This window comes from Dipodomys merriami, unplaced genomic scaffold (genome assembly GCF_024711535.1).
Source record: "Dipodomys merriami isolate MVZ:Mamm:240054 unplaced genomic scaffold, mDipMer1.0.p SCAF_805, whole genome shotgun sequence".
In the NCBI taxonomy this organism is placed as follows: Eukaryota; Metazoa; Chordata; class Mammalia; order Rodentia; family Heteromyidae; genus Dipodomys; species Dipodomys merriami.
This window is the reverse complement of record NW_027206408.1, coordinates 253,801-397,979: the sequence shown is the minus strand read 5'-3', so window position 1 is coordinate 397,979 and position 144,179 is coordinate 253,801. Positions and strand designations below refer to the sequence as shown.

Below are 144,179 nucleotides of genomic sequence, written 5' to 3'. Positions count from 1 at the left end.
TGAACATTTGATACAATTCTTATGTCAGCAGGGGGCCTGTGGCTCACACCTGTGATCCTAGCAATTTGGGAGGCTGAGATCTGATGATCATGATTGGAAGCCAGCCTGGACAGGAAAAGCCATGAGATAACTCCAATAAGGCACCAGAAAACTGCAAGTGGAGCTGTGGCTCAAAGTGGTAGAGTTCTAGCCTTGAGCACAAAAAGCTCAGGGACAATGCCTAGGTCCTGAGTTCAAGGCCCATGACCATACCCCTCCCCCCAATCTTTATGTTGACATGTTCTTTCTCTTGTTGAGTTGATTCTTTTTTTTTTTTTTTTTTTTTTTGAGTCCAGTAGTGGGGCCTAAACTCTGGACTTGGGCGCTGTCCCTCAGCTCTTCATCTCAAGGCTAGCACTCTATCACTTGAGCCACAGTGCCACTCCTTTTTAGTCAATAAGCCTGGCATGGTGGTGCATATCTGTGATCCCATCTATGGTATAGCTTAAGTGGGAGGATGCCTGGCTTGAATGAGACTTGGAGTTTAAACAGTTCTCATTAGAGGAACTGTTATCTGTGCTGAGGTTTGAATTCAAGTCCTTATGCATGCTTAGCTGGCATTCTGCTGCTTGAGCCATGCCTCCAGACTGGCTTTTTTCTGGCTATTTTGGAGATGTTGTCTCTAGGACTTTCCTCCCCACGCTGGCTTCAAACCTTGATGATCTGGATCTTAACCTCCTGAATAGCTAGGATTTAGTGTGTGTCACTGGCACCTGGCTGGAGGGTCTCTCCCAACTCCATTGTCTGATATTTTTCAGCATTGAACACACATTGAATTATTTTCTTCAGAATGTCTACTTTTATTTCCTTTAATTATTTCTTTTCTTCCAGAAAGGCATTATAGGTTAAAATGACATATCATGGAGCCAAACTGTGAAGTATGAATTCAATTTGTCTAATATTAGTCCTGTTAAGTAGGGCAAATGACCTTATTTTCCTGATTTGTAAATCAGGGTCATAATGGTATCTCTCTAACAGGTATCTATCTAGCAGTGTTAAAAAGATTGAATTTATGAGGCTGGGACTGTGGCTTAATGGTTGAGTGTTTGCCTACCATGCATGAAGCCCTAGGTTTGATCCCTCAGCAGGTACCATATAAACGAAAAAGCCAGAAGTCGTACTGTGGTTCATGTGATAGAGTATTATCCTTGAGCAAAAGAAGCTCAGCGACAGTGCACATGCCCTGAGTTCAAGTCCTAGAACTGGCAAAGAAAGAAGATTAAATTTATATGTTTAAAATGCTTAGATGAGATTTTTCTCCCTCCCTCCCTCCCTCCCTCCCTTCCTTCTTCCTTCTTCCCTTCCTTCCCTCCCTCCCTCCCTCTCTCCTTCCCTCCCTCCCTTCCTGACTCCCTCCCTTCCTCCCTACCCTTCTGTCTCTCGTGCTTTCTTTTCTTTTCTTTTTCCATTGGTCATTGGTCATGTCTTGAACTCAGGACCTGGGAACTGTTCCTGAGCTTTTTTGTTCAAGGCCAGTACTCTACCACTTTGAGGCAGAGTTTCACTTCTAGTTTTTAGGTGGTTAATTGGAGATAAGCATCTCAGAGACCTTCCTTGTGGGGCTTGCTTTGAACTATTATTATCAGACCTCAGGCTCCTACGTAGTTAGGACTACAGAAGTGAACCACCGGTGCCTGGCTCAGATGAGTGTTTGTAAAGCAATATTGCTTTTTGTTAGCAATTTAGGTTATGGTTATTATTATTATTATTATAATTATTTGGTAGTGGGGTTTGAACTCAGGGCCTAGGTGCTGTCGTTGAGCTCTTTGCCTCAAAGCTAGTCCTCTACCACTTTAACATGGTGCCACTTTTGGCTTTTGAGTGGTTAATTGGAGATAAAAGTCTCCTGGTGACTTTTATGCCTGGGCTAACTTTGAACATGATCCTAAGATCTCAGCCTCCTAAGTAGCTAGGATTATAGGTGTGAGCCATCAGTGCCTGGTCTATAATCACATTTGATAATTCTTTCTATAGATTTTTTTTGTTTGGTCATGGGGCTTGAACTCTGGGCTTGAGAGCTGTCCCTGTGCTCTTCAGCACAAGGCAAAAGCTCTACCACTTGAGCCACAGCACCACTTCCTGTTTTCTAGTGGTTTATTGGAGATAAGAGTCTCACGGATTTACCTGCTCGGGCTGGCTTTGAACTGTGATCCTCAGATCTCAGCCTCCTGAGTAGCTAGGATTATATAAGGTGTGAGCCACCATTGCTGGGCTTCTATATCGACTTTTAACCTCAGTGGTCTTCTTCTTTTTTGTTGTTGTTGTTGTTGGTTGTGGCGCTTGAACTCTGGGCCTGGGCACTGTCCTTCAACTCTTCAGCTCAAAGCAAGCACTCTACCGCTTGAGCCACAAAAAAAAAAAAAAAAGTAGCATCTCATTTTGTGTGAGTAAACAGAGGATTTTTTTTCTTTGGCGATCATGTGGCTTGAACTCTGGGCATGGGCGCTGTCCCTCAGCTTGTCCTGTGCAAGGCTAGCAATCTACTACTTGAGCCACAGTGCCACTTCTTGTAAACTGCTGATTTGAACTGTCAGAGCAGTGCTTCCTAGCCTCAGTTTTGTGTTGGTCTCTTGTGTAAGGTGTGTAAGGACCAAGGCCTTACCCAGTATTCCCACTTCCAGCTTTTCCTGTTGTCTGTCTGTAGAGGACTTTGTGTATTTATGAGTTTTTCCTGCCAAAAGTTTTTGCTTTTGTATCTTAGTCATTCTCTGGCCTCTGAAATCTCAGTCATATGAGTGTAGCTCATGAGGACAGCCATAATGTGTGAATTTGAAGACACTGTTCTTAATGGCTTGCTCAGCGAGTAGCATCTTTTGCAGTACAGCTCCAACCAGAAGTAATGGAACGCAGAGGGAGTCTAAGATCCAGACTGTTACAGAGAGGTTATTTCTCTAGATACAGACAAATGCATCTCTTGTCTGGGACTGAGACAATGTTCATTTTACAAGCTTTTCATATGATTTTGATTCCGATGACCCATGAGCCACTGTTTTGGAAAACAGTATCATTCCCCAAAGATCGCATGTAACAAGAGGGTATCAAAGGACCTCAAAGGAATTAGGGGCTCTAGTATTTATTTAGTACCAGTTTTCTTTTTTTTTTTTTCTTTTTGTCAGTGGTGGGGCTTGAACTCTGGGCCTCATTGACCCAAACTCTTCAGCTCAAGGGTAGGGCTCTGCCACTTGAGCCACAGTGCCACTTCCCATTTTCTGGTGTTTTTTGGGAGATAAGAGTCTCATGGACTTTCCTGCTCAGGCTGACTTTGAATGGTGATCCTCAGATTTTAGCTTCCTGAGTAGCTAGGATTAAAGGTGTGAGCCACTGGCACCAGGATACTTAGTGCCTGTTAGAACTCTGGCACTGAGGGCTGGGAAGGTGGCTCAGTGGTAGAGCGCTTGCCTTGCATGCCAGAGGCCCTGGGTTCGATTCCTCAGCACCACATACGCAAAAAGAAAAAAGCCGGAAGGGGTGCTGTGGCTCAAGTGGTAGAGTGCTAGCCTTGAGCTGAAGAGCTGAGGGACAGCGCCCAGGCCCAGAGTTCAGGCCCCACGACCGGACCCCCCCCCCAAAAAAAAGAACTCTGGCACTGAATTTGGCATGCAATAATCTTGTTACTTTAACTTGTGCAGATTCCATCCAGTGTCCTTTGGCTGAATTGACTTTTTAGGAAAACATTTTTTAAATTTTTTATCTTTATTGAAAAGATGATGATCTGGGGTATACACTTACATAAGTAAGGTAATGGATACATTTGTTTTTAAATAGTGTTAACCCATCCCTATTTCTCCATGTTACCCATCCCTAGTCCCCTTCCCCACAGTTGTAAGGTTCATTTCCAACTTAGTGCCAAGTGAGTATTAATGTTGCATTACTTCATCCTTTGTCCTGCTTTTTCTGTGATTCCCTTTCTTTTCCAAAGAATGAATAAATTTATATAAAAGACACAAGGTACAGAAAACTATAAGAGGAAAAAAAATAATAACTACATACAAGATATGAAAAGAGCCTCTTCTTTCTGATTCCTGGAGTTCATGTTGTTATGTTTCATTATATGTGGTCCTATGCACTTAGCAATTTGGGGTATTGAGAGCTTGTTACAGAATATCATAGACATATTGTAGTTCTTACAAATGAGGCAAACCATGGGTCATTTTTAAAATTATTGTGAAAATGCTGTACAGAGGGGTTACAATTACATGGGCAGGGTAACGAGTACATTTCTTATCAAGAATTGTTGCCTCCTCCTTTTTCCCCTTCCCATCCCTACTTACCCCCACACCCCTACTCCCCCACCCCCACACCAGCCAAAGTTGTAAAGTTCATTTTTCAACATAATGACTTGTACATATCATTGTAGCAGTGGGTCCTCCTGTATCCAGAGTTAAATGATTTGTTTTTTCCTTTCCTCTTCACAAATTATACCAACATCAAATAGAGTGAAAGCAGGGGTTATACTGTGGGGGAGGGACGTACAAAGCAATAAAGAACTCATCTTATGTAACAATCCCAAGAAAGGAAAAAAAAAAACATTTGAATCCTTATCTTGGAGTCATTTTGCATAACATCAACTTTTCTGATCTTTTCTGCTCGTCTACCTCACCCCAGTTAAAATGGCTATAATCAGGAACTTTAATAACAACAGATGCTGGAGGGATGTGGACAGAAGGGAACCTTACTGCATTGTTGGTCTGGTGTAAACTTGTTCAACCACTTTGGAAAGCAGTATGGAGGTTCCTCAAAAGATTCCACATAGAGCTTCCCTATGACCCAGCAATCCCACTTTTGGGCATTTACCTAAATGATCACAAACAAGGACATTCTAAAGCTGCCATGGGTCATTTTTAAAATATATATTTATTGTAAGATACATGGGTCAATATTTAATAGAACCAGATCTCATAGACTATGAAATAATTCTCCTATAATCTATTAGTCTCAAATACCCAAGCACCTCTTTTTATTTATATAATACACATACTGAAATGGAACTCCAAAGATATGGAAATAACTATCTTTTTTCTTAGTTTTTTTTTTTATATGATGACTCTGTGTTCTTTACCTTATAGATAGTGTATTCACATGAACATCTGTGGAAAGGGAGGGGAGGGCATAGAATCTGAGGGAAAAGGGTGAAAAAGTGTGGCAGTGGAGTGTACTAAACATGGATGAAAGCCAACTATGCAACTCGTGGGTGCAGATAGAAGAGAGGGAATGGGAGAGGATGAGGGAAACAGATGATACTCTATGTAAGGAAATGTATTTATTACCTGGTGAATGTAAATGTAATCCCACTGTATATCACCTCTAAATTAACAAAGTAAATAAAAAATGTAACCAATTGCAAATATTAAAAGGTGGCAAAAGCAAGGTTCATTTCTGTCATCCTTGCTACTCAGGATGCTGAGATCTGAGGATCACTTTTCAAAGCCAGCCTGGGCAGGAACGTCTGTGAGACTCTTCTGCAATTAGCCACCCAAAGAAGCTGAAAGTGGAGCTGTGGACTGAGTGGTAGAGCACTAGTCTTGAACACAAAAGCTCAGGAACAGCACCCATGCCCTGAATTCATGGCTCAGAACTCACACACACACACACACACACACACACACACACACACACACACACACACACACACACACACACACACACACACACACACACACACACACACACACACACACACACACACACACACACACACACACACACCATGGCAAGAAGTGTATCATTAGATTTTTTGGTGGGGCCACCACCCTGCTTTGACCATTTCATGGTCTCTTCAGGCTCCTGCTCTTCACCTCTTTGGACACTAGGTGGCAGTGCTCCCCCATAATAACCCAATGGCACCAAAGTTTAGGGGCTTTTCTGAAGTCTCTCCAGGTGGTTTGCTCATCCTTACATCACCCAGATATAGCAAGAATCCTGTCAAGATGGCTTAGTAAGAATCTCACCATCAAAACATGATTCACTTTAATATCTTCTTAAAGAAGATTTTTGAAGTTCTGTGCTAAGAGGAGCAAAGACCAAATATATTTCCATCTACCACCCGTCAATTCATCCATCCATCATCCATCTATCTACTCATCCATCTCTCCACCATCTGTCCATCCACCCATCCATCCATCATTAATCCAATCCCATTTACTCATCAGTCATCCATAATCCATTCACCCATCCAATATCTACACATCATCCATCCACCCACCCAATCTATCCATCTATCATCCATGCTCATCCATCCACAATCCACCCATCCATCCATTCACCCACTCAATTCATCTATCATCCATCTTTCTACCCTCCATCCCTTATCCTCCTCTTTACCATCCGTTCATGCATCAATTCATCCTCCATCTGTCCACAATCCATCCATCCATCCATCCATCCATCCATCCATCCATCCATCCATCCATCCATCCATCCATCCAAACTTGGAGCATTTCTTTTTCTCAGAAAAGTGCTATATGAATTTATTTTTTAGGTATAATATGTTAAAGATTCGTGTCATTTAGGAGAGAGCGTGTTGAACACTTCACATCCTCCGGGGAGATAATTGGTATCTCTCTAGGGACTGGTGGGGTGAAGGCTGGGGATGGTGGCAGGAAGCACTGGCACACCAGCAACAGTTTTAATTAAGTTTTTTTTTTTTTTTTTGGTCAGTTGTGGGGCTTGAACTCTGGGCATGGGGATTGTCCTTCAGCTATTCAGCTCAAGGTGAGCACTCTACCACTTGAGCTACAGCACCACTTCTGGCTTCCTGTTGTTTCATTGGAGTTAAGAGCTCACGGACTTTCCTGCCCGGACTGGCTTTGAAACGTGATCCTCAGATCTCAGCTTCCTGATTGGCTAGAATGGAAAGCTTGAACCACCAGTGCCCAGCTGCTATAGATACTTTTTCAGAAAGTCCTTGCAATTTTGCCCAGTGTCAGCCTCCGACTGAGATCCTTCTACCTATGTCTTCTCTGTAAATGGGATGACAGGTGTGCCCTGATGTGCTCAGCCCCTCTCCCCTTTTGCAGATGGGTTTCAGGAAGGAATCTAGACTCACTGCAGTCATGTCCTTGGCATGACCTTAACTAAGCTCTGCTTATCTTGCACCTCTGAATTTGGATTCACCATCCAGCCTTCTCTTCCCAGAGAGGTTGTTCTGTGAGGCTAGGTGAACCCTTAGGGGTTTGTTTATCCATGAGGAGTGCTGAGCTCCAGGTCACAGCACTGATCTCTAGGTGTATAGGTCCTGTCCTTGCTGGAGTTGGAGTAACACCATCTTGTAGCAAGTCATTACTTAGCTGTTGGACCAGGTGAACTGCAGCACACAAGACCTCCTTCCCTTGGCTGGATCCTGGGTGACAGCAAGCAGGGTGCAAGCAGGCCATCCCATATTCCACCTGCAGCTACTCTGTGGGCTTGACACTAGGTGGTGCTCTGACCTAGATTCTGTTAAAGACAGAGTCACAGGAGAATTTAGGGGTAGTAGTATATGTGTGTCTGTCTTCCAGGGTCCTCGTGATGACTCTCTGGGTGGTACAGGCTAGGGGCTCATAGCTGTCTCCTGCTCTGTAAGTAACCCCTACTAAGACGTCCAGTCTGCCCCTTTGGACCCAGCTCACAGGCCCCCAGCTCTGTGCAGAGCTTCCCAGGAAGTTCACACCACGGTCTGCCCTTCCACTGGCAATGCATACAGGGCCTTGGGCTTACCTGGATGGCCTTCCAAGTGGCTCTGTCCCGGGGCATCCTGAGGATCTGCTGAAGGTCAAACCCCCTGCCCAAGCTCAGGGCTACTCTCTGACTCACCAGGCTCCCTGGGAGAGAGACTGGCTGCCTCAGACCAGGCAGGCCCCAGGTTGTGGCCATGGCAGGGGGAAGGACCCAGCCACAGGGTAGAGGCCTGTGCTGCCTTCTTCACTGATGCCCCGAACACCTGGCTTCACCATTGCCTCTGGCCCAGCCCCATTTCCTCTGGGTGTTGTCCTGTCCCCTTTCTTCACCTTTGTGGTGGCACAAAACCATTCTTCCCGTCACCAGCATCACCAGTGAGGGGCATGTGACCTAAGCCCAGCCAATCACAGCACTCCAGCCCCTCTCAAGAGTGATTGGGGACTGGGAAGGTGGCTCAGTGGTAGAGTACTTGCCTAGCCTGCATGAGCCCTGGGTTCCATTCCTCAGCACCACATAAACAAACAAACAATAAAAAGAGTGGTCCAGGAGGTGGGTGTGTGCCCAAGAGGAGCCAATAAGAATGCCTCTGCAGACCCAAGGTGGGCCAATGGGAATACCTCTTGTTCACCCATGGAGGGCCAATGGGCATTTCTCCTGCAGACCCAAGGAGGACCAATGGGAATGCTTCCTGCAGACCCAAGGAGGGCCAGTGGAAATGCCTCTGCAGACTCCAAAGCTCCTGCAAAGACAGTCTGGGATTCCAAACTGCTTGGTCCATGCTTGCCACGAGTCAGACCAGTGGCAGTTGGTGTCATGGCTGAGGTTTGAAGGTGGGAACTGAATCCCAAGTGAGGAGAGTGGGTCTGTGGTGTGGATTAATGGAACAGAGTTGGTCAGGTATGGCAGGAGGGCTCCTGAGGTTGAGGTTCACCTAGGTCCTGCTCTCTGATCTGGCATCTTCTGCCATGGCCTGGTGCAGCAAGTTTGCCCTTGACCTTGAATGCTGGAGAAAGAAACTTCCATGTCTTCTAAACCAGCCCACCTCATGTATCATCATGGTAGCTCGAACCACAGGAAACAGTCCCCAGCATCCGTAAGGGAAGTGTAGATAATGTGAACATAGAGCTGTAAAAAACCCTGGGGGAATCTCTGTCCAAGGGAGACTGGAGGAGAGGGAAGAAGACTGCTTTGTTCTCTGCCAAGCTCAGGCTGGACTTTCGGGGCCAGCACTCCTCTCCAAGGGTGGTCTGTGGAGCCATGGAACCTTCCAGCAGGGCTGGTGACAGTGGCCTTTAGATCCCCCCTCAGCTGAGGTCCTCTGGTGCCTGGGGGATGGGCCCCAGCTGCTTGACATCCTGGGAAATCTCAGCCTGCACTCAAATCCTAATTTATATCGCTGGGAAGGTAATTTATGCACTCATGTAAATTCCCTTTTACTGCTGAGTTTTGAGTAACAGGTGTGTAATTATTTCCAGCTTGCCTTTCAAGACAATTCTAAACCGCGGGCTGTTAAGACCTTAATATTCTTCAGGGTTGCCAGGGATGGTATTTTTCCTGGATCAAATTCATCCCCCCTGTTGGGGCTGACATTATTGGGTTACAAATTTTGCTTCAGGAGGCTGGAAGGCTTAGCCGTGCGTGTGTGTGTGCGTGTGCGTGTGCGTGTGCGTGTGCGTGTGTGGGTGGGTGTGTGTGTGGGTGTGTGTGTGTGTGTGTGTGTGTGTGTGTGTGTGTGTGTGTGGGTAGGTGGGTGGGTGGGTGGGTGGGTGGGTGTGTGGGTGTGGGTGTGTGGGTGGAACAGCCAAGGCTGGCCCTGGCCCTGTGTGTATTGCTATTTTTTATTTTTGCAGCCTGGTCTCTTCTTTATTGAGTCATGGATATTCCTTGCAGACCTACTATGAGCACAGTTCTACGAGGATTGTGTAACAAGTGCAGCAGCTAATGAACCTTAGGGAAGATTAGTTGTGGGCACAGAGGGATGGGGACGAGTCCTGAGGCTTGAACTCAGCGCCTGGGCACTGTCCCTGCAGCTCCTAGCCTGGCTGACCCTGGCTGATGTCTTGGCCTTGGGCTTCAGGGTTCTCAGCTGATAGTTGAAATGATATGGGCCCAGACAGTTGGCGTCCAGCCCTGCCCCGCTTCCCAGGAGCAGTGGGGCATGGGGCGTAGATGCTTGCCAAGGCAGCCCAGCTGGCTTCCAGACACCAGCTCTGCGGTGGGCTGGGCGTGGGCCACAAGACCCAGGTGCCCCTTGGGGAGTCTGGGCAAGGCCTGAGTCCCAGTCCCGAAAAGGCCCAGGGCTGACAGCTTGGCCAGCAGCCCCACACCATGGGCAGGCAGTGGAACCTGTAAGAGGCACGGCCTAGAGGCGGAAGTGATGGTATTGGAAAAGTGGCCTAGAGACCCCATGCATTTGAGTCGTGGCCTAGAGGGAGGAAGTAAGAGCATTGGGGTCTAGAGAAGAAAGTAAGGCCATAGGGGTGTGGCCTAGAGAAGGAAGGCTAATGGGGGCGTGGTCCACAGGGAGGAAGTGAGGTCATTGAAACTTGGCCGGGCAGGGGCTGTTAGGGGCCTGGCCCTGCTTTTCCTCTGTCTGTCTCCAGTGGGGGTGAAGCCATTTTGCCCCACCTGGTGATCTCCACCAGGTGTTCTACCCCTCCACAACCCAAAGCAACAGGGCCAAGTGGGCCAGAACAAAAAGAAACCTTTCATCCTGTAGGCCAATTGCCTCAGGTCTTATGTTACAGATGGGAGAATGAGGAGCACATGGGATAGCATTGGATCAGGGTGTGTTTTGGGATACACACATACAACATGCAAGCACACGCAAACACATGTATGCACACACAAGCATGCACACATGCACATGAGCATATATACATCCATATACACATGTGCACAGACACAAACACACATACAGTTCATGCACACACATGTACACACACGGAGGCTTGTTTCCTCCCGCCCCTCCCCCCATTTCCATGTTTCCCTTCAGCTCCTTGTCGGTTGCATTATCAGGAACTGCTTGATAAAGGAACTCTGTTGGATGATGACAAAAATTGATTTCCAATTCCCTGCAGAATGAGTTCATCATCACAGTGGCACGAGCAATTTAGCTTAGACTCCAGGCCTGCCTGGGATTATAGCTCACACTGACAAGTCAAGCCCCTGGAGGGTTTTCCTGTGAAGCCCCAGGAGGATTTTGACAGGGAGGGGAAAGAGACATTCTCAGAGGGGTTTGTGTGGGGGTGTGGCCAGAAGGGCATTGCTGCTTCAGGGCCCCTCTGAGGCCACTGGTGGGAAGTAGTCTCCCAGGCTGCCTTCCATGGAGCTGTGGGAAGTTGAGTCCTGCTCAGCTTGATCACTCAAATGTGCAGCTGAGAGAGAAAGGATCAGTTTCTTCGGTATAGGAAGCCCTCAGATGGTGTCCGTGGAGGGTTAAAGGAGGTTTTCAGGAGTTTGGGAAGTGGCCTGCATGGCCTGGGCCACTGACTATGACAGGCCAGCTGATTGGTTGAGACCCCATCTCAAAGATAATTGGAGTGAAGAGAGCTTGGGTGTGGCATGAGGCCCTAAGTACAACCTCAGTATGGCCCGCAAAACATTTCAGACAAGCCCATTTAAATGTGTGTGTGTGTGTGTGTGTGTTTGTGTGTGTGTGATTCTGCTCGCCCTGGTGCCCTGTAATCCTAGCTATGCAGGAGGCTGAGATCTGAGGATCGAAGTTCGAAGCCATCCTGGGCAAGTAAATCCATGAAGTTCTTATCTCCAAATAACCACCTAAAAGCCAGAAGTGAAGCTGTGGCTCAGGTGGTAGAACACTAACCTTGAGCAAAAAAAGTGAAGGGATAGCACCCAGGCTCTGAGTTCAAGCCCAAGGACCAGCCAAAAAGAAAAAAGAAAAATGACTAATTCTCATTGTGCATCAAGTGACAGTTGCTTCAAAGCCACTTTTGTTGGGCCCACAAATGAACTAAAAGTGGGGGCAGAGTCTCATACCTCTAACTCATGTTGTATGTGTCTCTGCTCTGAACCATTTTTCCAGCCATTGCTTTGCAATCACTTTAGGGTTCAGGAAGGACCAGACAAATTGATAATTTGACAAGGGATGAAGCCACCACTGAGGGCCAGCAGAGCTCCTCAGGACAGATCACCCCACAGGACACAGGATATGCTCATCCTGACCAGCTGAGACAGCCATCATGCCTCTCCAGAATCCACCAGAAACAAGGACCAGAATGATCACCACCTAGGCCACACAGGGACTGGTGGCCATTTTAACTTGGCATACCTTTGTCCTCAAGTCTCCTTATTTTTTATTTTTTGCCAGTCTTGGGGCTTGAACTCAGGGCCTGGGCACTGTCCTGGAGCTTCTTTTGCTAGTGTACTATAACTTGAGCCACAGCACTGCTTTTGTTTTTTTCTGTGTATGTGGTACTGAGGAATCAAGCCCAGGGCTTCATGCATGCTAGGCAAGCACCCTACCACTAAGCCACATTCCCAGCCAAAGTCTCCTTATTTAACTGAAGGCAAATGTCTGTACCCCAAAAATAGCTGATGATGTGCCCAAGCTGTTTTCCACCCCATCGCCACCATGGAAGAATTGTCCTTTACATGCCCCTCACCGTGTCCCTTTATTTGGAGTGGAGCTCTTGTGGTTTGGATCTGGGGTGTAAAACACTGGTTTCCAGAGGACAGCTAGCCCAAACCAATCAATGGGTGGGTGGATGGATTGGTGGTGATAGGCTCCCATCTTAGTAGCCAAGGTAGTGTGGTTGTGCCACCTTATTTGCACTGATTAGGTAGATGCATGATTGGAGATTACCACATAAATAGATACTATGATTGTAGCACCCAACATTCAACAGTTGGTACTCCATGTAACAAACTCCCTGCCCATGATGCAGGGGGTGAACATCTGCTTGGATCCCTCCCATCCTGCCACATGTGCCGAGCTCTGGGGGCAGTGAGCAGTGAGCAGTGTCAGTGTCTGTCTATGTCTCAGGAGAGCCAAATTCCTAACTCCACCACCCTAGTGGCTGGAATTGCAAAATTACAGGATATATGCATATATATCTACATATATATGTATGTGCCATATACATATTTATGTATATATATACACATATATATGTGCGTATTTGAGCTTCAGTTTGTGGGAACAGCCAAGACCAGTTACTGGATGATGGAAGAGTTGTGTTGGGGGCAGGGCACCTATGGCACCTTCTTTGTCCTGTGGCCAGATATTCCCAGGGGCTGAGACCCCTACTGGGCTGTCACTTGGAGCCACTGCTGGTCTCCTTCCCATGGGGGATTCTGCAGGATGTTGTGCCCCTGTGTATGTACGTAGGGATGGCAGTCATGCTGTGGTCTCCTGCCACTCATTTATGCTCCTCTGGAGCCTCCTTTCCCAGTGTGGAGAGCCTGAGAGAACTCGTTGAAGTCAAAGGCACTTGGACTAATGGCATAATTGCTCTCTGAAACCATTTGCAAAGTAATTATTGACTATTTTTAGGTTGATCTAGCTTTTTTTTTTTATCCCCACTAAGTAATGAAGCTTTGCTTGGGGTGATGGGGTGGGGAGCAATCATATACACACACACAGTTAGACAGAACAGAGGTCCACTCTTTGCCACCGTTTTCTTTTCTACCTGCTTTAATGCAATAGCAGAGATGAAACAGCACCCTCCCCACCCCCCCAGCCCCAAGCCAGCGGGTGAGTGAATGGGCCCCTGGAGACCTCTGTGTTCTTAGCCCTGCTAAGGGACATTTTTGGTATTAAGATGCACTTTCAAGAAACAGCAGCTGGAGAACTTGCTGAGACTGGCAGTTCCTGTAAGGACAGGAGGTCCTTGAGGCCCCGAGGTTAGAGTAATGAAACCCAGGAATTTTCCAAGTTGCTCTCTTGAGACTCTCCCTCCCCCACCAGGGGGCTTCCTTCTTCCTCTACTCCCCATCCTTCTATGCCCTGAAATCCTGTCCTTCATTTGCTCGCTGCTCACAGCAAGCTAATGGAGACACATAGTACAGTATTCACATTTAAAACATGGTTATTAGTGCTCCATTAGGATAAATGAGGTCTGTGGAAAACCAGCCCTTTGCATTTCGGTGTCTGCTTAGTGTATCCATTGTGCCCGGATGGGGTCCTCGGAGCCACTGCCCGGGGAGAAGGGGTGAGCTCTGCCCAGAAGAAACTCCATGTGCAGGGGTTGGTGATGGGAACCAGGGTCACACAGGGGGGCTGAGACTGGGGTGAGCTTGGTGGTCAGAGCCCATGGCCGCAAACAGCTATCAAGGAAGATGGTCACCTTTTGGGGAATCAGAAGTGCTCTGACTGACCCATGGCAGTGGGTCAGGAGTTAGGAGAGTGTGGCCATGGAGTGACAGTGGGTATAGATTCTGGAGCACCGTGGCCATGGCAGTTGGTAGGCATCATCCTTCACAATGACCAGCAGGGCCCTGGCTCCTCACATTCGAAGAGCCAGGTGCAGCTGCTCATCACCTGACCCCTCTTGAGACCATGGATCACCACCTGACCTCTCCTAAGACCACGAACTGTCAGTCCACTTCTGAAGCCACCTTTGGCCAGTTCTGAACGTACTGGTGACCAGGCCCTGCTTTGCCTCTGCTTGCCTCCTCTCCTCCCGCCCTGATTCTTTCTGTTGAACCTAAAGCAAACATCTCTCTCCAAAGATGGCCGAAGACATACAGAAGAGCTGTCATTATCCATTACCTGACACAGACATCCCTTTTCTGCCCTTCGCTACATGTCTTTATTTGGCTCAGAGGAACTAGTGGCCCTATGGAATGTGGGGCTCCTGGTGCTGTGGTTGGGGGGCCCTGACTCTGGTTTAAGCACTGTGTGACCTTGGGAGATCCAGGGTCCAAAGTGACCTTCATACTTTATCCTTTCTCCTCCCTGGGAGCTCACGGAGCCGCTTGCTGATGGTGCTAGAATGGGCTCAGCCTGTCTCACTGCTTATGGTGACCCATCCTGAGGAAGAGGGGGGGGGAGGCAGGTCTGTGCTTGATAGCACTCACCAGAAATCCTAGCACTTGCAAGGCTGAGGCAGGAAGATCAAGAGTTCTAGGACAGTCTGGGCTACTTATGAAAGTCTGAAACATCCTTCTGTCAGGGAGTCAGCTGAGCCTGCCTCTGGTCTGAACTATACAGGATCCCTCAGTCACTGGAGCTTTCCTCCTCCTCCTCCTCACCTCCCTTCTCCTGCTCTTTGTCCTCTTCCTCTTCTTCCTCCTTCTTTGTGCCAGTCCTGGTGCTTGAACACAAGGCCTGGGTGCTGCCCCTTAGTTATTTTTTTTTCATTTGGTCAAGGATGATGCTCTACCACTTGAGGCACAGTTCTACTTTCAGCTTTTTGGTGGTTAATTAGAGATAAGTGTCTCATGGACTTTCCTGCCTGGGCTGGCTTCAAACCGTGATCCTCATATTAAAGCCTGCTGAGTAGCTGGGATTACAGGTGTGAGTCACAGGTGCCCTGGCTGTGTTTTGACATCTTAATGGAGTTGGTAGAAGGGTACTAACTACTTTTTCTTCTGATTTCTGAGTTTGACACTTTTAATATTCATTAAAAATGATACGATTTCCTTGTTTCTGCATCTCTCCTGCCTCAGGGGGTCTATTTGCATTTGTAAAGTTCCAGAGTCCTTGGCAGGTTTCTTCCATTTGGAAATAAGGTGCCAGGACCGTTGTTGCCCTATGTAAGTCCCACATGTAGCCTCAGCTCTGAGTTATGACTCAACAGCTCCATAAGGAGTAGAAACAATTTATAATGATGAGATTTATCATGGAGATAAATGGCTACCACTTGTTAATGGTGAGATTGATTGCTGTAAAATTTATCTGCTCAGTGTCTTTTGTTAGTAAGGCCAGGGAGATTGCACAACTCTTAATCCCTTCTCAAAAAATCAAGCTGTCCCCTATCCTCAGTGAGGAGCCCAGGGGAGATGTCCAGGAAGAACATACATCGATCAAGACTTTCCAAGGGTACCTTAAGTTATTATTATTATATTGTGGTGGTACTAGGATTTGAACAGGGCCTCGCCTGCTCAGCAGATGCTCTACTTGAGCCATGTCCCAGTTCTTACTGCTTAGGTTAAGGATGGGGTGTTTACTTTTGAAATAGGGTCTCATGTTGCCAGGGCTGGTGTGAACTTCCTATTTGTATGATACTCCCACATGCATAGCTGCCACTACAACCTGCTTATTGATTGCAATTGTGTGTGTGTGTGTGTATCTGAGCTAGCTTTAAATTGTGAGCCTCCTGATCCCTGTTTTTCAAGTAGGAGCCAGATCCCACCCAGCTGTGACATCCTGGATGGATGAACCCATTGGTAGAGTCAGAGCCCTCACAATCCAATCACTTATCAAGGCCCTGCCTCCTGACAGTTCATTCAGCTATGATGTCTGGTGGATGAGCCCATAGGTGGAATCAGAACCTCTATGACCCAATCATTTCTCTCATCTCCAGATGGCAGCAAGCTTTCAACCCAGGAGCCTTTGGACCCTATTCATGCTTCCCAGATGAAGAAGATGACATAAAGGGATGGCAGAGATGTCTGGTTGCAGTCCTAATGCACCAGTTGATCAAATTAAGAGGACAACAGAGATAGGGACTCAGAGCTCTAAACCCAAGGAGTGGAAGGATCTATCCTGGAACCATCCACTAACAGATTTTGGCTGAGTGAGAAGTTAATGTCTGCAGTGCCTAGCTGCTTTTATTGGGGATAGAATCATGCATTTGGGGCTGTAACGGAGGTGGGGGGACCTATGGAAGATGAGGCATAGAAAACATTCCACCTGCACATTGCAAAGTTCGGGCCAATGGCTCCTCTTTCTCCTCTCACTGAGAGTCAGCCTTTGGATGGTCGGCTGGGGAAGGAATATCCAGTGTCACCAAAAGGCCAGAAAATCCCCAAGCCAAATCTCCTCTATCAGGTTGATTATTTTTCTTCCCATAACTAGTAGCAGGTATTTGGCTGTGTCCATTAAAAGCCATTTCATGTTCCCTTGACAAAGGAGATTTTTATTTAGTGCTGTAAGATCAATAATGAAGCATCTCATGTGAACTATTAAAATGGGAAATGTTTGCTGGGCTGACAATTGTGCTATCAATACATACCGAGTAATACATTGAGGACAGCCAAATGGACCAATAGCTCTTATGGAAAAGGCTTAGCAGGGCACCCTGGCTGGGACGCAGCTGCCGTGCTGGCCTTCGGGGCTGCATTTGGAAGAGTCCTCCATAGATCCCCAGCAGTCCTCCATCTCAAGTGGGGTGGGACATGGCTTTGGCTGCCTGAGCTGCTCACATGCATGTTTTCCATGTGGTGGAGAGCTGTGTAGAATAGACTCCTCTCCTTGCCTTCTCAGGGAGGCCTAGAGCAGTTTCACTCTGGACTGCAGTGTCCATCTTGGCCCATGCCCCTAGACATGATGTCCTGCCTTCCTGCCCCTGTGCTCAGTGCCTGGGACTCCAGACCTGCAGACCCTCTGCCCCCTAACTTCCCACCAGTCTGTCATTGACTTGCCTCTGAATCTATAGGTTTTGTCTCCTAATTCTTAATAAAATGTTTCCAGGACTTTTCCTCCACTTCTGTCTACTGAACACCATTTTTTGTAAACCCTCTTCTCTATCCTCCTCATCACCACTCCCACGTCCCCTCCCTCCTCTCCCAGTGATAGGGCTTGAGAAGTCCTAGCCCTGATTGTTTGGTCAACTTGACTGGATGGAGAAACTTGGGGGAGACTGGGGAGGCTCACTTCTGCCCATGTCAATGATGGATTTTGAAATGATCCAATCATATCAGGGTGATGATCGTGAATGGATTCATCAGATCATGATGTGATCAGTGTACATCTGATCATCAGTGGATTCATCGGATCATGATGTGATCAGTGGATCTGATTATTGATGGATTCAGGATTTGATTAGACCCTTGGGAGCTGGTGGAAATGACGGGGTCTGGGTGGAGGAAGTGGGTGGCTGGGAATGTGTCCTTGGAAGCTGTATCTTGCCTGGCCACTTCCTGTTAGTCCCATTGAAAGACAACCTATGAGGAAGCTGAGACAATAGCAAATCAAAACCTGGCAGGGCTTCTGGGATCATTTAACCCCTCACTCCAGAACTGGGATGGGAAGAGCAAGAAACACAGGTGCGAGCTCCTTCACACCAAGGCACCAGCATATGCCTGCCTGTCGCTGGAGGTATTTTTTTTTTAGACACAATCTCATGGGGAAGGCAGCCTGTGCAGTCAGCCACAGAATCTGCCTCCCAACGTGAGTGCAGCCTCTTTTCAACTCTGATAGCAGCTGACAAGCCAGAGGAAATGGTTTCCACTTGTCACCAAACTTAAGGTCAGGGAGGTGGTACCCTCAGCCAACACCCATTGTCTCTGCTCAGAAAGCTCTCTGTACATCTTCAGTAGGTGCTCCAAAGAGACACCATGCCACAGGCATGACCATGTCTGCATCCTACCTACCCACATCTGCAAACAGCTAGGTACAAAAAAAAAATAAAAAACACCTGGAGAGAGACAAGCTGAACAACATGGATGGGAGGGCCAAGAGGAGACAGGAGGTGAGTCATTAAGAATGTGGACCAAACTCTGCAAGTTTTCAAAGGCACGTGGCTCAGGAAGAGTGGGTGAAGACCTGTGGCCTATTTAGATGTGCTTTAAATGTAGCTGTTCCTCCCATTCACTCCAAGCTTCAAATCTTTACCATGAGAAACACAACAGAAAACTACCCAGACTCATTAACATGCAATCAACTGGGAAGCAAAGACATGCTCTTTGCCATTGCAAACAGGTGAAACATAAACTGGCATATTCTTTTCCAATCTGAAGAATTTTTCCTTCACACACAAACTAGCCATGAAATATGTATGGGGACAATTCTGTACACACACAAAAATCCTCGATTGAATTTATGGGCAAATTCCAAGGAATAGTAGGTCAAATGATCAAATAAGGGAAATAATGTTAAAAACAAATATCCCCAAACACATACCACCTTTCCTAAAGTTTCACATGCTCCTGTCATAGGGATGAGGATGAATGCAAATACTGCAATATTACAAGTGAAATGGATTAAAATCAGCTGTTGTCAGATTGGGGTGTTGTAAATGTGATCTATAAGGAATCGCTAAGAGGAAGTTATACAACATGGATTATTTCCAACTCCAGAAATAAGCAACTTGGGTTTTGATTTTTCCTTTCAGGGCAGACACAGTTCACCCTTTCACATTGTAAATCTCACTAGGGCTGAATAATGCTCTCACAAGATCTGACAAAGAAAGAATCAGTCATGTCAGACCAAAAGGCTTCCTTCTGTCTGCTCCATGCAGCTTTCTTCCAATAGGCCAACAGGAATGTAAAATCCTGTTCTCAACTATCCATCATGCTCACCCCATCTTTCAATTAATGACACTGCAATCAGATCGATAGAATGCAAAAAGACCTTTGCATTTCTATACCTAGTAATTTGCTGAGTAACTCCAGCCATAAAATGTGACTTGGGGGAAAAAAACCTCAAGGAAAATGAATTTTCTCTTGACGTAGCAAGCAATGACTCTGACCACATGCCCAGGTTCTTCCTTCAGGCCAGGTTCATCAGCATGCAATGATGGGATGCACCTGGGGAAGCAGGATACTGTCCATGTGGGAGAGCTCCCCCCCCCCCGACACCAACACATGTCTGGTCAACTGGGTCATTTCTCAGGATTGGGGAGCACACTTCCTGGAAATGCACATTAGAGCATCTGGGAGGAAAGCCATTGTTCTCTTCCTCAGCCATTCCTGAACTAGCTCTTGGTGGTCTGTGGCATTCTGTCTGCACAGAAGAACTGGGGAGCCGTGCTGAGTTTAGCTACACTATCAAGTACTGATGGAGCGAGGGGTTCTGCAGAGTAACAGACACGCCAGCCCCACCATGTGTGAATTGTCTGTGTTGAACTCCGCCACCGCGCGCACTGGGATGGTAAAGGATGAGTTCTCTGTGGTGGGCCTGATGCACAGGAGGGCTGGTATAAGATGTCCCCTGTCCTCCAGCACTTCTTCATTTTGGTGTTTCTGGAGCTTTCAAACAACAACTTTAATCCTGAGAAGTAAAATCTTTCTACTACATTGATTCGATAATACAGTTTGGCCCACCACTAGATAACAGAATGAATATTGGTTATATTGCCCAATGTACCAGTGTTTAAATATCAATTCAATCATACACTAAATTAGCACTTTCTTTTCGCTGGGTCTGGGCCTTGGCAGTCAGGGCCTGGGCACCGTCCCTGAACTCTTTTAGGCTGGTGCTCTACCACTTGAGCCACAGCTCTACTTCTGGAATCTGGTAAGAGTCTCATAGACTTTCCTACCAGAGCTGGCTTCAAACTGTGATCCTTATATCTCAGCCTCCTGAGTAACTAGGATTATAAGTGTGAGCCACCAGCACCAAACATTAATTAGCACCTTTGAAATTCAGATTTGATTGAATGGTTCATTAATCAATTGATAGCTTGGCTAGGCTGGAGATTTAACCCATACTAAGCAAGCACTCTACCACTTGTTTGACATAAGGTCTTCCCTAAGCTTACCTAAGCTAGCCTCAAGCTCACCATTTCCTGCTTCTGCCTCCTAGATTGCTGAGATTACACACATGTACCACCACACTCTTGATGAACCTTGAGTATTTTACTAGTAAGGAAGGAATATGCTTACCTCAAAAGCTACTATGAAGGTTGAAAGAGAGAATGCATATAAAAGTATCATGTAATGGCTACCCCTTTCCTCTTCCAATTCTTAGATTTCCACATATAAACCAGCAATTTAAAAAAAAGGTAACCAAACCATGCTGCTTAAATGAGATGCTGCATATAGAACACAATGATCAGTCCAGCACTATACAACCAAAGGGTAGCATCACTATTGCCATACACAGCCAGCAATGTTTCAAAGGCTGAGTGCACCAAGGCTCCAGGAGTGACCATGATGTCCTGCATTCAATCCTAAGTTCCACTTAGCTCTGATCACAGCATTTGTAGAAGACATAAAGGATGAAGTCTATGGCCCATGACAAATCACATATCTCAGATCCACATAGGAAAGAAATATCCATGGGCCCTGGGACAGACAGGCCATGGACAGTCACATCACATGCCTTCCCATGAATCCCAACAACATTTAGACTGGACAAAACATGAGGACTTAAGTTCTGCCATGGAACTAATAAGAAGAAATCGAGAATGTGCCATGTGCTGTGGAGGCCTTGGCCACTTGGGGTTTCCTCCACCAGGGGTGGGGAGCTAAGTGTCCACTTCATAAGCACGTGTCCCTCCATGACACAGCCACCAAGAGCAGGGCAGGTGGGATGTAGAGAAAAGGAATTTTTCTACAGTGAAAAAAGTTAAATCATACAATGAAAATGATTGCACAGCATCATGTGAGAAAAACAATGCTACTCTTGCCATCACGTTTATGGTAATTGGTGTTTGACATCTGTACCACCAGAAGCATTTTTAAAGGACTCTTTTTATTGTTTTGTCATAATGATCATTACCTAATGAAATGAGACAATGCATGAGAGAGCTTAAAATAATCACCACAAAATACCATGCTTTATGAAGACATCAAGTTCATTACCTATGCCTGGTTGATAGAAAACACGGGGAGGCTTTTAGAAACTGAAAACCTATTAAGTCCGCCCGTGATGGGGAGAGGATGTCTGCCATGCTCTCGGGGAGAGAAGAGCAGCTCCCACTCACGGGCTGTGTGCACCTTGCCAGGTAATCTGTGCCATGCGAAGTTTTGTGTCTCACAACCCCTCAGTCTTCACAGCACCCCTCTGCGGTAGGCGCCACTGTCACCATCACTGTTTTTGCAGATGAAGAGATGGACGCCCTGAGAGGTCAGGTGAGTTGTCCAGGATCACAAAGACAGCATGCAACGGGGCCAATGTCAAGTCCAGACAATGGACGCCCAAACTGGGCATCCATGCCTGAGTGACTGGTCACCCTCATCTCCCTCTCAAGTTCCTTAGATCCTTATCAAACTGAACTTCAGTACAGAGTGCTGATGAACTATGCCACATGGCCTGTGAATGGACTGTGGGAAGAAGAGAGAGTCTACAGAGCCAAGCCACCAAAGGCAGCCATGTGAGTTCATTCATTCATTTGGGAATTATCACTCTCTCGGAGTGGTCATTTTCCTAGCATCATCCCCACCTGTTTATCATTTCACTACCATAACATGTGGCTGCATCCAACCCTCCCAAGGGCCACATGTTCCATCTAGTGCTCGGGTTTAAATTCTCTGTAGCAAACGGAAGCTTGAAGGAATTTTCAAGTTCACCTCCATGTGGGCTGAAAGACGAACCTACCCAGCTGCCAAATGATTGTGCAGGTTCTCTGCTGGCTTTGGGTATGCTAAGACAGATGTGTAGACTTGCTGGGTCTCAGGGTTGGCCACACTGGCAAAGGCGCTGAAATTGAATTTTAAAGGGTTGTGGTTGGGGCATAAGATCCCACCTTGAGACAACCAGGAAAGCTAGGAGTCAAAGGGGTTAATCAAATCAAAATCCGCAGGTGGGAGGTCAGGCTGACAAGAGCACCTACAAATTCAAGTGTGACGCGCCCAGAGGAAGCTGGGGCTCACCTTCAATAAGCCGGTGAAATGAGAAGCAAAGCACTTGCAAGAGAGAAAGGTGGATTGCTTGGGGGCAGAGGGGCAATGCTGTGCGTGCAGGGACAAGTGGCCAGTGCACGGATGCTCAGCCAGGGTTGTGGTCAAAGCCCACAGATGCACCTGGGCATTTTGTTTGCAGAAATTCAACTGGGGTTTACATTTCCATAATACTATACAAGTTAGCTTATCATAAGTAGCCCTGCCAGGACCAGGCCTGCGCCCCTGCACCAGTCCCATCCTCTCTCCTCTGGAAGATGGCCGTGTTCATGGGGTTGCCCTGCAGAAGGTTGTCATGATGATCAAAGGAAACAATATCCTTGGATACCCAGAGGTGTATGGCTCATTTTAGTGCCCAGAATGTGAAGCTAAACCCTTAGGTCAAAAGTCCACCAAAGAAAAAGAAAAACACAGAATAAGTAGGAGTTTCTTTCCCTTAGGTGTGCACTATAATGGGAGTTGGTGTGCTGAGTTCAGTTTCTCCTCCTTAATGGTTTAGAAGTCTGTGCTGCCATGCCACAGAGCTGGGACCATGCTGGAGCCATCCGGCCTGTAACCCCAGCCCAGGTGCCCCTCTGACGCAGGGGTGTGGCAGCTCCAGGTGCTCTGGGTGCACACAGCAGGCTCAGGACGCCTCCCTCCAGGCATTCTCAATTGTTTTACATTCCGGAAGAACTGCATGAACTCTTCCAACAGCAATGTTTTGTTCATTCTGAATACCAACAGACTAGGAGCAGAGGGCTCTGCCTGGGCAGACAGCATTCAGAGAAACCACTTCTCCCCCCAGGGTTCCCTGGCTTTTCCATGCAATGATACCACAGTCATTTGCTACTCAAGGACAAAGGCTCCTCACCCCTTTTTAGAAGAATCAAGGACTTGAGCTTGCTGAGAAATGTCCTGACACTTGAGTGACACCACCAATTCTTTTGCTTTTAATTTGAAGGTTGTTTTTTTGTCAGTTGTGAGGCCTGAACTCTGGGCCTGGGTGCTGTCCCTCAGCTCTTCAGCTTGAGACTAGAGTTCTACCACTTGAGGCACAGCACCACTTCTGGTTTTCTGGAAAATAAGAGGTAAGAGTCTCATGCACTTTCCTGCCTGTGCTGGCTTTGAACCACGATTCTCAGATCTCAGCCTCCTGAATAGCTAGGATTACAGGTGTGAGCCACAGCACCCAGCTTTAATTTGGCTTTTTCAGGTAATTCTCATAGTTTTATCCAAGTGATCTATGGACTGTGACCCTCTCATTACCTCCTCCTAAATAGCTGGGCTCCACCGGCGATACACCAGAACCTTTCCTAGAATCCTTGTCCATTTAGGTTTCCAATATAAGTTTTGTGAAAATAACTGAAGCCCATTTCTTTTAGATGTCTTCTTTAGTTCAAATTTCTTACTATTTGCATGAGCCTACCCTCAAATTAGCTATGCCAGCCAAGATCTTTGATGTGCCACATACACAGCTTTCAGGCTATAATCTAAAACATATGTTGCACAAAGGAATCTATTTCTTCATTGATGTCCTGAGCACAAGCAGACAGGCAAAGCAAATGCCTGGCGATGTGCTTTCCCCTCATCTTGTTCCTGCCTGGGTCAGTGTCTGACCTTCAGCACATATAGGCTCCCCACAGTCTGCACAGCAGCATTGCTTCCTGGTCCTGCCTGTGGCCCCTTTGCCATAGCAGAACTAACTTGTAGCTTAAAGTCCAAAACCTGCCCAGGAACTCATCTCATAGAGGAGTTACCAGTAGGCGTCAGGGTAGGGTAGACCATGTTTCCTGAGTATATAATGGCTGCTGCTAATATTCTTTCTTGAAGAGGATGCTATAATATTGCTGTGAGAGTAGAGCCTCTACATCTGAGGAATTAGGATGTAGTTAGAAAAAAAAGGGGAGGAAAAGGACTCATAGGATTTAATTGATAAAAAGTGAATGTAAAGCTGGGAAGGTAGCTCAGTGGTAGAGTGCTTGCCTTGCATGCATGAGGCCGTGGGTTCGATTCCTCAGTACTACATAAGCAGAAAAAGCCAGAAGTGGCTCAAGTGGTACAGCGTTAGTCTTGAGCTGAAGAGCTGAGGGACAGTGCCCAGGCCCAGAGTTCAGGCCCCACAGCGAAAAAAAAAAAAGGTGAATATAGTTTCCCTTTACTGAACTTGTACACTAATGACCTAGGGCAAAACTTAACTGCTCTGCTTTGTTTTCTCTGTTTAGGAAAGCATGCATTCACTCAGAATTCGGGAAGTATACAGAACATAAGAACATTCACCCTTACTTGTGCATACTCAAGGAAATGATCCTCAGTTAAGATTTTTTTTTTTAAATAAAAAGACATTCTGTGAAAGTGTCAGGAAAATATTGAGGAAATATAGAGACAAGAGGCAGTGGGGGGTGGGGATTTAGCTTAGTGGAAGTGCACTTGCCTAACAGTAAGGTCCTCAGCTCTGAAAAAAAAAAAAAGTTGTTTGATTGTCTCTGTCCCTGGATGTCAGCTTCCTGTTCCCCCTCAGGTGTAAGTAGCTCTATGGGCTTTGTCTTGGTGCCTCAGCCTTGCTTTGCAGAATTTCCACACATAGTGTATTCAGCGTGAACCTGTGTTGAGTCAACTTCATCTTAGAATTCCTCTATGCATCAGGACGTAGGGTATTGTTAGCTATGTGCTTACAGTCAGCTTTCTTAATCCCAGAGGGGTCAGCAGATCAGAGACTGCTTATGAAAAATGCTCTTGACATATGAGGATTCTAAGATACTCACATGTATTGATCCTGCCAAAATGTTGTCCCTGCACAGAAATCGAAAGGGACATCATTCTGTGGGCACCTGCGAGGTTTCCCATTTGGTTTCTCCCTAGCTCTCAGTGGGCACTCCACAATCTGGTGACAAAGACTAGTGGTAATTCGTGACAGAATCCTGAGCAAGCAGCCCCTTTAAAGAGTAATGCATCCCATGTCTTCCCTGGGTCTTTCAAGCACCCACTTCCCTGGGAAGAGCTTCTGTCTTCAGTCAAAGGAGTGCCCTTTCTGCTTCAAGTATCATCCAAAGCCTCATTAATGAAACTGTGGTGGTGTTTGAAGACTATTCAATATAGATTTGCATGGCTACGACATGCCAAGCAATGTTCTAGAAAGACTGTGGTGGGAACCGAGTGTGCACACCAAACACAGACACACACATGCATGCACATACATACACATGTTTGTGCAGTAAATCCACAGAAGTGAATATGCAGTAATTGGTCATGAGAAGTGTTAAGGGAAAGGAAGTAAAGAGGAATCAAAACAGCGGTTGAAAGAGGTGATATTGATGAAGATATATTGTATTCCTAAACTGCTGTGTTAGATAGCAACTCCTTTGTATAATTCCTTAAAGATAATAAATAAAAGAATACATTGCTTTTAAAAGTAAAAGCAAAGAGTTGCCTGGCACTGTTATCTCACCCCTATACTCCTGACAACTCATGAGGCTGAGATCTAAGGGTCCTGTTCAAAGTCCTTGACAGATAAAGTCAGTGAGACTCAAGGGACTGAGCATCATCCATCAACAAAAGAGCCAAACAAGCAAGAGGCCATAAGTTCAAGACTCAGCTCAAGCACAAAAAAGGGAAGAAAAAGAAGGGAGGGAAGGGAAGAAAAGAAGGAGTGAGCACTTATAAAAGGCAAGTTTACAGAAAAATAAAGATGTTAAGTGTGTATTCATATGGTTCCTCTATGGTGGATATAGTAATGACCATAATTGTTATAAATAATCTTTACAGAAGATAGACCAACTAACTAATGTGACAAATAAGCAGAAGGCAGACTAATGGTAGTAGTTATATATATATATATATATATATATATATATATATATATATATATATATATATATATATATATATATTGATCATTAGATATTATACCAAACAATTCACCTTTTATCCCCTGGACTATGGGGAGGAGCTAACACTCCACTGAGAACAATGAAACCATACAACAAAGCCATTAACCTGGAGTTACCAGTCAGTGACAGAGCCCAATACCACTCAAGGTTTCTAAAAGTTGCCTTTGGCTACAAACTCAGGGTCACTATCAGACAGATCTATCCCTCTAAGAAAAGTAAGGAGGTTCTTATTTTCAACTGGACTTGTAAAGAGATTTGCAAAATTTAATCTTATCTCCTTGCTCCAGACTACAGGGATTTGGGGAGCAAGCACCCAGCATTCCACAGCTCTTAACCCTTCCTTGTACCTCTGTGTCTAAGACAAAAGAAGCTATTACAATTTATGAAGACAAGAAAGGCAAGACAAACCTGTGGAGTGATTCAAGTATGAGCTCAGGGGAAAAGACACCCAGGCTCCTTAGACCAAGGTTACTGACAAAGATTCAGGGAGAACCTAAACCAAGCCTGGATGGCAAACCCAGCAGCAAAAACCGCCGAGGTCTATGGGAAGGCCAAGTGAGTGGAAGGCAGGAGAGCAACAGGATGGCTCGGCTCGCCCCTCGGCAGCAAAGAAGAGCAAAACAAAGCTCTCAAATTCCACCCTAGGCCCAGGCAATTTAATACATTTTAATTATTTATAACTTCCTGTATTCCAGAACTGCTCTGATAAACTAGGTGTATGAGAGAATGGGAAAGTAGAAAGATATGGATACCAGCATACAATGGAGACAGGAAAGGAGTTAATACAGAAATACACAATGAGTACTACGTAATGACCTCTGTATTCCAAGGGGAGGTGGGGCGGGGTAGGAATTTTAGCTTGAGATTGGCTTCCAGCCAATCAAACCATGATACAGATCACAGAGTCCAGAAGAGAAAATAGCTTGCCGTCTTCATACACAAGGCATCGTTACACCACGCCTCCACTCCCCACAAAGCAATCCCTCCCAACTGTGACCACAGCGGAGAAGGATATCCGTCCTTTACTCTGAAGGGAAGACAGGATGCAGTGGACAGAACACCAGTCCTTCTCTAGATGGATGACCCTGCTCGTTCCACTTAGAACTTTGCATTTGGATCTTTTCCCAGGCCAGGACTATGCAGGAGGCTTTGCTCTCAAAACTCGGGCAGTGGGCCGCAGTTAGAAGCCCCAAGTCAGCCACATGACCACAAGGTGGACAGCTGCTGCTAAGCTGTGAGTTTCAGTGGATAACGGGTATCTCATGTATTTATGACTTCCGATGCCTTTAAGTTATAGTGTGTTTATTGTAACAGTAAATCCATTTGTGAGCTAATCGAATATCCCCATTCCCAAACTGCCTTCTCTTTATCTGGAAATAACTCACTCATCTTTTCTCTTCCTCCTCCTCTTCTGTTTCCTCTCCTTTCTACTTCTTCCTCGTCTCATACTCCTCTTCCTTTCCTCCTCTTCTCCCTCCTTTCCCATCTCTTCTTCCTCCTCCCCTCTTTCTCCTCTTCCTCCGTCTTCTGTTGCTGCTTCTCCTCCTCCTCCACCTTCTTCTTCTGCTTTCCTTCCTCCTCTTCCTCCTCCTCCTCCTCCTCCTTCTCTTGCAGTGTAGGAGATTGAATTCAGGGTCTCATGTTTGCTGGGTAAGACCTCTATCACTTGAGCCACACCCCCCATTCTGTTTGCTTTTAGTTTCTTTTTTTAGATAAGATCTCTTCTTTTGCCCAGGCTGACCGCAGATCCTAATTCTCCTACCTTCATCTGCCAAGTAGCTTGGATTACAGGTATGTGTAGCGATACATGATGAATAAGTGGTTTTTCTCATCCAGATCTTACCATTGAAGGGCCGAAAGCATGTGTCTTCTTTACCATAATGGCCATGGCATGCAGCTGGTACCAGCAGTAACAAGAACTTAACAAATATTCATCAGACCATGACAAGACAAAAAGCAGATTCAAAACACAAAAGATAAGGCTGTGATGAGCACCAGCCAAGTGGTGGTGGCCAGCTTACCCAGGGTGAGGCTCTGAGGTCAAACCCAAGGCCTGTCCACACAGCTCTCCCTCTGCTCCAAGGGTTCTGACATATTTAGCTGATTGACCTTCCTCCTGGACCTAAAGCATACCATCCACATCCTCAACTGGAACCAACAAGAGCTGGTCTTTTTATTGTTCAAGTAGGTAGCCTGGATCTAGGCTTCTTTTCGACCTGAGTATTTTAGAAGAGTTCAATAGATCAGTTCAACATTCATTTATCTTGGACTGTCATTTTGATCTATCTTTTATGCAGGTTTATACAATTCAAAGGAATTGTAGTCCTCATTATTTCCTCATTGGTTAATAAATCATTAAGAAGTTAGTTTGACGGGGCTTTTTAAGATGGGGGGGAATCAACCTTTGTTGAAATTGTTAAAAGCAGATTTTCCTCTTAAGCACTGAGATCAATTTTTGTTCAGTTTGGTTTTATTTTTTTTAGAGTGAAACCTAAATGTACAAACACACCATTGCCTCTTAATTTCTATTGTTTGAAGTCTTTGATTAAATACAATTCCCTGTATAGCTTATCTGAGTTCCCATGTGTATAGCTTAGATTGCATTGACCATTCAAACCCATTCAGCAAGTAAGATATGAAAAGCCTGGGACACTTTGCAGCAAATAGTGAAAGGGCATTCAAAGTTTTGGTCCTCCACAGCCACAAAGAGATGTAGGGTGTACAAATAGAATGGCTGAGTCTACTCCCTGCAGGCTGCACCCAACATGGTGGCCTTTCCTCCCAGCTTGATAGAGATCTTTCACCTCACAAGTGGTTCCAGAACTCAGGTAAAGAATCTTTGAAACAAATCTGTTCGGAGACAATAGCTATTATCTTCTAGGAGTCAACAAACTAGCTGTCAGCCAGCCTTACATTTGGATACTCCTGAAAAGACACAGTATGACAGTTCACCAGTTTGTGAGTTTGTGTGAAAAGAGGAAACTATCTTAGAGCAAACAGTCCATGCCAGTTAAGAAGTCGCTGGCACTATCAGATAGAGGGAGCAGAAGAGCTCAAATAATTGTCAATGATCAGTTTCCTCTGTGCACTTTCTCACCCTCATTTTGCTCATGCGCTATGAACAGGAAAACTCCTGCAAGTGAACCAGTCAGCAACCATCCCAAAGCCTCAGGACGGAGGAGAAGAGAACTGATCTAATACATTCCTACAATAAATTCATACATGTGTTACTCCAAACCCCTGCCAAATCGATCATTTCATGAGGGCATAATCTGTAAAAGATTCCCCTGGTTGAATGTTTCAACTCAGTACTTTTGCTGCTCTGACACTGAGACTTGTCCCATTGTCACATAAGATGGTGATGTACAGAGAACAAGGTCTGGAGCTCAGGCTGCCTGGCCCTCCCCTGTTCACTACTCAGGGTTGAATCTTCTGTACCTCATTCTCTGAATCAGGAAATCAGGAGCGGAACCTCTCTTCTGAAGTTGTGTTGAAGCACATATGTACACGTACACACCCCCCCCACACACAAACTGCACGTACGCACAACCTCCCACACACAAACTGCTCTAAAGAGTATGTGCAGTTTGCCCACTTAAGAAACAATTCATAAACACTCTTGAATCCCCCAAAAGAAGTATAGTAAAGTATCCCCCAAATGAGAGGTAGAAGGAAAGAAGTTTCTAGAAGCAAAGTAGGACCCTATTCACAATCAAACTAAAGGGAAGGAACCAAGGATAGCCAGAAGGGAAACTCACAGTTCATAGAAAATGAAGAGTGTAAGCCACAGAATCAGAGAAGAGAATGCAGCAAAGGGCGGGGGGTTGGCTGAGTGGTTGAAACTTCTGGAATGAAAAGTTCTGGACAGGAGTGAAGCCTGGCATGGACTCAAGCCCCAGGCATCCCCCAGGAGTTGGTGGAGAACCAGATTCCCTAGAGAAGACAATCTGGTCAGATATAACCTGTTGTTCTCTGAGAAAGAGAAGTTCCAGTGTGACCGCTGCTCACCACAGTGACCCAAGGCCCAGTGACAGGATGCCTGCCCTGGGCCCTGACAAGTCCCACCTGGGAGAGCGTCTGCCCTGCCTCAGGGCCAGTTCAGGCCTGCCATTGTACACAACAGCCCTTGTTTCCTCCTCTAACAAGCAGCTCAATATCCAACCACCATGGGAACCCAGTCCGAGAGGCACAGGCACGATGGAGGGGAAGCTGCCAAGGCAAGCATTTGGAAAGGAGCTGAGATCACAGCAGGCAAAGCAGCCATGAGGGTGTGTCTGCAAGGAGTCTTTTTAGCTGGGTAAGGGAAAGAGGCCAGTGCAGGTGGGCAGGGCACTTCCATAACCAATTTGAACATTTAATAAAGCTGCCTGTGGTGGATAGATGGCTTCTGATTTGACATCTGCAGCAGAATAAGGGGCTGCAAATTCAATGAACAGTCTCTGGCCAGAGAAAAAAGGTCAAAAGCTTAAGTTTCTGTACTTCCAGTGGTTCCTCCAGTAAGTATACTAAATTAAAAGACATCCTAGGGTTTTCCCTCCTTCTCTTCCCTCTCAAAGGCATTTGTGGTCCCTATGGAGTTCACAACCCCCTGTAAGGCAGTCGCCACTTCTCAAACTCCTTGCATCCGCTGCAATATTTAGGCATCATGCCAGGAATCCATGACTGGTGCCTATAATCCTTGGTACTCAGGGAACTCAGATCTGGAGGATCACCAGTTGAGGCCATTCTGGGAATACAAGTCTGTGGATTCAGCTTGGGTACACCTTTACAGACGTAGGTATTTTCTCTGTCTTGCCACAGCCACCACGGTATGCCCCCCCTCCCCAAACAGAAGGTCCTGTCCACACAAATGTGTTCACGGTGAAAATGGACACTGAACTGGTGCCCATCAGAGGCAGAGCTCAAGCTCATGGTCCGTGGCTAAGTATGAGAGCCTAGGAAAGAATCCACAGGTGCTCTTAGAGTGACTACATAGCGCAAAGTTCCTAACTCCATGGGGGAGGCGGGGTCTCAGAACTTCAACTCTGTAACACATGATCAAACCATATCACTCTACACCCCAAATTGAAATTCTGCATTACCCTGAAATGCATTACTACACTGGGGGTTGGGGGGGGGGAAGGGAGATAATCTGAGCCATCAACCAATGATAGGTAGAGTTGAATAAACAAGAGAAGGGGAAAACAATTTCAATGATTTCCACACTGCAAGTGTCCAAAAGATAGGGACTATGGAACCTTCCTATCTCCACCATTCCCTACGAATATTCTCATCACTTCTTTCAGAATTCCAAATGCGACAGAAAGAACTTCTCACTCCTATCAGAGGACTGAAGAAGCACAGGTCCTGAGAAGTCAGGTGCCTTGGTCCTTCAAGTTCTATGAAATAGACTTCTAGATTTCTCCACATCTATGCCTGCATTGCCTGGTTTGGCTCTTGTTTGGAGCAAAATTCTAAGCAACAAAGCTGCCTCAAGCAGTCTTCTCTTCTGGGGGGGCAGGGTGAATGTGTGGAGCCCCAGTTGCTAAGAATAGCTCAGACCACCTTGGAAGGAGCTCTGGATCTGAAAGGAAGCCCACTGTGGAGTGTGTCTCCTTCTCCCCAACCCATCTGTCATTATGAATTTCCCAAAGCGCATCAGAGATGGTTCAATGTGTGGAGGCATGTCTTTTCTCCTATTTCCTTTCAAACACTCAGCTACGCCAACTATTTTTCCTTCCCCAGTGAGGTGCATTTTGGTAACTGGATGATGGATAGACCTTACAGAATCCTCTAAGGAAGAAAGAGAGCAGCAAGAGCCAGGAGAACTTGCCGAAAACAGCAAAGAAATGTAGGCAGTTCCCAAAGGAAGATCTCTTTAACCATATACAGAAAAGCACAACTTTCAATTCACATGACTTTCCCCAAGTTTTGTTTTCTAAACTAGGTAACAAAGATTAGAGGGCCAAAAATGACTGGAGGAAATTTTTGTGGGAATGCATGGGTATGGAAACACACTGCCGGGAAGGAGTGCAATCATCCTGAAAGTCTCCATTTCCAAGTCTTTGCAAACTCAAACTCAGGGGCTCTGTTGTCTAATACACAGATAAGCTTCCAAGAAGAGTTTTTGTATTTCAAAGAAAACTCTCCAACAATGATTGTTTCTTTTTTTTTTTTTTTTGGGTCCGGTCATGGGGGCTGAACTCTGGGTCAGGGCGCTGTCCCTCAGCTCTTCAGCTCAAGGCTAACGCTCTACCACTTGAGCCACAGCGCCATTTCCGGCTTTTTTTTTCTGCTTATGTGGTGCTGAGGAATCGAACTCAGGGCCTCGAGCATGCAAGGCAAGCGCCCTACCACTGAGCCACCTTCCCAGCCCAATGATTGTTTCTTAAAAAAAAAAAAAAAGAAGTAATTATCTATGGGTTATAGAGTGTGGTTGTTTAAAATTATTTTTCTTATTTGTTCATAACAAATAAGAAAACATGACTTTTTTATTAGTATTTTGATGGGGTTGCACCCAGGGTAACAATTCCAGAAGTCAGGTTACAAGTACAATGCTTCCTGGGTGATGCCCCCCTCCCATCCCTTATTTGTGGAGCTGCTGCTCTGTCTGGAGACAATAGGAGGAACTAGTTGTGGCCAGAACAAGTCAAGCCTTGTGCCTTCGTGGAGTTTAATATAGTCTCTACTTGAGAAAATCATAAACTTACGTCGTAAGGGCAACTTGCTACCTAGTTGCCAAAGCAAGCTAAGGTGTCCCAGGCACATGGGACGGACCAACCAACCCATCCACAGCTGAGTCTCAAGCTGACTTCCATCCTCACGGTTCAAAAACCTCACAAAACCCAAATGTGTCTATGATAGTCACCGCCCGAAAACAGATACACTGAAGCTACATAGTCCAGTCCTCTACCCACTCATCAGGAGCTATGCCTGCCCCTAAGCACAGAGTCATTACCAGTCCTGATTCCTGACCAGTTCTGACCTTGCTTGGCCTCACACTGCCATTTGCTGATGACCAGGGTCCCTTCCATTTACAGCAGCCATGAGGATGTGTCCGCAGTGAGCCTCCAGCTGGACTCCAAGGAGTTGGGGGGGGAGGGAGAATGAGTGCCGTGGGCAGCTGACATTAATGATCCAAGTATGCATGAGAGGTGCTGATGGGTCAGCCTGGAAGCCGTATTTGAAAAATAAATAAAGCAAACAGGGCCGGAGGCATTGCTCAGATGGTATAACTTCTGTCTAGTAAGGGCATGGCCCTGACTTCAAAGCCTAGCATGCAAAGAAAAACAAAATGATGGCAGTCATGTCCTGACCCTTTCACTGTCTGTTACGCAGTGCTGGGCTGGGTGACCCCAATGGGCTGTGACACACAGCCTGCCTCTGGGACTGGAAGCCTAGACTTCAATCTGGTGGCCTCATGCTCTTCCTTAGCTTTTTCTTCCAAAGCTGGCATTTTACCACTTGAACCACACTTCTACTTGAGCTGGCATTTTTGCTGCCAGATAGTAAAAAAGAAAAAAGAAAAAGAAAGCCCAGAAGTACTTAGTCCTTAACAATGGTAAGGAAATAAATATAACACTTTATTTAATCCTTCATGCCATTTAAATGTAGTTTATCTACCCAGAAAACAAACACAAGTACTTCCCAGGTGAAAAAGGTGAACTATGTCCTTTGTCATGTAAATTTGTGCCCCCCCCCCCCACCACTACCACTGTCAACATAAGAAAAGGAGTGGGCGCTGGAGAATCATCCCTTCAAATCAGACCAGGTGAAGACTAAGTTGCTGTTCCAGGCCCGGGACTAGAGAGAGGTGAATGCGGAAGGGACTCCATTTCATATTGCACATTGGCGTGAATGCAGTCTCAGAGAGTGAGCTTGGATGCCCTGCTGTTGAAACTCCAATAAGAAGAGGACAATGCAACTCCATTAGCCACCGCCCTGCCTCTGGACATTTCCATCCTTTCATTAAAAATGAAGCTGGCAAAAGCAGAACTCTACCCCATGAACAGTCACGATGTTATTTTCAAGCGCGTTCCTCCCTTGCTTTTCCTTCCGCGGGGCCCTGGACAGCCAGGATAGAGCTCCTCCCCAGCAGGCTTCACAGTGGCCCTGTGGAGTGCACAGAGGTGCCCTGAGGAGCAGCGAGCAGGTGTGGGACCAGACCTCTTCTCCCAGCCTCCCTCTCCAGTCCCCTCTCCTTCCCACCTCCAACTGCATTCTAAATCCCAATGGCCTAAATTAGCCCTGGGGTACATGTCACACCAAGAGCAGAGAGGGGGTACAGGTCACACCAAAAACAGAGAAGGGATACAAGTCACACTACCAAGAGCAGAGAGTGGACAGAGTCATACCAAGAGCAGAGAGGAGGTACAGGTTACACACTGAGAATAGAGAGGGGTACAGGTCACACCACTGTGAGCAGAGAGCATCCCATGGGGAGGGGAGAAGATGGCACCCACCAAGGCTGATGAGCAGGAAACCAAACCACACTCCCGCAAACAACTACACACACACACCAAACAACCACACACACACACCCCAAACAATCATAAACATCCCAAACAACCACACACATCCCAACCACACACACCCCAAACAACCACACACCCCCAAACAACCCCCCCCCAAACAACCACACACACCCCAAACAACCACACACCCCCCAAACAACCACACACACCCCAAACAACCACACACACCAAACTCAGCAGCATTGCTGTTTTGAGACACATCTGCCTGGATAGTCTTCCATCTCCATGGACCAAGAGTGAGGCTAAGGCTTTGGGCCTAGTCAGGGCTTGGACCTCGACTGTCAATAAATAAGCCATATATGCTGCTCATCCGATGATGTCAATTCGCCAACACAATCACTGGGTGCATCTAAGGTTTGGGCTCAGTAGGATCACAGTGGGACAACACATCCTCAGCTACATGCTGGTGGCTGGCACCTATCATCTCAGCTACTTAGCAGGCTGACATTAGAAGGATCAAGGTTCTAGGACAGACCGGGCAGAAAGGTCCTCAAAACGCTATTTCTGGGGGAGAAAAACAGTGCGGTGACATGGGCCCCTGAGTCCAACATCACCAGTGAACCTAGAGGAGGTGGGTTCAGACTCAGTCATACAACATTGGCAGAAAGCAAAGGAAGCCTGGAGGCAAGGTTCAAGTGGTAAAGCATCCGTATAACAAGTGCAAGGCCCTGAGTTTAAACCCTAGGATCACCAACATTTTATTTTATTTTATTTGAGAACATACTGTACAGAGGGGTTACAATTACATGGGCAGGATAATGCATACATTTCTTACCAAGCATTGCAGCCTCCTCCTTTGTTTACCCTTCACCTACCTTCCCAGCCTCCCCCCTCCCCCGCACCCAATCATACCCCCCCCCACACCGACATTGTAAAGCTGGTTTTGACATGACATTTTGTACTTCTCATTGTTGCAACAGGTCCACCTGAATCCTTAAACGACTTGTTTGTCCCCATCTCCTCCACATGTTATACTGACATCAAATATAGTGAAAGTGGGGGTTACACTGTGGGGGAGGGACATACAAAGCAACAAAGAAATAATCTTATAAATGCGTGAGAAACACATGCATGAAAGAAACGAAAACATTAAAATACATATTTAAGGGTTCATTTTCCTAACATCACATTATCTGACCTTTTCGCTTGACTCATACCTATACTAGATATTGCAAATAAGGGAAACCATGGGACCTATGTTTCTTTGGGCCTGGCTTACTTCACTTAATATAATTTTTTCCAAACCTTTCCATTTCCTAACAAATGGGGAAATGTCATTCTTTCTGATGGAGGCATAGAATTCCATTGAGGATCACCAAAATTTTGAACAGCAAAAATGAGCAAAGTGTGCTCATTTTAGGGCTTATCCTGAGCCAAACCCCAGCATACAGGCTTGCATAACCCTCATTGCAACCTTGTGTGTCTTTACTTGACGTCTGAGAAAGAGTGGCTCCGAACGCAGAAACACTTTGCGATTCTACAGATGGAACTCAATCCCAGCTCCCTAAAAAGAGCTGTGGGTGAAGTGTGTCCTTTCTCCTCTGGACCAGGGTTGACATGGTCTCAAGGCCTGGTCCGGCCACATCTGTAACATTCACGGGTCAGGGAGTGTGGCCCTGTGTGTGCTCTCTCTACCTCTGCGGTTCAGACAGTTAACATGGCCTAGAATTCCAGCTTTTGAGCCAGATGGCCTGATGTCCCCACCTGGCACATCAAGACACTTACATTTCAGTCTCATCACTTGTGGCCTGAAAATAGCAACACAGTCCAATGTATGGAAAAGAAGAAGGAAGAAAAAGATGGGAACGTCTCCCCCAAAGTTTCAAAGGCTCCTCAAGTTGACAACAGAAGGCAATAGGAGACTCAGCATGAGAATGTGGCACCCAAAATAAAGGCCTTTATCAAAAACTTCACAGTGGATGGGGAAACTGAGTCTCCAAGAGGCAGACGGTGACCCTAGGCTCTTCCTGCCCAGGGGTAGGTAGAGACGTGGGCTGGAGCTTGAAGTATCTGTGCGCCTGTTTTAACCCAGCCAGCACGTGGGTCAGGACACTGGTCCTCTTATACAACATCCTCCACTGCCTCCCCCAGTCCAAAAGGTGGGATGTATGCAGGGTGCACAAAGAATCGGCACTGAGAACAGGCAAATCCCGGGGAGCCCACAACACAGATGCTTCAATGTATATGATGTACATCCTGGAAAATCACACATGCTCTTGAAAGTGCAAAGTCAGACTTCCTCTTCCCTCCCTCTCACTTTCTCTCCTCACAGGCTCAGCCTTATGCAGAGGTGATAAAAATCAGCCTCAGGATCCAAACCAATGTCCTCAGTCCTGCAAAGCCTTCCAGGAGGCAGGGTGGCAGAACACACACAGACACACACACACACACCCACACACACACACACACACACACACACACAGACACACAGACACAGACACAGACACAGACACACACACACACACACACACACACACACACACACCCCGCCCATCCCAGAGATGGCTTATTGATGCAATTACATGGTTCAAAGCCAGTGGCACCTGATGGGGGAAGAAAAAGACAAAACCAGAAAGGGCGGGATGGCCCCAGCACTACTCCCTGGGGCTGGCTGTACAAGTGCCAAGTGCCTTTTCCTTGTGAACCACAGAGGCAGGTGCGGGCTGGCAAGCAGACAGGACCACAGCCCTGGCAACAGGAGGAAGTGGTAGTTGAGGTTTCCCGGTAGATCTCCTGATCCTCTCTGGACCTCAGGACCTCTCCTAGGCTCCCCAGTGCTTTCCCTCTCTGGTCTGTGCTTGGCCTGCTCCAGAGGGACAGACAGACAGAAGTTAAAAGAGCAAGGTAAGTTTCCTTTCACCCCTACCCCATCTCCTCATCCCTGTCCAGGGGCAGGGAGTACAGAGTTGGACACACAGGGAATCAAGAGCTCCGGGCTGCTGCCATTGGATCAGTGGGAAACTGGGCTGTTTGCATTTCCAAGTGCTGAATGGCCGGCCACTGTGATGTCCATGTTGATAATTCCTGACGCTTTGTATTCCAGCAAATGTTTAATCCCTCACTGATCAATAATCCTCACTAGGCTGTTCTTTTTTCCTTTTTTTAAAGAACCAAATCCCTTTTTACTCTTCAAATCCTTGAATAAAATTAGGCTGCTTTAGCCCTGGATGCGTTATTCCTCAAAAAAGCTGTGTGGTTTCATAACCTCGGTTGGGGTATTTTTAAAGGGGTTGCCTAGACACACTTGCTCTTGGTGTCACCTAACTTGTCTCTGCAATTGCTGTGTGTTATAAATTGGTCTCCTCAGACACTGCTTTCAACACAGATCTACTTTTTTTTCCCTCAAAAGAAGAAAATAATTCAAAGTGAAGTTATTTGCCCTAACTAAACCAGTGAGTCTAATCTTTGCATTCCTGGCTTACACTTAAGACCTTCTGTACAACTTGATTTCTACCTTCCATCTAAAATTTCTTTCCAAAACCATATTGAAAAGAAAACAACTCCATTCCTAGGCCATCTTAAGAAGCTGTACTTCTTTCTTAGAGGCACAGCTGAATGTTTTGGAAAATGCACATGACACATGGAAAGAGACAACGGCTCTGTGCTCACAGGGGATGGGCTGGCAGGGGGGTCTCACAATCCACTCCAGGTCCACCAAAGTTCCACAAACAATGGCAACAGAAAGAAACTGCCCTTCCTCTGTAGCAGCAACCAAAGCAGCAACTTTCACCAAACCTAACCCAAGCCAGGAGTGCGTCCCACACACACCAACCACTTCCACAGTTAGCCCATAAGAGCCCCAGCAGCTCACCACAATATTTATTAGAAAAACACATAATTTGTGGTGGAGAAAGAAGAGTCTCTCATACAAAAAAGAAAAAAAAAGGGGGGGGGGAAGCTCTTTCAAATGCAATTAACCAAAAGACATATTTCCCCTGTGTTTGTAAAGATCACTCTATGAGAAGCATAGTTTTTGTGTGAGAGGAGGGGGGGGAGAGAAATGGGTTATCCCCACTAGTTAAGAAAGACAATTACATTACTGGAGATTACCTTCATCATTAAGGAGAATGGGCTTTATTCATATTTACAGACCTAAGCAGACTTCAGTTTACAGGTCACAAATGAATCTCTTCTCGTCTCAGATGCACATGTGGACACTGACATGGGCTGCTGTTGAGTTGATTGGATAATAATCTTATTCTCAAGCTCCTGCTGGAAAGAAGAGCTCCAGAGGAGGGCAGGAGGGGGAGGGGGAGATGGGTGAGAGAGGGAGGGAGGGAAGCAAGGAAGGAAGGAAGGAAGGGATAAAAAGAAGAATCCAATCATGTATTCTTCCTGGTTGGAAAAAAAAAAGTAACCCCAGTATCCTGGAAGGATTTCAAACACAGGCGAACAGTGTGCAGGAGGGTGTGTTAACAGCATGCCTTAGCGGTGTGGCCTGCCTGAGACACTCTTCCTTCCCATTGGCTGTTCCCGCTAGAAACCCAGACCCATCCCTCCTTTCAGAAGTCAGGAATTCAGCTCCAGCCAAAGTCCAGAAAACATGCTCACGCAGGGACAAGGCCCCACCACCGATCCATAACCTTTGAGGTTGTGTCCTACAGTCAACCTGAACAACAGTACATAGGAGTGAATTTTTTCTGCCTTGGGTTGTGTTCCCAGCTTTGTGTCTGTTCTAAACTGAAGGTCCATCAAAGAAAAGAAAAATAGACAGCTTTCTTTAGAGAGAACATGCTGTCCTAAATGCTGGGGAGAAAGAACTTTCTCAATCAGGCTTCCAAAACCAGATCTGAAACGTTGTCTATATCTTAAAATCCACCCAGGTGATTTTTTAAAAAAAACTCTGTGCCAAAATAAAGTAAAATCCCCAATTAATATGTGTCCTTTTGTGGACTTAAGCTATATCTCCCTCTGAAATGCCACATACCAACGCACCCTTTGAAAAGCTGTTCAGAATCACTTGGAGCAGCAATATCTAAGCAGTATACAAATATGCATTCAGGTGACAGGATGACTAAGTTTTCTTTTTCAAACAATGTTTTTCTCCCTAACTTCTTTTAAAGCAGATTAATTTTTGAGAATCTGAGAAGATATAATTCTTGCTCATAAGAAAAAAAAGCAACAAAAAATTGAAGGTGGGACAGAAGAAATGGAGAAAAACATTTTATTTAAAAAAATAGTAATAATAAAATATTTTGTGGCCCATTCAGTATTTCCCATATATAATTTATTAAAATTAGATGAAATTATGAATATTAAGTGCTCATTTGAACTAAAGTGCTTCCTCTTTCATACATACATGCACACACACACAATTTGTATTGTATCAGTTTCAGAAGGCAACAGAAACTCTAAGGATACAAAGAAATATGGTGTCCCCAGCCTCTAATACAAAGCATGCTGGGCAGCCCTGAGCTTCTGGATTACTGAAAGGTGTTTCTGTGCACATAATAGCAAGGCCTCCACCTCTCCCTCCCTGCCTGTAACTCATTGCACAGCTGCAGGTAGCTGTGGCTCTAGTCCCCTTATCTAAGGTCCTTGGTCCTTGTTCCATAAAGTATTTTCCTTACCACTATTAAATAAATGAGATGTCCTTCCTGTAATTCTAGGTTTCTGTGTTTAGAATGGAGGTGATTTTGTTTTTAATGCTTTGCTGAAGAGGGAAGAATAAAACTGAGCTCTCGCTCCAAGAGTGTTTATTTATGCTATTATAAGAGCAAACTAACTTTTCAGCACTTAGATTAAAAAATCAGTTTGCAAAGGCTAAACAACTTTCCTGTCGCTACCCCAAGAGTGGGGGTAAAATAAAAATATTCATTTGCCCTAAGATGATCACATGAGAGTTGTAAGTCTTCCCCCCACTCGAGAAAAGAGGGTAAAACCTGGGCCATAACCAGTGCCTGAGTCTGCCATGACCTCACCTAGGGGCCTTCAGCCTATGTCTGTGGTGTGTGTGTGTGTGTGTGTGTGTGTACACCAATGCAGACAAAGTCCCTATGTGTGGCCGATGGCCTCATGTACTAGGGTGGCATGGTTCCTCAATAAGTGTAAATTGCATCCACGTCTCCAGATTTGTTTCCATGAACTATACTAGAAAAATGCATCTTAACCAAAGATATATATTATCACAGATACAAGATCTATATATATAGTATGTGATATATCATTGTATGATTCAATTCATACAGAGCTGAAGGCATAAAAATAACTTAAGTGGGGGCTGGGAAGATGGCTCAGTGGTAGAGTGCTTGCCTTGCATGCCTGAGGCCCTGGGTTCGATTCCTCAGCACCACATAAGCAAAAAAGACCAGAGGTGGCGCTGTGGCTCAAGTGGTAGAACGCTAGCCTTGAGCTGAAGAGCTGAGGGACAGCGCCCAGGCCCAGAGTTCAGGCCCTCCTACCGGACCCCCCCCCCAAAAAAAACTTAAGTGGATATTGTTCAAAGTGGTAGTCATTCTGGAAGGTAGCACCCTGGAGAGACCTTAACTTATAAGGAAGGCACTATTTGGAGTGCTGGAAGCGTTCCATTTCCTGATGGGAGTGGTACGTATAGGGGGACTCATGTGTATATTTTGCCACTGGATTTTATACTTTCTAGTATGTGAGTCATTCCTCACCAAAAAGAAAAAAAGAATCTACCAAGTAAGTTCACTGATCATTGATGACTTCTTTAAAATCCATTATTTTTGCCAACTTCAAAAAAAAAATCTGTGAGAAAAAAACGGATTCTTTGCTCTGTTCATTATGAGAACAAAATCAAATGTGAATAATTTAGTGACGGGTTGAGGTTTGACATCTCAAAGCGTTTGGGGCCTAAATTTTTCAGAAGCTCTTGGTTTCACGGTTCACGTTGGCACTCCAGGGCTTCACACCATCAGAATTCAGATATCTGCACTTGGCAATTTTATATGTGGACGTCTACACGTCACATTCTAACAGCACATCAAAACTCATTACATCCAGAAGCAAGTTTGTTATCTCAAAATAGGCACCTTCTTAACCACCCGCCCCCACCAAATTCCTTCACCTTGTTCTATTTTTGTGTCAGAGAGTTTCTCTTTTTCTCATTACCCACTTGGAAATTTGTCTTTGAGTAACTCAGCTGTGCTTTCATACTGACTTTCCACATCTCTCATATCCTACTCTTGGCCACCCCTCCTATGAGCGTATTAGCAATGAACGCCTAATTAGTATTCTGGTTCCTGTCTCTGCCTCCACAGCACCACCGGGGAAATCTTCCCTCTGTGCTCCTGACAGTCCTCTGCTGCTGCAGCACAAAACCCGTCCTCAATGTGACATTCAAGGTCTCCTCTAGCCTCCTCTCCCCACGCCTCCACCGCAACCCTACTGTCCCTCTGCACCTCATCAGCACAGGAAGGGACCGGGCATATTCCTCCCCCACCACCCCTGCTCGTGCCTCGAATCCTTCCTTTCTATGATATCCAAATATTGCATACCCCCTAAAGACAAAACATTCACTGTCTCCCTGAGATGATTTCTGTGAAATGGTTTTCCCCATTGAAGTACCTGTGTGGTTCTATCAGTGGTCAGGCAGGTAATTCTCACCTATGCCAATGTCTCCCAGTGTTCGCTGCACCTTTTATATTGTGGTTTTGTTATCAGTGGTGGCACACGTCAGTTTATAAATACAATGCACCTTGATCATGCCACTCCTTCATCATTCTCTCCCAACCTTCCCAAAACCAGCCCTGTTCTCAATTCTTGGTTTCACAGAATACATATTAAGTATTATGGTTGCCTTCCTCTCTTCATTCATCCACCCTCCCTCCCCTTGACCTACTCATACCTTTAAAGTGCCAGTTTCCTGGTATTCATTTCATTGGACTATGAGTTTGTTTTCCTGAGGAATTTTACCATCCGAATTCTCCCCTGCAAATACCATACTTCAGTTAATACATCTGTGTACACTTGCATACAAACTGTGTCTGTTTAATTGTACACTTACGAATTAGTTTCTCATTTCCATGTGTGTAAGGCCTTGTCTTCACAAAGTAAAATAATAAAATTTCCAAGTTGAAAATTATATTAAGTGAAGTAAGCCAAGCCCAAAGAAACATAGGTCCCATGGTTCCCCTTATTTGCAATATCTAGTATATGTCTGAGTCAAGCAGAAAAGGTCAGATGAGGTGATGTTAGGGAAATAAACCCTAAGATATGTATTCAAATGTTTTCTTTCATGCGATTGTTTCTAACGCATTTATAAGATTATTTCTTTGTTGCTTTGTATGTCCTTCCCACACAGTATAACCTATGCTTTCACTGTATTTGATGTCGGTATAATTTGTGGAGGGGAAAGGGAAAAACAAGTCATTTAAACGGGGATACAGGTGGACCCATTGCGACAATGAGAAGTACAAGTTGTCATGTCGAAAACGAACTTTACAACTTCGGTGGGGAGGGGGCGGGGAGGATTGGGGAAGGGGGGGGATGTGAAGGGATGGGTAGGGGAAACAAAGGAGGAGGCTACAATGCTTGATAAGAAATGTACTCATTATCTTGCCCATGTAATTGTAACCCCTCTGTACAGTATTTTCACAATAAAAAAAATGTAAAAAAAAATTTCCAAGTTGATGAACTCCAAAGCCAAGTGTTATTTTTCTCTATGACTCAAGTGTCTCAATGAAGATCTGCTCAGAAGTCGAACTCACAAATTACTAAGTAAGAAACATCAGCAGGGAATCTGTGTTATGTTTGCATTGCATTTAAAATGTCCTTACTAGGATATATATCAACAATAGAATGATGATCTTTTATGTTTGCACAGGCTTTTATGCTCCACCTAAAGTATCTCCTGATTCCCCTACCTTTCAAGTGAAGACAACAGCTTTTATTGGGGCGATTTTTTTTTTGGGGGGGGGGTCCAGTCATGGGGCCTGAACTCTGGGCCTGGGTGCTGTCCCTCAGCCCTTCAGCTCAAGGCTAGCACTCTACCACTTGAGCCACAGTGCCACTTCCGGCTTTTTTCTTTTTGCTTATGTGGTGCTGAGGAATCGAACCCAGGGCCTCAGGCACGCAAGGCAAGAGCTCTACCACTGAGCCACCTTCCCAGCCCTGGGGCCATTTAACAGAGCAAAGCCACATTCTGGAGACAGATAGTCCAATTTCCTTTGGAACAAAGAGACGAAGTTCTCCAACTCTGGCAGACCTGTTCACGTGATTACCTGACGCTGAATTACTTAACTTCTTGTGTAAAAAGATGGGGCTGCAGAGGTGCCCACCTCCTATGTGTTGTGAAGATGATTTGAGGAAATGCCAGGCATCAGGTGCTATGCAGAGAAGAAAGTCATCAGGGGCAGAACTCCCATGCTGCACCCAGAACCTCCCCCTACACCTCACCCCCACTACGCCCCCCACTGCTCCCACCGCACCCCTCCATCCCCACCGTGTGGGCCTCCCCACTCCCGGCTGGCCAGTCACCCCCTGACCTGGGCCGCCCTCTCGCTGGACCAGACACCCCTCCACCACTAATGGGATCCTGGCTGCACAAGGCCTCTGTCGGCTCTGCAGGCCGGGGAGACAGCGCCCTCCAGCGGCCACCTGCGGAGCAGCACCTGCTGCCCTGTCCAGGGGGGCGGGCGGGCCCAGAGCCTGGCCAGGCAGCTCCCCCTCCGGGTACAGGGCCCCACCCGGCCTCCCTGCCGTGCCAGGTGCCCTCCTCACCAGTCGCTCTGAGATGAGGGTGAAGTTGGTCCAGACTGCCTCCAACTGAGAGCCTCCAACCTCTGCCTCCAGGACCGCGGGGGCCATGGAGTGGCGGGCGTTGGGCGCAGTCAGGGTGGGAGCCAAGGCCAGGCTGGGCCTGCCAACCCTCAGCCTTGCTGGCCCCGCTGACCCAGCGACCCTACGACCCCGGCCCCGCGCAGAGCAGCGGGTGACCCACAAGCTCTGTGCTCTGCTCCCTGGAGAGCCAATGAAGGGCGGCCTGGAGCATAAGGCAACATTCACACCCAGCACCTAGGACAACGGAATGACTCACACTAACACCACACACACAATCACACACACCACACACAGTCACACTCCACACACCACGCACACCACACATGCTCAATCACACCACACATACCACACCCTCACACTCAATTACACCACACACACGCTCACTCACACACCATACACCACTCACACCACACACCACACACGCTATCATTCAATCACACCACCCATTATACTCACACCACATACGTTCACACTCACAATCACACTACACACGCTCTCAAATCACACCACCCACACATCACACACGCTCATACACCACACACCACACACCATACACGCTCACTCACATACACCACACACGATCACACCACACCACACCTACAGCACTCACACCACACTCAGTCATACCAAACTCACATCACACAGTCATACCACACCACTCACACTCACACTCACCATACACCAAAAATACCACACACTATACGCTCACACTCAATCACACCACACACACCACACTCACACTCAATCACACACACCACACATGCTTGCTCACAATCACACCATTCATACACCACACTCACACCACATGCTCACACTCATACCACACCACACACACCACACACGCTCAATCACATCACACACACACACACCACACACACTCAATCACATCACACACACACCACTCACGCTCAAACACACCACACACCACCCACACTCACACTCGCACACACCACACACACACACACACACACAACCCCCTGGTCTGTCACCTTGAGCTGAAGAGCGCAGAGACAGCACCCAAGCCCAGAGTTCAAGCCCCACAACTGACCCCTCCAAAAAAATATCCTGAACTGAACATAGCATATATGTATATATGTGAAATAACATGGCAAAGTTCCTTTGTGTAATACTCACTTAAAAAAATGAATGAAAGGAAAGTAATATAGGCTCTTCTGGGTGATCAGGTACTAGCAGGAGGGAAGAGGGCCAAGGAGAGGGCAAATTAAGTACTTTACACATGTATGAAAATAGAATAAAACTTATTTTCAACGATTTGTATGCATGTATGGAAATGTCTGAGAGCTAATATAGTAGAAACCAGGCACTGGTGGCTCACGCCTGTAATCCTAGCTACTCAAGAGGCTGAGATCTGAGGATCGAGATTCAAAGCCAGCCTGGGCAAGGGAAGTCCCTGACACTCTATCACCAATTAACTACCAGAAAACTGGAAGTGGTGCTGTGGCTCAAGTGGTAGAGCTCTAGCATTAAGCTGAAGAGCTCAGGGATGGTGCACAGACCCAGAGTTCAAGTCCCACAACTGACAAAAAAAAATAAAGAAAAAAAAGACAGTACATATGGCTTTAAATCTAATATATTAAACTTTATTCTTAGGAGTAAATAACCAAGCATTTCTCAGTTTTCTGAGGTCTCTTTAGCAGTATAATAATTTCAGTAGTTCATCTAGACATAAAAAGTCAAAGTTTATTCCATAAATAAGAACACAATTTAATCCAAAATTACTAAGACTCTTAAATGCCATCTTATTTTCCTATAGCTATGATGGTATTTTTTCCTCCAAGACTGAATAAATAATACTAAACTAAGTGGATATCCAATGACTCACCTGTACACTTGAAAATTTCACTTTTGGATTGTTATCTATCTCCCATAAGCCTTCATTGAAACCTTTTTGTTTATTTGGTTTGCCATACTTTTCCTTATTTTCTGAGTAAGGAAATATATCCTTTGGTCCTAAAAAAGCACTAAAACAGAAGAAGATAATAAGTGCAATGCAACCTCAAATAAATATATACATAGTACATTACTAAAATAACACTATTATAGGATGCATTTCATAAAATACAAATTAAAGGGAAGACAAGGATATAAAGTCTGATGAATTCATTTCAATGAACACAATCTCACCAAGACATGAGAAGGCTCTAAGTACTGGCAGAACAAATGTTGGAAAAGTCTTTTTGGGGGGAGTATGTATGCAGATATTTTGGCTTGAACTCAGAGCCTCCCACTATTGCTTAGCTTTTTTACTTAAGGCTACAGTCACTCTACTACAGCCATAGTTCCACTTCCAGCTTGGAACACAAGAGAGCCACACAGACTTTTCTTCCAGGCTGGCTTAGAATTTTGATCCTCATATCTCAGGCTGAATAGCTAGGAGTATAGGTGTGAAACACCAGCCACCTAGCTTCTAAAAGATTTTTAGGTTCCATTTCTTTGCAGAACAATAAATGTTTTCTGTTTAGAGGTAGGGATAAAGTAGGCTATATTTTATTCCAAATACTACTGTTTTTTTTCGCTTACAGTACTAAGGATTGCATCCAGGGTCTCACAGAAACAAGTCAAGCACTAAACCACAGAACTACATGTCAATCTGATATACTTTATTAATTCAGTAATGAGTTCCTAGATCCATAACACCATCTCATTTACATAAACTTTTTTTTTGGTACTGATCCTGGGCCTTGAACTCAGAGCCTGGGCACTGTCCCTGAACTTTTGTGCCCAAGGCTACAGCTTTAGACCACTTGAGGCATAGCTCCACTGGTTACTGAAAATGGGATTCTCATGAACTTTTGAGCCCAGACTGGCTAAGAACCTCAATTCTCAGATTTCAACCTCATGTGGCTATTAGAGGCAGGAATCAACAGCACCTGGTCTCATTCAGTTTAATTAAACAGGCTTTTCAGGCCCATAGTTCAAGCCCCATGAACGACAAAAAACAAAAAACAAAACAAAAAAAAACTTCCCCCCCAAACTGGACAAAGCCAGGCTGGGGAGAAAAAAATCACCAAGTCTGAATAAACAGCAAAGAGATGGTCTGAAAGCATGGTTCAAGTGGTAGAGAACCAGCCAAGCAAACGAACCAGGCTCAACGCCTCAAAGCTCAAGCTCAAACTCTAGTACTGTGAAAAAACAGAAAGTACCTAATTTAAACATCATTATATACTTCTAATTAAATATGAACAGATTTTCATGTCAGTAATTATTTAATACATTTTGCTAAATGGATCTATCAATCTATTGTTTGAGCACTTTTTCTGTGCCAATAGTGAGGGCTTGAACTCAAGGCAAGGCTTCATACTCTTGCTGTCTTTTTTCTGCTCACAGCTGGTGTTCCATCACTTGAGTCACACACTCCAATCTGCTTTTCTGCTGGTTAATTGGGATTCCCAAGCACTTTTCTTTGGGCTTCAAACCAAGATACTCAGATCTCAGTTCTCCTAAGTAGCCAGGAGGCTGCAATATTTTAAGAGTCTGGGACCAGTGGCTCATGCCTGTAATCTAGCTACTCAGGAGGCTCAGTCTGATGTTGGTTTGAAGCCAGCCAGGCAGAAAATCCAAGGGACTCTCCGATTAACGAGCAAAATCCTGGAAGTGCAGGTGTAGCTCAAGTAGTAGCACACACCAGGCCACTGAAAAAGCCAAGCAAGAGTATAAGACCTTGAATTCAATATTCAGCATCAGCACACACAAAAAAATAAAATAAATATTGTAACAGTAAATATACTGTTCAGTGTTTGATCTTCACAATCAATTCCAAGTATAGGTGGGGTAAAGAATATGCTCAAGACTGATAAGTCAAAAACAAAGCTGATGAACAAAAGAACTGTCCACAGGGATACAATCCCCTAAGATTCCTGAATAGTACATAAATTAGCCCAGAGACCGCACCGCTAGTTACCAAGGAACACCTTATGGTGGCTGTGGCTATGGTTTTCTCTTAGAAATGTTCCATTTTCAAATGGCCTACAAAAAGTGTTTTATATGCAAAATGGAAATAGGACATAATCTAATTACATTTTGATAGCAAATACAAAAAAATTGTGAAGCCAGGAACCCATGGATCACACCTGTAATCTAGCTATTCAGGAGGCTGAGATCTGAGGTTCATGGTTAGAACCCAGCTCAAGCAGAAAAGGCCATGAAACACTTATCTGCAATTAACTATCCAAAAGGTAGAAGTGAAACTGTGGCTCAAGTAGCTGAGCACCAGCCTTGTACCAAAAACAAAAACACTAAAGGAAAATGCCTAGGCCCTGAGTTAAAGTGCTGGTACCAGCTCGAGAAAGAGATTAAAGGGAGGAAAGAAGGGAGGAAAGGGAAGAAGGAAAGAAGAGAGGGGAGGGAGAGAGGAAAGGGAGAGAGAAAGGAAGGAATGAAGGAAGGAAAATTGTGAAAGTTCAGAGGAAAAAAAATCAGAACACAACAGGTTTAGAAATTCTAAAATATAAAAATATTATTCTTTCTCTTTAGTGGTTAAATTGTAGAACTTTCCTTTTATTATTTGCTTTTTAAAAGCAATGAGAAAATTAAGCAGTAAATTCCAAATCTAACAGTAAACTTATGTGGATTGAAGTTCTTTTGCAAATATATAGAAAAGCAGTTATGTCTCAGATTTTACCTTTTTACTAAACAGTATGGATGCCCATAAGAAAGCCCACACAAAGTCACCACAAACTTAGAACTTTTTTTTTTTTTTTTGGGGTCCAGTCATAGGGCCTGAACTCTGAGCCTGGGCGCTGCACTTGAGCCATAGTGCCACTTCCGGCTTTTTTCTTTTTGCTTATGTGGTACTAGGGAATCGAACCTAGGGCCTCAGGCATGCAAGGCAAGCACTCTACCACTGAGCCATCTTCCCAGCCCAAACTTAGAACTTTTAAGTCAAACCAAAGGGGCCATAATCAAAATATGAAGGCCTATCAGAGACAAGGACATCAAGATCAAGTCATTTATCTTTGTTAAGTAGTATTTTCTAAACAAAACGTTTCATTTTCAACTTATCAACTCTAACTTGCTGCTTCATTTACCTATTATAAAATCACAAAATATGAAACAAATCTGAAAAAGGATGTTTACTAAAATTTTATAACAAGTCAGGCACGAGTGATTCATACCTGTAATCCTAACATGTTGGGAAGGTAAGTAAAATTTTATAACAAGTCAGGCACGAGTGATTCATACCTGTAATCCTAACATGTTGGGAAGGTAAGAGCTGAGGATCATGAGACTTTTAACTGCCAAAAATTCCGAAGTGGAACTACAGCTCAGATGGTAAAGTACAAGCCATGAGCAAAAAAAAAAAAAAAAAAAAAAGAGAGAGAGAGAGAGAGAGAGAGAGAGAGAGAGAGAGAAATCAGAGACAGTGCCCTAGCCCTGAGTGAAGGCCCAGGCTTGGCTCAATAAATAAATAGATGCTATGACAGTAAAAGGTAGAATGTTGGGGAAAAACGACCGGCAGAAGGAGAAAGGACAAGCTGGGTGCCAGTGGCTACGCCTGTAATCCCAGATCCTCAGGAGGCTGAGATCTGAGGATTACAGTTCAAAGCCAGCCCAGGCCAAAAAGTCTATTGAGACTCTAATCTCCAATAAATCAGCAAAAAATTGGAGTAACACTGTGGCTCCAGTGGCAGAACATTAGCCTTGAGTTGAAGAGCTAAGGGACAGAGCCCAGGCCCAGAGTTCAAGTCCCACAACTGACCCCCCCCCAAAAAAAGGAACATAATTTCAACAATGTACATTATATGCATGTATGAAAATACAACTATGAAATCTCTGTAAATTTACAGTAATTAAAAATTATATGCATATGTGTACACCGTTATATGTTATAGACCGTGATAGACAATTTGCTCCAGGAAAGTTAGAATGAACTTGTGACTTTAAATGAGCATCATTATTCCAAAATACTGTGAAATTTGGGAAATTATGTAATCACTTAATCACAATTAAAAAAAAAAAAGAACCTCGGGGAAGGTAGGGAGGGAAGGATGGTAGGGGGAAAACAATGGAGGGGGTAGCAATGCTCAATAGGAAGTGTACTCGCTCCCTTGCTCATGTAACTGTAACCCTCTGTATAGTATCTTCACAATAAAAAATTAAAAAAAATTATATGCATACTATACACTACATATACTATATAGTATTTTTTAAGTTTCTAAAGTTGAACATTAATAAGAGACAAAAGCAGCAAAGTATGACTAAATTTTCAAGAGTTTGGAGAGTTCGAAGACATTCTCTCAATTAGCAAAACTAGTCAGCAAAATTCAAACTGAGCTGATCTAAACTTAGTAACACTACAATAACAGCCTTAGAAAAAAAATATGCAATGTTACTATTAATTTATAAATCCCAGCAAGTATTGCTCCCAAAACAAGTCTTTCAAAGCCATACAATTCTTACTGGCATTTTATTCAACACATACTTAGCATTAGTCTAAGTAATTATTATTATTATTTTTTAATTGTATTTTATTTTATTTGAGAACATACTGTACAGAGGGGCTACAATTACATGGGCAGGATAATGCATACATTTCTTACCAAGCATTGCAGGCTCCTCCTTTGTTTACCCTTCACTTCCCTTAAGTAATTATTTATGAAAGCACCTTAGCTGTGGCCTAAAGTTCTAAGATAGAAGATATCCCTATTTTACAAATTCAGAAGGACACAAAGGTAAGTAATTTGCTGAAAGTCACATAAAATAGGCAAATGTGACTGCTGTAATCTACTTGTATTAAATCCTGTGTCAAGTGTTACAAAGCAAATTCATCATCAACCCATGACTTTACTCTCCAAGCTTTTGGGAGGTACTGACTTTGCAAATGTAAATGGTATACTTAAAAGAACACTGATAATAGCTGGGCACCAGTGGCTCCTGCCTATAATCCTGGTTACTAAGTAAGCTGAGAGGATGAGAGCTGAGGACCACAATTTGAAGCCAGACCAGCAGGCAAGTCTATAGAACTCTGACCTCCAGAAATGAATCTATGGCTCAAGTGGTAGAGTGCTAACCTTGAATAGAACACCCCAGCCCTCAGTTCAAGCTCTAGGACTAGCAAAAAAACAAAACAAAACAAAAAACACTGAAGATCAAAAACATTAAAGTATACTTTGAAATAAAAATGCCACTAAATTTTTATGAAACAAGTAGTTTTTTTTTTTTTGGGGGGGGGGGAGGTCGTGGGGCTTGAACTCAGAGCTTGGGCGCTGTCCCTCAGCTCTTCAACTCAAGGCTAGAGCTCTACCACTTACGCTACAGTGCCACTTCCAGTTTTTTGGTGGTTTATTGGAGATAAGATTTTCACAGACTTGGGGCTGGGAAGGTGGCTTAGTGGTAGAGCACTTGCCTTGCAATGCATGAGGCCCTGTGTTTGATTCCTGAGCACCACATAAGCAAAAAGAAAAAAAGCCAGAAGTAGCGCTGTGGCTCAATTGGTAGAGCGCTAGCCTTGAGCTGAAGAGCTGAGGAACAGCGCCCAAGCCCAGAGTTCAGGCCCCACGACCTGACCCTCCCCCCCCCAAAAAAAAAGATTTTCATGGACTTGCCTGCCTGGGCTGGCTTTGAACCACGATTCTCAGATCTCAGCCTCCTGAGTAGCTAGGATTACAGGTGTGAGCCACCGGCACCCAGCTTAAAGCAGGTATTTTTAAATTTGAATATATCTTAATTTCCTTTATTTTGGTCAGTCATGGGCCTGAACTCTGGGCCTGGGCGTTGTCCCTCAGCTCTTCAGTTCAAGGCTAGCTACCGTTTGAACCACAGCGCCACTTCCAGCTTTTTTTGCTTAGGTGGTGCTTAAGTGGTGCTGAGGAACCCAGGGCCTCATGCAGGCAAGGACTCTAGCACTGAGCTACCTTCCCAGGCCTTAATTTCTTGATTATTAATAGCCTCGTTTTTTTTCCCCCTTAACCATCTTAATACCTAATTAACCAAGTAATACCTAATCAGTTTAGGTACCCAGTGTAATGCTGTGATTTAAATACAGACTTTGGGCTACATATGCTTCTAAGTGGTAACACTGCTCAGCAAGTTCAAGACCCTAGGTTTAATCTTCAGCATTGAAAATAAAAGTTCTCCATTTTTTAATGTTGGGGAAAGAATAGTCACTTTTAAATTTAAAATAGTAACCTAATGCTGGAGGTTTTAGCTCACTGAAGGAGCACTTGCCTTGTATGAACTAGGACCTCATTGGATCTCCAAGACTGTTAAAAGAAAAAAAAGAAGTAACAATGGTCTACATAAGTGCCCTATAAAACTGTAAGAATGTGTATATATATATACATACGCGTATATGAATATTTTACAAAATGCCTTAAAATCAGAGAAATCAGAAGTAATTTTTTTTTTTGGGGGGGGGAGGGAGGTCTGGTCATGGGGCCTGAACTCTGGACCTGGGTGCTGTCCCTCAGCTCTTCAGCTCAAGGCTAGCACTCTTCCACTTGAGCCACAGCACCATTTCCAGCTTTTTTCTTTTTGATTATGTGGTGATGAGGAATCGAACCCAGGGCCTCGGCCTCATGCATGCAAGGCAAGTGCTCTACCACTGAGCCACCTTTCCAGCCCACTCAGAAAGAATTTTTTAAAGTTACAAAAATAAAAAATTGGAGACTGGGAATGTAGCTTAGTGGTAGAGTGCGTGCCTAGCATGCCATGATGCCTTGGGTTTGATTCCTCAGTACCACATAAAAAAGCAAGAATTAGCGCTGTGGCTCTAGTGACTGTAGGGTGCTAGTCTTAAACAAAAAAGCTAAGGGACAGTGCCCAGGCCCTGAGTTCAAGCCCCAAACTGCCTCCCTTCCCCTCCAAAGAAAATTCAACTAATGCCAGCTACATTTAATACAGTATTTGTAAATTTGGTATGGCTCAGGATCATCCCCAAGGCTTGTTAGATTGTTGAACTCCATAGCTTACAGACTGACTCAGAAAGTCTTGGATAAGCCCTAAGAAATGTTTCTTTAGGGGCTGGGAAGGTGGCTCAGTGGTAGAGCGCTTGCCTTGCATGCATGAGGCCCTGGGTTCAATTCCTCAGCACCACATAAAAAGAAAAAAACCAAAGTGGCACTGTGGCTCAAGTGGTAGAGTGCTAGCCTTGAGCTGAAGAGCTGAGGGACAGCACCCAGGCCCAGAGTTCAGGCCGCTCCCCACAAAAAAGATGCATTGTACTTACAAATTTATCAATTTGTTGAATTGAAATCCCTTTGTACAACTAAAGACAATTTTTTTAAGTTTCAAAAAAATAATAATTTGTGGTATTTTATAATACCACTAACATGAAATGGCCAGAAATGGTGATTCAACCGTGTAGATTAGTGGTTGTTTAGAACTGAAGAGAATGGAATGATCATGAATACAAGAAACTGCTAAAATCTAATGAAATTCATATTAAAATCAACTTAGTGGTATACATTTTGTGTATATTATCACAGCGAAACATAACTGTTGAAAAAATTATGTGAGAGCTAGGATAATGGTACAGCAGAATAATCCTAGTTACTGGAGGGGCAGGTAGGACTGTAGTCCAAGACTAGCCTGAGGCAAAAATACAACTCCCTTTCCAAAAACAACCAGAATTTAAAAGGGCTGAAGGATAACTGATTAGTAAGCAGGAGGCTGAGTTCAAACCTCAGTACCACACATACACATTAATAACTGAAAGCTGGTTGCTAAGAAACATTAAATCAGACATTGTCATTGTAGCCATTTCTAGGAAAATAATTATAATTAGAAGAGGAATACCAAGCTTTGTTTCTCTTCATCCCAAATAAGCAAGCCTAAGCTACAGAAATTATTTTAAGTTCAAAACCAGTCAAATTATATAGTACTTAGAAGGCTACTAAATGATAGGTATATACAAATATAATCATTGGAAACCCATGAGATAGCTCCCAGAAAATCTTATGCATGTAAAAGTAACAGCTCAATTTTCAGCTAATTTTTGAAAAATTAAAATTGTCTCACCAAATCAGTTTGTGCCCATATCCACTAGGGACAGTAGAACAAATCAGAGTGGCTCTACTACCCATAAGCCTCTAGTACACTCAAAGGAACTGTCCAGATTTCATCTGCTCATATTTCGTACAATATAGCCTAAGGCCTAAAGCATAATATAAGATAATCCTTATGGAAATCACTTAGTTGGGCCAGGCACTGGTGGCTCACGCCTGTAATCCTAGCTACTCAGGACGCTGAGATCTAAGGATCGAGGTTCAAAGCCAGCCCAGGCAGGAAACTCCATGAGACTCTTAGCTCCAATAAACCACTAGAAAACCGGAAGTGGCACTGTGGCTTAAGCGGTAGAGTGCCAGCCTTGAGCTGAAGAGCACAGGGACAGAGTTTAGGCCCAGAGTTCAAGCCCCATGACTGACAAAAAAAAAAAAAAAAGAAATCACTTAGTTGGGCCAGAGGCATGACTCAATGGTAGAGCACCTGCCTACCAAGTACAGGACACTGAATTCAAATCCCAGAATGGGGGGGGAGGGGGGAAGAAAGTCCATGTAATTTTACTGAACAGAAATATTGAATGTCCTGTAAAAACTTCCCATACAAACTTTCCACCATTCTTTTGCTTCCTTCCCTGATTAAGAAAATTAAACTTTCAATCAAAATTAAACCTACAGTGCCTTTACTATCTAAAAGTAAAAGATACATAGTGCTTCCTCAACACAAAGAGGTAGCTTGAAAATTTATTCTAAAGTTCAAAAATAATTTTAAAGTTTTGTATTTCTTTCCTATTCCTCTTTAAATTAATCTCTACTTTTTCATTTTATGCACAATCCTGAAACTTCTAATTTGCATCTAAAAGCTAACAGGACTTACATCTCATGAGTTCCAAAAAAGAAAATGGGTAGTTTGTTTGTAGGTAGTTTTACAGCTCCATCAGGAACTTCATCTACCTAAAAGAAACATTAAAAAAAAAACTACCATCATTCAGTCATATACACTTCAACACATCTGAATAAGTTGATAACATATTCAAGACAGCTGAAGATATAAAATCAGACATTTTACAGGTTCCAAATCTTATTCCCCACTCTGAAACCTAAGAAGTTCCATAAAACAAAGGTGTCTTTTTCAAATTCACTTTGTTGCAAAACCAAAGCTAATTCAGTCATTTTTTTTATGCAGTCATGTTTCTATAATTTCTCTGCAGAAAGTTATGTGCCATGCTAGCAGTAGCAAAACACATGGAATATGTACCACCATTAACTTCCTCAAATCCCCAAATTCTCAATTCTTTTTTTTTTTTTTTTTTTGTCGGTCGTGGGGCTTGAACTCTGGGCCTGTGCGCTGTCCCTCAGCTCTTCAGCTCAAGGCGAGCGCTCTACCACTTGAGCTACAGCGCCACTTCCGGTTTTCTGGTGGTTTATTGGAGATAGGAGTCTCATGGTCTCTCCTGCCCGGGCTGGCTTTGAACCGCGATCCTCAGATCTCAGCCTCCTGAGTAGCTAGGATTACAGGCGTGAGCCACCAGCACCGGGCTCAAATTCTCAATTCTTAAACTTATCTTAATCCAAGTATTTCACATAAAGAATGTCAAAATCTACATGAAGAAATGCTCAACCTCTGTAGCCATAGAAGAAATGCAAATCAAAAAAACGTTGAGATACCACCTCACCCCATTTAGAATGGCTATAATCAAGACCTCTAATAACAACAGATGCTGGAGGGGATGTGGTCAGAAGAGAACCCTACTGCATAGTTGGTGAGAGTGTAAACTTGTTCAACCACTTTGGAAAGTACTATAGAGATTCCTCAAAAGACTCCATGAAGAGCTCCCCAATGACCCAGCAATCCCACTTTTGGGCATTTACTCAAATGATCACAAACAAGACCATACAAAAGCTACCAGCCCAACTATGTTTATTACAGCATTATTTACCATAGCTAATATATGGAACCAACCGAGATGCCCCTCAGTAGATGAATGGATCAAAAAAATGTGTTATATATAAAATGGAATTCTATGCTTCTATCAGAAAGAATGACACTGCCCCATTTGTTAGGAAATGGAAAGACTTGGAAAAAAATTATATTAGGGGCTGGGAAGGTGGCTCAGGGGTAGAGCGCTTGCCTTGTATGCATGAGGCCCTGGGTTTGATTCCTCAGTACCACATAAGAAAAAAGCTGGAAGTGGCACTGTGGCTCAAGTGGTAGAGCGATAGCCTTAAGCTGAAGAGCTGAGGGACAGCAGCCAGGCCCATCCATAGTTGAGGCCCCACGACCGAACCCAAAAAAAAGAAAAAAAGTAAGTGAAGCAAGCCAGGTGCAAAGAAACATAGGTCCCATTGATTTTCCTTATTTGCTATAACTACTATATATCTGAGACAAGCAGAAAAGGTCAAATAAGATGATATTAAGTGAAATGAACACCAAGCTAAGGAATCAAGTGTTTTTTTTTTCTTTCTTGCTATTGTTTGTAACGTATTTATAAGGTACCACGTGATTTTTTTTGTTTTTTTCTATGTCCCTCCCCCACGGTATAACCCATTTTCACTGTATTTGATGTTGGTATAATTTGGGAAGCAGAAGGGAAAAAATAAGTTGTTTAAACAGGGATACAGGCTGACCCATTGCAACAATGACATGTACAAGATGCTATGTCAAAAAACAAACTTTAAGGGCTAGGAAGGTGGCTCAGTGGTAGAGCACTTGCCTTGCATGCGTGAGGCCTGGGTTCGATTCCTCAGCACCACATAAGCAAAAAGAAAAAAGCCGGAAGTGGCACTGTGGCTCAAGTGGTAGAGCGCTAGGCTTGAGCTGAAGAGCTGAGGGACAGTGCCCAGGCCCAGAGTTCAGGCCCCATGACCAGACCCCCCCCCAAAAAAAAGAAAAACGAACTTTACAATTTGGGGGGGGGGTCTAAGTTGTATAGGTGGGAGGGAAGGGATGGTCGGGGGAAAACAAAGGAGGAAGCAATAATGCTTGATAAGAAATGTACTTATTACTTTGCTCATGTGATTGTAACCCCTCTGTACAGTATCTTCATAATAAAAAATTATTTTAAAAAAAAGAATGTCAATCTACTTCACAATTCTAAATGACATTCTAGAAAGCATAAACAGAGTAATGTAAAAGCTGACATTAACAAAAGTTTAAAGCAACACTTCCCACTCTGAAATGTATAATGAAAACATACTTCAATTGTATGGCTGAATCACATGGGGTTACCTGTTCCTTTATTAGTTTTCAATCTTTCAAGCCACCAAGCACTAGTATGTTCCAAGAGTTAAATAACATTTCTATTTGAAATTTCAAAAACATGGGGTTGGAGTTGTGGTTCAGGTGGTAGAGCACCAAGCCAATGAGCAAAAGTATCAGATTACCAGGGTCTGAGTCCCAATCTCAGAGAGGAGGACAAATACAAAACATTTTAATTAGAAAACAAGTTGACTGCAAATACAAGAGCTGACCCTAGTATCTATCTGTATAAGCATTACAGAATAGAAAATCTGGACTCATAATCTATAATAATGAGGGTTTCAGACAATAACAGAATAATCATCCAATAGTTCTAAGAACCTTAATTTCTCTACTTGTCCCCTCCATCCTTATACTATTATGTTGGTTCATATGCTTCTTTCTGCTAGTAAACAGCTTTAAGAGTTTGTTCAAACGCTTACTACGTGTAGGCAAATATTTTAAGTTATTTTCAAAAGTACTGCTAATAGGAAGTGGTGGCAAAGTTCCAAAACAGAAATGTACTCATTACTTATGAAATGGTAACCCCTGTACAAAACACTTTAATAATAACAAAATCTTATTTTTAAACTACCACTAGTGCCGGTGACAGTGGCCTGTAATCCTAGCTACTCAGGAGGCTGAGGATCGAGGTTCAAAGCCAGCCCAGGCAGGAAAGTTGGTGAGACTCTTATCTCAGATAAAATCACTAGAAAACTGGAAGTGGCGCTATAGCTCAAGTGGCAGAGTGCTCGCCTTGAGCTCAAGAGCACAGGGACAAGAAGCTTGCAATGTTTCAAAGTCAAAGCATATACAAAAGAGTTAAACAGATTTTCCTAAAGGGAACTGCTAGCTTAAAATACCAAAGGATTATTATATTAAGGATTATTCTAGTAAGACTCTACTGAAAAAGTAGACTAGGGGAAAAAAGGAAACAAACTGAAATTGATAAAGACCTGGAAGGAGAAGGGATCAAGGCACATTGGAAAAGTCCATCAAGCCACATACTGCAGATTTGGGCACACTACTGTACACATTGTTTTCATGAAAATATATAAATATAAAACAAAATCAATGAACAAAGTGATCTTTGTTGTTTTTTTTTTTTTTGGGTCCGGTCGTGGGGCCTGAACTCTGGGCCTGGGCGCTGTCCCCCAGCTCTTCAGCTCAAGGCTAGTGCTCTACCACTTGAGCCACAGCACCACTTCTGGTTTTTTTCTTTGTGCTTATGTGGTGCTGAGGAATCGAACCCAGGGTCTCATGCATGCAAGGCAAACGCTCTACCACTGAGCCACCTTCCCAGACCCCAAAGTGATCTTTTAATACTTGGGAAATACTTAGCTTCTCACTCCATGATTCTCTATCTAATGGGTATTCCCCCACCTCCTCTTCCTAGGTACCATAACTAGAACTGTGATTTATTTTTAAGAACTGTCTTTTTAAAGAAAATTAAGTATCAAATAGTTTGAAAATAAAACAACTTTGGAACATCACAGTTATATTTTGAAAAAAGGGTTTTGACTGTACCTAATTAATAGATCTCAATATTCCTGGGTTCTGAGGACCTGAATCCCACCATAAATTGATTAAAAAAAAAAAAAAGAAAAAGAAAAAGACCTTTCCCTGAACTAAATTCAGAAAGTCTCATGAACTGCAATTTGTAATCCTTTTGTAAGCAAAAAGTGTAAAACAACTTCATCATAGCTGACACTCAAGAATTGATCATCTGCATTAGATTCCATTGGTATTTTGTATCTTACTCAAAAAATTAAAGAAATGGTAATGGTTCACTAAATTTTAAACATACAAACTCCTACTTGGGTCATTTCACCTACAATGGAACCACTCCCTAGCTTGTTTTCCACCAGCAGATCATTCTGTTTAACTCTTTCTGAAATGACTCAGGCCAAAAATCCTATCTGGAAAGGCTCAGCTTCATCTTCCAGTGGCGCCTATTTACAATCTTTCTTGGCAGTTGTAAACTACTTAAAAGTAGACATCATCTTATGCATTGCCTATACTTGGCAGATAATCAATTTTTCTACCAAATATTTAAATGGATGAGAAGAAGCAGGTGATGAACCCTGATGGAAAGATAAGGCATAGAAGGTCGGAGTGCTTGTCTATAATCCCAGCTATCATAGAGGTGAAGGTAGAAGGATCAGGAATTGGAAGCCAGCCTAGGCAACTCAGTGAGACCCTGTATTAAAGAATATAGATGGTTGCCCGGACTCACGCCTGTAATCCTAGCTACTCAGGAGGCTGAGATCTGAGGATCGTGGTCCAAAGCCAGCCCAGGCTGGCAAGTCCGTGAAACTCTTACCTCAAATAAACCACCAGAAAACTGGAAGTGGCACTGCAGCTCAAGTGGAGTGGTAGAGCTCTAACCTTGAGCTGAAGAGCTGAGGGACAGTGCCCAGGCCCAGAGTTCAAGCCCCATGACCGACCAAAAAAAAAAAAAAAAAAAAAAAGGTATATAGAGGATTAAGAATATAGCTCAGTGATAGAGCTCTACGTTCAATTCTCAGGAACAAAGACACATGCATGAGGATATTTTATCTTTATGAATTTTTCATGTACTAAGATGTTAACCCTTTCAAAGCACTGATTTTTCTTTTAGGACAAATACATTCATTTTAATGAAAATATTTTGCATTGTATTGGCTCAAGTGGTAGAACACTGACCTAATACATGCACTGAGTTCAAACCCCAGTCCTGTACTACCCCAAAATTAATGACAATCCCTTCCTTTATATTTTAATATAATTATTCATCTTAATACACAATAGTACTAACATACCTTACACTTTGTGATTTTATAATTATATAATTATATATTCTATATATAATATATATTATATATAATACGTATAGACATTTCATGTGATGTTTTAAATCTGATGTAAACATAGTGAGAATTAGCAAAAATATAGGGAAATATAATAAAAATAAAGAACATTAGTGAACAAATGCAACAGTGGTATTCACTATGTTGAAAAGTGAACTATATAACTTGTGAGTGAGGACAGGATGGAAAAACAGAGAGAGGGAAGAGGTGACATTGTCCAAAAGAAATATCCTCTTGGGGGGCTGGGAAGGTGGCTCAGTGGTAGAGTGCTTGCCTCGCATGCATGAGTCCCTGGATTCAATTCCTCAACACCACATAAACAGAAAAAATTGGAAGTGGCACTGTGGCTTAAGTGGTAGAGTGCTAGCCTTGAGCTGAAGAGCTGAGGGACAGAGTTCAAGCCCCACAATGAACAACAACAAAAAAGTACTCTTTTCCTAACTTATTGTAACTGTAATTCCTCTGTACCTCACCTTTATAATAATAATAATAAGTTTTTGTAAGAATAGTAATCAAAGATCCAGTTCAGTCAGAGGCGTGATAAAGTCAGTGTAAGTTTTCCACCGTGAATATCAAAAAGCAATCAGAACCTGGGTGCCTATAATGCTAGCTTCTCAGCAGACTGAGTGTTGGAAATCTCCATTGGAAGGTACCCAGAGCAGGAAATCCTGTGAGACTCTATCTCCAATTAACCAGTGACATGTAGGAAGTGGAGCTGTGGCTAAATTGGTACAGCACTAGCGTTGAACAAAAATAGTAAAGGGAGATGCCCAGGCCCTAAATTTAAGCCCCAGGACCAGTTATACCCCCAAAAACACAAAAAAACAATGAGGGCTTTGACCAGTAGGTTAAAAAAAAATTTTTTTAAATGGGGCAGGGAGGGATGTAGTTGTGGAGATGGGAGGGAAGGGATGGCAGGGAAAAAACAAAGGAGGAGGTAACAATGTTTGATAAGAAATGTACTCATGCCTGGCACTGATGTTTCACTCCTGTAATCTAGCTACTCAGCAGGCTAGATCTGAAGGTTGAGGTTCAAAGCCAGCTGGAGCAGGAAAGTTTGTGAGACTCTTATCTGCAATAAACCACTAGAAAATCAGAAGTGGCGCTGTGGCTCAAGTGGTAGAGCGTTATCCTTGAGCTGAAGAGCTGAGGGATAGTGATGAAGCCTGAATTTCAAGCCCCATGACCAAAAAAAAAAAAAAAAAAAAAAAAAAAAAGCATGTAATTCTTTTGTTATATATGTTGTTATCTCTAGTGTCAGCTGTGCATTTCTCCTATAGAAACTGAGATTTGAGTAAGTTTTTTTGGGGGGTCAGGTCATGGGGCCTGAACTCTGGGCTTGGGCACTGTCCCTCAGCTCTTCAGCTCAAGGCTAGCGCTCTACCACTTGAGTCACAGCGCCACTTCCAGGTTTTTTCTTTTTCTTTTTTTGCTTATGTGGTGCTGAGGAATCGAACCGAGGGCCTCAGGCATGCAAGGCAAGTGCTCTACCACTGAGCCAACTTCCTAGCCCTTGAGTAAGTTTTTAATGGCAGCAGTGCAGGTGGATTTTGGAAATACTCATAAGTCAGCTCCTTCTTGTAGTCATGAATAAATCTTTGAGCAGTAGAAGGCTAGTTACTTCAAAGAGGAGGGATGGGTAAAAATTATTTTGGAGATACTTGGGGTTCACAATTTTTAGGTTTATGTAATTCTGAAAGCTCTCAACCAAGGTCCTTTATTTCCTAATTATCTCCAAATTGAAACTTTTTAGGAGAAACTTGGTTAGACTCACCATTAAAGATAATTCAGTGTTCAGCATAATTAGAGTCTGGTTCTTGAACTTGTATGTTCTAGGGCTACAGGATATAAGAGATTCTTTAAAAGCCACCATGGAAATTCTCTGAGTTTTCTGAGTATCTTCTAGTACTGAGGCTTGAAATTAGAGCTTCTCACTCTTCTTTGGCTTGCTTGCTCATAGCTGGACACTCTGCTACTTAAGCCTCACCTTTAATTCTGGCTTTTTGCCGGTTAATTGAAGACTTTTCCTTCAAGTTTCAGCCTCCTGAGTAGCTAGGACTATAGATTTAAGTTACTAGTACCTGACTTTTTGTCTGTCTTGAGCTGTGTTCCTGAATCCCTGAGATTGTTTTTGCAAATTGTTTAGTAATATTTAGTCTTTTGGCAAAGATAATGCAATAATGGTGAGTTGCTTTTCTACTTCATTTTCTAACTGTTTGGTTTCAAATGGCACTTCATCTTAAACAGCTTTGCATGATAATTTAATTATCTGTGGTCCTGCTGTGTATTGTGGATTACTAGTGGATTACTTGCTGCAGGATCTTCACTATAGTTAGACTTACCTAAATTAGCCCCCCAATGTCAGAAACCCATCTTGAGACCATTTCTGATTCCAAGATGTGAGTATTATTATTGAAGTTTGATCACAAAAATGGAAGCTGAATCAATTAACTTCATTGGAGACATCAGTAGAGCGTATTGATATAAAGATCCAAAGAAACACAGTGGACATTAAAGTAACCTATAAAGCCAGAATTATTTGGAGAGATCAAGGAATAGAGAAGGAACAACTATTTAGAATTATTTACAACCTGAAAAAAAAGGGAGAATGCCTGTGTATAGAAAATGAAAACGATCTGGATGGATTTGAACCAAACAAGGAAAAAAACTAACACAAAAGAGGATCCAGTGCTAACTACTTTAGTATTATGAAAGGTGAGGGAATGGGCAGGGAGTAATGGAATGAAGCTGGAACAAAATATTAGAGTTACCTTAAATTTATAAATAAGGTGATTTTTTTTCTTTTTAAATTTTTGTCTATTGCGGGGCATGAACTCAGGGCCTGGGTGCTGTCCCTGAGCATTTTTTTTCTCAAGGCTAGCACTCTACCTCTGAGTCACAGCAACACTTCTGTTTTTTTGAGTGGTTAATTGGAGATAAGTGTCTCAGGGACGTTTCTGCCCCTGCTGGCTTTGAACCATGATCCTTAGCTAGGATTACAGGTGTGAGCCACTGGGGCCTGGCTGTTTCTCTTCTTACATGCTAATGGACATTTGTAAATTACTATGTCATATGGTTTTTTCTTTCTCCTTCCCCACTTTTTTGCCCTTGTGGTGAATATTGAACTCAGGATCTTGTGTATACTATGCTCTGTCACTGATCCATACCTCCAAACCTCATTATTTATTTGTTTGTTTTTGTTGGCTGTGGGGCCTGAACTGGCACTGTCCCTCAGCTCTTCTGCTCAAGTCTAGTGCTCTACCACTTGAGCCACAGCCCCACTTCCAACTTTTTCTGCTTATGTGGTGCTGAGAAATCAAACCCAGGGCCTCATGCATGCAAAGCAAGCACTCTACTACTGAGCCACCTTCCCAGCCCCACTCACTGGTTCTTTATTTGTGAAGAAAGAATGTAGTTTCTGCCACATACATATTAATAGCAGCTAGTAGTAATTTCTGATGTGTCTTTCAGAAGTCCCTTTGTCTTTTCTTTCCTTGTTTGATTTTGACCCTAGGGCTTGAACTTAGGGTTAGGCACTGTCCCTGAGACATTTTACTCAAGGTTAGTAGTCTACAACTTGAGCCACAACCCCACTACTGGCTTTTTTGGTAGTTAATTGAAAATAAGAAACTCTTGGGCTTTCTTGCCTAGACTGGCTTCAAACCATGATCTATAGATCTCAGCTTCCTGAGTAGCTAGGATTATAGGCATGAACTACTTTCACACAGCCTTTTGTCTTTTCTTTATTTGATAGATATATAGACCACAGTCTGATATAGTAAGCAGTTTAACTGGATTTTGTGAGGTACTCTTATAAAACTGAACCTATATACCTTCTGTAGAATTTAATTCCTTGACTCAGTAGTTCAGTAACATTTGGTTTGTATCTTTCACAGTGCTTACCACATAAGTATTTAATATGAATCATTGATTAAATCATATGATTTTAGAATTAGAAAAAGGACCTTTTAAATCATCTAGTTCTCTCTGACCTATTTCATAATTGTTAATGGAGGATCATATATTAGTAGTTTGTTATGATTTTTGCAGAGTTGCCACTTTTTTTAGGGGAGGGGGTCAGTCGTGGGGCCTGAACTCTGGGCCTGGGCGTTGTCCCTCAGCTCTTCAGCTCAAGGCTAGCGCTCTACTACTTGAGCCATAGTGCCACTTCCAGCTTTTTTCTTTTTGCTTATGTGGTGCTGAGGAATCGAAACCAGGGCCTCATGCATGCAAGGCAAGCCCTCTACCACTGAGCCACCTTCCCAGACCCAAGAGTTGCCACTTTTATTACTATATGTTTTGCCACTGATGTCATAATCAACAAAAAATAATATAGACAATGTTTAATAAATTGTACTTTTAGCCAGGTGTTGTCTGTAATCCTAGCTACTCAGGAGGCTGAGATCTAAGGGATGTGGTTCAAATCCAGCCCAGGCAGGAAAGTCTGTGAGACTCTTATCTCCAATGAACCACCAGAAAACCAGAAGTGGCGCTATGGCTCAAATGGTAGAGCACTAGCCTTCAGCTGAAGTGCTGAGGGACAGCACCCAGACCCAGAGTTCAAGCCCTATGACCACCCCCCACCCACACAAACAAAATTGTACTTTGATGCAGTTTTCTTTGTGATTATGTTTATAGAATAGAAGTAGAGAAAATAAGTTTTGTGGGTTTTTTTGTTGGTCGTGGAGCTTGAACCCTGGGCTTGGGCGCTGTCCTTGCACTCTTCAGTTCAAGGTGAGTACTCTACTGCTTGAGCCACAGCACCACTTCCAGCTTTCTAGTGATTTATTGGAGATAAGAGTCTCATGGACTTTCCTGCCTGGGCTGGCTTTGAACCGTGATCCTCAGATCTCAGCCTCCTGAGTAGCTAGGATTACAGGTGTGAGCCACCGGCGCCTGGCTGAGAAAATAAGTTTTAATTACTTATGTTTCATGTTCTTTAAGTACTTACTTATCATTAAAAGGCATGATTTTTCTTTATTTGTATAACAATTCATATGAGAGTTTAAATGTTTTTGGCTAAGCTTGCTAGTTTACTTGTATTCTGCTACTTGAGCCTTACCTCTAGCCAAGCTTTTTGCTACTTATTTTGCTACTTATTTTGGAAAGGGAAGTCTCATGGACTTTGCTGGGCTGGCTTTGAGCCTTTGTCTTCTGCATAAAGTAGCTCTGGGTTACTAGGATTACAGGCATGAACTATAGGTGCCTGGCTTTACGAGTTGTTGTTTTTTTCTCCCTCTAAAGCAAGGAACTACTGAATATCATTTGATACAATAATATTTCTAGTGTTTCAGAAAATACAAATTTGTGAATTCTTACAAATGTATGGAATCAAGTTTTTCTAAGAAGTTTAAATGGTTAAGTACATGATATCACTATCTTAGAAACATGTTTTAATGTTATCTGTTAAGCTTACAAATTTGTTTTTACTTGTCAAGCTATGAGAGCCAGATTGCCAAGCTGCGGTCTGAGGTTGAAAAAGGCGAAGCATTACGACAAAGTCTGGAATATGATCTGGCTGTTGCTAGAAAGGAAACTGGCCTTGGAAGATGAGCTGCTGAAGAGCAATTAGCTGAAGCCCACAGGATCCAAGAAAAACTTCATGGTAAGAATATTGTTATTTCGGGGCTGGGAAGGTGGCTCAGTGGTACAGCGTTTGCCTTGTACTCATGAGGCCTTGAGTTCGATTCCTTAGCACACCACATAACCAGAAAAAAAGGGCCAGAAGTGGCGCTATGGCTCAAGTGGTAGAGTGCCTGCCTTGAGCTGAAGAGCTGACAGCGCTCAGGCCCAGAATTCAGGCCCATGACCGGACCACCCCCACCCCCCCAAAAAAAGAATATTGTTATTTGTTTTAATGTTTAGGGCTGTAACATTATTCTAGAGCATTGCTTGATGTGTAAATTTGTGTAGGATCAAAGGGAGGGTTTGGTTCATTGATGGACTTTGCTGAGTGTGCATAAAATCTGGCAATTCTGTGAATACTTACTTACTTTAGATTCTTTAAAAAAAATTTTATGATGTTGAGGATCCAATCCAGGGCCTTGTGTGTGCTAATTAATTATTCATCCTCCTTCAAAATGTATTTCAAGGGCTGGGAAGGTGGCTCAGTGGTGAAGCGCTTGCCTTGCATGCATGAGGCCGTGGGTTTGATTCCTCAGCACCACATAAGCAAAAAAGAAAAAAGCTAGAAGTGGTACTGTGGCTCAAGTGGTAGAGCACTAGCCTTGAGCTGAAGATCTGAGAGACAGCGTCCAGGCCCAGAGTTCAGGCCCCACGACCTGACCAAAAAAAAAACAAAAACAAAAAAATGTATTTCAAAATTACTTTTGCTTCCTACTACTACCATTGTTAAAGAAGGTCTTCCAAGAGTACAAAGATACCCTGGATTCTAAGGCATATTGGAAAAGACTGGAGCAGATAAATTAGATCAGTCAAAGCATTGCAAAAGTACTTAGAAGGACCAAGAGACATACAAGTCTTCTCAGACACAGTCAAAAGATTAAACCTACAGATGTAGGGATAGATGAGGAAGAAGAAATAAAAACTAAAGGCTTTGAAAACCTATTCAACAAAATAATAGCAGAAAATGTTTGAGAAATAGAGTATCATCCTTGTGCTGGAGGCCTACCATACTCCAAACAGGCAAGATTAGAAAAGAAATGCTCCTAGATACAGTATAGTAAGCTATCTAAATATACAGAATATCGAAAATGTCAAAAGAGAGGAAGCAAGTAACTTACTATCACAAGCTCCTTGTAAAAACAGCAGATTTCTCAACACAGATAACTAAATGCAAGGAGGACTTGGAAAGACATTATTCCAGACCCAAAAGACAACTGTCAACCCAGACTATTTTACATAGTGAAGCTATCCATAAAAATTGGTTGAGAAATAACAACATTCCACAAAAAACAAAAACTACTGGAATTTATGGCTTTCAAACTAGCACCACAAAAGGTAGTTAGGGAAAAATTACCCGCAGAAGAAGCAAACATCACAAAAAAACAAAATGCCAGGAAACATGGCATACTTCTCTCAATACTGACATTGAATGTTAAAGATCTTAGTTCTTTAGTCAAAAGACATACACTAGTCAGGTTCTGGTGTCTCACATCTGTAATCCTAGTTACTCAGGAGGCTGAGATTTGAGGATCGTGGTTCAAAGCAAGCCTGGGCAAGAAAGTCTATTAGACTCTTGCCACCAATTAACCATTAGAAACCTGGAAGTGGAGTGGTAGCTCAAAGTAGTAGAGCACTAGCCTTGAGCAAAAAGAGCTCAGAGAAAATGCCCAGGATGCGAGTTCAACCCCCATGACTAAAAAATCGAAAGATGCGAGTTCAACCCCCATGACTGAAAAATCGAACAAACAAAACCCTCAAAAAACATAATGGATACTTAGATCAAAAAACAATACCTAAAACAAGACCTAACTCTTTGTTGCCTATAAGAAACACATGGCTTGGGGTAAAAGAATGGGAAAAAAGACCTTCCAAGCAAATGGACTTCAAAAGTGTTCAGCATTAGCCATATTTATATCTGATACTATAGATTGCAAGCTAAAAATTAGTCTGAAGAAACAAAGTCGCTTCATATTAATGAAGGTAATGATCCATGAAGAAAAATTATGATTGTTAATATATATGCACAAAATAGCTCACACTCAGATTTATTAAATATTTCTGAACTTATAAACTTTGGTAAATAATAATGAGAGACTTCAGTATTTCACTTTCACAGATAGGTTATCCATACAAAAACATCAGTAAAGAAATCCTAGAATGGCAGCATTAAATGGCAGTGTAGACAAAATGAAATCATCAGACATCTATAGATGTTACAACACAATACACATTCTTCTTGGCAGCTCATAAGACTTTCTAGAATATATAGGAAGTCTGAGAAAATATAAGAAAATTGAAATATTCTATCAGACCAAAATGGAATTAAACTAGATCTCAACAGAAAAAAGATACTACAAACAGTATTCAAACATAGACATCAAACATAATACCAAACGTCAAATTATCTTGAAGAACCAGGGTAAGCTGGGCGCTGGTGGCTCATGCCTGTAATCCTAGCTACTCAGAAGGCTGAGATCTGAGTATCATGGTTCAAAGCCAGCCTGGGCAGGAAAGTCCATGAGACTCGTATCTCCAATAAAACCACTCGAAAACGGAAGTGGCACTGTGGCTTAAGCAGTAGAGCGCTTGCCTTGAGCTGAAGAGCGCAGGGACAGCGCCCAGGCCCCCCCATGACTGACCCCAAAAAAAAAAAAAAAAAAAAAAAGAATCATGGTAACAAAAACATGGTATTGGCACTGTATGTATGTATACTTTACAGGAAATCATGTCATTTACAGGAAAGTGAATGCAATTGGAGGACATTTGTTCAGAAAACAAAATATCACCTTTTTAGTTATATGAAAACTATATATATTGGCAAGAACAAAATATCCTAAATTTCTAAAATTCTATATTTTCATACTGTTAGACCAAAAAGGCTATAGGTTCTTATCTTTTAAAAATATGCACACATAAGTGCTTTGCTTTTTGTTTGCTTTGTTTTTTTGTTGTTCTGGGAATAAAACTCAGTTGCTTGGCAAGCACCATCTATCTATGTATCTATCTATGTATCTATCTATGTATCTATCTATGTATGTATGTATGTATCTATCTATCTATCTATTTGTCAGTTGTGGGGCTTGAACTCTAGGTCTGGGTGCTGTCCCTGAACTCTTCAGCTCAAGGCTAGCACTGTATCATTTGAGCCATTGTACCACTTCTGGTTTTCTGGTGGTTTTATTGGAGATAAGAGTTTCATGGCCTTTCTTGTCCGGGCTTGCTTTGATTGGTGATCCTCAGATCTCAGCCTCCTGAGTAGCTACCAGTGCCCGGCTAGGCAAGCACTATCCCTCTTTTCTTTTTAATTCTGATCAGAGATCTCAAACTGCTTTTCATAAATAAATAAATAAATAAATAAATAAATAAATAAATAAATAAATAAATCACAAACTGCTTTTCATAAATAAATAGCATACACATTACTATACTGCTGAACCAAATTACAAAAGAGACTCAGAGACAAAGGTATAGTAGAGGGTGCATAATTTTTTTTTAAGGATATGACAATAAAGTGTCTTTTTATTCTCTTCCTCTGAAAACTTGCATGGAGAAATTAAACCAAGGAAAGAAAAGTAATAAAATTTATAGGCCTCAGGGGTCTCAAAGGAAAAACAGAATAAAATCAGGTATCCACTAATATGCTCAGACATTGCACACTTATTGGTCCTGAATCAAAAATTAAGAATGGTTTCTAAAGGGATGGGGAAAACATCCCCTACCCTTTACAAATTTAAATAGAGGGCAGCAGACATGCTTTACACTCCAAAACTATGGTAGCAGTCATTCTCAATGTGATCAAGGTAAATGTAGAATGGAGATGTTCTAAACACAGCTATGATTCTGCAAATCTTAAAACACACTAAAACCATGATTACATTGAAGGAAAATGCACAAATAGGGATTTTGAGGGTTTTTTTTTCATTTGAAGGTAATCTTAATGCTATTAAATTCACAAATATGCTAATTTAAATACCCAATCCTATGTATCTAAAACACACAATGCATACATGCAAGTATCTATTCTCTCCACATGTCAGCGCCCATTCTTATCATGGTTTGGAAATGAGAACAGATTCCCCTTAAACTGCAAGTCAGTAGGTGTTTCTTTACAGTTAACTTTAGCAAAATTCATACAAAATAGTAATTAACAATGATCTTTACTTGTTAACTCACAAGGAAACACCTTCAAAACTGCATTTTGTTAAAGTTTCTGTACTAAAATGTAGAAAAACTGAACTACACAAATATTGAAAAATTAAAAATTCCTTAATTTTTTATTCCTGGTACCACTACCACAATTCACAGGGCAATATAGCTGATGTAATGAAAAGACAAAGACAAAGCTACAACAGATAAAAGACCTCAGGAATATACATCTAATTGACACGACGTTGCATTAATCAATAGCTGCACTTTTTGCAAACTGTGGCTATGACAGTCCTGAACAAGAAGGGTTTCCTGTTTAAGCTGCAGTAACTTTTCTGACTATGGATCATCGTTCCTTCTGTGGCAGATTTTTACAGTTCCTCTAAGGCATTTGGGACGACTGTCTCAAAGTAAACTGCAGCTTTCCTGACAACTCCTCGCTCTCTCTCTCCTGCTAAGAACTGTAGCCTTTTTTTCTGTTGTTTTAAAACCTTCTACTACCATATCCACCACTTCCACCACCAGATCCATAACCACCACCATATGGACTGCCAGAGCTTCTTCCACCAAAACTGTCCCCTTTCATGGGTCCATAATTTGATTGCTGTTGTCCACTGTAATTTCCAAAATCATTATAGTTACCACCACCAAAATTTCCTCCTTCATTGTAACCATCATATCCTCCTCCACCACCCCCATATCCTCCACCTTGGTTTCCATAACCTGGTCCACCACCACCATAGCCTCCTCTACTACTATAACCAGGACGGCCACCATAGTTGCCACCATCACCTCCAAATCCATTGTATCCACCATCACCTCCTCCATAGCTACCTCTGCTGCCACCACCTCCACCATCATAGCCTCCTCTTCCACCAAAGTTTCCATCACATCCAAAATTATCTCCACCACCTCCAAAGTTTCCTCCACGACCCATAATGTTGCCAGATCCACCTCTACGACCTCTTTGTGATCCAGAAGACTGCATCTCTTGTTTAGAAAGGGCCTTTTTCACTTCACAATTATGCCCATTAATAGTGTGGTATTTCTGAACAACAATTTTATCAACTGTATCATGATCATCAAAAGTTACAAAGGCAAATCCTCTCTTTTTTCCACTCTGCCGGTCTTCCATAACTTCTATGGTTTCAATCTTGCCATATTTTTCAAAGTAGTCTCTCAAATTATATTCTTCTGTATCTTCTTTAATACCACCAACAAAAATTTTCTTCACTGTTAGATGGGCTCCTGGCTTCACAGAATCCTCTCTAGAAACCTCTCTCTTTGGTTCCACAACACGCCCATCAACCTTGTGGGGTCTAGCACACATGGCTGCATCCACCTCTTCAACACAAGAGTAAGTCACAAAACCGAAGCCCCTGGAACGTTTTGTCTGAGGATCTCTCATTACCACACAATCTGTGAGTGTGCCCCATTTCTCAGAATGTTCTCTTAAACTATCATCTGTAGTTTTGAAGCTCAGACCACTAATAAACAACTTCCGCAGCTGCTCTGGTTCCTTTGGATCATGGCCCTCCTCCCCCCAGTGACAGGAGCGACAGCCAGAGTCAGGCTGGGGGCGACCCGGGCGGCGGTTTTACCTCCATTTTGAGACCGGACTGGCCTCTTCCAACTCGAGTTCAATATGGGACCGAGAGGAAGAGGCCAAGGGTGCATAATTTTGAAACATATTTTGGAAGGGTATAAATTTGATTGAAAGAGATGGCTTGCAGCTATGAAAATTGAACAAGGAAGCATGTTGAAATTGTTTTGGGATGGTAGGAAGGGGAGAAGGGGGAAAGGAAATTGATATAAGGGGTGAGATTGATTGGGACATATTTTAAACATGTCTGGAAATATAGCAGGTGTGAGCAACTGGTGCCCTGCTCCTTTTTATTTGTATATGAAATTACTCTCCCTTCAAGAATGCTGATACAGTTAATTCCCCTCATTAGAAAATAAAGTTCTAGCTTTCTTTGTTTGTATGAGCTTTCTTCTTTTATGTATGTGTGGTACCAGGGTTTGAGCCTAGGGCGTAAGGTTTGCAAAGTGGTGCTCTATGGCTTAAGCCACAACCCAGCACTGAGGCATGTAACTTTAAAGACATTTTTACATGTAGCTATTACAGCCTTGACACTGAAGACTTTACCTGCTCAAGGAGAGTTCCCCATTAGACCTCCCTTGTACTGGATCCTCTTTATACATTCATGTTCCGTAGAAATACCAGTAGAGTGCCCCTGAATTGTCTTCCCCTAGAGCTTCTACACGGAGACTGTCTGCATCCAGACCCTTGGCAGAAAAGGAAGGAGGGTTGGGGAAAACAATGAACTAAATAAATGGAAGAAAACTTCAATACACGAACTTATCACCTGTTTCAAAATGCCAAGTACAGGATATCATTTTTCCATCTGGGCAGATAAAACACAGAATGGGATGGGGGTACCTTCTTCGAAGAACAAGATATAGAAATACTTGAAATGTTCCCTACCCCAACCACGGCTCCCACCCCTCCAAAAACGGAGAATTCCAATGAATGGTCTGACTACCTGGCTTAGATTTACTTTATATGTACACAAAAGGTAGTGGGTAGGATAAGATGTTCTAAGGCTCTGTCCCATGTAATCCACTATGGCAGCTCAGTCAGAACCCACAGCAACATTCTGCTCCAGCTGAGACTCCCAATTTACCCCAGGGCCTGACCTAGGCTGGAGTCCTGAATGAAGACTACTTCTAAATGACATGACCAAGAAAGGACTAGAAGTCATCACCAGGTCTAATCCTGTATGATCCGGACACCTGCCAGCCGGGCATCCGTGGCTCATGTCTGTCATCCCAGCTACTCAGGAGGCTGAGGTCTGAGGATCATGACTCAAAGCCTGCCCAGGCAGGAAAGGCCATGAGCCTTTTTATCTCCAATTCATGACCAAAAAGCCAGAAGTGGAACTGTGGCTCAAGTAGTAAAGCATTAACCTTGAGCAAAACAAAAACAAAACAAAAAAGGCTCAGGGACAATGTCCAGGCCCTAGTTCAAATTCCTACCACCCCCCCCCCCCAAAAGATCCAAGAGCTCTTACGTCTAACTAACCACTAAAAGATAGAAGCAGCACTGTGGCTCAAGTGGTAGAGCACTAGCCTTTAGCAAAAAAGCTTAGGGACAGTGTCTAGGCTCTGATTTCAAAGCTCCATTCTCAACTACTGGGTTTTTACTGTGCTAGAGAAAGGGCTTTCAGGGAAGCACCTTGAGTAGATCGAAGACATCATCTGCATCTAGCCGGTAATCACAGAGGCGGTGCAGAATCTCCACACGGGTACGAAGAGGCAGGTCTTGGAAACTGGCTTCTCTCAGGGGGTTGGGTTTCCCCTCCTCAAGCTCCCAGCAGTAGTTGATAATGTCTTCCAGGTAGCTGTGGAATGTCTGAGGCCTATCCATAAGGCCCAGACAAAAATACATGAATGTACACAAAGCTGTGGCTTGAGAGCTGACAAACTTATCAATGGCAACAAGGAGGATCTGACGGTCTTGGCTGCTTTATGTATTAGACCAACTACATGAAGTTCCAAAGAAGATAAACGTGTCCTAAGAGCTCCCCACAGAGAACTCTTAAAACACAGGCAGCAGCACACGCAAGTCAACAGCAAACTACGAAGTGGAGACAACTGTCTAATCTTTTGCTCATCCTATTTATTTATTTATGCATGCATGCCTGGGCATGGTCCCTGAATTCTTCTGCTCAAGGCTAGTGCTCTACCACTTGAGCCACAGTGCCATTTCTGGTCTTTTCTGTGTATGTGGTACTCAGGAATTCAAATGCATGCTAGGCAAGCACTCTACAACTGAGCCACATTCCCAGCCTCCAAATACTCTTAAAGATCCATTTTCTCTTTACTTTCCTATTCAAAATATTAGGAAAGACCACTGGTTGTAAGTTAGTATTGCATGAATAAAGAGACGAAGACCTACTTGAAGTTACCTGTTTCTTATAGCAAAGAAACCAAGACAGAGCAGTAGAAAGAGAATGAAAACAAGGATGAGTCAACTGCTTTCTAACACCCAAGGTTAGCCACTTGATAGAAGTCAGCAAAGAGCTCTTCAGCCAGCTTCAGACAGACGACACTTCCCTTCTATTGGCCAGCCCACAGACAGAGGCAGAGGGCTGGGGTACTGGCCACTTTTAAGGGTCAGCTGGCTGGAACTGGCAGAATTCATGACTAGGCAAAGCAACTGATTTAACAGCTGCAATGTGTTTGGGATATCATAGAAAACAGGCAGCTATTGACCTCTTAGAAGCACATGTCAGGGACATGAAAAGGTATCCAGTCTCCTTACTAAGGCAAAGAACCATACACAATGCAGACTAAGTGAAAAGTAGAATCGCCTCCTTCCACACGCTTCAAGCATTGGTGAGGCTTAACTAATGCATGCACATGATTGATGAGACAATATTTAGCAGGAGTTCTTGTAAATCAGCAAGTGAAGAGGTTGTATAAGATAATCTGAGGCCTGCGGTAGAGCGCAGCAGTGCACCATCCCCAGTACTGGAGCCACAGCCACTGACTGACAGTGTCTATCCTTTATTTGTGTGGGTAGATGTGAATCCTGAGGCTTGAACTCAGGACCTGGGGGTGCTGTCCTTGAGCTTTTTTGCTCAAAGCTAGGGCTCTACCACTTGATCCACAGTTCCACTTCTGGTACTTTTACTTGTTAATTGGAAATATAGAGTTTCATAGGTTCTTGCCTAGGCTGGCTTGATCTGCAGATCTCAGACTCCTGAGTTACAGGTACCCAGCTTGAAAGTGTTTCTTCTTTAAGATCACAGAACCTAGGCCAAAATAGCTAACAGATCTTTTGTTTTGTTTTGGACAGGACTTTACAATGTAGCTAAGCCTGTGGATGAAATCTGAGGATCATGGTTCAAAGCCAGCCCAACAGACAACCTGAGATTCTTATCTAAAACAAAACAAAACAAAAACAGCAAAAAAAATCCTAGATGGAGGTATGGCTCAAGGCATACAGCACCAGCTGTGAGCTAATCTTAGGACCAACTCAAAAAATACTGAAATTGGAATTTTGCAATAATAAATGGGGTGATTTGACAAGAATACCTAGAGAAGTTCTATAAACACCTAACAACAAGACATCACACAGGTGCTGCCCCAAGCTACATCACACGGCTGAGATGACCTGGGAAGACCATGGTTTGAGGCCAGCCAACCAACAAACACAGAATTGGGCATTCCACGCCTGTCATCCCAATTCTGAGGAAGGCTAAGATCTGGAACAGTAGGGCTCCAAATCAAGACAGCCAAAGGAAAAAAATCCTGGGACTTCTTATCTCGGCAGAAAATGCTAGCCCTAAATGCAGCGAGAAGACAACTTATAAGAAGCTAAATCTGGAAAAATCGCTAAAAGAAAGCATGTGAAAATGATCCTTTTGTAGTATCACTGATTTCGCACACAGAAAAAAATGTGAAATATATAGGAAAAAATATATTACATTGACTTGAACTAAATGAAACTTTTTTTGGAGGGAGGGAGGTCATGGGGCTTTAACTCAAGAGACTGGGCACTGTCCCTGGGGTCTTTCACTCAAGGCTAGCACTCAAAGCTAGCTCTCTATCACTTGGAGCCACAAAGCCTCTTTTGGTTTTCTGGTAGTTAACTGGAGAGATGAGTCTTAGGACTTTCCTGCCAGAGCTGGCTTTGAACCACAACCTTCAGATCTCAACCTCCTGAGTAGCTTGGATTACAGGTGTGAGCCATCAGTGCCCAGCTAAATAAAAACTCTTGTTCTTTAAAAACATAAATGGAAAATACACACTAGGAGCAAATATTTACACTTTGACATTGTATGTCTAACAAGGGACTTACATCCAGACTGCATAAAAAATCTAAACAGTTCCATCTACAAACTAGTAAATACCCCTAACGGAACATAAGTAATCAAAAGATGTGAGTAAATGTTTCACCAAGAAGAGATGTACAAATGAACAAGAACGATGTCCAACATTCCTGGTCATCGGGAAAATACAAATTAAAATGACAGTGAGTTACTACCTTAAAGACAAGAGAATAGGTGAAATTAAAAGAGCAAATGTTGGTAAAGATATAGAGCAAGCAACTAGACTTCTCCTATTTCACTAGTAGAAATATAAAATGTCACAACCACTTTGGAAAAAGAGTTTGGCAGTTTCTTGCCGTTAAACATACCATTACCATAAGATTCAGAAATTCTCAAAATAAATGAAAACACATTTACAGCAACATTTGCATGCAAATACTCACAGTAGCTTTATCGTAACAACCTCAAAAGCAACACACATGGAAACACATGGAAAGCAACACATGGAAAGGATAAACAGCTTGCAATTTATTTTTCACTAGATACAATTTAATCCTTCACTTGGCCAAAATGAACAAATTAATACAAACAGCAATCCCAAAGAATTCTGCAGACATTGCACTGAATGAAAGAAGCTGGACTTGACAGTGTGTTGTCCCATTAGCATAAATTCTACAACACTACCACAAGGTATCTTAGTAAAACTGAGGCCGCTGACAGCCAGACCAGTTTACATGGGAGAGCAACTACAAAGACAACTTTCTGGGAAGATGGAAATGTTCTATGTTTCTGAGCAGAATGATGACTACATGGCACATTCATTTGTTCAAATCCATTGGCCTGCCAGGTGCCAGTGGCTCACATCTGTAATCCTAGCTACTCAGGAGGCTGAGACATGAGGCTCCTAGTTCAAAGCCATCCCTGGCAGAAAAAGTCTATGAGACTCCTATCTCCAATTAACCACCAGAAAGCCAGACGTGGAGCTGTGGTTCAAATGATAGGCAGCTTTGAGCAAAAAAAGCCAAAGGACAGTACCCAGGCCTTAGTTCAAACCCCCAAACCAGTACACAGACCCAGTCATGCGCACACACAGAAGTGGCCTGTATGCTGAAGATATGTGATTTTACTGCATGATGTCACAAGTTCAAATAAACACATTTAGCAGGAGCACTGTAATTTCCAAAGAGATAATGTTTAAAGGACAAACTTTCAGTATTAGATTTTGTTTTTGAAAGCAAAGCAAAACAAAACAAAGAAAGTGGGGTTGGGAATGTGGTTCAGTGGTACAGTGCTTGCCTAGCATGAATAAAGCCCTGGGTTCAATTCCTCAGTACCACACACACAGTAAAAGCTAGAAGTGGCATCATGGCTCAGTGATAGAGTGCTAGTCTTGAGCAAAATAAGCTCAGCAACAGTTTCCAGGCCCTGAGTTCAAGCCCCAGGACTGACAAAACAAAAACAACAAAAACACCCCTGTGTATACTAGAGAAGAAAATGGAAAAAGAAACCCCAGCAAGAGTGAACAGAAGAACCCAGGTGCTTATCATCAACCTTGGGGAACAGAAGATAGGCAATATTCTACTACTAGCAGAACTTGGGCGTGCTCCAGAGCTGTTGGCTCCTACGACTCTGAAAGCATGTAACCTCAGACCCCTGCTCTACAAGTGCAAGTGCTGGACCCACACAGTGCAGATAACCCCAATCACCCATCAATGTGAACACCGACACTCTCCCTGCCCAGGAGACAGAACAGCGCTCCTGAGTTGTGTGAGGCAGCCTGTCAACTGCTTTGTACATTTTGTCCATTTACATGTACCCTCAGTTTTCCTTCTTTTGTACTTATAAAAATACATCTCTGATAATGCTTTTGCAACTTGTGCTGATTGCTCGACCTTTTCACCTGTCGTGTCTATCGGCCGGGGCGAGTCTGCTCCTGGTTCTCAGGGGGACATGGGCCTGGCACGGCCGTGCACCCCAGCAAAGCCAAGGAGCTTCGGAGAGTCCACAAGGGCCCAGAGAACCATGAGACCCTCCTCAGAATCCAGCATCTCTACTTTGGGGAGTGTTTATTTGTGCAGCAAGAGGAAATAAACAGACCCAGGGCCTCATGCATGCTAGGCAGGGGCTCTACAAAAGGGAAGGCTAACAAATGTCAGGGCTCTTTTCCAAAAATAAGGGAAAGGTGAGGTGCAGTGGCACATACTTGTAGTCCAGCTATCCAGAAGGGTGAGAACTTCAAGGAGAACCCCTTGAACCCAGGAGTTCTAGACTAGCCTGTACAACACAGCCCATCCCAGGCTCCAAAGACAACCACCACCAAGAAAACAGATCTCAGCACAAAACAGTTTTGTCAACATTGATCAAATTTACTTGCTAGTGCCTTCACAGACACTAGAGAGCTATTTATTTGCCAGTTATAACGGCATCAGAGAGCCCAGAGGCACCAAGTAAATTATGCTACTGCTACCAGGTTATGTGGACAACAGAAGACACAAGTGCAAGAAATATAGAAAACTCTATCGTTTTGTTAGGCGGTATTTCACCAATATTTCAAACAAAAATCAGAAATAGGCACAAACAAGAGACAAAAATTCTACACTTGAGTGGCAGCTGGTATAGCTACGAGTAAATGGTAACAGATTTGTGAAAAGCAAACTCAACCATCACAGTAAAGAATGAGCAGGGGCTGGGAAGGTGGCTCAGTGGTAGAGCGCTTGCTTTGCATGCATGAGGCCCTGGGTTCAATTCCTTAGCACCACATAAGCAAAAAGAAAAAAGCCGGAAATGGCGCTGTGGCTCAAGTGGTAGAGCGCTAGCCTTGAGCTGAAGAGCTGAGGGACAGCGCCCAGGCCCAGAGTTCAGGCCCCATGACCGGACCTCCCCCCCCCACTCCCCCCACCCCCGCCAAAAAAAAAAAGAAAGCGCAGACACAGAGCCTGGGAGCTCATTTGCATATTATGCATTAGGGTATACTGTCTTATATGGACTAGGGGTAGATGCTATGATTGGCTAGCTATCCCTGTGTGATAAATATGTGCTAAGAGCACAGTTAGTAGTTACTCACTTGATATCCCTTTGCTGATGTCAGCCCTGAAGCAAGCAGGCAATCAGATCGCTAATAAACTCCACATCATCTCTGTGAAGAGCTGCCTCTAACTCCTGAGAGAGAAGAGGAAAGAGAGAGATTAAATACTGAGACTTCTTAAAATCTACACTACCACCAAAAACACAGAGCCCAAACAACAGAAAATGGCTGGTCAATGAAGCAAAGGTCTTGCTGCCATTTTCCCTCTTCCCCCAGTTACTGCTGCAAGAGGAGCAAAGAGAGCTTTCAGGTTTTTCCTGGAGTTTCTCTTACTGCCCCTACCATCCCTCCCATTCCTTTTGTCTACACTCTGGAAGACATACCCACAGTTCTTGGGGAGGGTTGAGGAAGACAGTAATGGGGGGCAGGAACTGAACTCAGGGTCTTGCACCTGCTAGACCTGTATTCTAACACTTGAGCCCCAGTGTTTGTGTGTGGGAGGGAGGAGGTTGGGGAAGACAGTAATGGGGGGCAGGGACTGAACTCAGGTCTTGCACCTGCTAGACCTGTATTCTAACACTTGAGGCCCAGTGTGTGTGTGTGTGTGTGTGTGTGTGTGTGTGTGTGTGTGTGTGTGTGCGTGCGCGCGCGCGCGCACACGTGCGTGCATGCGTGTGTGCATGTGTGTGTGTGTGTGTTGATCCTAGGGCTTGAACTCAGGGACTGAGAGCTGTCCTGAGCTTAATCTGCTCAAAGCTAGCGCTCTGTCACTTAAACTCAGCACCACCTCCAGCTTTTTCTGAGTAATTTTCTGGAGTTGAGTCTTAGGGTCTCCCCTGCACAGGCTGGCTTGGCAGCACAATCCTCAGCTCTCAGCCCCTTTTGCAGCTAGGGTTACAAGTGTGAGCCATGGGCGCCCAGCTCAGCCTGCTTTTTTGTTGTCTATTTTGGAGACGGAGCTTGGAAACGGTTCCCGGCTGACTACTTACTAACGGCAATCCTCCAGATCTCATCCCAGCCCCATGGCTGTGATACAGGTGCGTATTTCTTTTTTGCAAAGCCATGCTAGCTGTATAATCAACTAGTTTGCATATTGTATAGTTTTCTAATTTAGTGGCAAAACAAAATACAGGAGCATTAAATTCTTTATAATCAATTACAAGTACTCTTTGTTATATAACGGTTTCAAAAATAAACCAACTGCAGCACTGTATTTTGAACTAAACAGAACTGGGAGGAAGAAATTTGGCAACTTTTACTTTAATGATGCTACTCCTGCATGTCTAGAGGAGATTGCTAGAATAAGACGGCTCTTACATCATCTGGAGAGTAATGCCTTAGTGAGATGCCTTTGTTTTGCTTACGTTTGCAAACACTCATGTGTACAGTCTAGGGCCTGGAAATCCCTTTTCTGGGCCAACTGTACATCACACAAAGACTTTTTTTTTTTTTTGGTCGGTCGTGGGGCTTAAACTCTGGGCCTGGGTGCTGTCCCTCAGCTCTTCAGCTCAAGGTGAACGTTCTACCACTTGAGCCGCAGTGCCACGTCCAGTTTTCTGAGTGGTTTACTGGAGCTAAGAGTGTTACGGACTACTCTCCTGCCTAGGCTGGCTTTGAACCACAATCCTCAGATCTCAGCCTGCTGAGTAATTAGGATTAAAGGTGTGAGCCACCAGCACCAGGCACAAAGACTTTTCTCTACGGTCTTCCCAGGTGAATTTCACTTTGCCAATCCTCCAATTTCGATGCCTGAACTACAGTAGCTATGTACCCTGCAACACACCTGCCTATGAGTCCCTCCTCTCCCAGAGTACATCAAAAGTGCAACTTGCTTGCTCTTAAGTGTGGCTTCCAACTCTGAAGAATAGTAGAGATGGGACCCAGGCCTTTGCACACGCCAAGTACTATTCCACTGATGTAAAGTCCCAGCCCAAAAATGCTCATTTTTCATTAGAGGTGCTTAGACTGAACTATGTAATGTCTCCTAGAGTTTATATTATTACTAAATATATTACTGGCTCTGCCAAGTAATTCTAACTACCTAGGAGGCCGAGATCTGAGGACTGAACTTCAAAGCCAGCCCCAGACAGGAGTCCATGAGACTCCAATTAACCACCAAAAAGCCAGGACTGGAGCTATGGCTCAAGTGGCAGAGCACTACACTAGCCTTGAGCAAAAAAATCTCAATGACAATGCCCAGACTCTGAGTTCAAATCCTAGGCAAACGTGCACTCGTGCATGTGCGTCTACATACACACACACAGAGGACATACCAAATTAAGTTGTTTTAACAGCCACACTTGAGAACATAAGGCAAGAACCAGGAGGGCATTGCTCAAGAGAGGACTGCCAGAAGTCTAACATAGGATATGCGTGATCTCTTAGAGACCAGACTTGGAAAACATTTAATGGTGACTTTATTTTTAAAAAATAATCATGATTTGGAGTAGAATGTAAGATGTGCATTAACTTTTTTGGCTGAGGACAGCTCCTGGGCCTGGCACCTGTAGAGAAGGCTTCAACCACTGAGCTCGCCCCCAGGCTCCCTAAATCAATATGAAGGGGGAACAAAATCATAAATGATCTTCAGTCAACTACTAAGTGAGACAAGAGGCTTCTCAGGCTTCTCTCTGGGAGAAAAGTTTGCTTTCTTATAGGATAAGTACAATAGAAGGATACAGAGTCCGGACTGTTGGATTAGGAGAAATGAACAGGCCCATGCTGTCTTTCAAACAATATTCCAGCCCCTTTCCTTGCTTCCCATTTACCCCCACACCATAGGTCCTAGAATATGGTAAATAACTCAGTACAGTCTGTAGACAAACAGGTTCAAATACAAGACTGCCTTTTAAAACGTAATTCTACAATACTATGTTTAATATAACAGAACGCCACCTGGAAATATACTAGGATGGGGGAGAGGCATGCAGGCATGGATGCACAAATGCCAGACCTGAGTTAAGAAGATGGTTAAATCATTAGGAGTGACATTGTCCAAAAAGAGATGTACTGTACTCATTATCTGACTTATGTAATTGTGACCGGTCACCCTTGTAACAACAATTTTTTTAAGTTATCATTAAAAACTAGAACCAAACTGGGCCTAGGTGGCTCACACCTGTAATCCTAGCTATTCAGGAGGTTGAGATCTGAGGATCAGGGTTCAAAGCCCGCCTGGGCAGGAAAGCCCATGAGATTTTTTTCGCCAGTTTAACCACTAGAAAAACAGGAAGTGGCACTGTGGCTCAAGTGGTAGAGCGCTCACCTGGAGCTGAGGGACAGTGCCCATGCCCAGAGTTCAAGTCCCATGACCAACAAAAAAAAGAGAAAGAAACTTTTGCAAAGGTGTAGAAATATTTTCCTGCCAAAGGTCATATGGCCTTTTATAACATCATTATGGGCCATACAAAGTTATCAGTACAATCAGAGCAGATACATTCCTGTCTGTCTGTCCCCTCATTTACCAACTGACTTCCTAGGCCTTCAATGGGCCTCAGGCCAGACTTTCCCCATCTCTGTTTAAAGAGTAGTTTGAGTTGTGCAAGATGAAAAGCTCTGGAGATGTGTTTGTTTCACAACCATAAAAATACACTACTGAATATAACAATGAAAATAATACTACAGAAACACACTGGTGGCTAATGGTAATTAATTACTGTACAATGAAATCTTGTTAACAGGAAAAAAGTCATTTTCATGATTTTTCTTTTTTCTTTTGGCTTTTGCTCTACCACTTTAAGCAACAGCTCCACTTTCTGGTTTTTGAGTGGTTCACTAGCGATAAGAATCTCATAGGGGGCTGTGAATGTGGCTTAGTGGTAGAGTGCTCGCCTAGCATGCACGAAGTCCTGTGTTTGATTCCTCAGTACCACATACACAGAAAGATCCAGCAGCAGAGGTGTGGCTCAAGTGGTATAGCACCAGTCTTGAACAAAAGAAGCTCAGGGACAGTACCCAGGCCCTCAGGGACAGCACCCAGGCCCTGAGTTCAAGCTCCAGGACTGGCAAAAAAAAAAAATTATAGGGATTTTTCTGCCCGGGCTGGCTTTGAACTGTGATCCGCAAATCTCAGCCTCCTGAGTAGTTAGTGTTACAGGTGTGAGCCACCAGCACCCGACTAATGGGTTAACTTTTAATTGTAGCAATGATATAAATGTTTTAAAATTGTTACCATAATTAAAAAATACTTTTCACAGCAAGATGCTGTGTGTTACTCACACGAAGTATGTGGTCTCCAAGGGGTGGTATGGACAAAGAAGGGAGGTAAATACCACCCGTGATACACAAAACAAATGCTGCACAAAGTAATATTATATTTATCTCATCTTCCTCTATGGAAAGAGAGCAAAGACTGAGGAGATACCAGTATCCTGTTTTTTGATATAAGGAATTTGAATTCTCTTCATACATAACCCACTGCTTTAAGTACGGATAAAACTGTCTCCAAAGAGAGTCCAGCGATCCAGGTTATTCAAAGCTTTACTACTTAAGGTTTCAACCCAGAGCTTAAGTCTTAGACTAAGGCACAAGGGACCCTCCTCCTAAAGACATCCACCCCAAGCTTTTTTTATTTCCTCTTCTCACTTTCTCTCCTTGGGCCTTTTGTATTCTTTCACTGTGCGCATTGAACTGTGAGCACAGAAATCTGAACTTTGCCAAGATGCTCAGGGACAGCAGAGGACGGGGAAAGAAAACAGCAGAAAGGGGTAAAAGGAGACTCCATTCCTACCACAGCTCTGTGGCTTCAGAGGAGCTGCGGAGAGTAACAGGATTTGCCTCTCTTGCAGCTGGTGCCACAGCTCATTAGGGAAAAGCCTGCTTAACGTGTGCACATGTACACACACACACACACACACACACACACACACACACACACACACACACACACACACACACACACACACACACACACACACACACACACACACACACACACACACACACACACACACACGACTGAGCAAGGGGCACCCAGACTACCTCTGGGGGAAGGGGAAGAAGACAGCGGTTAGAAAACATGCCCGCTAAGGATGAACAACCGCTCACTTTAAAAAATCCTGCCCGCCTTACAGCCAGATTCCAGACCAAGGACAGTCTAATGACATACGGAACATGAAATTTCCTTAATATAGCCAGTCACTCGACTGTAGCTTTTCTTAAATAACACTCCAGACACTTTCCTTTTGTAATGTGTACCTATTCCCTGTGTAAGTTTTCTTTAACCTTTTACCAATTTGTTTCTTTTCTTCAACTTCCAAGAATCAATATACAGATTTATATTGCTGCCATTTAGTCACAATAATTCCTTTGAGTTTATTTAGAGGAGGGAGGGAGGGGGGAAGGAGAGGCTAAGGAATAAAGTCATGTTGGTTGTATTTGCTTTTGGAGTTGCAAATCTTCCTGATTTGCCCAGGACCGACTACAATGTACATCTAGATGAAAGCCCCGTGTGGGACCAGAACCCCTCATGCACAAAGGCAGGGCAGCGGGCCCCTGAGGGACTCTGGCAGCTGCTGGCCACAGAGACTGCCTAGAGTGCCGGCTCAGGACATGGGAGTAAAGGCACACTAGCCTCCAGAAGGCACCCAGACTGGCAGCTGATGCTTTCTAACTTGGTACACGTTAATTTAACCCCAAAGGATTGTGGCATGCCAATTTAGCAGGAATGTATAAATCAGCCAGAGCAACTGCACTGCCGAGGGGCCTGAAAGCAGCTACGTGGGCAAACCTTTATCTGCGCAGCCCCCAAAGGCTAGCAGGTCTGTTCTGCTCCTTTGTATGCAGTGACCAGACTCAGCTATGTCACCAGCTACAATGCTGTGGAAACCAAACAGCTCCTTCCCTCAGTGTTGACTATAACTCAAAATCATCAACTGGAAAAATGTTAATTACACAATAAATGTGTGAAACTAGAATGACTTTTCTGCAAATGTTTAAATTAGGAATAGTGGCTCCAAAGGCTGTTTAAAAAAAGTATTCAAAATTGCCTAATCTTCCACACACACACACACACACACACACACACACACACACACACACACACACACACACACACACACAAAATACCATGACACAAACAATGCCCAATGACTGAAAAAGCAGGGAGTGTGGTGCCTACCAGGCTGGGGTGGGAGGCACTAAGCTGGACAAGCATGGCTACACAGACGGAAAGGCAGATCCTAGCCAGGACACACATGCTCTGTGCGGGTCCAGTCAGATGTCTGCCTTCACCAGCCTTCACCAGCCGGCAAAGGTCTCCCATCGGGGCTGATGACTTTCCTGGGTTCCACACCTAAGACAGGAGGTAAAAATGGCACAGCTTCCTGGAGTCATTTGCCTTTTTGTTTTATTGTTGGTGCTTGTTGCTCAGAAACACATTTTCATTTTTTTCCTGCAGTTCTGGGAGGTAGCACCCATAGTAGGTAGATGCTCTAAGATTATTTATCTGTTTAGCCAGTCCTGGGGCTTGAACTCAGGGCCTGGGTGCTGTCCCTGAGCTTCTTTTGCTCAAGGCTAGCGCTCTACCACTTGAACCACAGCGCCACTTCTGGCTTTTTCTGTGTATGTGGTACTGAGGAGTTGAACTCAGGGCTTCAAGCATGCTAGGCAAGCTCTCTACCACTGAGCCACATTCCCAGAGTCATCCTCTCAAATTTTTAACTTTTAAAACAAAGATTGGGGCTGGGTGTCAGGGGCTCAAGCTACTCAGGAGGCTGAGATCTGAGGGTCATGGTTCAAAGCCAGCCTGGGCAGAAAACTTCCTATGACTTATCTCCCACTAACCACTCAAACACTGGAAGTGGAGCTGTGGCTCAAAGCAGTAGAGTGCTACCTTTGGGGGGGGGGTAGGGTGGGGAACCACCTCAGAGACAGCACCCAAGCCCTGAGTTCAAGCCCCACAAATGACCAAACAAACAAAGCAAAATAAAAAAAGGCTGACCAAACCCAAAACATTTATCTATGTTTGGTCTGCATCTGCATCTACGTTTGGTATGCACAGGACATTGTGAGGGACGGCAGGAAGGTGAAGAGAGAGCCCCAGTCCAGTTGTGAGAAGTGATAGGTTGGTTACTACTGGAGGGATGACAGTGGAACAGGCAATGAGAGATGAAAGGGAAGCATTTCAGAAGCACAGTCAATAGCTTGGCACCTACTTGTAGGTAAAGAAAAAAAAAAAAGACAAGAAAATTTAGGTTGAGTTTTAATTCCGTCTAAAAACAGCTAGATAAGTGTAAACAAGGAAAAGGCTAGATTGGGGTGGCAGTGATAACAAAGAATTACACTGGAGATAAAAGTCCTCTCAGTGTATACAGTGAGATGTAATCGTGTAGTGTTGTACAGACAGCTGTTCACACCCAACTGAACCTCAGCTGTTCATGTCCCAGACTCTTGTGTAAGAATGAAAACATACGCAATCAGACGTGCTTCCCACAACTGTGGAAAGGCACCTACAGTGCCTGGCACGCACGTGCACACACACATACGCATGCACACACACACACACACTGTGTGTATGTGAAGGATAAAAAGAGAACCTATTCTTACACAATGCTGATCAAGAATGAAAGGTTGGGATAGGATTCGGCTCAGTGGAAGAACACTTGCCTGGCAAATGTAAGGCCCTGAGTTCAGTCCTCAGCTCTGGGGAGGGAGGGAGGGAGGGAGGGAGGGAGAGAGGGAGGGAGGGAGAGAGGGGAAGAAAGAAAGAAAGAAAGAAAGAAAGAAAGAAAGAAAGAAAGAAAGAAAGAAAGAAAGAAAGAAAGAAAGAAAGAAAGAAAGAAAGAAAGGAAGAAAGAAAGGAGGGAGGGAGGGCAAGGAAGGAAGGAAGGTAGGGAAGGAGGGAGGGAGGAAAGGAAGGAAGGAGGAAGAAAGGGAAGGAAGAAAGGGAAGGAAGGAAGGGAGGGAGGGAGGGAGCGAGGGAGGGAAAAGAAAAGAAAGGCAAGGTAAGGCTGGCAATTCAACGGAAGGACACTGCAATGTTGGTTCTGTCAGAATGCCACTGTGGTGGTGAACAAGGAGCCGCCAGTGGACACAGGCTGACAACAGAAAGGCACTTAGTGACACACAAGTCACCTCCAAGAATGAAATATTAAAAGTGTTTTTGTTTGCATTTGTTATGTGCAGGTCCTGGGGCTTAAATTCAAAAGTCTGGGCACTGTCCCCAACTTTTTTGCTTAAGGCTAGCACTCTACCACTTGAACCACGGCACCACTTCCAGTCGTTTTTGATGGTTAATAAATCTCATGAACTTTTCTTTCCAAACTGGTGTCACACTGCGATCCTCAGATCTCAGTCTCCTGAGTAGCTAAGGATTATAGGCAAGAGCCACCAGCACCCAGACAAACCATGTTTTAAACTAATAAAATCCTATGCTTAGCTAGGTGCCACTGGCTCACACACCTGTCATCCTACCTATCCAGGAGGCTGAGATCCTCAGACCTCAGTCTGAAGTCGGCCAGAGGCAAGAAAGTCAATGAGACTCTCGTCTCCAATAAACTACTCAGCAAAAGCCCGAAGCATCGCTGTGGCTCAAGTGGTAGAGCACCAGCCTTGAGCACAAAGAGGCTCAGGGACCACGCCCAGGTCCTGAGTTCAAGCCCTAAGACCAGCCCAAAAATACATAAATAAATACTTTTTTTAAAAATCCTGTGCTTAAATTCTGGTACTGACCAAGTCCCTTCACAGAACAATTGGTCACAGATGTTCACCAAGCAAACAAACTGGACATTAGTAGCAACCATTCTGAAAAGATGTGTGTGACTGGAGATTCTCAGGAATGCCTGAACTCCAACCAAGAGAAGAGATATGGAACAGTAATGTGAACTAGGAATCACCAGGATCTGATTCTAACTAAGAAAATGGTGCTATAGCCGGACTCCGGTGGCTCATGCCTATAATCCTAGCTTCTGAGGAAGCTGAGATCTGAGGATCACGGTTCAAAGCCAGCCCAAGCAGAAAAGTCCATGAGACTCTTTTTTTTTTTTGGGGGGGGGGGGGTCCGGTCGAGGGGCCTGAACTCTGGACCTGGGCGATGTCCCTCAGCTCTTCAGCTGAAGGCTAGCGCTCTACTACTTGAGCCACAGCGCCACTTCTGGCTTTTGGCTTTTTGCTTATGTGGTGCTGAGGAATGGAACCCAGGGCCTCAGACATGCAAGGCAAGCACTCTACCACTGAGCCACCTTCCCAGCCCCATGAGACTCTTATCTCCAATTAATCTCCAGAAAACCGGAAGTGGTGCTGTGTCTCAAGCATTAGAGCGCTCTCCTTGAGCTGAAGAACGCAGGGACAGCGCCCAAGCCCAGAGTTCAAGCCCACGACCGACAAAAGAAAAAAGAAAACGGTGCTATAGTTTGAATCTGCAGTGTGTTCAAGGCCTAGCCCCCCCTTCCCCCCCGCACTGCAATAGTGGAAGACAGTGGAGGCTTTAAGGAGGAAGGCTAGTGAGAAGGAAGGTAGATGGGCAGGACTCCAGTACTTTCTTCTCTCTCTCTCACCCTCTGCTGGGTAGGTAGATAGTCCTGCCATGATGGACTGTTACACTACAGGCCCAAAGCAACAAGGCCACATGACTATAAACTGAACTCAAAAGCAAAAACAAATATTTCCTCTTTTTTAAGTTTATCTCAGGTCTGAGACAGAATGCTAACTAATAACACAGATAGTATTGAAAATGTTAATATTAATGTCAGGTGTTGGTGGCTCAAACTTGGAATCCTAGCTACTCAGTACGCTGAGATCTGAGGGTGGCAGTTCAAAGCCAAGCCAGAACAAGCAGGAAAGTCCACGAGACTCATATCTCAAACTCAAAGAAAAACAAACGAGCTGTGGCTTTCATGGTAGAGCACTAACCTCAAGTGGAAAAGCTTAGGGACAGTATATTCAAACCCCACAACCAGCACCCAAAGGAAAAAAAACATGAAACCAGGCAATGATGGCTCACACCTGTAATCCTAGCTTCTCAGGAGGCTAAGATCTGAGGATCTCAGCTTGAAGCTAGCCTGTGCAGAAAAGTCTGTGAGATTCTCATTTCCAATTGGCCAGCAAAAAGCCTAAGGCAGAGGAATAGCTCAAGTAGTACAGTGCCATTCTTGAGCAAAAGCAGGCAAGCAAGCATGCAAGGCCCTGAGTTCAAGCCCCAGTACTGGCACACAAAAAAGAAAAAAAGAATTATTAGAATCCAGATATGATGCATGCTATCTACACTGCCAAAAAGATCCCGAGATAAAAACAAAACAACTTGGCAGTGTTTATCCAACCTTATCCTGGGGGAGAGATGCTTTGTTGGGGGGGCGAACTATTTCATCAGCCCTGGGAGAAATTATTCCCTCAAAACCAGTATCTTTTTAACACAATTCATCTGACAAAGGCCTAATATTGAAAATATACAAGGAATAAACCCCATCCAAAGCTAATAAACCAATTACTAATGGTCTAAGAAGCTAAGGAGAGACCTTCTCTGAAGAGGTAAGAATGGTAAACAAACACAGGAGGAAATGCTCATCAGCCCTGGCCATAAAGGAAATGCAAATCAAAACAACTCTGAGATTCCATCTCACCCATGGTGGACTGGTCAGCATTGTGATTTCGAACAACAAATGCTGGGGGAATGTGGGGAAAAGGGAACCCTACTGCACTGTCGGTGGGAACAGAAAGTAGTGTAACTATTCTGGACTGCAGTCTGGAGGTCAGACCCTCCCTACCACTCAGCCATAACCACTGGCCACCTACCCGACCCTCACCAGCAAGGATACCATACAGATACCTGCACATTCAGGTTCACTCCTGCATGACTCACAATATCCAAGCTACAGAAACCACCCAGATGCCCTACAAATAGCTGAATGGATCAAAATAAGAGGTACCTATACACAATGGAAATTTACACAGGCATAAGAATATCGCAGGAAATGCATGGCTCTAGAACAAACAAATCATGTTAACTGAGGTAAGCCAAGTTCAGAGAAACAAATGGTGCATGTCTTCTACCACATGAGGAAGCTAGACCTAAAATACATGGGGGGACATGATAAACTATACAGGACTCTAGTAGATGAAGACACAGGCACATCAATATGTATCTGATCACATAACACTTATCAAAATGAACTCCAGGAAATGGAAACAAAAGATTTGTTTTTCTTTTTGTTTTCTTTTTGTCTTGTTACTTCATCTGCCTTTGGGAGAGTAAAGCAGGGCACAGAAATAGAGGGACAGAGGGTGAATAAATGCAACAGTGATACTCAGTAGACACTGTTGAAAATGAACTATATAACCTGTGGGTAGTTATGGGAAGGCAAAACTGAGAAAGTGCAGGAAAGGGTGACACTGTCCAAAAAGAAATGTACTCTTTACCTGGCTTATGTGACTAGAACCCCTCTGCATATTACCTCTTTTTTCTTTTTTTTTTAAAATCAGTTGTAGGGTTTGAACTCTGGACCTGGGAGCTGTCCCTCAGCTCTTCAGCTCAAGGCAAGCACTCTACCACTTGAGCCACAGCTCCACTTCGGGTTTTCTGAGTGGTTTATTCTAGATAAGAGTCCCACAGACTTTCCTGCCCAGGCTGTCTTTGAACTTGATCCTCAAGATCTCAGCCTCCTGCTGGGTGCTGGTGGCTCACCCCTGTAATCCTAGCTACTGGGAGGCTGAGATCTAAGGATCATAGTTCAAAGCCAGCCCAGTCAAAGAAATCCGTGACTCTTATCTCCAATAAACCAATCAGAAAACCAGAAGTGGCTCTGTGGCTCCAGTGGTAGAGTGCTCACCTTGAGTTGAAGAGGTGAGGAACCACGCCCAGGCCCAGAGTTCAAGCCCCACAACCGACAGACAAAACAAAAACAAACAAAAAAATTAAAAACAAAACACTAGTATCTTCTGATGCTTGATTCTGGTCAGTAAGCTGGTCTTACGTTAGAAATATAGCTTGTGCTGAATTGGCAGGTGTGAACATGAAAGCCACCAAAGGCACCCTATGTATTTTAAATAAATAGTCTGTCCCACAAAAAAGGAAAAAGTAGCATTTTTGTTTGAGTGGTGCTGTTGGTGGTTCTGGAGTGTTGAATTCAGGGTATTACACTCGAGCTCTACCACTTGACCTACAGCCCTTTTTGCTTTGGTCAATTTTGGGTCTGGTAGAGGCTCAGGCCTGGCTGGACTGTGAGGACATCACAGTAGAATCTTCTCACCTCTGCCTTCCTGTAGCAGAGATTACAGGTGCTCATGTCGGTGATGACAGCTCACTACCATATCTGGCACAAGAACTTTAACTTATAGAGCTCAGGGACTAATTTAGTCATCTGAAGGCAATCGTGATAGAGCAAGACACATTTAGCAGACATTCATTATATAATTATATACTTATATAATCAGAGTGACCACTTTCAAAACAACTGGTGAACAGAATGATTTTGCTGGGGAAAGAAAGACTAGAGAAGGCAAAGTACACAGGACATAGACAGAAGGTTTGTTCACTGTTGTTTTTCAGTTGGTCATGGGCCTTGGCACTCACTGTCCCTGAGCTCCTCAGCTCAAGTCGAGCACTCTACCGCTTGAGCCACAGCACCACATTAAACAGGTTTTACACAACCAAGGGCAGGTGCTAGTCAGCCAACATTTGCTGAGCACTCAGTGGTGATGCAAACTTTCTTACTGACTAAAGCTGAGTGCTCCCATGGACAAAGGCCTTAACCAGACAAGACGTTTCCCCGCTTGGTGGTACTGGGGGTCGAACTCGTGCTAGTGAGGAAAGTTCTCTTCTACTTGAGTCATGCCCCAAACCCCTTTTCTGCCTTGGTTTACTTTCAAGATAGGGTTTAGACCAGCGTGAGCCACAATCCTCTTACTTGGGCTTCATATTGCCAGCATCTGCCACCAGGCCGAAGAAATGGTTGATATGGAGTCTTACTAGCTTTTTAATGCAAGATCCCCTCATCTCCCTATGGTTACAGACTTGCGTCAGTACTTACCTGTGAATTTCACGGGGGGGGGGGGGGGGGGAATCATGATGTGCTGAAATTAGAATAGAAATCAGAAAGAAAAAAAAAAAGAAAAGAAAAAGGGCTGGGAATGTGGCTCAGTGGTAGAGTGCTTGCCTATTATCCAGGAAGCCCTGGGTTTGATTTCTTAGCACCACAAACACAGGAAAAATGGGAAGTGGTGCTGTGGCTCAAGTGGTAGAGTGCTAGCCTTGAGGAAAAGAAGCTCAGGGACAGTGCCCAGGGCCTGAGTTCAAGAAAGGAAGGAAGGAAGGAAGGGAGGAAAGGAGGGAAGGAGGGAAGGAAGGAGAGAGGAAGGGAGAGAGAGAGGGAGAGAGGGAGGGAGGGAGGGAGGGAGGGAGGGAGGGAGGGAGGGAGGGAGGGAGGGAAGGAGGGAGGGAGGGAGGGAGGGAGGGGAAAAGGAAAAGGCAAGGCTTTGCCAGTACCACAGCAGCCTTTGTTCTGGACTTATCAATGAACTGCCTTCCTGGGCCTTCAGCCATTACACTGAGCCAATCACCCCCTTTCTTCTGTCTCTCCTCTGCCTTCTTGTAACTGGGATTACCCCCTCCCCATCTCCTGCCTTTCTTTCTCCCAAATACAAAATGCCAACTAAATCGTTAGGTTAAGTGTATGGCATGCTTCCTTTCTGCATTTCACCACCATGGCTTCTGAAACACTTATTCTCTGCTTTCTTGTTTTCTTTTAAGCTCCTCAGAAGACCTACTCCACTACCTATTTTCAGTAAAAATGGTTAAAAACAACAAGAGGGCTGTTTCTTCTACAAACAGCCTTTTATTTCCAGTTCCTCCACTGCTGAAACAAAAGGAAGTCCTTTATTTAATTTATTTTTGCACATTGTGGGGCCTGAACTCTGGGTCTGGGCGCTGTCCCTCACCTCTTCCGCTCAAGCTAGTGCTCTAACACCTGAGCCACAGCGCCACTTCCGGCTTTTTTCTTTTTGCTTATGTGTTAGTGAGGAATCGAACCCAGGGCTTCAGGCATGCAAGGCAAGCGCTCTACCACTGAGCCACCTTCCCAGCCCCTCTTGTTCCAATTTTTAATTGGTCTTCTCATAAGTTTATTTCCCACCATCACTGATATCAGACATGCTCATCTGAAATGAGCAAAAGTACTACTTCATTACAGAAGGCAAGAGGAGGAAGAAGATAGCACAGGGCAAACAGCTGATCTACAGAGACAGTAAACACAGGGTAAACAAACAACAGGTATCACATCACAAGCATTCCTCTCCCTCTCACCCAAGGGCACCTTACCCCCATGTGGTAGAGGCTCAGGTCAGAAGCACTGTTATCGCCCTTACCCTATCTCCCCAACTCACTCCGTGTATTTCAGTGTGTCTCACTCCCTCCCTTCCCTCACCCTGTCTCCCCATGAATGAACACCACCATTTCTCCCTGCTATAGTTAAATGTGTTGGGAGCCTAGTCCCTAAATCCCTGTTTCAATGGTGTTTGAAGGCACTGAGAGGTAGGTGAGGTTGGGAGTTTGCACACAGAGACCTGGGCACACAGGTGTGCCAGCTTGGAGTCTGGGAGCTCCCCACCTCCACAGCCTGACGCCAAAGGCCGCCAAACGCTGTAAACTTGTGAGGTATCTTATTTACTAAAGCTTTAGAAAATAAACGTACTTACTACTTCATCCCCCACCTGTAAAACTGGGTGGGGAATGACCGGCTGGCCAGAGGGCAGATCAGGATTGAGAAACCAACTAGTCTGTGATGGGACAGACAGACACACGTGCTTCTGATGTGATTTTCTTCTGCTGTTCTGGGAAGTCTGCCAATATCTTGATCATTTTGTATGTTATAAATATCCAATGGCCCTTGCTTTATGATTGCCACCACTTGCAATAAGATTCCAGCTTGTCGTAGCTTACAAGGTCCTCATGATCTAGTATCCACAAATTTCTGGTTCCAATTCCTGCTATTTCCCTTGACTTACACCTGGACTCCCTTCTCAGTCCATTAAGTTGCTACACCTAAAATTATCCTGGCCTTCAAAACCTGTGCCCCTCACCCTAACCCCCTCCAGCATTTTGGAGATATTTGCATTATCACTCTCTTCCCTCAAAATTCTTCAGCCAACAGATATGGAATGCCATGTCGTTCAGATGCGTGAAGGCAAAGCTCACTGGGTTCACTGCTGTGCATAATACACTCAATGCAAATGTAAATGTACCCCAAAAAGACATTTGAATCTGAGAGCTACAGTCAGCCACGCAAGTATTAGAACTATTAAAGTTTACATTTTTCTTCCTTTTCTCATTTTTGCTACATAAACTCTCTCTTTATTTCTTCACAAGGAAAGCTACACACAGGACATGTACCAGATTAAAAGGGAAGCCCTAATGCCAGGCGCTGGTGTCTCATGCCTGTAATCCTAGCTACTCAGGAGGCTGAGATCTGAGGATCTCGGTTCAAAGCCAGCCCGGGCAGGAAAGACCGTGAGACTCCTATCTCCAAAAAACCACCAGAAAACCGGAAGTGGCACTGTAGCTCAAGTGGTAGAGCGCTCGCCTTGAGCTGAAGAGCTGAGGGACAGCATTCAGGCCCAGAGTTCAAGCCCGAGGACTGACAAAAAAAAAAAAAAAAAGCCCTAGAGTGTCAGGAGACAAGCATCAGACAACAACGTACTATGCACTGGAGAGCGTAAGGACAGACCTAGACTCAAGACAAATTTCAGTTCCATCATTTATATCATGTATGTCCTAAAGACAGTCATCATTTATCTGAGACAGTTTCCGTCTTTTCCTAAGAGTTCTGTGTCAGCCAAGCACCAGCTCACTCCTGTAATCTCAGCTATTCAGGAGGCTAAGAGCTGAGGATCATGATTCAAAGCCACCCCAGGGAAGCAAAGCCTCTGAGACTCCTATCTCCAGTTAACCATCAAAAAAGCAAATGGTAAAGTGCTAAAAAAAAAAAAAAAAAAAAAAAGGTTCAGGGTCAGTACCTAGTCCCTGAGTTCAAGCCAAGACTGGCACAAAAGGAAGGAAGGAAGGAAGGAAGGAAGGAAGGAAGGAAGGAAGGAAGGAAGGAAGGGAGGAAGGAAAGAAGGGAGGGAGGGAGGGAGGGAGGGAAGGAGGGAGGGAGGGAGGGAGGGAGGGACTGGGTGGGAAGGAGGGAGAAAAGAAGGAAAAGAAGAGAAAAGGAAAGAAAAGAGAAAAGGAAAGAAAAGAGAAAAGAAAAGGGGCTGGGAAGGTGGCTCCACGGTAGAGCGCTTGCCTTGCATGCATGAGGCCCTGGGTTCGATTCCTCAGCACCACATAAACAGAAAAAACCAGAAGTGGCACTGTGGCTCAAGTGGTAGAGTGTTAGTTGTGAGCTGAAAAGCTGAGGGGCAGCGCCCAGGCCCAGAGTTCAGGCCCTGCAATGGACCAAAAATAAAAAAAGGGCAGGGGAAGATTTGCCAGACACTGGTGGCTCACGCTTGTCATCCTAGCTACTCAGGAGGCTGAGATCTGAGGATTGCAGTTCAAAGCCAGTCCAGGCAAGAAAGGTTTTTCTACCCATGAGACTCTAACCAACAACGAACCACCAGAAAACCAGAAGTGGTGCAATGGCTCAAATGGTAGAGCACTTGCCTTGAGCTGAAGAGCTCAGAGACAGTGCCCAGGCCCAGAATTCAAGACCCACAAACCAACAAAAAAAAAAAAAAAGAGAGGGGAGACTTTAAATTTTCAGGTAACTGGGCTGGGAAGGTGGCTTAGTGGTAGAGCACCGTGAGGCCCTGGGTTCAATTCCTCAGCACCACAGAAGGAGAAAATGCTGGAAGTGGGGCTGAGGTTCATGTGGTAGAGCGCTTGCCTTGAGCTGAAGAGCTGAGGGACAGTGCCCAGGCCCAGAGTTCAGGTCCCAGGAGCAACCAAAAAAAAATTTTTTTTTTCAGGTAATTGGCAAAAAAGAGTAAGTAACTGGGGGATTGGGTATGTAGCTCGGGACGAGCACTTGCCTGGCAAGTTCAGTCCTCAGCCTTTATTTTTTGTGGAGGGCGGAGGAGGGAGAGGGAACAGTAAGTAATTAGCTGTACTATAAAGGTGAGCATATGAGAACTTTTTTTGTGCCAACCATGAGGCTTGATTTAAAATATTTTAAAAGTCTCTTAGTGTTCAATTATTTCTATTGATCATGAACACTGTAACAACATCAAAAGAAAAGATACCTTGGTAAGTTAAAATGCACCCATAAGATGTCATATAAAAGCAAGCACTCAGGCTGGGAAGGTGGCTCAGTGGTAGAGCACTTGCCTTGCATGCATGAGGCCCTGGGTTCAATTCCTCAGCACCACATAAGCAGAAAAAAAAAGTCGAAAGTGGCGCGGTGTCTCAAGTGGTATTGCTACCCTTGAGCTGAGGGACAATGCCCAGGCCCAGAGTTCAGGCCCGCAACTGGACCCAAAAAAATTTTTTTTAAAAAAGCAAGCACTCCTGCTACAAACCTGTAATAACCTACCCCTGGAGAACAGAACGGAATACAAAGAAAGAATAAACCTCCATTTCCAGATCACAATGACTAAATACAAGAAAGAACCTTGTGGGGAAAAATAAGCCACACTACCTCGAGTGTGTGTGTTCTAGTAGAGTAATTACAGACCCAGTAAGCTGCAGTTTTAAAATGAAGGTTGAAACTGCAGTGGTAGATGAAAGGGGGCCTCTCCAACATTTGCTCTGGGTCCAACGACAGCAGTTGGCTGGAGTCTAAGTTATCCTGCAGGGCTGCAACAAAGGGACAGCCCCTCCAGACCCTGGGTGAGACAATGTGATAAAGGACTGCTCTGTCAAGGGACCCTGAGATGGAGATGTCTAGGAGCAGAAGGGGAATGTATCTAATTTAGGAGGCCTGGATGGAAGGGGAAATAGAGGAAGGCAGAGTGACTGACAGACAGGTGCACCATCTCCTTGTCACACAAACACCTGACCAGAAAACTTTAGGAGTAAACCCTGCAAAACCCCACATCACACAAACTGGAGCTTAATACTACCATGTCACAGGAGACCTAGTTTGGTCCCTCCCAAGTCACTTGGACTTTAAGGAAAACGTTTCCACCTTCCCAGACCTCTATTCTCTATCTCCAAGTCCAAACTTAAGAAACTACTGCTTGTCTGGCTAGGAAAGTGGCTCAGTGGTAGAGTGTGTGCCTTGTATGCATGAGGTCCTGGGTTCGATTCCTCAGCACCACATAAGCAGAAAAAGCCAAAAGTGGCGCTGTGGCTTTGAGCTGAAGAGCTGAGGGACAGTGCCCAGGCCCAGAGTTCAAGGCCCATGACTGACTGAAATAATAACAATAACAACAATAATAATAAATAATAATGCTCATTTGAGTTCTGGGGATGGAATTAAATACAAAGTCCCTTCCTTCCTTCAATGCCCCCAGCCCACTAAAGACTGCTGAGTCAGAACTGAGTCAAAGTACGGGAGCTCAAAGTTCATGCTCAAATTAAGGAAATATCCATTGCCATCGAGAGAGAGAAAGAGAGGGAGACAGACAGACAGACAGACAGACAGACAGAGAGACAGAGAGACAGACAAATGTTAAATCACATGGGAGGCCCATCATTTCAATTCCTCTTCCCAGCTGTCATTGTTTACACAACTCTTCCTAACAGAGGACTAACCCTGGCTGGCTCCACAGGACCTCTCTGCTGGGGAGCTTTACTGATGATGACACTCAGTCAACACAGACTATGAACTCATCAGTCAGCACATAAGGCATTTCCAATTGAAAAAAAAAATGTTATCAGAATTGACTGTGGTATAAATGCCAGCCTTGAAAACAGCTATCCAAAGAATAGTGAATCATTCATTATGCAGTCAGCATGTGATAAAAGAATAGTAAAGCAAGTTTACTAAAGCTGCATGTTCAGGAACAAGCAAGCAGCATGAAAGAGACCTTCATTAAGTCGGGCACGAGTGGCTCACGCCCACAATCTAGCTACTCAGGAGGCTGAGATCTTGAGGATTGTGGCTCAAAGCCAGCCCTGGCAAAAAAGCTCTGTGAAAGTCATTTCCACTAAACTACCAAAGAAGTGAGAAGTGGGGCTGTGGCTTAAGAGATAGAGCACTAGCCTTGAGCAAGAGCAGCTCAGGGAGAGCGCTCAGGGCCTGTGTTCAAGCTGTACAACCAACCAAAATAAAGTATTATGTATTAAAGTTACTGTTATAAAATAATAATATGTTGTATTATTGTGCAGAAAACTTTAAAAGCCAAATTGACCTTTACCTGCAATTAAGTAAAATACGACAGAGTGAAAAAGCTAGAATTTACTTCGGGTGTACGGTTCCCTTTGAAGATTACTGTTAAAACTTATGCTCCCAGGCTGGGAAGGTGGCTCAGTGGTGGAGTCCTTGCCTCACACGCATGAGGCCCTGGGTTCAAATCCTCAGCACCACAGAAAAGAAAAAGGCCGGAAGTGGCACTGTGGCTCAAGAGATAGAGCGCTAGCTTTGAGCTGAAGAGCTCAGGGACAGCACCCAGGCCCAGAGTTCAAAGCCCCATAACCGACAAAAAAATAAAAAAAAATAACTAACTAACTAAACTTATGCTCCGGCTTGATCTAAGTTATTACTGTAGGTTCTGAACATCAGATTTAATAACTACACACCAGCAAGGTATTTATACTCTAATGGCATGTGACAACCAGGAGAAAAAAGAAATCACTATTTTGCTGGATTGAGATGGATTAAGTTGTTAGTTTCTTGAGGGTGAAAAAGAGCTAATGAATCTATTATAGGGAGAACATATCTGTGGCCTTTCTAGAATTTTAATGGATTAAAAGAAAAATGACCTCTCAGGCCAGCTCAGGCAGGAAAGTTAGATACTTGTCTCCAATTAAGCACCAAAAAACCCCCCCCCAGAAGTAGAGCTATGGCTCAAGTGGTAGAGGGCTAGCCTTGAGTGAAAAAGCTCAGGGACAGCACCTAGGCCCTGAGTTCAAGCCCCAGGACTGGCACCAAAGAAAACAGTGAGTTCCGGTTCATGAGCTGGCATTCCTAATCACAGAATCTCAGAACTTCAAGAGATTTTATTGTTCAACTAATCAAAGTCATCCGAAGCATAAGAGACTGCAAGAGACTAGCAAGCAGAAACGTAAGATCTGGTCTACAGTTTTGTCTTTTAAATTTTCAATTGGTTGTCTGATTTTGAAGGGAAAAAAAAAAACTTGGGGAAAGTTTATATAAAAAAAATGAGTCCTTCCCATCCCTTGAAGAATCAGTAAGCTCTAATTCTGATTCATGGTTGTTCATGATAAGATCCCACGGAGGCTAATGAGTGACTGGGTCTTTTAAAATGAAAATGTACACTCCATTTCACCAACTAATAATACATCGGGCCTACTCCCAAACTAGATCACCTATCCAGCTCTGTGGGTGAGTTTTCACATCCACAACTTCAATAATGGGAAGTCATCCTGAACTGTGCTCAGTATGTTCTTTTCAAGTTAAACAGGTATTCATACCCCTTTCTTCCCATATGGGCCCTCTCCTCCTCAAGCCCTCTCCCAAAACAGATACTTTCTTTCACCTGTAACATTAAGGAATAACACAACAGTCTTAAGATTGGACACTCAGCTGAGCGCCAGTGGCTCACACCTGAAATACTAACAACTAAGGAGGCCAAGATCTGAGGATCCTGGTTCAAAGCCAGCCCAGACAAAAAAGTCCATCAGACTCTTATCCTCAATTAACAAGTAAGAAGATGGAAGTGGAGGTGTGGCTCAAATTGTAGAGTGCCAGCCTTGCCAAGCAAGAGTGTGAGGCCCTGACTTGAAGCTCTAATACCAACACACGGTATCATGTAGGCGTGGGGATTTTTAATCCCGGGTATTAAAATCTGAAGCAGCAGCCTTGCCCAGAGAGCAGGCCAAGTAACAGGGAAGGCTAATCAATCAGAGCTTGAAGACAGGAGCTGGGGAGTGAGGGAAGAGGGAGCCGGCCAGAGACAACCAAATGTGATCAACTACCAGGGCTGAGAGTAAAATGACTGCTGGAGGATTGTGAAGAACAAGGGGCTAGGATACACATGCCAGATGAGGAAGGGAGGGAAGACATGCAGAAGGAGCAGGGAGCTCAGGTGCAGACAGGCAGGGTCACTTCTGGAGAAACCCACCTGCATGGTTTCTTGGGAAGGCTCTGCTACAGAACGTGAGCTGGGCGCTGGGGGCCTGGCAGTGGTCTGAGGATCACAGATCAAAGTCTGGCGGGGGGGGGGGGGGGGGGGGGGGGGGAGGGCCTCCAGAGCTCCTGGAGCTGGAGCCTGTCTGCATGTGTGGGGGGTGTGAGCGTGAGCATGGTAGGCAGGACAGATGTCTCCTTCATCCAGGAGGGTTTGTCTAGAAAGGAGGCAAGAGCTTTATAAAGCCCGGGATGTGAGTGAGACGCAGAGTGGCAAAGCACCTAAAATCAGAGCCTTACCTCCAATTAACTAGAAAAAAGCTAGTATGGAACTGTGGCTCAGTGGCAGAGTGCTCGCCTAGCGAAGCCCTGGGTTCAATTTCTCAGTACCACATACACAGAAAAAGCCAAAGGGGCGCTGTGGCTCAAGTGGTGTAGAGTGCTAAAAGAAGCTCGGGGGTGGGGGGAGCTGGGAAGGTGGCTCAGTGGAAGAGTAGCTTGCTTTGCATGCATGAGGCCCTGGGTTCGATTCCTCAGCACCGCATAAGCAAAAAGAAAAAAGCCAGAAGTGGTGCTGTGGCTCAAGTGGTAGAGCACTAGCCTTGAGCTGAAGAGCTGAGGGTCAGCACCCAGGCCCCATGACTGGACCCCAAAAAACAAACAAAGAAGCTCTGGGACAGTGCCCAGGCCCTGAGTTCAAACCTCAGGACTGGCAAAATTCAGTTAAGTTGTACCTTTAGCCAGGCATTATGACATTCGTCGGTAGTCCCAGCTATTCAAGAGCCAAACCAGAAGGGTCACTCCAACCTAGACATTCAAGTTGCCAGTCTAGCAGCATAGAAAGACTCCACATTCTGTAGGCACCAGTACAAGTGAGTACTAAATGAGTTAACTGACCATCATACTAGAATTCCTTATGTCCCAAATAAGAGACAATGTAGCCGGGCGCCAGTAGCTCACACCTGTAATCCTAGCTACTCAGGAGGCTGAGATCTGAGGATCACAGTTCAAAGCCAGCCTGGGCAGGAAAGTCTGTGAGGCTCTCATCTCCAATAAACCACTAGAAAACCGGAAGTGGCACTGTGGCTCAAGCTGTAGAGCGCTCGCCTTGAGCTGAGGAGCGCAGGGACAGTGCCCAAGCCCAGAGTTCAAGCCCCACAACCAACCAAAAAACCCAAAAAAAACTGTCAATAGGCACATTTCAGAAACTAAACATCAGGGGCTGGGAATGTAGCTTGGTAGGAGAATGTATACTTAATATGCAGAAGGCCTTGGGTTCCATTCCCAGCACTACAAAGAAGGGGGAGGGAGAGAAGGAGGGGATGTTACAAACTTAATCACATTGTTAAGATCCAATGGTGAGGCCCAGTACTTGTATTTTGCAGAAGCCAATGTTTACGCCTCCGCATTTAGTACTAGCCAACACTGGTGGTTCACATTTATAATCCAGTCTACTTGGAGGCTGAGATCTGAGGACGGAGCCAGTACCCAGCAGGCAGGCAAATACTGGTGACCGTTGCTAAATTAACCCGAAAAAGAGTGGGTATGTTTTGAGTGGCTGAGCACCAAACCAAAGCAATGAATCCATTGACAACCCAAAACTCCTAGCTACTTAGAGATAAGCGAATCTAGGTTCAAAGCTAGATCTAAGACTGGATCTCCAAATAGGGAGCAAAAGCTGGCTGTAGCTGGCGGTGGTAGAGTACCAGCCCAGTGGAGCAAGACCACCACCAGGCCAGTCTGGACCACAGCACTGCCATGCGACACACACCTGCATGTGCATGGGCCCTGCCTTCTCTACAGACTCAACCTAACCATAAACCTCTACTGATGTCTTGCTTTTGTTTTCTCAACATTGTTTTGTTCCTGCATCAGCCTTCACAACCTGCCACAACCTTGACAAGTTTCTAATGAACTTCTTTTTCAAGAGAAGGCTGTTTTAAATTTTGACATGTACTTAGCAGCGGTCTGGAATTTACAAGATAAATGGAGAGCCTAATGTCAGCCTTCAGATTTCCCTATCTTGTCTTACAGCTAACATTTCAAGTATGTGTTCGACGGTAATAATGACTTGCAGGGAAACCTACGCTCACATCCGACGTACATTGCATCACATCCTTGCACTCCGGGGAGCTCCAGATGGACCCTTACACTAGATTGGACAGCAGGGACTGATGGACTTGTTCCAAAGCATTAAGCCACCATCTGCAGCCTTTTGTTAATTCCCTCCATCTCATCTGTTCCATTCTGAAATCTTTTTATATACCCATTGCACCAGTAACCAAGATTTGTCCTGCACCTAGCTCCTTCCCATAAGGCAGAAATAAATATAATATTATTCTCAACTAAACAATGTTTTCACATTGTTCTTTAAATCCTAAAACATTACTCTGTATTTAACAGCAAAAGTACCATGCAAGGCACTTTAGAGTACAATACTCGGTCACTAATGACACAGGAACTTGTCATGAAACGGAGAGAAAATTATCATTTTAGGTCATCTTTGTTCTGCTGCTAGGCTTGGCTCTCTCCTGGTTCTATTCTCAATTCAAGCCACGATATGTTGTGTGAGCTGTACATTAAACCCAAATTATTTCTAACATCTTTTCCGTCTCTTACTGTCTGCCGGACTCCAGAACGTGTTGAAGTTGCCTGTACACAATAAAGAGCATTTAACGTCAAGTGAGAGTCCAGCAATGATGTCACTGTATGAGCAACCCCAGAGCTGGAGGCAGAGATGGGATGTAGGGCTACTCAATCCATTAGGACAACCTCAAGTTTTCACAGACTGCGTAGGCTACACCGTGAGATACTGTTTCAGATAAAATCAATCAATATATACAACCTGCAGTTCCTGGTGGTTTTTGTTGTTTTTCTGTGTATGCATGTGCACACCAGCACATACAGGCACACATGTGCATTATCAGTACTGGAGCTTGAACTCAGGTCAGGGCCTTTCACTCAGTTCTTTTGCTCACAACTGGCGTTCTACCACTTGAGACAAACCTCCACTTTAGGCTTTTTGCCTATTATTTGGAAATAGAACTCTCACAGATTTGTCTGCCTGGGCTGACTTGGAACCATAATCCTCAGATCTCAGCCTGCTGAGTAGCTAGGATTATAGGCAGGCATGAGTCACCAGGGCCCAGCTATTGCTTCTTGCTTTGAGACAAGGTCTCATTGCATGGACTAGAATTCACTATGTAGTAGCCTAGGTGAAGCTCATACTCACAACCCTCCTGCCTCAACTTCCCTACTAACTGCGCTGGGATCACAGACATATACCTACACCCACAGTGATCACAACTCTGCTTTTAGGAAATTATTTCTTTCAGTTGTTCATTCATTCATTCAGTCAGTCAGTAAATATTTTCTGAGCCATCGTACAGAGAAGATGACAAACAGATCCTGTGGATATAAGTGTGAAGGAGATAAGATCCCTGCTGATAGGACCCATATTATTAGAGAACCATTTTCGAGAGAAAACAGACAAACTGAAGAGAAAAAGCAGGAAGAAATGAGTTGGCAAAACAGGGAGAAGGTGAGATGTGAATGCTATTTTAAGCCTGGTGACCATAAATAAGAGATATCAGTAATGACTGAAGCTTACGGGTGGGAAATACTATTCTCTTCATTTACTTTTAATTTTTTATGGTGATGGGAGTGGGGATTGAATTCAAAGGCCTCATGCTTGCCAGGCAGGTACACTAGCTTCCACATCTCAGTCCTTTTTCATTTGTACTACTTATATATGGTTCTTGCTTGCTGCCTGGTTTTGTACCTGGGCCCCAATAGTATTGCACTAACTGGGAGATGATGCATACCACCAACACGCAGCTTCTTCAGGTGAAGTAAGAAAGCTGGGTTGGATTCCTCAGCACCCCACACACAGAAAAAGCTGGATGTGGCACTGTGGCTCAAGTGGTAGAGAGCTAGCCTTGAGCAATTGCAGCTCAGGGACAGTGCTTAGGCCCTGAGTTCAAGCCCCAGGACTGGCGATGATGGTGATGATGGTGGTGGTGATGATGATGATGATGATGATGCAATTAGATTGTATAAATTGCTGGGAGCAGTTCTGGAGATTCACATTCTAACCAAACTCCAGACAGGAGTATTGTAGAACAGGGTTTCTCAAGCTCATCACTGCTGGCATCTGAGTCAGAGTTCTGTGTTTTGGAGGGCTGCCTTTATGGACTGTAAGATATCTGGCACTACCCCTGGCCTCTGCCATCAGCACACACAGACTTTTCCAGAGTGAGAAAAATACTCCTGCCTCTAGACGGTGCCAATCACCTTGTGTCTGTACTTCTGTCAGAAGAGACCTGGCTTCTCTGTATCTTGATAGCCCATCTATATGAAACAAAGGCTGGCTTATTTTATGTAAGGTCATCTTACACCCAGACAACTTCTGTTCTCAAAGCCCAGCCCAGATCTTGCTCAGCACATTATCTGTGCCTTTTACAGCTAGGGCCTTTCCCTTTCATCAATTACTAGCACCTGAAGGACTGTATGCAGTTTTACATTTGTATTATTTGTGGACTTATACTTCCTATGATGCTTCCCTTTAAACCGTATGAAACATCCCCCACATACACACAGCAGCCTGGGCAGCCAGCTAGGAAAGGGCACACAGCTCTGTACTTGTTTGTATGCCTGGTCCTTGGGCTTGAATTCAGGGCCTGTTGTCCTTCAGTTTTTGGTTTTTGTTTTTCTTTGTTTTTGTTTTTGGTCGGCCATGGGGCTTGAACTCTGGGCCTGGGCACTGCCCCTCAGCTCTTCAGCTCAAGGCTAGCACTCTACCACTTGAGCCACAGTGCCACTTATGGCTTTTTCTGTGTATGTGGTACTGAGGGATCAAACCTGGAGCTTCATTCATGCTAAGCAAGCACTCTACCACTAGGTCACATTCCCAGCCCTGTCCTTGAGCTTTTTGTGCTCAAGGCTAGTGCTGCTCTACCACTTGAGCCACAGCTCCACTCCCGGCTTGTTCTGGTAGTTAACTGGAGATAAGAGTCTCATGGATTTTCCTGCCCCGGCTGGCTTCAGGAAGGGGACCCTACAATTGAACTCTTCAGTCTGCCAAAATGCTAACTACGTAGGAAATGGAACTAATTCAGCTGTTTCTGGTGGTTTTTTGGGAAAAGAAAAAGTTCAACACCCTCCCAAACTTGCTCCCAGAGTTCTTTCCAAAGAGAAGTTTTAGCCCTCGCCTCCTTTCCTCTGGTGCCACAGGACTCAAATACCCTTCTGCAAGTCATCTTTGACCTTCAATGCCCAATGGCTGTTTTCCACTGTCTTTCTCCTGTGTCTGGATTATTACTCAGCAATATCAATCCTGTGACGGGGAGCAGAATCACTTTTTTTTTTTTTTAGTCGGTCGTGGGGCTTGAACTCTGGTCCTGGGCGCTGTCCCTACGTTTTTCAGCTCAAGGCAAGCACTCTACCGCTTGAGCCACAGCACCACTTCCAGTTTTCTAGTGGTTTATTGGAGATAAGAGTCTCATGGACTTTCCTGCCTGACTTTCCTGCCTGGCCGTGATCCTCAGATCTCAGCCTCCTAAGTAGCTAGAATTACAGGCATGAGACACCGGAGCCTAGCAGAATCGCTCTTATCTGAATACTCTACTGACTTCCATCACTAAGCCACCACACCTACCTGGAGCTTAGGGGTAGAGGAGAATCTGCAGTGATTACTGACATTTTATTATTTGCAGCCAGAAAAATCATACTTGATACACTTCTGAGTTCAATGTGCACAGGGTCGATCATCTAGTTCTACCCAGTGTTTCAATGGCAAATGACCTTTCCCACTATGACGATCTTCTTTCACTCTGTTCTGGCCCAGCAACCAGTGCTAGATTTAACATACACACAGGGCACACAAGAGTTCTTAGCCTAGAACTTTAAAAGTTTTCCCACTACCTGAAGAAAGATGACTAACAGTGAGCTGATATGCAAGGCTTACTGCAGCAATGCCTCTGTGGTCTCTCTCTCTCGACCTTTTTTTCTACCGGTCTGTATAAGGAAATAACTCTGATCCGGCCAGCTTTGCTAACTTGAACACCATGAACTCCTGAGTCCCGGAAGCTCTTCACTCATCATCATTGCCTCCCCCTGAGCTACTGGTTGCTTTATAGATATAACATGGGTTTTCTACTATATTGTAACAGATCCTTCTTGATAAATTTCCCAAGGCAACGGTAATAATCCATACAACTTCAGCATTAATAATGAAAAGAATGGAAAAGAGAAAGATTTTTTTTTGGGGGGGTCCGGTTGTGGGGCCTGAACTCTGGGCCTGGGCGCTGTCCCTCAGCTCTTCAGCTCAAGGCTAGCGCTCTACCACTTGAGCCACAGTGCCACTTCCGGCTTTTTTCTTTTTGCTTATGTGGTGCTGAGGAATCAAATCCATGGCCTCATGCATTGCAAGACAAGCACTCTACCACTGAGCCACCTTCCCAGCCCAAGAAAAAGATTTTTTAATTCCATTTTTACTTTAAAAAGCTGCATATTGGCTGGGAATGTGGCTCAGTGGTTAGAGTGCTTGCATACCATGCATGAAGCCTGGGGTTTGATTCCTCAGTACCACATACACAGAAAAAGCTGGAAGTGGTGCTATGGCTCAAGTGGTAGAGAGTTAGCCTTGAGCAAAAAAAAAAAAAGCTCAGGGACAGTGCCCAGGCCCTCAAGTCAAGCCCCAGAACTGACCAAAAAAGTTGCATATTACAGAAATGGAAGTACAGGAATAAAGATGGGATCTATCCATCACTAATGTGAAAACTCCAGTCAGGAGGCTGTCAAGTAGATCCTTTTCCCAACTTATCCCAGCATGATGCAAGCTGGTCTGTGTGCCATTTGTAACACACGGGGATTGAGAAGAAAGGTCAGAAACAATAGATAAAAATCAGTACATGTGTAAGATATTCACTCAAATCTATATCAGTCTAGGAGTGGGAAACTTCTCATTATGGCAACCTGAGAAATCTTTGAACACCTTTCCCTCCATAAAGGTGTACCAAACGACTCCAGGAAATAAAAAAATTCTTATCCATATGTAGGATTATTTACAAACAATCTTTCGGGAAAAGAGAACACACAATAAAAATGGAAGAAAGGATTTAAAGTAGATCTGTTAATTTAACGGACTTTGTCAAGCAAATCCACCATCCCTGGTGTGCTATTTATTGTGCCTAATAGAACTAACACTCAGGGAAAAAGTAGTCATTAAAAAGGACTGGTCAGAAGGGGGAAAACACAGCAAACAAGCCAGCTTTAAAAGTTTCTCAGTTATAAGTGAGTTACTCTGAGGGAATTATCTGGAGGTGACTTTAAAGTTTAACATTAAAATATGAAGAAAGGATCATCATGGCCCCATCACTCCCCTATTTTCACTTTTTTTGGGGGGTGGGGGGATGTTATGGATGGACGGAGGGGCATGAAAGACCAGGCGCAGTCTGCTATCATGTTAGGTTCAGGTTACCTACTGCCAAGTCACACAATTACTCCAGAAAACCTGCCTAAGGAATGCGGGCTGCCTGTCAAGGTTACAAGCTGTCCACTGCAGTGTAAGATATACAAGAAAATGACACCATGTAAATCTCATAAAGGTCGCATGGTATCAGGAACTTTAAACGAGAAAATAAATACTATCCTCCATCTAGTTTTGTATACTAATTTCAAGTCAGCATACATAAATACCACACAGCACACAAGAGCATTACTGTAAGGGGTCACTTGCTCTGTTAAGAAAACACTGCTTTTGGCTGTGAAAGTAACTGATTTCACACAAATTCTAGGATTTTAGCACCTTAATGCAGGCCAGAACTCTACCCCTCCTCCACCAACCCCAGAGCAAGTCCCAGGACATCAGGAGAAGAACACAAAAATGGAGTGAAGAGAAAACAAAGGCAGGGGGTTCAGGACTTAACCCCAGCTGAGAGAGAGAGAACATCATTGTGGCTCAGAGGGCGAATGCTTGCCTGGCAGTTACAAGACCCTGGATTCAATACTCAGCACCAAGGCTTTGGCCTTCATCTGTAAGGACCAAATGAAATAGCCCAGACAAGACTAGGTGATAGGTGCTTCCAGAAAAGACAAGAGCAACGGGTAAGAGGAAAACACTGCCTTGATGTTCTGTAATATGTTCCCTCAAGAAGCTCAAACTCTTCGCACAAGTACACTAGGCTGCCTAGGTCACCACCACAATGCCATCCTCTCTAGAAACCATCTACCCATGGTAGATACCACCTTGGTATCTTTGCCTGGAAACCCATTGACATTCAAGAAATCATGAATGATTATTAGAGTTCTGTCATTTTGAAACTGATGGGAAAATGAATGTGTTATGTGTCCGGAACACATATTATCACCACCATCACATGTGCACATGCATGCGCGCGCACACTCTCTCTCTCTCTCTCTCTCTCCCTCTCTCTCTCTCTCTCTCCAACTCAAGTCCTGAACTTTTGACCTGGTTGCAGCTGAGCTGAGCCCCCTCCCGGGTCCACCAGGGCACCTGCTCCAGGGCTGACAAGAGTGCTGGCAGGCAATGGCCGCAAGGCTACAACAGCACAAAGCAGCCAGCCTGCAGCAGAGGCCTTTATAGAAAGAGCCAGGCAGCTTCACATCTCCCTCCCTACTGCTCCAAAACATGCTTCTTTAATGATTCCCCAAGAAAGGAATAAAACCTAACATCTGTTTCCCAGGTTTACTGACCTGTACAACCGCTGACAGCATGCAAATCTGGAAGCCTCGCAACTTCCTTCAATTTCTCTAAATGTGAATACTGAAGAGTTTGAATGGGAGGGAGGGGATCACTGTTTTGTGGTGTAGAGCCAGGGACACTCCTCGGTGTGCACCAGTCCCCCACCCCCAAGGACATCTCATGTTGGCATCTGGGGATGTAAATTACAGGGATGTAAATTCTGTCTTGCTTAATTTTGTGGAACACTATCAGGACAGCCTAAAATACAACTGGGCGGCTCAGTACAAGCAACCATCTGCCCTATGACCAGGTGAGGCTCAGGGCTAGATTCCTGGTGTGCTAAGGGTCCAGAATGAGGACTGGCCAAGCACAAGAAACACGCATGTGCAGCGCAGAGACGCGAGGGTGGGAGGGCGCCGCCAGGCAACTGGGTTTCCATCTAGCTGTGTGACACCCTTTCTTTCAGGGCTCCCATAGCACATGCACCATTCTGCCACATGCCCTGTCCCTGAGCTCACTCTGAAAAGGAACCACAACTGGACTGCAGGTCATCTCTCTGCCATTGAGTCTGGGTTTCAGATGGCTCATCCGTGCAAGAATTTTATGTTAGATGAACTCTAGGTATTTCACAGACCCAAAATTCCGTGATTTTAGGAGTGTTTTTGAGCATGCATAACAAGCATGGTGGCGAACCCTGGTCAGGATCTGTACCACCAAGTAACGATCTACCAAATGAAACCTACAAATCCATCCTCGGCGCATCTGAACTAGGGATTTCTTCTTTCTGTTCAATGTCCAAATTACTTTTAAAATAGCTTCTGAGGCTTAAAGATTAACCTTTCCCTCAATTAGACCTAAAATTGTGAGGAATTCTGGAGGATAAATGTCTTAAAACTATCTTTTGCCCTTCTTTCACTCTTCTTTGTTCTGTTGTATTTGAGATCCTCGTACATAGAACCACAAATAAAACCCAGGTCTAGTTTGTGGCTTGCCTATCCTCCATGCTGCAACCTCATGTATGAAACTGAGACCTCTTCAGAGAGCGGTGTCACCCACCCTCATATATTTTCATTTTTCACTGGGTGCTGTTCATTGCTTTTTTGTTGTTCCGTCTTCATATTAGCCTCTAGCAAACACTAGTCCACATCTGTCGAAAACATGGGCTCAGTGTCTTTCTCAGTAGTTCTTACTGTTAAAAGAGCAATGGTCTAGGCCGAGGAGGTGGCTCAGTGGTAGAGTGCCTGCCTAGCATGCATGAAGCCCTGGGTTTGATTTCTCAGTACCACATACACAGAAAAGGCCAAAAATGGCTCTGTGTCTCAAGTAGCAGAGAGCGGCTCAGGGACAGAGCCCAGGCCCTGAGATCAAGGCCTAGGACTGGCAAAAAAAAAAAAAAAAAAAGGAACAGGCTCAGGATCTTTGTGATTCTTTCCTCAGCAATGCTATTTGGGGCCAGATACACCTTTTAGTGAGGAGCAGCACCATAAATTAAACTACAGTGACTAAGGGATGGGCCTCGCTCTGTGTGCCCGGCTGGGCTTTATTTCTTACAACCCGTTGACAGACTTCATCCAGGATTTACTGATTTGCTTATTATCTGGCTCACTCCACGAAAAAGAAGGCAGTTATTTTTGTGTTGTGTTTACAAGTTTCACACCAGCACCTACTCAACCTGCCTAACACACAAAGGATGCTTTATAAATATTTGCTGAAAGAAACATCAACTCTCCCCGCTATAATCCTAGCTACTCAGGAGTCAGAGGTCTGAAGATCACAGTTCAAAGCCAGCCCAGGCAGGGAAGTCCATGAGACTTTTATTTTTGCCAGTCCTGGGACTTGAACTCAGGGTCTGGACACTGTCCCTGAACTTCTTTGGCACAAGGCTAGCGCTCTACCACTTAAGCCACAGAACCACTTCCAGCTTTTCTGTGTGTGGTACTGAGGAGGTGAACCAGGGCTTCATGCATGCTGGGCGAGCACTGTACCACTAAGCCACATTCCCAGCCCCTCCATGAAACTCTGATCTCCAAGGAACCACCAGAAAACCTGAAGTGGTGCTGTGGCTCAAGTGGTAAAAAATGCTCACCTTGAGCTGAAGAGCTCAGAGACAGTGCCCCAGGTCCTGAGTTCAAGCCCCAAGACTAACCACCACAACAACAACCAAAGAAATAGGAACTCAGCTGGATGCTGGTGGCTCATGCTTATCATCCTAGTTATTCAGAAATCTAAGAACTGAGGATGGCAGTTCAAAGCTAGCCTCAGGCAGGAGAGTCCAGGAGTCCTTTTTTTTAAAAATCAATTGTGAAGCTTCTAAACTCTGGGCCTCCCACACTGTCTTGATCTTTTTTGCCTAAGGCTAGAGCTCTACCATTCTGGTTTTCTGGTGGTTCACTGGAGGTAAGAGTCTCCCAGACTTTCCTGCCTGGGCTAGTTTCAAACTTTGATCCTCAGATCTTAACCTCCTGAGTATTACAGGTGTGAGCCACTAGCACCTTGTGGAAGATAGCTAGCCTTGAGCAAATGAGCTCAGGGATAGGGGGACAGGAGAGAGGGGAGGGGTCAGGGAGATGAGGGGAGGGAGAGATGAGGGGAGGGGAGGGAGGAAGAGAATGAGAGAGAATGAGAGAGAGAGAGAGAGAGAGAGAGAGACAGAGAGACAGAGAGACAGAGAGAGAGAGAGCCCATGCAAGAGAGAGAAGAAAAGAAGAAACATGATCTTGCCCCTGTACTCAGTTTCAGTAGAAGGCTTAAAAAAGATCTTCTGGCCAGGTACTGGTGGCTCATGCCTATAATCCTAGCTACCCATGAGGCTAAGGCCTGAGAATAATGGTTCAAAGCCAGCCAGGACAGGGAAGTCTGTGAGACCCATCTCCAATTAACTACCAAAAACCATGAAGTAGAGCTGTGCTCAAGTGGTGGCGTGCCAGCTGTGGCCAAAGACTAAGGGACAGTGCTCAAGCTCCAGTACCAGCATACACAAAACAACAAAGGAAAGAAAGGGAGGAGAGGGGGAGAGAGGAAGGAAGGGAAGGAGGGAGGGAGGGAAGAGAGAGGGAGGGGAAAGAGGAAAGAGAGGAGAAAGACAGAGACAAGACAGGACAGGACACCTGGGCTCTGGTAGTTCATGCCTGCAATCCTAGCTACAAAGCAGGCTGAGATCTGAGGATCATAGTTCAAAGTCAGCCCAGGCAGGAAAGTCTGTGAGGCTCAGGTGTTACAGCACCAGCCTTGAGCAAGAAAAGCTCAAAGATAGTACCCAGCACCAATACAAAAACAAAGGCCAGTATGTTTCAATTAAAATAGTTTCCTGGGAGTGTAGTTCAACAGTACAACACCTGCCTGTCTAGTACACTAGAGACCTTCTTTCTTGATCCCTAGTCCTGCCAGGAAAAAAAAAAAATACATGTTTCCTCACTCAGTCCACTACATCTAGTCATCATGAAATGAATACCCTAATCAGGGCTAACTTATTATTTCCTGTAGTTGAGGCCTCTTAAACCTTTGATTGAAGAACCTCCTTCAGAATTGATTAAAATGTTAAACCACAAACACACTGCCAGCAGATTGTGTATAAGTATACGAACTCAAAAATCTACCACCCATCCTTTGGCACCATGTTTAGGAACTGTTGATTGTATTTTTAAGTTCCTCCTAACCTTTAGTCTTTTGGGGGGGGGGAAGGGAGGAGCCAGGTTGGGGCTTGAACTCAAGAGCCTGGGCACTGTCCCTGAGCAGCTTTTGCTCTCTACCACTTGAGCCACAACACTACTTCTGGCTTTTTCTGTGTATGTGGAACTGAGGAGTGGAACCTAGAACTTCATGCACACTAGGCAAGCACTCTACCACTTAGCCACATTCAGTACTTATTTTAATGTGTAAATTCATGGCTTGTGCTCCCAGTAAGGAGTTAATCCAAGGAAACACCAAGTATAACATTCAAGACTCAGCATATTATACCCAGGTGATCATGCGGGTTAGGTAAGGGACTTTAAACCACATAAAACCACAATCAGAGCCCAACACCAACCAGTGACTCACAAATATAACCCTTAGTTACTCAAGAAGCTGCCGGCTGAGAATCAAGGTTACAAGCTAACCAGACACACCAGCAGAAAAGTTCAAGAGACTTTTATCTCCAATTCACCAGCTCCACAGATAGAAAGCCAGCCATGAACAAAAAAGCCTAGTAAGATTCAAGGCCCAGACTTCAAGCCACAGTACTAACCAAAAAAGAAGAAAGAACTAGAAAGAGACACAGCAAAGCTAAAGATTAGGTTCTCAAAGGCAAGAAGCTCATTAAAAGATACAAGAAAGCAATCAATTAATTTTCATTATCCTGCTACCATAAGAACTACATAAATGATTCTACATGAACATTTCCAGTTCCCTCGGATCAGTCCACTGAAAAATCTCCCTTATCAAGTAAGGCACTAGTTTCTGAGAAGACTACTTGGTTAGGGGAAAGTGCTAAATCTCTGAAGAAGAGACCAATTAACTTTTCTCTTTGGAGTCAACAAAACTTAGCCAACCTAACCACTAAAATATTAAGCAATTACATGCTAGATTAAATAGAATACAAGCTGGGCAACAAGCTAGGTGGCTCACGCCTATAATCCTAGCTCCTCAGAAGAATGAGATTTGAGGATCACAGTTTGAAGCCAGCCTAAGCAGAGAAGTCTATGCAACTCTTATCACCAATTAACCACCCCAAAATCAGAAGTAGAGCTGTGGCTCAAAGTGGTAGAGCACTAGCTTTGAGCACAAAAGCTCAGGGATAGCACCCAAGCCCCATGAACAAAAAATAAACAAACAATTGTGGCTCTGAGCTACTTTTTTCTTTTTCTGGTCGGTCTTGGGGCTTGAATTCTGGGCATGGGCGCTGTCCCTCAGCTCTTTAGCTCTAGCCAGCGCTCTACCACTTGTTCCACAGTTCCAGTTTTCTGGTGGTACACTGAAGGTAAGAGTCTCAGGGACTATCATGCCAGGACTGTCTTTGAATCGACATCCACAAATCTCAGCCTCCAGAGTAGCTAGGATTACAGACATGAACCACCAGCACCCTGCTCTGAACTACTTATTAACTGCCAATCTTCTGACAGGACAGTTATGAGCCTAACTAATATTATCTACTTCTATATAAAGCACATAGTAGGTACTTAATGATGCCAATGATTTAATTCAGTGTCACTAATCCACTGTCTTAACCACCCGAATACTTCAGTCTCCTCTGAAAAAATCCCTACTATATGACACAAATACATTGTGAATATATTTAGAAACTTATAAATATGCAATAAGCTACAATGTTACAAGTTCTTAATCTCATGGCTGATAGTGGGTTATTTCAAATTTTTACGTTTTTTTGCTATAATATTCAAGCTTTATATATAATTTTATGCAATTGTATGTGTGCCCATACTGGGACTTGAACTCAAGGCCCAGGCAATTATCCCTAACCTTCTTTTGCTTGAGGTCAGGACTCTTTATTACTTGAGTCGAAGCTCTACTTCTAGCCTCTGCCCCCCTTTTCTAAAATAGTTTATTGGAGATAAGAGTTGCACGGACTTTCTACCCCAGCTGGCTTTGAATCACTATCCTCAGATCTTGGCCTCTTGAGTAGCTAGGATTACAGGCGTGAGCCACTACCACCTGGCAATTTTATGTTATTATTTTTTAAACCACAGTTAAACAATGTAAAGGATCATTAACCGCACACTCACAGATTTCTGGACTGATGATTACAAACACTTTATTTAGGGCACAGAAACATTGAAGTCCTTAGATATATCTCCAAGCCAGGTGCTGGTGGCTCACGCCTGTAATCTTAGCTATTTAGGAGGCTGAGATCTGAGGATCACAGTTCAAAGCCAACCTGAGCAGAAAAGTCTCTGAGACTCTTATCTCCAATTAACCACCAGAAAACAGTAAGTGGTGCTGTGGCTCAATGTGGTAGAGCGCTAGCCTTTAACACAGGGGCAGCACCCAGTCCCACAGTTCAAAGCCCCATGATCAACCAAAAAAAAAAAAAAATCTCCAAATGATAAGAGGCTAAGGAGTTTAATGGTAGAAGCCTTGCTAGCATGAGACCATGTGTCCAATCTCCCAGCTCCCAGCACCAGGAAAAAAAAAAAGTATGTTGCCTTTCCTGAAGAAATCCTCTATATTCAAGGCTGAAGTAAAAATATTTTTAGCATGCCAATATAAAAACATCAGCCCTTCAGGGCTGGGAAGGTGGCTCAGTGGTAGAGCGCTTGCCTTGCATGCCTGAGGCCCTGGGTTCTATTCCTCAGCACCACATAAGCAAAAAGAAAAAAGCCGGGAGTGGCACTGTGGCTCAAGTGGTAGAGCGCTAGCCTTGAGCTGAAGAGCTGAGGGACAGCACCTAGGCCCAGAGTTCAGGCCCCACGACCGGACCCCCAAAAAAAAAAAAAAAAAGAATCCTTGAGGATTCTACAAATCCAAATGTTCAGCCAGGTGGTGATCAAGAGTTAAAAAGAGAGGAAGAGATCTGTCCCACAGGTGAAAACTGGCTTCCTTTAAAATAAAATAAAACAAAACAAAACACAGGCTGGGAAGTTGGCTCAGTGGTAGAGCGCTTGCCTACCATGCATGAAGCCCTGGGTTCAACTCCTCGGTTCCACATACACAGGAAAAGCCAGAAGTGGCGCTGTGGCTCCAGTGGTAGACTCTTTTCTCCTATAACCATGCCAGGCTGGCATGTTAGCTACTCTGGAGGCTGAGATCTGAGGATTCTGGTTAAAAGCTAATCAGGGCATGAAAAAGTCTGTAGGACTCTTACCTCCAATTAACCACCAAAAAGCCTGAAGGTGAGCCTTGACTCAAGTGGCAGAGTGCTAGCCTTGAGCACAAAGTTCAGGGACAGCACCAAGGCCCTGAATTCAAACCACAAGAATGACACCAAAAAAATTTTAAAGCCAGCCTGGAGGCAGAGCTCAAATGTTGGAGCTCCAGCAGTGAGCAAGGAAATTGAGAGGCTGTGAGTTCAAGCCCCCATTAGAGAAGAAATGATATCCAACTTCTACCTGGTATTATTCACCATTTCTATCTTTTTTTTTTTTTTTGGGGGGGGGGGTCTGGTCGTGGGGCCTGAACTCTGGGCCTGGCTGCTGTCCCTCAGCTCTTCAGCTCAAGGCTAGCGCTCTACCACTTGAGCCACAGCACCACTTTGGCTTTTTTCTTTTTGCTTATGTGGTGCTGAGGAATCGAACCCAGGGCCTCAGGCATGCAAGGCAAGTGCTCTACCACTGAGCCACCTTCCCAGCCCACCATTTCTATCTTTTCAAGTTGCTGTACATTACCACTGTAGGGCCTAGGACCTAACCTAGGAATCTTTTCTTTTTTTCTTTGCCAGTTCTGGGCTTGAACTCAGGGCCTGAGCACTGTCCCTGAGCTTCTTTTTGCTCAAGACTTAGCACTCTACCATTTGAGCCAAAGCACCACTTCCGGCTTTTTCTGTTTTATGTGGTGCTGAAGAATTGAACACAGGACTTCATGTATTCTAGGCAAGCACTCTACTACTAAACCACATTCCCAGCCAGATTTTTTTTCTTAAACAGTCAGGCCAATAAACTATTTGATATTTTTTAATTACCTAAGAAAAATGAAAATCAATTATACTGAATCAAAACTGATTAGTGTCCTCAGTTCTTCACAGTTGAGTCAAGTTTGGTAGACAACTAATTCAACATTTCTCAACTTTTGAAAATTTTTTTTTACTTAAAACATAGCCATATCGCCCATCATCCTAGCTCCTCACGTGGCTGAGATCTGAGGATCATGGTTTGAAGCAGCCTGCTCAGAAAAGTCTGTGAGAAGAGTCTTATCTCCAATAAATACCAAAAGTCAGAAATGGAGCTGTGGCTTAGGGGTAGAATACAAGCCTTGAGCCCCCCCCCAAAAAAGCAGCAGCTCAGGGGTGTGCGTACACATGCACACGTGCACACACGTACACGCACACACACAAAGGGGGGCATATCAAAATAAATACACATGATCTACGATAGAGATACAAGAACCAGAGCGTTAAGTAAGTAGGTTACCTAACGTCTCCAAAGAAAAAGATGTGTGAAGAATACTTACAGGGCGTACATGTTGGAATCTAAATAGGTATCTGAGGTGTTTTTCAAATTGCATATATTTTAAGTGAAAAGAAAAAAGTTATTCCCAAGGAAGACTAGAATTAGAAGACAGTCACTTCGGGTGTCTGCACCAGTCACTGTGTAAGCTACAATCACTTCTCATTTCTCCTTTAAATATACTTGACCTCTTCAAACAATCTGCGTTTCTCTTTAGGAAGTGAGCCCGCTAAAACTCAGAAGCCACACACGTGTAGGACCCAGGACAAATCATTCCCAGGCTGCTGGGAGCATGGCTGTCTTCAGGCTGAAATGAGCCGACCTCTCCTTTTCCATCCACAAAACGGGTTCACGGGGGACCCGGGGACCCGGGCCGTTTCCCCCCAAAGGCTCTCCTGACGCAGCGTCCTCGCCAAGGTCCCTTGGAGCCCAAGGAGGGGGTACTGGGTGCTGGGCCCGGAGGCCTCCACGGAGAGACGCAGCCCTGATTCGCTGGCCGTCGTCGGGGTGTTTTTTTTTCTGCTGACCCACTAAGGAAATTCAGAACATTCGGGAGTAACTGTCAGAAAACCAACCAACCAACCATTCAACCATCCATCCATCCAACCATCCATCCCTCCTGCGGACTTCAGGCTCGCGAGCCTCGGCTGCCCGGATTCTAGTGATGGGGCTCCCACCGAGAAGAGGGAAAGTCGTTAGGTACCACAGCCCCCTTCCCCTCTCCCCCTCCTTCCTCCTCCTCCCCCTCTTCTTCCTCCCCCCCCCTTCCCCCTCCGCTAGAGGCAGCCCGCATCGCATTGTCCCGCGCTCCGCGGGAGCTCCAGCCGCTGGCGCCTGGAACCCCGCTTCTCCCGGCCGGAGCTCGCCTCCCCGGCCCCGGGAGCGCGGCTTCCCACGCCGGGCCGGGCGCAGAGCCGGGGGGGGGGGGGAGGGGGAAACATCAACACAACAACATCAACAACACAACAACAGGACAACACAACAACCACCACAACACAAAAGCCGTGCAAGTTTCCAGCCCCGCGCCCTCCCCATCGACCCCCCCCCCGGGGCCGGACTGGGCCGGGCGCGGCGGGAAGACGTGGCGCCAGACTTTCCCCGAGGCCCCGGGAGCCCCCCCCCCCGTCCGGAGTTGGCGGCCGGGCGCCGCCGCCTCGCTGGGGAGGGACGAGCTCCCGGCGGCCCTGGCCCGGCCCCGAGGAGGCTCGCGGCGCCTCCCGCCCGCCCGCCAGGCTCCCTGGCGGCCCTGACAAAAGCAAGCTCGACCCCTGACCGCAAGCGGGCGCCCCGCCAGACGTACCGGCGGTACGGGGAGCGCCGCCCGGACTCGCCGGCGGCCCCGGCCCCGGCCCCCTCCCTCACGACACCGTCCTGACCTCCAGCCCGGCCCCGCCGCTCACCTCGATCTCGAAGTCCGGCAGGCAGCAGGCGGTGCAGAAGAGCGAGCAGAAGTGCGCGATGGCCGGCACCTCCCACCAGGAGCGGAGCTCGCCCAGCCCCGTGGCGCCGCGCTCCTCCGGGCACATTGCCGCGCCAGCCCACGCCCGCTCGCTCGCTCGCTCGGCGGCCGGGCGGGCGCCGCGGCTGGGCCGGTCGAGCCCGCGCGCCGCCGGCTCCGGCTCCTGCCCCGCGGCGGCGCCTCAGCGCCTCGCGCCGGCTCCCGCCGCGGCGCCCGCGGCTCCGTGCGACCTGTGGCTGAGGTGCGCGGCTCGGCTGGCCGGGGGGTGCGGGCGGCGGCGACGGCGGCGGGGCCGAGTCTTCGAGGCAGCCGCGGCTTGGGCTGTCGGCAGGGTCCGCGCTCGCCCTGTCCCGCGGCGGCGCTGCGGCCGCCCCTGGTCCCCCGCACAACATAATCCACTCAGCGCCCGGGAAAACAGATGGGGGTCGGGGCCGCCACGCGGAGGGGCGAGGTCTGCGCGCCACAACAACAACCCCACCAACCCCAGGCGCAGCCGACGCTGCGCCTGCGCGGCGCGTGCGAGAGAGCGAGCAGGGGCGGAGGGGAGGAAGGGGCAGGGCCTGAGCAGGTCCCCATTCCCCCTCCCTCCCCGGCGGCGACCCCGAGGGTCGTCCGGGTGCGCCGGCTCTCGCCAGGCCCCGCGGGGTCTCCCAGCTCCTCCCTTGGCCCCCGGCCGCGCACGTGTGGGAGGGAGCGCTCCCAGGCCCGCGCCGGCCCCTGGACGGCGGGGTCCTGCCGAAAACAGCAAGGAGTCAGACCCGGCCCCGACGCCTGGGGTCGGGGGCCGCAGCGCCCACTGGGCCTGACCGCTGCCCGGCCCCGGCCTCTGCTTGGGCGCGCTCGCACCGCCCTCCTGCGGGGAAGGCCGGCCCGGCCCGACCCCCCTGGGCCCCGCGAGCCTCTGTGACCAGCGCTGGGAGGGTGGGATTTGAACTCAGGACCTCGTGCTTCCCGGGTGGGGCTCTAGATGCACGCACGCTCACGCGCACCCTCAGGCCCCCCACAGGGTCCTCCATGTGCGCCCCAGCGTGCGAAGGCAATCCTCCTACAAGCGTCCCCTTCCCGCCTACCTCGGATGGTCCCTCAGTGGTAACAGCCACACCACCAACACACGCGTGCGCACACCACGCACAGATCTGCATCTGCACATGTGCACAGTGGTAACAGCCACACCACCAACACACAAATGCGCACACCATGCACAGATCTGCGTCTACACATGTGCACAGTGGTAACAGCCACACCGCCAACACGCGTGTGCACACCTCGCACAGATCTGTGTCAGCACATGGCACAGTGGTAACAGCCACACCACAAACACACGCATGCGCACACCACGCACAGATCTGGGTCTGCACATGTGCACAGTGGTAACAGCCACAGCCACACCACCAACACACACGTGCACACACCACACACAGATCTGTGTCAGCACATGTGCACAGTGGTAACAGCCACACCACCCACACACGCGTGCACACAACAGGCACAGATCTGTGTCAGCACATGGCACAGTGGTAACAGCCACACCACCAACATACGCGTGCGCACACCACGCACAGATCTGGAGTTCACAACTAGATCTTTTAGTGTAGAGAGGATGATTAACTAGGTCGTGAGCTGGAGTGTCTTTGATCTTCCATGCTTCTGCGGGGCAAGAGTGTCAAAAAAGGAATTTTGATGAGACTGTATAAGATGGAGAGAAATGAACTTTAAAATTCCCACAGATACTTAAAGTAATTCTTATGAGAAGTTAGAATTGAAGAGATGTAGGTATTAATGCCTACTGTCAGGAACCATCCCTGCTTAGGTGAAAGGCAAAGGAATATATAAAACACAATTATAGTCTCCAAATCTAGAAAATATTCCAGTTCCTCACCTAATGGTTGAGAAGCAAAGCAGCACAATATATAAATTATTTCAAGAAAATTAAAGAACACAAAGCAGCTATTCCCCTATGGTCAAACAAAACAATATTTGAAACAACCCCAAGAATACTAAAGGCAAATTTTAAGTGTTCAGCTTAAAACTTTCACAGTACTTAGTTGAATAATTTGAGTAAATATTTCTTCTGATATAAAAAGAAAAACTGAAACACAGAAAAACATTTTCCATTGCTAAATATCAGTATTATTTTTAATTAATACATTAGGGAGAAATCATGTATCATAAATTAATTCCTATTTTGATCATTGAAAATCTGTAACAGAATGGGAGAAAATATCTTCATCTTTATATTACGGAATCTTTGGATCTCATTTATGTTTTTGTCTTTTTTTTCTTTGACACATTTTAGATGTCCAAGAAATGGAGGAGGTGATTAAGACCTGCCAGGAAGGTCCAGATGAATGTCTGTGTGAAGTAGCAGTCACAAAAAGTAACCCAGTGGAAGAAAGAGTGAGATTGATAACATGTTTATCACAGCATTATTACCATAGTTAAGATGTAGAACCAATCCAGATGCCTCTCAGTAGATGAATGGATCAAGAAAATGTGATACACACACACACACACACACACACACACACACACACACACACAAAGACACACACAATGGAATTCTATGCCTCCATCAGGAAGGACATTGCCCCATTTGTTAGGAAAGGGAAAGACTTGGAAAAAATTATATTAAGTGAAGTAAGCCAGGCCCAAAGAAACATAAATCCCATGGTTTCCCTTATTTGCAATAAAAAAGTATATCTAGGACAACCAGAAAAAGTCAAAAGCTATGTACATATGACCATATAAGATGATGTTAAGGGAAATGAACCCCAAGACAGGGACACAAAAGGTCTTTTCTTTCTTGCTATTGTTTTTAATGTATTTAAAGTGTACTGTGTGTTTGTTTTTTGTTTGTTTGTTTGTTTCTTTGGTATGTTCCTCCCTCATGGTATAATCCCTGTTTTTACTGTATTTGATTCCAGTGACCTGCATCTTGTATATACACTTTTCTGATCTGGGGAGGAGAAGGGAAAAAATTCTTAAATAAGGATACAGGTTGACCCATTGTAACAATGAGATGTACAAGACACTATGTTGAAAATGAACTTTACAACTTCACCCAGCGGGGAGCCATGGGGGTCGGGGGAGTAATTGTGGAGGTGGGAAGGAAGGGATGATAGAGGAAAAACAAAGTAGGAGTCAACACTGCTTGATAGGAAATGTACTCATTACCTTACTCATGTAACTGTAACCCCTCTGTAGTATTTTTATAATAAAAAATGTATTTAAAGAAAACTACCCTAATAGACTTCAAGACTAGTATAAGAGACATTCCTTCTAAATTGTTTTTCTCCCAATTAGATCATAAGATGTCTTTTTAGCACCGAGTCCCTTCTAAACTGTCATTTCACTCCAACTTTGGATAAGAACTACTGGGACATCACATTCAGGCAACGAAAAAGGCCTCTAGGGACAAAGCTTATTCCAGTGATGAAGAACCATTCAGATTCTAATAGTATGAAAGTAAGCATTGAGACAGGGGATGTTGTCAGATTCCAAATGGAGTCATTTCTGTCATACATTTCAAAAGTAATTAAGCCAAGAGATTGTAAAGAAATGGTTGATAAGCATGGTTTTCTGAAGCTAAAGCTTGTCGACCTTTCAACTAGCCAAAAATCAGAACTTTAGCTTTTTCTATCACCCACTATTTTGATGAGTATCAGAAACCCAGATACCCCCACCTAGGTATGGATACACTCAGCTTCTTACGGACAGGATGGTGGTCCTACCTCTGTTAATATGCCTAAAGATTGCATAAGGCATAAGGACAGAAATGGAAAATACAAATTTTCCCATGTGATTTATAAAATTCTGTCACTTCAGGCAATTTGAAGGCAAGTTTTACGTTCTAGAATTAGGAAGTATGTCCATGAGAAGGCTTTGATTTTGAAAACTGGAAAAGAAGCCATAAAGAACATTTTCCACCTGTTTTCTTCAGGCACAATTTTCTTGCATAGTCAATATATCAGACTGGTATACTTTCAACTTCTTTACAGTAAAAATAAGAAACCTTACATCTTTTCAGACAGAGGATGAGGAGGACTGCAACCCACAACTTCATCTTGGGAGTAACAGAGATTAGAAGAGTAATTGTCCATGAAAAGTTTGTTGTTGTTGTTTAGTTTTGGGTCTTAAACTCAGTGCCTAGACACTGTCCCTGAGCCTATTTGTCCAAGGCTAGCACCCATGAGCATATTTTATTGCTAGTGTCAGGGCCCTGATTCAGTACTAACAAAATTCTGAGTTACAAAATGAGGACACCTGAATACAAGTACCTGAGAATCTTGATTCAGTAATTCTCCTGTTGAGTCTGAGACTGCAGAAGTGGCTCTTATTGATTGGGAGCAATTCCTACATTTCCTTCACTCCCAGAGACTTGCCCTCTCATCATTTGGAGGCTGCTGGACAAGGACTGATTTGCAAGATACTTGAGTCAGGCAAGTTCTATGCCTGCTGTGTGAGCAGAAGGTACAAATTCAGCTAAGACATGAGGTGGAGCCAGAGGGTTTGCTTGGGATTATGTGCAGAAAGTACACAACTAAGGGCAGAAATAAAGAAGGGACAGGAAGTTTATGTACTAGAGGCCCCTCCTGAGGCACTGGATTTAGCCTCTTGGCAAAGACATGAAGGAGCTATGCAAGCCTGTTTGTTCAATCACTGGAAAAGAGGTTCTACACCTAGTGAGGTAGAATGCCTGAGTTGTGATAGTGGACAGTGTGAGAGATGTGGAGTCCCTTACAGTGCTGAGCAGAAATACTTCTGACAGGTAATGTTGGACTCCTGCATAAGAGAGGTGATTCTGAAGACAGCCTTGTGCACTATGTGTTCAATTGAGCAATACAAGTGTGATGGCCACCAACAGCTAGTCCTGTAGGTCATGACCAGGTGAAGGTGCAGGTAAATATGTTTGATAGAGTCAGGGATGAAAGGACTATGACATGGTATAGTACACTGGTGTGGTATAATACAGGAACTATGTGAATGACAAATGCAAATAGGATCCAGGACACCTTCCATTTGAATGGAGACAAAGTCAATTAATAAAACATAGCAACAACAGGACAAATCATGTCCCCTACTAAGGAGGATTGAATCTGTGTTGAGGTCCAAAGCCAAACCCTATGACTAAGTTTCCTACAGAGACCAATTTGTGCTGTTCAGATGAAAAGCTGCTCAGATGAAAAGCCCTTTGATAAATATCATGAAGAAAAGAAACAATGTTTTCCTTTCTAACATTTTATTATTCAACATAAATATATAAGGAATGTAAACTTAAACATTACAAATAAAATTTTATGCCATCCTTATTTACTCATAGTGAATTTACAGTTTCTTATGCTGAACTCTTTTTGACTAGCACTTATGTAAATTTTCTATTTCTCATGAGAATGTAAAAAGTCAGTAACTTAATATTGATTTGATATAATTGAAAACTACAGTCACTTTCATGAAATGAAAGATCACAAATAATCTTACTAATGTATGACTTGTACCAGGAAATTTGGCTTCTCTAAACGTTGAGAATTTTTAGTGGTATTTCATGACTGTGACAACAATTAGTGAATTTCCTATTTTTAAAATGTGCATTTTATTATACTTTCGACTAAGAATCTGTTGAACACATTTCTAAAACACATAACTCTCCAAAAATGAGTTTATGGAAGCATGGATATAATTTTCAAAATATTTAATCCTTAGCTAGGTCAATTTTACACAGAAAATTATATATTTTGAAGGAATATTAGACAATATTTTCATATTAAATAAACATTTTGAAATGGTTACCACCATAAAGCTAACACACTTAACAAAGTACATACTTATATGCATGTGACCAGAACTCAGAAAATTCAAGAATGTATTTTTATTGTAAAAATACTGTACAGAGGTGTTATAGTTACATGAGCAAGGTAATGAGTACATTTCCTATCAAGCATTGTTACCTCCTCCTTTGTTTTTCTCCTACCATCCCTTCCCTCCCACCTCCACAACTACCTCCACCCCCAACCCCCGACCCCCTTCCCTGCTAAAATTGTAAAGTTCATTTTCAACATAGTGTCTTGTACATCTCATTGTTACAATGGGTCAACCTGTATCCCTATTTAATCATTTTGTTTTTTCCCTTCCCCTCCCCAAATTAGAGAAGTGTATATACAAGATGTAAATACAGTGCAAATATAAATACAGTGAAAACAGAGGTTATACCATGGGGGAGCAACATACAAAGAAACAAAAAAATCACATGGTACATTATAAATATGTTAGAAACAATAGCAAGAAAGGAAAAAACACTTGTGTCCCTGTCTTGGGGTTCATTTCGCTTAGTATCATCTTATATGGTCATATGTACATAGCTTTTGACCTTTTCAAGAATGTATTTTTGATGCCTTACTAAACAAATCAGTTGTGGAAAAGGAAATAAAAACAAATTATAAATCCTTGACAGTAGGTTAGACCATGCAGAAGATCGAATTTCAGGGATTGAAGATAGCCTAGATATTATAGAGAAAGAACATACAACTATCCAAGATATGATAGATCTATTCAACATTTGGAAGACATCATCAGAAGGCCTAATCTGAGGATAATTGGTGTAGGTGAGCATCTAGAGACAGAAGTTAATAGTCTAGGAAATTTATTTAACAGGATCCTAGCAGAGAACTTCCCAAACATGCAAAAAGATAAGCCAATGCAGATACAAGAAGCTTTTAGAACACCAAATAGACCAGAAAAGGACATCCTACCATAACATTAGAATCAACACAGGATCAATTCAGTTAAAAAAGATTCTTAAAGCTGTCAAGGAGAAAACATTAATGACCTATAAAGGGAAACCAATTAGAATAACCTCAGATTTCTCAGCAGAGACAAAGTAAGAAGAGAGTGGAATAATGTATGTCATGCCTTAAAGACAAACAACTATCAACCAAGAATGCTGTACCCAGCTAAACTCTCCTCATAACAGGAGGTCAGATGAAAATCTTCCTTAGCAAAGAAAAACTGAAACTATATCTCCACCAAACCAGCCCTACAAAAGCTACTTAAAAATGTTCTACACATAGAAAACCAACAAGACCACAATAAAGACCAAGAAACCACACCCAAACTGAGAATCCAAGAAGTATAGGAAGAACCCAACTTTTGCATCCCCCAAGAAGGTGAATAACATGTCAGGAACTCCCAAACACCACTCAGTCCTAACTCTCAACATTAATGGACTAAACTCTGCATTTCAGTTACATAGACTGTCTAGTTGGATTAAAAAGCAAGATCCTACTATCTGCTACCTTCAAGAATCACACCTTGCTCATAAAAACAAACATATTCTGAAAGTGAAAGGCTGGAACAAAATCTACCAAGCATAAACAGTCAGGACTTGCAATTCTAATATAAGATAAAATAGCTTTCAAATTAAAATTACTGAGAAGAGATAAAGAAGGTTGCTACATACGAATTAAGGAATCTCTCCTTCAGGAAGATATTACAATTCTAAATATCTATTCACCAAACAAACCGTACTTTCCCTCAAATCTCACATAAATCCAAAGACATTAATTGTTGGGACTTTAACACACCATTATCCCCACTAGGGGATAAAACTCAACAGAGAAACTGCAAATCTAAACAACTGCACAGATCAACTAGATTTAACAGGCATCTACCGAATATTTCTCCCAGTCCCATCAGAATACATGTTTTTCTCAGCATCACATGGAACGTTTTCCAAAATAGACCACAAAGCAAACCTGTCCAAATTTAGAAACATTGAAGTTATGCCCTGCATTCTCACAATGGAATAAAAGTAGAACTCAACACCAAAAGCCACCAAAGAAAGCCGTGTAACACATGGAGGCTAAACAACACACTGTTGAATCACCAGTGGGTCACGGAAGAGATTAGAAAGGAAATTCAAATGATCATGATATTCATCAAAATGAACACACAATTTACCAACTCCTCTGGGACACAGCAAAGGCAGTAGCAAGTTTATAGCTCTGAGTTCCTACATCAACAAATTGGAGAATCTGAAACCAACAATTTAATGAGACATCTGAACCTCCTTGAAAAAGTGCAGCAAGAAAAAGGAAATCAAAACAGAACTTAGAGAGTGGAAAAACCTCCCATGCTCCTGGATTGGAAGGATCAACATTGTGAAAATGGCAATACTTCCCAAGGCTATCTACAAATTCAATGCTATACCTAGCAATATTCCAACCTCATTCTTCAAGGAAATAGAAGAGGCAATCCAAAAATTCATATGGAACAATAAAAGACCCCAATAGCAAAAACGATCCTTAACAGAAAGAACAGTGCTGGAGGAATATCAATACCAAATTTCAAACTCTACTACAAAGAAATAGTAATCAAAACAGCTTTGTACTGGCACAAGTACAGATCTCAGGACCAATGGAATAGAATTGAAAACCCAGAAATGAAACCACAGAGCTATAGCCATCTAATCTTTGATAAGGGAGCTAAAAAAAATAGAATGGAAGAAAGACAGCCTCTTCAGTAAATCGTGCTGGCAAAATTGGTTAATCACTTGTAGAAAACTAAAGCTAGATCCTTATATATCACCCTGCACCAGAATCAACTCCAAATGGATCAAAGACTTCCAAGTCAAAGCAGACACCCTGAAAACATTACAGGATGGAACAGGAGAAACCCTAGGTCTCCTTGGCACAGGCCAAAATTTTCTTAAAGAGACTCAGAAACACAGCAAATCAAAGAAAGGTTGGACAAATGGGATAGCATGAGATTGCAGAGCTTCTGCATGGCAAAGGACATAGCTAGCAAGATCAATAGAAAGCCCACGGATTGGGAGAAGATCTTCACTAGTCATACAATGGACAAGGGTCTCATATCTAAAATATACCTGGAACTCAAAAAATTAAATCCCCCAACATCAAATCTTCAAAGAAACAACTGCCCAATAAATAAGTGGGCTAAAGTCTTAAAGAGAAACTTCTCTGAAGAGAAAAGAAGGATGGCCAATAGACACATGAAGAAATGTTCAACCATAAAAGAAATGTAAACAACATTGAGATACCACCTCACCCAATTAGAATGGATATAATCAGGAACTCTAATAACAACAGATGATGGAGGGGATGTGGACAGAAGGGAACCTTACTGCATTGTTGATTGGAGTGTAAACTTGTTCAACCACTTTGGTAAGCAGTATGGAGGTTCCTCCAAAGACTCCACATAGAGCTCCCCTATGACCCAGTAATCCCACTTTTGGGCATTTATCCAAATGATCACAAACATGACCATCCTAAAGCTACCAGGACAACTATGTTTATTGCAGCATTATTTACCATAGCTAAGGTATGGAACCAATCCAGAAAAAATGATTAAAAAATAAAAAATTAAAAAAGAGGGAATAAATTAAATCTGTAAAAAAAAAAACCCATTGTTTCTTTTGAAAATATCTAAATATCTCAACTCCATACCTAGTGGACATTCTTAAAACAAACATGAAAATATTCAAGAATTACCTCCTAAAGGGTAAGATGACTTATCTGCAAAATTCCTTAGACCAGATTTTCTTTCAGTTTTGCCTTTTGATATGTACACATGATGATATCCATGTTGGGTAGGGACACTGTCTTTGGACTTTACAAACATTCACCTTCTGAAACTGTGTCTTGGGTAAAATTACCAATTCTGTGACTGAAAAAAATAAAAATCTTGGAAATAAATTGAGTATCTCTTAAGAATGTGCTTCTTTAGAATGATACTAATTATAGAATTATATTTTCAAAATTAGAACATGGAGAAAAGAAAAACCTCATATACATACATAAAATATTAAATGAGTGTTTTAAAAATTATTTATCTACCAATAACTACTAAGATCATATTTTCTATAATCTTTTATCGTTTTCCTTAATTGGTATGTATTAGTTGTACACTATATTTTTGTTGTGCTGTCTCTATGCATACATAGAACATACCATTGCTGTTTACCCACTTTATTACTCTTTCCTATGTCATGTTCAGCTTTCTGTTTACAATTTTAATTGGCTTCATTTGTATACATAGATATAGTATACTTTGATCATGTGTTCTCAACACTGTCTCCTTCCTCTTTCCTCCTATTAACCACCCTCAAATAGTCTTTTTATATTTGTATCATATATTTATCTCTCTAGATTCCACATATAAGAGGAAATGTAATATTTATTTGGAATCTTGATCTATAGCTTTATATAATCAGATTCAAGTTTTATTTTCAAGAGTGATTATGTTCTGAACAGTGTGATATAAGACCACAAAAAATAATAACATGACATAAATACAGTTCATTAATTCTTGTCAAGGTTGTCTAACCAGTCAGTTTAGATGAAGTAACTTAAGTATACCACTATATACTAACTGCAAGAGATACTGACCAATATGTGCTAAATATCAAATTGGGTAATTTATCTTTACTGGTTGCCCTAGCTTACATTTCCACTATTATGTTATGATGTCTTTTATTCTATACTTTCCAGCATGTTATAACTTATTTTCTTAATGCTTTCCAGTCTGATTGGGATTTAATGGAACCTTACTTTCAATATTTATTTAATTTACCTTAATGCCTGTAATATGTTGGCAATTTCTTCACGTGTTCACAATTTGTATTTTCTGAAACCTATCAACTCATTTACACATTTATGAATTGCAATAGCTTTTAATTTGAGACCTATTTTTGAGCTTTGTATGTTTTACATAAAAATTCTTTCTCTACTCAATAGTTCTAATTTGATGCAGTCCTATTTTTAATTCTTGCTCTTATTTTTACTCAGTTAAACTTTTATATAATAAGTCGATACAAATGTCAATAACTTTCAAAGAGTTTCCTATGTTTTTTTTTTTACCTCTAAAGCTATGCAGTTTAAAATTTTTGATATTGACTTGAATTTTGTAGCGCCTAGGAGATTATGTCCTATTTTGTCTTCTTCATATAGAAAACCAGTTTAATTTTTCCATCACCAATTTTTGAAAAGATTGTCTTGTCCATTGTATAATTTCCTCTCTTTTTTTGGAGGGGGGGTCTTGTCATGGGGCCTGTCCCTCAGCTCTTTAGCTCAAGGCTAGCACTCTACCACTTGAGCCACAGCGCCACTTCCGACTTTTTTTCTTTTTGCTTATGTGGTGCTGAGGAATCAAACCCAGGGCCTCATGCATGCAAGGCAAGCGCTCTGCCACTGAGCCACCTTCTCAGCCCCAATTTCCTCTCTTTTTTCAAAGGTATGCCTTGTCAAAAATATTTGTAATCACTTGATATTTTATATTATTTCTATTTTAAATATATGTGGTAAAAATTCACATTTGTTTCCAAAAAGAATGAGTATATGATATTGAAAATGATTGTATCTTTGAAGATGAGACCTAAATGGATTATGGCATACCATAAAATGGAACTCTGAATAGGATGAAACTAAATAAAATAAAACTCTACAAACTTACAAAGATAAAAATTTAAAACATAAAACTGAATAATAAATTTAGGATAAAACAGGTATAAAAAGTATATTTACAATAAAATTTAAAACTATGAAAAATAATAATCCATTTAACATTTTATATTCTGCTACTTTGCCAAAGTTTCAGGTCAACTCATTTAACTTGGAGGAGAAATCTATAGCATTCCTTAAATACAGGATCATGTCATCTGCAAAGAGGGATAGTTTAACTTCTTTCCATATTTGTATTACCTTTATGATTTTCCCTTGCCTTATAGTCCTTGATAGGAATTCCAGTATTATATTAAAGAGATACTGAAAGAGTGGACATCCTTCTTACTGATTTTAGAGGAAATGGTTTTAACTTTTCACCATTAAGTAAAATGCTGGTTTCAGTTTGTCATGTAAACATTTACTATATTGAGGAATGTTGTATGTATTCCTAGGGGGTCTGGTCGTGGGCCTTAACTCTGGGCCTGGGCGCTGTCCCTAAAGCTCTTCAGCTCAAGGCTATTGCTCTATCACTTGAGCCACAGCACCACTTCCGGCTTTTTTTTTCTGCTTATGTGGTGCTGAGGGATCGAACTCAAGGCCTCATGTGTGCAAAGCAAGTGCTCTACCACTGAGCCACCTTCCCAGCCCCTCATAAAGGGGTTTTTAATCATGTCAAATGCTTTTTTCTGTTCTGTGCTCATTCTTGCAAAGTCTAACTCCAATCTTGTTCCAGATCACCATGGTCCACATTGTTCCATCCTATTTATTTTCAGGATTTCACAAGTGATGGAGAAGGTGGAATTTGCACAGTAGCCCAGTAAAAGTATAGAGCAGGAGAGGTCATTGGAGGACCACAGCCCATAGTTCTACTCAGAATTCTTCTTAGCTAAAGAAGGGTGAAAATGAGAAAGAATGAAGAAATAAGAAGATGAGAAGGAATGAAGAAAGCCTCAAATGTACTAACAGTGCATGGAGAGGAAAGAGCTTTCATCATGTAGAGGAAAGGTTGCCTGGTTATTGAATCAGGAAGACACATCCTGATGATCAAAAGAAAGAGAGGAAGGAAAAATATAATTGCAAAAGCAATTAAAGTCAAAGAGATAAATGTCCCCAGTCAGTTCCATACATGCTGGCCTTCTTACAAAATGTAAGCAAGGTAGTTAACTTAGCCAGTGGAAGGTAATTCATCCTGAATTACCATCAACTCTATTTTTAAAAGATAGCAAGAGGTCAGAACTGGTGATAAATATTTGTAATCCCAGCATGAAATGAGTTTCAAGATCAGCCACAGTAAGATTTAATGATAGTATGAGATAATGTAGGTGTTCCCTCAGCTATGCCTGAAGGGTAAGTAGGAACATTGTAGTCTCAGCTTAGCTCCAGGGGATAAAAGGATAAAATGGTAGCTAAAGATAAGTCAAACATAAAAATGGAGGCATTGCTCAAGTGGTTGAGCACCTTCCTAGCAAGCACCAGTCCCAAAATTTAAACCTCAGCATTAGAAAGTAATAAAAAAGATGGTAAAGAACTGGAAAGGGCATGTGCCTATGAAAGGTGATGATTGCAGTGATGATTGCAGAATTCTCTGTATCTGCAGCTATGGAACTAGACATGTGCATTCATATTGCTATGAACCTATTCATCACTTCATCTATCTATATACACATTTATTTTGAAGAATTAGTTCATGGAGTTGTGTGACTTGTTCCTAAGTCCAACTTTTCAGGAGGCTGCTAGACTCCACACACATTGAAGTCTGCCTCAACATGGAGGCATGGAATGATTTATTTCACCCAAAGCGTACTGGTTAAAGTACTGATCTTCTAAAAAGAAACCTCAAACTCACATACAGTACTGTTACAAATACTTGCATATGGTGGCATATCCAGGTAGACACATAAAAATCTCATCTTTTTCAGTTCCATTAATTCTTTCCTGAAAAAGTATTTTGTCCTTTAAAAATAAATTATACAGCTCTTTTTTGATTTTGAATGTGTATCTTTTCCATTCCCTTTCAACATCATTGTACAGTCATCTCTGTCTTACAATAAGTCCCTATATACCTATAGTGTCTAAATCAGGGGAAGAATCACTAGCCTGCTGGGGACAGCCATTGCTTCTATCTGCCTTGGTAAGGATGTCCAAAAACACAGGGCTCAGGTTCTTCTCAGTCATGCATGTGATAGTGAGAGGAGCTTTGTTTTCTAATGAAACTCAGAAGGGAAGGAATCACAGCTTCAAGCCTTAAATTCCTTCATTCCTTGGTTATAAAACAAAATGTCAGTCTGACCCTGTCCTCTTTATTTCAGGAGCCAGCATGGCCCAGAAGGTAGCTGAAGCTCAAACTTCAATTCTGCTGGTGGAAAAGGAGGCTGTGACCCTAGACTGTTTGTATGGGAATGGGGAATCCTATTATTCCATCTTCTGGAACAAACAGCCCCTCTCAGGGAAATTAATTTTGCTTATTCATCAGAACTCTTATGAAAAGGAAAAGGTAACAGAGGTTTGTTACTTCCTGAACTTCCAGAAATCCTCAGACAGACCAAGAGATCCAGTCAGAGAAGCAGGGCTTCAGGCACAGGTAGGACTTACAGAGGAACTTTAGGGCAATTCACATACAATGTCTGGACACACCACCTAGTTGACATGTATGTCTACTACGAGATGTAGTAGACATACATCTCGTAGTAGACATACATGTCAACTAGGTGGTGTGTCTAGATGTAGTAGACATACATGTCTACTAGGTATGCATGTCTACTAGGTATGTCTACTACATCTAGAATAGTTTTCCAATGATAAAAGCATACACACTGTTTTTTGTTTTTGTTTCTTTTTGGGTCCAGTCGTGGGCCCTGAACTCTGGGCCTGGGAGCTGTCCCTCAGCTTTTCAGCTCAAGGCTAGCACTCTACCACTTGAGCCACAGCGCCACTTCCAGCTTTTTTTCTTTTTGCTTATGTGGTGCTGAGGAATCGAACCCAGGGCCTCATGCATACAAGGCAAGCGCTCTACAACTGAGCCACCTTCCCAGCCCTTGTTTACTATTTAAGTAAACATTTAATATGCATGCCTAGCCTTGAGGCATTTGCTCTGGGACTTCTGGGAAATCACCTAATTTTATAGATACAGAGTTCTATATGAAGTCATCCTCTGAAGAAAGATCTCATCCCCTTGGCCTGCTCCATGTGCTTGCCCAGGATGTGTTTATCTATTTCTCTCATTCTCTGTATCTTACTCTGTCTTCCTATCTCTATGTATATATACATATATAAATTATGTATTAGAGAAAGCTATCTATCTCTATATAAATAGAGATAGATAGAGAGATAATAATGGAAAGAAATCAAGACACTAGAGACCAAAAAAAGCAAACCAAAACTGAGTTTGAGAAATTAAACTGAGAGATTGGACAAGCAACAATCAATAACAGAGCAATTGAAGCATTATGTTCAAGTTTTTAGGTCATAAGAACATAAATAAAAAGTTACATATAATTCATAAATTTATTATATAATACATATGTAATCTCTGTCCACAGAGAACATAAAAATTCTCAGCCAGTTCCAACGAATTAATTCGTAGGGCCATAAGATCACCACTTCAGTGGATGTTGTCCATATCGAATATGATTACAGTATCCTACAACTCAAGAATTGTGATTCCCAATATCATACTGGAAGAATTCCCTAACCAAAAAATTGCAATAGAATTAAAAGTTAACAACAAAGCATAGCAGCAGAACAAGTCCAAGATGTTTCTGACTCCATAGCTTTATACTCAGCAGGTTGAGTCAGCAAGATCAGAAAAACAAATATAAACATTGGACAGGACATAACAAGGTACAAGCTGAATTAGTACTCTGAGGAAAAGTAATTCATGTGGAATAAAATTGTCGGAAACTTCAAAGCTATTGCACTAAGCCTGAAAGAATAATATTTTGTGAGACTAAATCAAGCACAAAGAAAATTATCTGATGTTTTTGCTCATAGGAATCTGGACCGAAATAAAATACTACATGATCGCAAAAGGAGCATTGCATGAACATATTCAAAATGCATTATATGTGTAGCATGCTCTGTGTGTGTGTGTGTATGTGTGTGTGTGTGAATAGCATAATGAAATCCACTAAAATGTTATAATAAGGGAAGAAGAAAGTGTTTGTATGTCCCTCCCCCACGATATAACCCATGCTTTCACTGTATTTGATGTCGGTATAATTTGTGGAGGGGAAGGGAAAAAACAAATCATTTAACTAGGGATACAGGTGGACTTATTGCAACAATGAGATGTGCAAGTTGTTATGTCGAAAAACTAACTTTACAACTTTGGTTGGGGGGAGAGGGGGGATCAGGTGAGGGGAGGGGAGAGGATGGGAAGGGATGGAAGGGGAAACAAAGAGGAGGCAACAATGCTTAATACGAAATGTATTTGTTATCTTGCCCATGTAATTGTAACTCCTCTGTACGGTATTCTCACAATAAAAAAAAAAGGAAAATATCACAGTACATTAAAAATGACGACGACAGGCTGGGAAGGTGGCTCAGTGGTAGAGCGCTTGCTTTGCATGCCTGAAGCCCTGGGTTTGATTCCTCAGCACCACATAAGCAAAAAGAAAAAACCGGAAGTGGCGCTGTAGCTCAAGTGGTAGAGCACTAGCCTTGAGCTGAAGAGCTGAGGGATAGCGCCCAGGCCCAGAGTTCAGGCCCCATGACCGGACCCCCCCCCCCAAAAAATGACGATGACAACAACAACAACAACAACAAAAAAGAAGAGGTTAATATGATCAAACTATTATATGCCTGTATGGTATCTTATAATGAGACTCCTTTTACTTTATGCTAATAAAACATTAAATTCTTTTATTATTGTTATTATTATTTTTATTATTTTGTCAGTCATGGGGCTTGAACTCTGGGCTTGGGTGCTGTCCCTGTGCTCTTCAGCTTAAGGCAAGTGCTCTACCACTTGAGCCCCAGCACCACTTCCAGTTTTATAGTGTTTTATTGGAGATAAGAGTCTCACGGAAGTTCCTGTCCGGGCTGGCTTTGAACCACGGTCCTCAGATCTTAGCCTCCTGAGTAGCTAGGATTACAGGTGTGAGCCACCAGCACACAGCCATTATTAAGTTTTTTATTGTGAAAATACCATACAGAGGGGTTACAATTACATGAGCAAGGTAAAGAGTACACTTCTTATCAAGCATTGTTGCCTCCTCCTTTGTTTCCCCTTATCATCCTTGCCCTCCCATCCACCCCCTCCCACCCCCATCCTCCAACCCCCACCCCCTCCCACCCTGCCAAAGTTGTAAAGTTCGTTTTTTGACATAAAACGTCTTGTACATCTCATTGTTACAATGGGTCCACCTGTATACCTATTTAAACAATTTGTTTAAATTCTTTTTTTTTCCAAATGAGATATCTTTTATCCTAGTTTGTAAAAGAGCATAGTTAGTGTCTGATTTATAATCTGTATTAAGGATTCATTTTGTAAACACTGGAAAGGAATAAAATGCCTTAAAGTCTATCTTTCAAGCTCAAAAGCTGGGTGCTGGTGTAATCCTTGCTAATCAGGAAGCTGAGATATGAGTATCTCAGTTTAAAGCCAGCTTGAGTAGGAAAGTCTTTAGTTAAGTGTGTGTGTGTGTGTGTGTGTGTGTGCACATGTGTGCATACAATCAGAAATGAAGTTATGGCTCAAGTGATAGAGCACTACCCTTGAGCAAAATAAAGTTCAGTGATAGTGTTCAGGCCCTGAGGTCAAGCCCCAAGACACTCTCTCTCTCTCTCTCTCCCTCCCCCTTCCTCTCTCATACACACACACACACACACACACACACACACACACACACACAAATATTAGTATACACAGCATCTCTTCTGCTATTAGTGTACATTTTGCTATCACAAATCAAGTACAGTGACAACAGGTGATGTACCATAGAGGGAAGACCATACAAAGGAAACAAAAAAAATCATATAGTACATTCAAAACAACAAAAAAACAAAGAAAAAACAAAGAAACAAAGAAAAAAACAAAGAAAAAGTTCTTGTGTCCATATTTTGGGGTTTGTTTCACTTAGCATTATTTTATATGGACATATGTACAGAGCTTTTGAGCTTTTCTTCTCATCTGATAAAATTATCCTAGACGTACACTAATTATTGCAAATGAGGGAAGCCATGGGTCCTATATTTATTTTGGTCTAGCATACTTCACTTAATATTATTTTTTTCAAATTGTTCCATTTCCTAATGATGGGATGGTGTCATTCTTTATGATGAAAGCACAGAATTCCATTATGTATCTGTGTGTGTGTGTGTGTGTGTGTGTGTGTGTGTGTGTGTGTGTGTGTATCACATTTTCTTGATCTATTCATCTACTGAGGGGCATCTGGATCTGGGTTGGTTCAATATCTTTGCTATGATGAAAAATGCTGCAATAAACGTAGTTGTGCTGGTTGCTTTAGTATGGCCATGTTTGTGATCATTTGAGTAAATGCCCAACAACTTCGAAGTGGGGAGTGAGGGAGGTGGGGGAGGGAAGGGATAGTGGGAGAACAACAAGGGAAAAGGGTAAGAGTGCTCAACAAGAAATGGACTCCAGGGGGGCTGGGAAGGTGGCTCAGTGGTAGAGCACTTGCCTTGCATGCATGAGGCCCTGGGTTCGATTCCTCAGCACCACATAAGCAAAAAGAAAAAAGCCGGAAGTGGTGCTGTGACTCGAGTGGTAGAGCAGTAGCTTTGACCTGAAGTGCTGAGGGACAGCGCCCAGGCCGAGTTCAGGCCCCATGACCGGACCCCCCCCCCAAAAAAAAGAAATGTGCTCCAGGATTTGAACCAGGGGAGTCCTCACGAGGGCCAACAAACATGAAAACAAAACTTCAAACTCATCTGCTGCTGGTAGAGAGGTGGCATTTGCTGCCGAGTTTCTACTCCAAATATACCTGGTCTGCACACTAATGTCCTCAGCACAACTTGAAAACTAAAGACAGATGAAAACTAAGCACTTACAGACATTTGTTTTAATACATACGTTAATGTTTCATATCATGCAAGCTGTTGGTCATCTTTCTAGTTATTCATTGTGTTGAATAATTGAATAATAATTCAATTATAATTGAATAATTGAATAATACTGTAGGATAATTGAATAAATGAGAAAGGAACAGATATAAATGTGTTAATTACCAATACGTTTGAAAAAATAGTGGAAATTATAGTCAAAGTAATCAAATAATCCTTTCTGCCTTTAATTCTGCTCTAGACCCCAATAATATAATTCACATGCAGCATTCTGACGATCTGGCTTCACAGCTTTTGCCCAGTAATCATGGGTGTACTAGGACACAGATCCAGCTGCTGACTTGACCTCACTTTGAGTGCATTATGACTCCATATCTTAGTCAGGCTGTGTGGATAGATCTTGACCTCTTACTTCATCTGGGACCAATGGTCAAATTTCATCTCTGTTCTAAGAAAGCTCCTGTAGATTTAGAAAGGGTTTCCCCCATGCTGAGCTCTACAGCCCCTCACACACTCATTCCAATGCTGTAACATGTTTATCTGTGATGCTGTTTAGGGTTCTTACGAATTAAGAGGCAGTGGAATAGTGAAATGTAGCAAAGCAACAACCTTATGCAAAGCAAAATTAGAAAGGAATCTAAAAGCCTGGAATATATGAAATTCCTCAGGAAAATGTGTCATTTATTCTTTTCCCCTGGCACTTATTTTGCCAGTCAGCACCCCCTGTGAACTTGGAATCCTCAATGGTGTCTGCCACTAGCAAGGGTAGTGGTAATAAGTTGACTTGTTATGCCTAGTCTTGCAGCAGTAGGAACAAAAACATTCCAGCAGGAAGTTAAAGAAGCATTAGATTGGAAATGCAAATTATTATGAGAAGCTTTGGTATGAGAACACACAACAATCATCAAGTTGAGGCATGGCTCATGAGCTAGATCACACCTTTTTTTTTTTTTCTTGCCAGTCCTGGGGCTTGAACTCAGCTTCTTTTGTTCAAGGCTAGTACTTTATACCACTTGAACCACAGTACCACTTCCAGCTTTTTCTGTTTATGTTGTACTGAGGAATTGAACCCAGGGCTTCATACATGCTAGGCATGCATGTGGCTACCAGTAAGCCACATTCCCAGCCCATAGATCCCCAGCTTTGAGAGAACAACACCGAGAATGGGTGTGGAGTCCTGAATTCTGATCTCACTGCTGGCAACCACACAAAAAAGTGAAAAGAAGGACAGTAGGAAATGAAGGAAAGAAAGAAGCTAAATTTCAAAATAGGGAAGGGAAGGGAGGGGTGGGAGGAAGAAAATGCTTAGTTGCATTAACATTTTTCCCCCCCAAGTAACTTCACAGTCTGGGCCTCTGCCAATGCTCACCAGGTCACCCTCAGTCGATGGCAATTGTCTAGGTAGAATGGTTGCCATCCTTACTCCTCTATAGGGGCCGGACTCTCAGAGCCAGATCTTCCATGAATAACAATGGAAACAAGGAAGAAACCTAAGTTTTCTTGCAGTACATATCTATGAAGAAGTATCCAGGCAGGCAGAGGGATTCTGGCTGTTGGTCCCTCTGCAGGAAGGATCAGAGAACATAGCATGCCCCACCTCCATCAGACTAACCTCCCCACAGCTACCACTTCCACGCCCATCCTGAGGTATCCAGTCAGTTCCACACCTTTAGTGCTGGCAGCACAGAGGATCCATGGGATTCCTGGGCCATGTTTACAAATCCACCTCTGAAAAGGAGCAGAACATTGAAACACCTCCAAATCTGCCTAGTATCATATACAGATGGGGGTTTCTTACTGTAAGTCTGGATCTTTTAGCAGATACTGTATGGGAAGAGCCAGAGTAGGCATGACTACTGATCCCTCATCCAATTCTTCATCCCCATGCAGAGAGGCCAGGTGAGTCTCTCTTGATTATATCCTGTTGCAAATCTGTTCCCATAATCACTTCAAAGACTGGAGCTGCTCATTCAAGGGAGAAGATAGAGTGGATGGAGTTTGCTGGGTTGTGGCAGAAGAGAGGGCACAGGGTGGCAGTACTGGAAGAGAAACTTCCTGTCATCTTGCACGATTCTGGTTATAGCAAAGAGATTAGTTGGAAAGCATGTGTGTGCCAAGGGCCACTTGCTCATGCCTGTAATCCTAATTAGGAAGCTAAGATGTATCAATGTTCAAAGCCAGCTAAGCTATACAAGTCTGAGAGACTTTTACTTTCATTTAACCAGCACATAGATAAACTGAAATAGGTACACACACACACACACACACACACACACACACACACACACACACACACACACACATATCATGGAAATGTGTTACATATGTGAATGCATTTTGTATACAAGTGGAAGTTCGTTATAAATGTAGATCCTGTTGAAGATTTTATTTATAATTTCCAATTTGTTCTAATGCCCAGAGTCTGATTTTTCTTACATTCGTGGCTCTGTTTTACCGTGGTATTATTGAAATGACATACTTCGGAGAACAGCCAGAACCCAACTAGGCAGAATGCGATTCTCCCTGGCCCCTTATAGACTCAGTTGAAAAATGCCATGTAGATGGGGTCTTGCAAAGAATGGATGTAGCAGTAACTGAAAGTTTTGTTGTATGGAGTTTTCGGTATCAGCTATATTCTCAGGAAGTTTGTAAAATTACAACTTTTTAAGTCATGTTTTTAATAATAGGTTTGAAAAGTTCACATGAGAATATTGTTATTTTATGTATTTTTGTGCCAGTACTATGCTCTTGTTCAGTTTCTAACTTCAACGTAGTTGGCATTGTACCTCTTGAGCCAAACCTCCACTTCTGGCTTGTTCCTTGTTAATTGAAGAAGAGTTTCATGGACTTTTCTACTTAGGATGTCTTCAAGCTGCAAGTCTCAGAATCCGGTCTTCTAAGTACCTAAGTACTTTCTAAGCACCCTCAAGGTACTTAGTTATCTAAGTCCTAGAAGCCTGAGAAAGGCATCCAGATATAAAGTTTTTTAAGTGTAACACAACCACAATGTCACTGATTTTGTTTTACCTGATCTTCAAATACAATAGTATAGTCACTAACTTACACAAGTCTCTCTTGAGTTTTGGGTAACATCTGAAATGTGATATTAGACAAAAACAAGACAACCACAAGCAGAAATTTTGGTAGTATTATTTTTATTTGTTTTTCATTCTGTTGATAAGTATTAAAGACCAAGAAAACATTTTTGGAAGCACTAAATATAATAACAATGATTTTCTACATAATTTCTGAATTGTATTACTCTGTTAAAAAATAAGTATCATATTTTATTTAATACTTTATTCCTAAACATATCCTTTTCAGGGATATTCCTTTTCAGTGATACCCTTATACATTTTGATCATAAAATTTATATTACTAATAGTTTCAAAGGTATTGATATTTGATCTGTTGGGATATGTGAAGCCTTGTCATTGACATTGAGTGAAAACTGGGTCACAAGGGCTTGGAGGTGTGTATACATTTGATTTCCACAAGTGTATGGTAAAGTCATAGTCTGAGTTTTGGTGGTATTTTCAGCCTCATTGATTTTAAGTTTTTGGTATGATATTGCAGCATTGAGCGACATTGGAAAGAAAGGCAGTGAGAAGCAAAGGGAGGCTCACCATCAGCATGGTCTTTGTGTACCTCCTCAGGTTCCTTTCACCAAAGGTGGTCTTGTTGTATTCACTGCTTATATTTGTGCTCTGCTTTGTTCTTGGACTACCACGAGGGAAATTCCTCTTCAATAAGACTTTCAGCTTTGGAAGATTTTTTGGGGGCAACAGTTTTCTCCATTTTGTTTCTTATGATAGAATGAAAAGGTAGGTGCCACATTGTTAGGACCTCTATAATCACTTGATCTCCTTGTTTCCAACAACTTTCAGGAACTGTTTCTACTTCCTAAAACTGCTAGTTGTGGTATGAGGCAGAAGAGTGGACCACAAGGGAGTACGTTAAAGCAGGTAATTTAGGTTTAACCTAAAGCTTACATTTTATTGTTAGGTTAGATAGATGTACACAAGAAAAGTAGACATGATCAGCCTCCCCTACACGCTTTCCAATCCAAGGCAATGCATGAGGTCATGGTAGATTTATATGCAAGGTATTCTAAGAGTACCTGGCTGAACCATGTGGAATTGAGGATGAGTGGGGAAAATTCTTGTGGGGTTGTGCACAGATTGAAGGGACACCAGTGAAGGCCTCCACCTCCCAAGTTAGTTCCTGAACAAAGTGACAGGTCACTCCAATGCAGATGCCCTAGACCTTCATATGCTGATGCTCCAGCAACCTTAGACATACTTCAGGCCTGAGGAGAAAGGTGAAGAGAAAGACAGCCAATAGTTCATTATATTCTAAAGATGTGCTGAAGTGCTATCTCCTAATTGCTTTCATACAATAAATGTCCTTTTTCTTCCCTTCCCTGTGTGTCTTTAATAAAAGGGGAAAGTGGCCAGATCGAAGTTGGGACTCCAAATCACCAAAAGCCCACCCACAACAGCTCTAAAGCGTTGTTGCAAGGATTGCTGTGGAAAGAGTCTTGCTGCCCTGGTCAGCCCAGGAGCCTGGGGAATGGTAGGCCTGAAATTCCTTTCTCATCTGGAATTTTGAAGGCTCTGAGAGGCTATGGGTCAAACAGGAAGAGGCTCTAGTGTGAGGGCTAATGGTGATAATGCCCTCATCAAGGAAAGTTGGCACCCTGTTTCCTTTCATGTGTTCCTAAATGTTTGTTATGAAGGAGCAGGCTGGAACAGTGATGTTCAAAACAGACTGAGTCATAGTCAGTAAGGGTCATATGTAATTTCTAAATTCCTAATACCTTACTTCAGTAACTTAAACAGAACCAGGAGATATTTATTTAAATATTGTTTTATTAAAATAAAAATATCCAACCTATATCATTTGAACATGTGTCAATGCAAAACTACTATGAAATTTTATATCTGAATTGTGTATCATATTTTTATTTTTGGATTTAGCTGAACATTTGATGTGTATTTTATTAATCTAGTATATCTTCATTTCACTACCTCCATTCTATTTTTTTACAAGTTCTGATTTAATAGTATGTTTTTGTAATAATGTTTGTGCATTTTGGCCTTAAATATACAAACAATAAAATTTATTCTTGCTAGTACAGGACTCCATGTCTTTTGGAAAATACAGACTTAAGGATATAAAATCATGAACTATGCAACAATGTGCATCACTTTATTTAAAATCACTTTCTAAAACAATTATTCAACAAAACTCATTCTATTTTTCCCAGATTCCATTGCAAAACTCTTTTGTTTTTGTTGTAGCCCTTATCATGGACCCCTCCATTCAAATGTGCAGCTTTAATAGATTTGCCATAGTTTAGCTTTTATTTTGGTATTCACATGAGGTAGCTCACTGTATAATTTGAACACAAAGGGAAATTCCTGTTTTTGATAGAGAGTTTAATTCTCTGTGACAAAGGCAGACTCATGAGTAAACTGCCATAAAATACTCAATAACATCCAAATAAAGATATAAAATTATTCAACAAGTTTATATAATTACCACATAAATGTACTTCCTAATATTTTTAAAACACAATACAATTACACATCTATGTCATAAAATAATTCAGATCACAAGTATAGGACACTAATCTAAATATACTGCATCATCCTCAATATTTCCTTATAAAAATTTTGTCTTTTCATTACCCTTCGCCTCAGACCCTTTTTTTTCTTGCAAATAATGGTCTGGCGATGTCCCTAGAGTTTGGCCACCTCTCAGAAGCCTCTTGCCTTTTCTGCCTCTAGGTAGTCACTCACTTAGAAGACCTGAGGGAATGTTCTCAGTTGACTTGTTCCAATGTGTCTGTCCCAATGTCTCAATTTGACTGACTGTGCCCACTCTTGCTTCGCCTGGTTGGGGTCTGTGGCAATAGCAAGAATGGTGACAGGGACAGGCTAGAACTGTGTTGTTATGAATTAATGGTAGCAGAACAGAGTAACTGAAACTAGACTACCAGGGAAAGGATATTGGTGACCGAGACACAGGATTGGAGGGGCATGGAAGTGGGTGGCAGAATTATGTGTGCAGGGATTGGGGTAGCAAATAGAGGCATCTGGAGCAGTTTATCAAAGTCAGGGTAGCAGAGACAGAGTGGCAGAGAATAAGTTGTCAGGGATTAAGGTAGCACAATCAGGGTAGCAAGAACATGGGTGTGGGATCAGTGTATCCAGTACCAGGGTACCAGTGATTGGCATGTTGCCAATGTATTGGATGTTAGAACTTTAGAGACCTCCAACAACTCATCATCAGCTCTTTGGAAGTGGGCATGTGTCATCTATCAATGCGCACTCCAGGTGTTTCAGGTTCTTGGGAACCAGCTGTAGGATCTTGCCCTTATTTCCTTGAGAATCCAAACCCCACAATACTTCAAAACAGGCTCCACATAGTGAGCTCCAATCACCTCTTGCAAGCCATACTACTCCAATCTAATGTCAATTATCATGGTTGCACCCTGTGCCCTGAGATGTGTTCAGGGCACATAGTGCTCTGGACAGCTACCAGCTTCTGACCCAAACATTATAGGGCTCCCTGGAAAAGGACAACAACAGATCTGCTACTGTTCCATTCTCTCACTGTGGTTCTGGACAAGCAGTCTGTTGTACTTTGATCTCCAGATCCTCTTCAAGCCTCACACCTTGCTCTGTATTCTCTCTTTAGGCACTCATTTGTTCAAACTGCCCCTCCTTTTCTATCCAGGTGGTGCCCTCCATGTTCACGTCTTTGTTTTCTCCTTCCAATCTACCTGTGGCTTTTGCACCACATCCTTGAAGTTCCTCATCTCTCTCTCCATCTGTGACTGCTGCATTAAAACCATCATCTCCCTTTTATGTCTGTTTGTCAAGTTTGTTCTGGAATCCAAGGCAGCACTAGGTAACTAAGAATGTGGGTGGAGCCTAAATACTCCCCTGCTATTGGTTGTTGAGAAAGATGCAAATGAGGTGTCATCAGTCTCACCTACTCAACCCCTAGGTCAGCAGAATAAAGTGATATCACAATGGAGCCACCACCCAGCAGCAATAACAATATATGACCCAACCATAGATAATTTAGGTAGTAGAGAGTAGCCAAATCTAGTGGAAGACATGCACAGATTTATAGAGCACT

The 144,179-nt window shown here is 43.6% G+C and overlaps 1 protein-coding gene, 1 long non-coding RNA gene and 1 pseudogene across 3 annotated transcripts; 1 reads left to right on the top strand and 2 right to left on the bottom strand.

The window, feature by feature from the left end:
- The first annotated feature begins 27,182 nt into the window (after positions 1–27,182).
- On the top strand, positions 27,183–29,492 carry LOC138819641 (uncharacterized). Its single transcript, XR_011369541.1, has 3 exons — positions 27,183–27,489; positions 27,991–28,046; positions 29,381–29,492. It is a non-coding gene; the product is annotated as an uncharacterized lncRNA (long non-coding RNA).
- A 6,145-nt stretch (positions 29,493–35,637) lies between these two features.
- LOC138819640 (hepatoma-derived growth factor-related protein 2-like) lies at positions 35,638–118,715 on the bottom strand. 2 transcript variants are annotated; one of them, XR_011369540.1, is made up of 7 exons: positions 118,493–118,715; positions 55,346–55,422; positions 46,353–46,491; positions 44,450–44,743; positions 44,008–44,055; positions 42,576–42,658; positions 35,638–38,977 (listed from the first exon to the last, which is right to left on the bottom strand). XR_011369540.1 is itself a non-coding variant. In XM_070011122.1 (5 exons), exons 1-5 carry the CDS (start codon positions 118,616–118,618, stop codon positions 44,011–44,013), a joined length of 681 nt encoding a protein of 226 aa, XP_069867223.1. In that variant the 5' UTR covers positions 118,619–118,715; the 3' UTR covers positions 42,665–44,010. The 2 variants fall into 2 exon arrangements, 1 of the variants encoding a protein (XP_069867223.1); XM_070011122.1 differs by lacking the exons at positions 35,638–38,977; positions 42,576–42,658 and having other exon boundaries at positions 42,665–44,055.
- On the bottom strand, positions 69,155–72,468 carry LOC138819639 (heterogeneous nuclear ribonucleoprotein A3-like; annotated as a pseudogene).
- Positions 118,716–144,179: the final 25,464 nt, after the last annotated feature.

Bases quoted from the DNA above. Each gene is read 5' to 3' on its own strand.
- LOC138819640 (XM_070011122.1), bottom strand. From the start codon at position 118,618: ATGTGCCCGGAGGAGCGCGGCGCCACGGGGCTGGGCGAGCTCCGCTCC. The intron at 46,492-55,345 runs GTAAGTCCTGTT...CTTCTGTTTTAG, and splicing joins TTTTTTGGAACTCATGAGAT to TGCTTTTTTAGGACCAAAGG. The intron at 44,744-46,352 runs GTGAGTCATTGG...CCGTTGTCCTAG, and splicing joins TGAAATTTTCAAGTGTACAG to GTGCTGGGTGTGAATGTTGC.